The sequence below is a fragment of the Heterocephalus glaber genome, unplaced genomic scaffold (assembly GCF_053883595.1).
Source record: "Heterocephalus glaber isolate CG9 unplaced genomic scaffold, H.glaber_assembly_v1.0 deba00001531, whole genome shotgun sequence".
Lineage (NCBI taxonomy): Eukaryota > Metazoa > Chordata > Mammalia > Rodentia > Bathyergidae > Heterocephalus > Heterocephalus glaber.
In genome coordinates this window covers 19292142-19414037 of record NW_028258329.1, presented here as the reverse complement: position 1 = coordinate 19414037, position 121896 = coordinate 19292142, and the positions used below count along the sequence as shown (strand labels likewise).

The following is a 121896-nucleotide window of genomic DNA, read 5'->3' as shown; positions in this document are numbered from 1 at the left end:
CAGTCTCCCTCAAAATACTCCCCTTGCTTCAAACACACTTATCCTGTTGTTCTTGCCACTTCCTGAAGCAGCTCCGAAGTCCTCTTTCATGACTGTCTTTAGTTGTGCTGTTGAAACTGCCTCAATGTCCTGAACTGACTTAAAACATTTCCCTTTCATGGTCATTTTGACTTCAGGGAAGAGCCAGAAGTCAAACAGTACCAGATCTGGTGAATAAGGTGGATGAGGACACACTGTCATGTTTTTATGAGCTGAATTTCTGTTGCAAGGCAGCAGCATTCACTGTAAAGACAGGAAAGAGGACTTCCAGAGCTGCTTCAGAAAGTGGCAGGAACCACGGGATGAATGTGAGAGGGAAGACTGAAGGGGGTTCACAGCAATGTATCTTTTGCTGTAATAAATTTAAGAAATTTAAATTGGGCCGGGGATTTAGCTCAGTGGTTTCGACGCCTGCTACGCAAGGGCAAGGACCCGAGTTCGATACCTGGTACCAAAAAAAAAAAAAGAAATTTAAATACACACCATATTTTCCAATCATCCCTTGTATCTGTGTTCTGAAGAGACAAATAACATCATGAATTATTTTTCTTTTGCTCCTTATCTTTGTTCTAGCTGTGTGTGTGTGTGTGTGTGTGTGTGTGTCTGTCTGTCTGTCTGTCTGTCTGTCTGTCTGTATTTACTCCGAGAATTTCTGAGCAAAGAGGAAGTGGTTCAATCTGCTCCTCTCCGAGCAGCTGCTGGCTTTTAGAATAAAGAAGATCCTCTCCCTTGCATCTGATTCAGATGAAACATGAGACATGCTTTCATCCACAATGTCTAAATTTAAACACTTGTCTTCTCCCTTGCAAAATGTACTCCTCTTCCTCCATAATATTGTAGAAAAAAACCTGACTTTACAGGGTGTTTTGGTTAGATCTGCAAGAGGAGCATAACTGACAGTTAAAGGACTTCAAGGAGATGACAGGCTGGTGTGGATGGATGCCTGATTGCAGCTTGGAACCCTCCGTGTGACAAGGACACTGTGCAGCTTATGGGCAGCCAGGTCAGAAGGGCCACATGTTGCAGTGTCATCAGGCAGGGCCATGGGCCGGTGCATCCGAGCACTCAGCCCCCATTTCTTCATCTGGAACCCCCCCTTTCCACATCTCCACTCTGCCTTCACACCAGCAGCAAAACTATTCCTGTGGACCCAAATGCGAGGCCCATGATAGTCACCGCCCATTTCACCCACTTGGCTTAAGTTTTTATTTTGATTTAATTTCAAACATATAGAAATCTTGCAATAATAGCAAAAGGAACAACCAAATAGACTTTGTGCTGGATCCACTTTTATTTCCTCATTTCCTTCTTCCCTAACCACCTCCTTCTCTTCCTTGCTATGTCTTGCTGGGGTTCATTATTATTATGATGATTATTTGGGTTTTTCTAGACAAAATCTCACTAGTCCAGGCTGGCCTCAAACTCATGATCCTCCTGCTTCAGTCTCCTGAATGTTGGGATTTCAGGTGTGCACAATCCAGTGTGATTGTGAATTTCATTGATCTTTTCAAAAACCCCAATTTTTATTTTCTTTGTTTTTGTTGGTTTTTCTATATCACTGATTTCTGCTCTTGTTTTTATTATTTCTTTTTTTCTGGTCACTCTGAATTTAAATTGTTCTTTTTCTAGCTATTTAAGGTGGAAAATTTGACCATTGACTTGAAACTTTTCTTCTTTTGCAATATGAGCATTGAAAACTATTAATTTCCATCTAAAATTAGCTTTACCTGCACCCCATAATTTTCATATATCTTTTAGTGCAAGATATTTTTATTTATTTATTTTATTCATTCATCCATTCATTCATCTTGGTGTTTTGAGACAGGCTGACCTTGAACTCACTAGTCCAAGCTGTCCTCAAACTCATTGGTGACCCTCTTGCCTCAGCCTCTGTAGTGCTCAGATTACAGGGGTGTGCTATTACATCTGGGTAGTGCAATATATTTAAAATTTCCTTTGTGATTTCTTCTTTGGCCTATGAGTTAGTCGTATGCTGTCTAACTTTCAAATGCATGAGGCTTTCCTAGATTTCTTTGCATTATTATTCTAAATATAATTTCATGGTGGTCAGAGAACATAATCTCTTAGATATCAACTTTATAATACATATTGACTTATTTGTAGTCCAGCATACAGCCTACCATGGGAAATGTTCCATGTATCATTGAAAAATGAATTCTGCAATTATTGGTCGTAGTGCTTCATAAATGTCAGCAGAGCCAGGTTGGTTATCAAGTCTTCTATGTATCCTTACTAATTTTTCTTTTTTTTCCCCTCATTTAAAGGTTTTATTTATGAATTATCTGCACATCACACACACTGATTTCTAAATGCCTGCATAGGAAGATACAGTAGTTGTGGGCTGATTTTTGAGGATTTAATTCTTAAGTGGGGAAAGATAAAGAAGAAAGGGGAAATAATTTCACCAATACAGTTATGTTTCCTTTCAAAGCATTATTTTTTATTTTTGTATTCCAAAGGAAAGATTTTTAAAATGAATTTTATTTTATTTTATCCCATTCCCCCCTCAAGTCCCCTCCCCCATGTACAGAAGCTTTGTTTCCATTTTTTTCCTTCTATTTTCACTTTTTTTTCTTCTCCCCTCCTTCCTCCCTCCTTCCTCCCTTTCCTTTTGCCATTTGAACACTTTCTTCCCATTTCCCAGCATCCATTATACATTTCAGTCCTTATTTCCACTTTCAATTTCTCACACCAGAGAAACAATGAAGTATTTAAACATGTGTGTCTGATTTATTTCACTTAGGAGTATGGTCTCAAGGTCCATCTGTTTAACTATAAATGTCTGAAGCTCATCCTTTATGGCAGGTTAGTACTCCATTGTATAAAAAAACCACATCTTCTTTGTCTACTTGTCCTTACTGATTTTTCTTTTCTTTGTCTATCCATGGGTTTGTCTAGTTATCTGTGTAATTCTGTTAGTTTTTGGCTCATATATTTTGTGGAGTCTTTCTTTCCTTTCTTCCTTTCTTTCTTTCTTTCTTTCGCAGTGCTGGGGATTGAACCCAGGGCCTTGTGCATGCTAGGCATGTGCTCTATTGTGGAGATCAGATGGGAAGAAAGAGGCCTAATTCGTCTCCTCGGTGAGCACTGAGAAGAAAGAGGGGATACAAGTGTTTAACATGCTTCGGGGAGAAGTAAAAACTCCTGAGGTTAAGTTGTTTTTTTGTTTTTATTTATTTATTTTTAATTAGTTAATTTTTTTTGGTACTGGGGATCGTACTCAGGTCCTTGCACTTGCAGAGCAGGCGGCGGAGCCACTGAGCTAAATCCCCAGCCCTAAGGCTAAGTAGTTTACCCCGAGAAGTACCATGGAGGGTGGGAGACAGATGAAGCCTGTGGAAGCCTAATTGCTCGTGCCTGTGTCTGAGTGAATAAAGCCAAGTTGCACCAGTCATTTGAGGCTGTATGTCTAAGGGAGACATGAGCCCGCTGGTCCCCGAGATTTTAACTTGTTTCTGTGTCTCTTTATTTTTCATCCTTGTCACCCCTTGGTGACCTCACCCCTTGGTGAGATTTGAGCTCAGCTTGCAGGCTGGTTCCTACGCTCTACCACTGAGCTACACCCCAACTCCTTTGCCTCCTGCATTGTGAAGCCCCATTACTGTTATGGGCTGGATCGTGCCCTCCCACAAAAGTCTTATGTTGCGGTCCTAACCCCAAGTACCTCATGTCATGATCCTATGTGGAGATAGGTTCTTTGCAGAGGTAATTAGGACAAAATGAGGTCATAGGGTGGGGTTTAATCCAGTATGACTGTCCTTATAAGAGGAAATCTGGACATAGACACCAAGAGGGAAGATGATGTGAAGTCACAGGGAGAAAGAAGATGAGCTTGGAAAGAACCAGCCGTGCTAACTCTATGGTCTCAAACTTCTAAACTATAGAACTAAAAATAAAAACCCCCAAACCTCCAGAACTATGAGAAAATTAATTTCTGTTGATGAAGCCATCCAGGCTGTAGCACTTTGTCACAGACACCCTAGGAAACTAATACAGTTAATAAGTGTACATATTTAGAACTGTTCAGTCTTCTTGATGAATTGACCACCCCCTTTTTTTGGTACCAGGGATCAAACTCAGGACCTTGCACTTGTGTTACAGGTGGCAGAACCACTGAGCTAAATCCCCGGCCCAACCCTTTTATCAATATGAATTTTTTTCTTTCTATCTGGTAATACCCCTTACCTTGAGCTTGCTTTATTTTATAGTAATATAACCACACCAGCTTTTTGTATGTGTTCCTATTCTTATTTATATTTGTTCTTACTATTTGTATAGCTGCATTATATATATATATACATATTTCCATATACATATATATACACATATACATACATATATACATATTTCCCTATCCTTTTACATTCATCTAATCTGTCTTTATATGTTTACAGTAAGTCTCTTAAGATAAAATAGATTTGGGTCATTTTTATCTAGTTTGATAATCTCTACCTTTTAATTGAAATGTTTAATCCATTTATATTTTATGTGATGATTGATATGATTGAGTTAATCTACCATCCTATTTGTTTTCTGTTTGTTCCACCTGTTTTTTGTTCTCTATTTCTCCTTTCCTGCCTTCAATTAATCAACTATTTTTAGTAGTACATTTTATTTCCTCTATTAGTTTGTTTAGCTCCAACTCTTTATATAATATCATCACTTTAGCTCTAGGTAATTATAGTATGCATCCTTAATTTATCACATTCTGTTTAGATCAATTTATACCAATTTCCATAAAATTTATAACCTAAAAAAGTGATTCCATTTATCTCATCTTTGTGCCATTATTGTCAGGTATTTTACATTTATACTTTTTTTTTGTACTGGGGGTTGAACCCAGGGCCTTCTCATTGAGCTATATCTCCAGTCCTTTTATTTGATTTTGTAATTTTGATGCTGGATCTCACTATATCACCAAGTCACCCAGGGTTCAAATTTGTGATCTTCTTGCCTCAGCCTCCCTGAGTGCTGGGATTACAGGCATGTGCCCCACATCTAGCTTTTTACACTCATAAACCCTATAATAAATAGTTGTTATGTTTTCTTTCAATAGCCAGTGGTCTTTTAAAGGAATTATAGAAAAATAACAAAAAATACAGTCTTTTGTATTTACTCATCTATAAAGCTTTTCATTCCTCCTGTAGTTCTAAGTTTTCATCTGGTGTCCTTGTTCTTCAGCTGATGAACAACCATTAGCACTTTTAGTACAGATCTGATAAGGATGAATCCTTTTGACTTTTGTTTATCTGCAGATGTCTGTATTTCATATCACAGCTTCTGGGAACTGTGGCCCGATGTGAGCAGAGCCAATAAGAAAGGATGTGCTGGTGTATCCACCAAAGCAAAGCATTGTTTTCTTTCTCTGGTGAGATGAGGAGCAAAAAAGTTGTAATTATAACCAAGTGGGTGGCCAATACTTCAGGAGGCAGTGGGTTTTCACAACTTGTTTGGATTGGCAAAATATCTTTGTTTGGGGGTTGCAAACCCTCTTGGACTGAATAAGAAGTTAAAACAGAGACCCAGTACCGTTCCACAGCAGGCAGGAAGAACAAAGCCACTACCAACAGCCCCTGGGGACCACTCCCTGAGAGGCACAAATAACTGCACTGGTTCTTTCAGCATCTTCTGGTTATAGTTTTGGGTTTTTTTCCTTCTGTCAAGGGCAAAGCTGCAAGCACCCCTCACACACTACCTCCACACTCCCCTCCCACCTGCATCAGAGCAGAAGTGCTTTTGCAGGAAAGGATTTGAGACCAGAGATCCTCCCAGTGGAGTTTCAGTGAAGGTTTCTTCCTGGAGAGCATTGATGTGTATCCCAGCTTTACCCTGCAACCGTAGGATGGCTTATCTGGGATGGCTGGTTTCTAGGGCTGGGTTCCTGAAAGCAAATATTGAGACAGGAGTTGTGTGCAAATCATTTTCGCAGGAAGTGCTCCCAGGGGAAACAATTAAAGGAATGGGGGAAAGAAGTAGAGGAAGGGAAGGAAGCCAGGCCAGGGTGTGATGTTGGCCAAGTCCCAACCACAGCCTGATGTGGAGGAGTTTGTCCCACCTCAAACACAGGAGTGGGGGCTGGGATGTAGCTCAGTGGCACAGGCCCTGCCTGGTAAGCAGGAGGTCCTGAGTTCAACCCCTGGTACAAAAAGAAAAACAAAAAACAAAAAACCAGGAGCCGGGGATTTAGCTCAGTGGTGCCGCCACCTGCCTCGCAAGCACAAGGTCCCAAGTTCGATCCCTGGTACCAAAAACAAACAAAAACCCCACAGGAGTGGGATTTTCACACTCTGTGTAGTCAGTGGCCATGACATGGGGAGGGAGGCACACAAGCTCCCCAGCAACCCTGCTTCCTCTGTGCACAGGTGTGCAAAGTGGCCCAGGGACCTTCTGAGCAGTCACAGCCACAAGGGCCCAGTGCATGAGGCCCTGGATTCAATCCCCAGTGCTGAAAGAGAAAAGAAAAAGAACCAAATGACCCAGAAGCTGAGGATAACAGAACAGAAATGGAGAAATGGCTCGAGGGTGTATCGGGGAGCCTGACAGCGTGTGCTGTAGCAGGGCTCAGGCCAGGAGGCTCTGGAGGAACCCCTAAGAGTCCTTTGGGATAATTTAGTGGGCTGTTATCTAATATGTGATTTCACTTAGTGAGTTCCCCGGGGACATAGAGGAAAGCGTCACAGGCCAATCCATTAATGCTCCAAGACGAGAAAACCTTGTCTCTTTGATAGTGATGCATCTTAGGCCGGGGATTTAGCTCAGTGGTTCTGTCACCTGCCTTGCAAGTGCAAGGTCCCGAGTTCGATCTCTGGTACCAAAAAAAAAAAAGATAGTGATGCATCTTATACTTGGAAGAAGTCTGGACAAGACCTAGGGCATCTAAATTAGGCTTCTGCAGTTTAGTTCTCACAATCCTATCTTGTCATTTTCCCACTCACCTGTGCTGAATTTATTGTGAGAGTCTTAGAGTATGTCTGAGAGGATCCACAGACTTTCTTTCCTGTTTCACCTATAAAGTCTATGTCTAGTTGTATTAAAGGATAAGGATATTACAAGTCTGATATGAAAGCATTTATTAACTTCTTGGTGATGCCAGTATATCATATTTTTATATGGTGGCATTTTTATACAACTGTGAACATATTTTTCTATTTATGTAATCAATGGTTTTTCATCTGGATGAAATTAACCAGAATAATACTGTTGTGGATGTCCTTCCATTATATGCTTAAAAATGACAGATACGACATTACTGTGGTCCACAGTGAATGCACAGGACCATGTCAGTAGCATATAATGACTAATCAAACCCTTTCTCTTATCATACCACATACTCAAGGGAGCAGGTCGGTGAATCAGGTGAGCAAGGTGAGGGAGAAGACTCTTGCGCGCCATCAAGTGACCATCCCAGGAATACCTACTCCAATGGGGTGTAAAACCACCAGCAGCTGCACAATTCCTTCCTGCATTTGAGAGGTCCTGTGGTGTTGAAGCCCAGAGATTATCAAAGTTGTCAGAGAAGTCTTGTTGGTAGGTGAAGAAAAAATAAGCCCATGGCCCAAGAAGGGATAAATGTTTTCAGTAGCTAAGGCTTTTAAAAAAGTCTATATTTTAAGAGCAAGTTTAGGTTTAGAGCAAAATTAAAAAGAAAATTACCAAATTATCTCATTAAGCAGTGTGATGAAAAATACACTGAATACTTAAAAATTTAAAAATTATGACAGTTTCCGGGGATTTAGCTCAGTGGTGCCGCGGCCTGCCTCCCAAGTGCAAGGTCCTGAGTTTGATCCCCGGTACCAAAAAATAAAATAAAATAAAATAAAATAAAATAAAATAAAATAAAATAAAAAATAAAAATTATGACAGTAAAAGACACATTTGCCTTTATTCCCCCTCAAAATACTACCCTTTGCTTCAAACACACTTATCCCATTGTTCTTGCTGCTTTCTGAAGCAGTTCTGGAAGTCCTCTTTTGTGAGTGTCTTTTCATGGCTGCCTTATGTCCTAAATGGATTAAAAACATTTATGGTGGTTTCTATCAAATAGAAACATTACAGTGTGTCCTTGTCCACCTTATTCATCAGATCTAGCATTATGAGACTTCTGGCTCGTCCTCAAAGTCAAAATGACCATGAAACATTTTGAATCAATTCAGGACATGGAGGCAGCCACAACAATGCAACTAAAGTCAGGAAAGAGTACTTCCAGAACTGCTTCAGAAAGTGCCAAGAATGATGAAACAACTGTGTTTGGGGTGAAGAAGAGTATTTTGAGGGGGATTCACAGAAATGCGTCTTTTACTGTAATAAATTTTTTAACAGGTTAACTATTCACTGTTTTTTCCATTACCCCGTGTGCACGCTCCCCCCCCCTCCCAGCACACCTCCCGTCATCACCATCCTCCCCTACAGCTGGCAAACCACAGCGACATCTTCATCTCCTGAAGTCCACAGTTTACACTCAGATTCACTCTCCGGGGCTGGGATGTAGCTCCGTGGTAGAGCACTCACCTGCCACATAGGAGGCCCTGGGCTCAATTCCCAACAACAGGGGGAAAAAAAAGAAAAAGAAAAGGAAGAAGGAATTAAGAAGAAAAAATTCACTTTTGGTGTTATACATTCTGTGGAGAAATGTATACGACATATGATCACTGCAAGTATTTTTACTGCCCTAAAAATGCTCTATTCTCTGCCTATTCATCCCTCCCTCCCCCAGGAAACTGACCTCCGTAGTTTTGCCTTTTTCAGAATGTGATATAGTTGGAATCTTGCAATATGTAGCTTTTCCAGATTGGCTTCTTTCACTTAGAAATATACCTTTATGTTTCCCCCATGCCTTTCATGACTTGAGAGCTTATTTCTTTAACACTCAGTCATATTCCACCTGCTGGATGTACCACAGCTTATTTATCCACTCACCCATGACATCTTGGTAGCTTCTAAGCTTTGGGAATTATGAACAAAGCTGCTATATATCCAAGTGTACGTATTTTTGTTCATCTGTTTATTTGTTGCAGGTTTTTGTGTGGACACAAGTTTTCAACTCCTTTGGGTAAATACCAACCAATACCATTGCTGGATTGTATGGTAAGAATGTGGTTAGTTTCGTAGTAAATTGCCAAACTATCTTCCAAAGTAACAGTGCCATTTTGCATTCCCAGCAACAGTGAATGAGAGGCCCTGTTGCTCCACATCCTTGCTGGCATTGGGCGTTGTCAGTAGTCTGAATCTTTTTTTGTTTTGGTTTGGTTTTTTGCTATGGGTCTCACTATGTTTTCCAGGCTGATCTGGAGCTCACAGTGATCCTCCTGACTCAGCCTCCCAGGCTGTGTGTGCACCACCACACCCACCAAGTAGTCTGGATCTTGACCTTCTAGCAGGTGTGGGGTGGCATCTCATTATTGTTCAATTAGCATTTCCCTTATGGCATAGAATGTGGAGCATCTTCCCATGTGCTCCTTTGTCATGTTAAGATCTTTGGCCCATTTTTAAATCAGATTGTTTTCTTACTGTTAGTTTTAAGAGCTCTTTGTATATTCTGAATGACAGTCCATTTTCAGATGTGTCTCTTTTTTTGTTTTTTTTGGTACCAGGGATAAAACTTGGGTCCTTGCACTTGTGCAGCAGGCGGTGGAACCATTGAGCTAAATCCCTGGCCCTCAGATGTGTCTTTTGCAAATATTTTATCCCATACTATGGCTTGCCTTTCCATTCTCTCAAGCATGTCTTTCATGGAGCAGATTTTTTAACGATGGGGTCTCATGATGTTGCTCAGGCTGTTCTTGAACTCCTGAGGTCAAGAGATCCTCCCACCTCAGCCTCCCGAGTAGCTGAAACTACAAGCACAAGCCACTGTACCTAGCTCACAGAGCAGAAATGCTTACTTTTATCAAAGTCCACCTTATTAATTTTTTCTTTGATAGATCATGCCTGTGGTCTCATATCTAAAAAGTCATCAATGAGCCTGGGATTTACCTCAGTGGTTCTGTCTCCTGCCTCAAAAGCGCAAGGTCCTGAGTTCAATCCCTGGTACCAAAAAAACAAAACAAAACAAAATAAATAAATAAAAAGTCATCAACCCCATGCCAGAATATTTTCAGCTGGGACATCATACGGCTTCCTAAGAAGACACCTGTCAGACACACATAACTCATTAATCCAAAGATATTTGGGGTTCTATTTCTCCTCACTGCTTTCCCATAAATATTAAAAACCCACAAGTTATAGCTGGAATCAATCATTCCCTCCAAACCTCTGCTAAATATTGACAGATGGGGGCCAGGGATTTAGCTCAGTGGTTCTGCCATCTGCCTCGAAAGCACAAGGTCCCGAATTTGATCCCCGGTACCCCCCCCAAATATTGACAGATGTATTGGAAGAGTGCATGTTTTGATGAAAGCAGTCCATTCACCATCTGTGCGGCCTATCAAACATCAAAGGGGAGCATTCCATTGTCTCACACCCCAAAACCAGTGCCCAGATCCAGCTGCACAAGGTGACTGTAGGGGCCCCCCAGAGGCCACTGTGGTTCCTGCCAGGTAGAGGAGCTGCAGAGAGTTAGGCTAATGAACAACACCACTGAGAGGGGAGCCAGGAAGAAAACGGAAGTGACCTCCTCCAGGATGGACGTCCTAGTCACAGAACACATCAGATGGCACCAAGACAGGGATAGTTGCAACAGGCAGTGGGGAGCTGCTCCATTCACCTGGGTCTGTACAGCCAAGGTAATTGTTTTTAATGGTAGAGAGAGCAAGGCGGTTACTGTGACCAGGGTTAGCTAAGGCAGCAGCTGCCAGGCCTGTTTAAGAGAAGAAAATGCCTTTTAGGTTTTAAGGGCAAGGTAGCTTTTTAATGTTATTAACTAGAGGTAGTTGTAATAGAGATTTTGATTTTGAATCGCACTTTAATATTTACTGTTGGTGAAGGGCAAGCCTGTCCAAGAAGGTATTTGTGAACTCCTATGAGGCCGGGTCCCCCAAGGATGGCCGCTTCCCTAGCAGAAACTGAGTATCTGTCTTTGGCTGATGTATCGTGTCCAAGTAATGGCTGGGGACAGGCATAATTATAATTTATTTAGCACCTTCGTGGCCCTTAAGGACACAGTAGAAAGGGAGATTAAGAAATCTCTTTTGAGGCCTTTTAATGTGTGGGAGGCCAACAGAAGGCTGCTGACATGTTGGATGAGAACACAGCTTCCAGGAAACATTATTTAAATCATTTTTAAGAATTAAGAAGTACAAGCATTCTGGGCTGGAAGTGCAGATTAAACACACACATAGGTTCATTCCCTCCAAACCTCTGCTAAACTAGTAAATTGATTTGTAAAAAATGACAATAAATCAACAAGGATGAGGAGAAACACGAAGGACAACAGCAACAATTTTGGGTGAAACTGGAAAACAGAAGAAGAGTGGTAATGGTGTTAGCAAAAACAAGGGACAGTTCTGGGGCCAGCTGTGGGCAGACTTCTCCAGAGAAAGAAATGAAAGTGAAGCTGGGTGTGATGGCACACACCTGTAATCCCAGCACTCTAGGAAGCTAAAGCAGGAGGATCAAAAGTTTGAGCCCAACCTGGGCAATTTAAGGAGACTATTTATTTATTTATATATTTTTGGTTGTTTGAGAGAGGGTCTCACTATGTAGTTCAGGCTGGCTTTGAACTTACAGTGATCCTCCTGCCTCAGCCTTCTGAGTGTGGAGATTACAAGCATGTGCCATTATGCCTGGGTGTTTTTGTGGTTTTGTTTTTTTTTTTGTGGCACCACTGAGCTAAATCCCCCGCCTTTGTTTGTTTTTTGAGACAGGGTCTTGCTTTGTAGTTCAGGCTAACCTCAAACTCACAGCGATCCTCCTGCCTCTGCCTCCCAAGGGCTGGGAGTACAGGTGTGCGTCGCCACACCCAGCTACCTCATTTTTTGTTTTTTGTTTTTGTTTTTGTTTTTGTTTTTTTTGTACCTGAGATCAAACTCCAGCCCTTGCACTTTTGAGGCAGGTGGAGGAACTGCTGAGCTACATCCCCGGCCCCTTGGCTGCCTGGTTTTAATGAGACTATGTCTCAAAATAAAAAAGGGCTGGGGATATAGCTTAGTGTGAAGACCCTGGATTTGAGCTCCAGTAGCTCCCCCCCAAAATAACCCCCAAACAAACAAAAACAAAAAACAAAGAAAGAAAAGAGAGAGAGACTTTATTGTAAAAATTGGCTCATACACAATAACTAGGTTGGTAAATCCTAAACCTGTAGGGAGCCCATGGAACAAGAAACCTAGTGGTCTAGATGGAAGGCCATCAGACAGAAAGAGCCAATGGTGCATTATGGACAGGCAAGTTAGGTAGAAGACAGCAGGCAGCTAGAGAAACACTTCACCCAAGGGAGAGTCAGGATGACCAGGCCTTGGAGCAGGAGCCTGGGGTCAAGAGTTAACAAGAATCAGGAGGACCATTAAGTCCAGGGAGGTAACAGCAAGGTGACAGATGCCCACTATGACAACTCCTGCTCCTCCCTCTCTAGAAAACATTTTTTTCCCTCTCACTTTGTCCTTTTAATGAACCACTTGGATAGGATAGAGGACAACAGGCCTCTGCAGATATACACTTGCTATGTGCCTTGACTCCTCATGGGCCCATTTCTAGTTAAAGTAAGCTGGTTTTAGTCCCATAGGTTGACTTTAGTTTGACTCAGAGTGATCTGTATGCTGGCCACTTTTTGGTATAAAAATTAGAGAAAGAGTACAGCTGCAACCCACGTTTGGGTCCCCTCCCAACTATTGGGAGCTATTTCTTCTTTTTTTTTGGTACTGGGGATCGAACTGGGGTCCTTTTGCTTTCGGGGCAGGCAGTGGAACCACTGAGCTAAATCCCTGGCCCCCATATTTCTCTCTTCTTAATAAACATGCTTCCTGTCTACCTTCTTTGATCTCAATTTCATTCAATTTTGTGCAACAAAAATCCAGATTACACCTTTACAGTTGCAGACAATGTCCGAGGCTGACTGCTGTAAAAGTCCTCTTCCTAGCAGAAGGGGTGGGGGCGTGGGGGGTGGTCAGCTTTTGGCCTTAGTGGGTGTGGCCCACTCACTTTATTGGGGGGGTGTTCTGTGTCCTCCGCCCAAACCCTACAATGGAGCCCCGCCCACCCTCTGTTGCAATCGCATCTGGAGGCGGGGCTGTGGGAGGGCCTCCGGTCTGAGGGAGCCCTCTCAGGTCAGAGGGAGCCCTCTCAGGTCAGAGCCCTCTCATGCCGGGATCAGTGCCGTTGTAAGAAGAGACTGGAAAAGGGTCTTTCCCTCCCCCATCACCTGAGACTCAGAGAGGAGGCAGCCATCTACAGGCCAGGAAGAGGGCCTGGACGCCAGCACTTTGACCTTAGATTTCCTGACCCCCACGGCTATGAGAAATACATTTCTGTTGCTTAAGGCACCCAGTGAATGGTGTTTTGTTGTAGCAGCCTGAGCAGGCCAAAACCGAAGCCAAACCACTTTACTCAAGTCCATTGATTTAAATGCTGGTCTCATCCAAAACACCTTCACAGAAACACCCAGAGTGATGCTTTATCAAGTCTCCAGGTATCCCCAGGAAGGTATCCTCCAGGTGTCCCAGGAAAGTGGACAAATAACATCACAGTGGCTTAAAAAGGCACAGAAGTGGTCAGGATCGGGTATCTCTGGAGTTGGGGTGAACAGCAGGTCCAAAGTGAGGAGGATTAAGTGGCTGCAGTGAGATCCGAGATCCTCTCTGGTGCCCCCTGCCCTACTTCCAAGATGTCATTTCAGTCCCTCCAGACAGAAATAGGGCTAAGGACTGAGGACCCCAGGCATGGCTGAGGTTTGGGTACTGTGCCAAAAGTAAGCAATTACGTTTCTATTTGTCTTAGTCCATTTTGTGTTGCTACAATAGAATACCACAGTAGCCAGGTATACATGGCAGAGCCCATGGCAGCAGGATAAGGAGGAAGCTCCTGTGCCCTGACCTTACAGAGCATCCAGAGGTGAGCATGTGAGCCAGTGGGTTATCCTGCTACTGTTCTGCTTCCTGGTTCTCCCCTTACAAGACCTGGTCTTGCTGTCATCCCACACTGTCTCCATTCTCTTCGGTACAATGGAGGCCTCCCAACATCGAGTGTGTAGAAAGGCAATTTGTCATCAAATCAGGATGCAGCGCCCCTGCCCTTTTGGATGTAGACAGCAGCCCCTCTGAGGTCGGTGGGACAAACTGGGGAGAGAGGACCACCAGGAGTCCAGAAGGGAGACAAGAAAGAAAAGGAAAGAGAAAGAAAGGAAAGGGAAGAGGAAAGAAAACGAAAAGAAAAACTTTTACCCCTCAACCTCCAAAAACTTTTACCCACTCAGAAATATAACCTATTCTAAAAGATTTTGTTTAAGAGGGGAAAACATGGGCCCGGGATTTAGCTCAGTGGTTCCAGCGCTTGCCTTGCAAGTGCAAGGTCCTGAGTTCGATCCCTGGTACCAAAAAAAAAAAAATAATAATAATAATAATAATAATAATAAGAGGGGAAAACGTGCATGTGCAGGTTAGGCTGCAGACAGAGGGCCCTGCGAGGAGGTGGTGGGTCAGGCTTTTCCCCTCCTTTTTCCTTAGCCAGAGACAGAGAACAAAAACTACAGTCCATGGTGTCAGGCCACTTAAAGAGGAAGAAAAGAGGGTGGGTGGGAGGGGTGGAGAGGAGAAGAAACCAACCCTAGAAAACCAAACAGGAGGAGAACCAACAGGAGGAGAAAATAAAATAGAATATAAAATATCTTAGCAGAAATATAGGATTTTATATATATATATATATATATACATTTTGTTGTTGTTAAATAAAAATGACAGGAGGCCATTGTTTTAGACTAGGGTCCTGCACTGGGCCCCTGGAGATCAAACTAAAAATAAAAATGGTGTCACTCAGGATGAGGTCCATGTCTGACCTTCTAGAAATTGAGAGAGGAGAGAGGAGATGGGAGAGAGAGAACCAGGTTTCCTAAACAGGCAAGTTTTAATTAGCTGATAATGAAATTCCCTCTGCTTTCTTATATCCTTTAATCATTACAAAAATTAACCTGATGTAATCTGATGTTAACTAATGAGTTATTTTTTCTATACTGCCTTACAAGGAACTTTGAAAGAACTAATTAGGAGCTGGGTATGGTGGTTTATGCATATAATCCCAGCACTTGGGAGACTGAAGCAAGAAGCTTGCCTGGAGTTTGAGGCCAGCCTGGGCTACATAGTGAGTTCAAGGCCAGCATGAACTACATTGTGAGACCCTGTCTCAAAAACAAAAACTGGGGCTGAGGATTTAGCTCAGTGGTTCTGCCGCCTGCCTCGAAAGCTCAAGGTCCCGAGTTCAACCCTTGGTACCAAAACAAAAACAAAAATAAAACAAAGCAACAACCAACCCACTTCTTTTCTTTCTGCTGTGTTCAGCCCTTTCCTGTCTATGAGACCAACCTTTCTACAACACTCATTCTAGTTTATGGAATGAAAGGATTCTAAAATCAAAAATAAAGCCAATTAAGATAATTAAACTAAATTGTTTCCATTCCTATAATCCTAGCACTCTGGGAGGCTGAGACAGGAAGATTACAAATTCAAGCCCAGCCTGGGCAATTTAGTGACTTAGTGAGAGCCTATCTCATAAATAAATAAATAAATAAATAAGGGCTGGGGCTGTAGCTTAGTGTAAATGCCCTGGTTCAAAAAAGAAAAGTGTATAATTGAGCTATATAATATGATGATTTGGGGATACCTACAGGTTGTTAAAAGGTTACTATAGTGAAACATGAACATATCCATCATTTCCAATACCCTATTTTTTGTGCAAGAGCAGCTAAAACCTACTCATTTGGCATGAATACAATACACAGAGCGTTTTTATTACCTATAGCTCTCATCTTGTACATTAGACCTTTAAGATTTAGTCATCCATCATATCTGCTATTTTTGTATCCTTTGACCTACAGCTCTCCACTCCAAAGGTTTTCTCTCTTTTTGTATATTTGAGGTGTTTTTAATTTTTTTAGATTTCACATAAGAGATCATACAATATTTTTCTGTCACTGGCTTGTTTTATTTAACATAAAAAAGATAATATTCAGCATAATGTCCTCCAGACTTACTCGTGTTGTGACAAATTGGCCAGATCATCTTCTTTGTTAGGGCTACTATTCTACAATTTTGTACCAGTTCCTTCCTTTATTCCTCATCCAACTCTTAGCTTGTTTTCTTAACTTGGCTAATGTGAATAATGCTGCAGTGAACACGGAAGTGTAGGTATTTTTAGGAAGTGATTTCATTTCTTTTGGGAAAATGCCAGAAGAGGTACTGCTGGGTCATAGGGTAGTTCTATTTTTATTTGGAAACCACTAAACTATTTCCCATAATGGCTCTATCAATTTTGCCCTCGGTTTTTCTTAAAAGAAAGGAGGAAAGGAGGGAAGACAAAATGAGAAGAGATGCAGGAAAAAAAGATCTGACATCACAAGGCCTATACTGTGGGTGGCGGGACAGTCAGGTGGAACTGAAACGTCCCACTCAGGCACTTCCCGTATCTTTTTTTTTTTTTTTTTTTTTTGGTACCGGGGATCGAACTTGGGACCTTGTGCTTGTGGGGCAGACAGCACCACTGAGCTAAATCCCCGGCCCAACTTCCCTTATCTCTTGAAGCATCTGAGATTATAACCCCACTTCCCAGTCAATGACAATTTATGTTTGCTTGTGCACAGGAGTACCAAAGGGGGGTAAAGACCAGTTCATCAAAGTCTCAGCGCCAGATGTTCAGAACCAAGAAATGGGGACCCAAAGACTTGGTCTGACCTGTGGGAACTGGCAAGCTCCTGTCAATGATGCAAAGTCCGAGTTTCAGGCGCCTACTTCATTTAAATCTTTCAGGGCCGGGGATTTAGCTCAGTGGTTCCGCGGCCTGCCTCACAAACGCAAGGTCCAGAGTTCGATCCCCGGTACCAAAAAATCAATCAATCTTTCACCAACACTGAAAAACGCACAAAAACAAAGGACCCAACTAGCACCGGAAGTCGGAGATATAACCACAGTCACCTGACCCTCCCTTAGGGATTCTGATTGGGTTTGGGGAATACGGGGACTTCCCGGCACCATACGTCGGTCCCGCCCCTACAGCCCTTGAGGGGGAGGACAAATGCTAGGGGAAATGGTATTGGTCAGTTGCCTCTGGATACAGCCAATCAGCATCTCCGGCTCGGCGGCGCCAAGTGATTTGGCGCCGTGCACTGGGACCGTGGGCTGCGCGCGAAGTTTGGATCCTGGTTCTGCCCGGCCTAGGGTGGCGAGAGAGGTGAGTGTGTCGCGCGTGAAACCGCGACCTGCCAGCGGTGGCCCATGTCCTCTCTTGGCGGCCTGGCCCTGAGCTGGAGATCCCCAGGGTCCCCCGGTTGTTCTCGCCGGCTCGTCTGGGCCCGCTGAGTCTTCTCGTGAGGCGAGCGCCCGCGGGAAGAGTCGGGCCGACCGCGGGTTCTGCTTGTCCCGGTACCCCAGGGCCTCATGAAGTGGCCGCAGGTGGTCGTGGCCCAGACTCCAGCGCCGCCCCGCTATCCTCCTGAGGGGGAACCAGGGCCCCCACGCGCCTGGCACCCAGTGTCTCGCAGGTGTGAAGTCCGCTGTTTGACTGTCACGTGGGACAGATTTCTGCTAGTTTTACTAGGACATAAATATATGTAATAAATGGCCTCAAAGAGTGCGAGATACATAGTAAGGATTCTGTTGCCCAGAGAAGTGAGTAAAATCATCCTTTTTTTTTTACACACGGAGGATCTGAAGCACGAAGAGGGCTCAGAGCTGAAAGAGCAATTGGTGATTTAATGTTGGAGACAGGATTTGAACCTCTGCCTGATTCCAAAGCATCTCACACAACATCAGGCTTCCTTCATACTCCTCGGTCTTCGGGTCACAGGACGTTGAGCACTAATGGTGTGAGGTGGGAAGGAGCCTGACACTCCCGATGCCACTAGTGTAAGTCAGTACCTCTCCTGTGCCGCAGTCTAGATGAAGGGGCAGGAATGGGAGAGACGCGATGAGAGATCGGAAGTCTGGGAAATAGTAAGTAGGTTCAGTTGAATCAGCATTTTGTTAGCTGGATTGCTACACTGTCATAAGTAATGTACAGTTTAACTAGGAGGGAATGAGCTTTCCAGGTCTTGAATCAGTTTTGATTGCGGTCACCATGGTGGGCATCTTCTACATATAATTTGCAATCCTAACGGTAACCCAGAGAGGTAGCTATTGCCTTACTTTACTGATGAGGAAGTCAAGCGTTAAAAATTAGGTCTGGGGGCGTAGCTAAGTGATAGAGTATTGCCTGGCATGCGCGGAAGCCCTGGGTTGGTGGAACTTTAGCACTACAAAGACAAAACCCCCGTAGTGATAGTTAGATATGTAGTAAAAGAGCACAATGCAGGGGAATTAGGTGCATCTACTGTAGGTTAGTCAGTGTTACCTGTGGGAGGGAGAGGAAGGAAGAGATTAAGGGGAGTGAGCGAGATTTTAAAATATATCCGAAGTGGTTTTTGCCTTTGAAAGAAAAATAGGACAGAACCTAACTTTTTGGGGGGGGGGGGTACTAGGGATTGAACTCAGGACCTCGCGTTTGCAAGGCAGGCGCAGTGCCACTGAGTTAAATCCCTGGGCCCTTAACTTTTTAAATTTGGTTGATGAGTACACAGGCATCAGTCTATCTTCCATATTTTTCTGTATGTATCCTTTAGCATTTTTTTTTTCCCAGAGGAAGAAAAGATAAAGAGGTCCCAGGTAATTGTATAATTATTTTGGGAACTTAGTAGTGAAAGTCTGAGGTCTCTATAACCTGTAGGATAAAATCTAAATCCCTTAGTGCCACAGGGACTCTCGGCCCATTAGATGTCAGATGTGCTAAGTTCATGTCTTTCAATAACCAAAGAATGGATACGAGGACAAAGATGGTTAAGAGTAGGAAAAGTTTGAGAGAAAGCTACTGAGAGACAGGAGGAATCCTAAAAATGGGTTGCTGCTGAGGCTTTGTCCAGGGGTAATTTATACACAGAATCACAACCTGGGAAGCCATGTGTCAAACTACAATTAACCTATAGGACTACAATTACAGTAGCTTAGCTAGTATCAATCCAGTAGGGAGAAGGGAGTCACGTAGCAAGGGTATATGGTGGGCATCTTAACTTCAGCTTACCTTCAGCTTCTAATGAAGAAAGAACAAAGCATTTTGGGGAAGGGACAGGAATATGGGTCAGGGTGTTTGGTCTTCCACCTAAGCATCGAACACCTTATCTAGGCCCACTGGACCAGATGGTGCTGATTACAGTGCAATTTCAAGCCGTTGTCATTCCTTAGGGAGGCTGCAGGCCTTCCAGTTCATCTCCATTCACAATTTTCATGTCTCATCTTCTCTACTGACTCCCTCTCTGACTGCCTGTTAATTTCTTTTTTTTTCTTTTGGTACAGGGGATTGACTCAGGTACTTGCACTTGCGCAGCAGGCGGCGAAACCACTGAGCTAAATCACCAGCTTCTGTTAATTTCTATCTAACTTAGCCGTTTATAATATGAACTCATGAGGCCTTTGAGTAACCGTTGTTCTACCTCAGTCTGTCCAAATCATGCAGACTAATCTTCACATCCTCAATCCTGTCTGGAAGGTTCCAGTTCTCTAATGTCCAATTCAGTGTTTTTTGTAAAGCTTCTCTAACAATTTTCCTGTTTTTTTCTTCATCTGAGAGCCATAAGGCTTTTAAGAAAACATTTTATGTCAGACTTATCCTATTCCATTGTAATTATGTGTTGACATATCTATTTCCCACTAGTCTAGAAGCAGTAATTATTTCTTATCTCTGTACTCTAGTGTCTATCATTCTGCCTGGCACAGAGTGGTTACTGGGGTAAATATTAGCTGAATGAAAAATACAAATGGAAGTCAGAGAGTAGCAGTTCTTGGACTTACAACTTAAGGACTTGTTCTCTATAATAGCAAGGAACTATTGAGTTTACTTTAAGAATTCCAGTATTTTATTGAAACATTCTCAATGTTAACAAAAACATTGCAGTCATAATCCTTTCGGCCACTTCAGTTACTTTTAAAATTTTTTTATTGTTAGAAACAAGATACATTAAAAAGTATAAATTATGTAAATTATAAAGTATGATTATACATTAAAAATTATATTGTCCAGTATTACAGCTCTTTCAGAATTTGTGTAGTAGGTTTTACAGAAACCTCCCTACCCAAATTATGTTGTATAGATAGTAAATATAAAGACTAATTATAGCCAGTTATGGTGATGCATCCCTGTAATCCCAGCATGGGATTGGGAAGCTGAGGCAGAAGGATCCTTGCAAGTTCCAGGCCAGCCTGGGCTATGTAGTGAATTCAGGCCAGCCTGAATTACAGAGTGAGATACTGTCTTGGAAAGAAAAAAACTAGGGCCAGGGATTTAGCTCAGTGGTTCCACCGCCTGCTTCGCAAGCCCAAGGTCCCGAGTTCGATACCCGGTACCAAAAAAAAAAAACTAATTATAAAATTAAAATTACACATCACTGTTACTGAGGTTAAGAAGTAGAACATAGCCAGATGTGGTGGCATACACCTGTAGTCCCAGCACTTGGGGAGGCTAAGGCAGACATATCACAAATATGAGGATAGCCAGACTCTTGTCTCAAAATACAAGAGAACTAGAAATGTGGCTCAATGTGAAAACTCTTGAGTTTAATTCTTGATACTGCCAAAAAAAAGAACAAGTACTCTAGAAATATCTCTTCTTCATTATAACCTCTTCCTCACAGTGGGGACAACTCCTTTTGGGGATAATAATTTCCTTGTCTGCATAGTTTACTTCCTTCTGTGCATTGGTGAATGATATAGTTCAGTTTTGCTTGGTTTCAGAGTCTGTAAATGTGATGATACCATATGTATTCTAGTACATCTGTCTCGTTTGACTTAACATTCTGTTTATGAGGTTCTTCTATAGATACTGGTTTTTAAATTTTAAATATTTTTTATAATTTTAAAATGTATTTTACTAATACACTTATTTTTATTGCTATAAAATGTTCTATTACGTGATTATGCCAGTTAGCAATTCTGAATTTTTTGTTTTACTGTGGTAAGAACATTTAGCATCAGAGCTACCCTTTAAACAGATTTTGAACAATATATATAAGCACAATGTTGTACTGCAGATATCAAACACTTCCTCATCCTGCATCGCTGAAACTGTACACCCTTTGACTACCATTCCTCAATTCCTCACCCCTGTGTGCCTGCAGCCACCATTCGGCTTTTCCTGAGTCTACTTTAGATAGCTCATAGAAGTGGAATCTGCAATATTTGTCCTCCTGTGACTGGCATATTTCTCTTAGCAAAATGTCTTCAAGGAAGTAGTTTAAACAATTTGTTAACATTTTCTGTCTTATTTTATTTCTGTAGCAGTTAATATCTTGTTTCTAGAAAGCAAAGCAAGAACTTTCCCCACAGTGTCTGATAAATGTCCTCCAGGTTCCATTGCCAAGAATGTGTTGTCCAAACTGCCTGTGTAGTTTTTCAAGATAAAACTCCACCCTTTTCTTGCTTTTAAGTATGTATGGAATGTTATGATAGGATATAGTAGTGGTAGTCAGACATTGAAAATGGTGGGGAGACAAAAATATGTATGTGACTCAAATGCAGTATTTTTCTCCCCAGTACCAGGGATGGAACTCAACCTTGCACTTGCCAGGGAGGCGTGGTGCCGCTGAGCTACACGGTGCACGCAATAATAATTTTTTAAAATGTCTTCATATTCCCAACACTTGGAAGGCTGAGGCAGGAGGATTACTGTGAGTTTGAGGCCAGGCTGGACTACATAGCAAGATCCTGTCTCAGAAAAACCAAAGACTAGAAAATAAAGTAAAATAAAATAAAATAAATATCTTCAAAGCTGGGTGTGGTGGGGCATATCTGTGATCTGATCCCAGCAGTCTTGAAGGCTAGGCAGGAGGATCACAAGTTTGAAACCAGCCTGGGAAACTTAGTGACTTAGTGAGACCTGTCTCAAAAAAAAAAAAAAATTAAAAAAGCTGTGAATGTAGCTCAGTGTGAAGGCTCAGGATTTGATTCCCTGTACTTGGGAAAAAAAGTCTTCAGTGTTCACTTGTGTTGTCTCATATCGCAGGATTTCCATCTTTTTAAAGGATACTATTCCACTGTATACCAATCTAAAGGAAAGCCCATTGTCTATACCCATGTTATACTTCATTTCTGTCATAACAATTCAGCTTTCTGAATACTAGTGGGCTTTTTCCTCATAAACGATTCCCTTCACTTCTTTTTTTTTTTTTTTAAGCAAAACATTTATTGGTACACTTTAGATACACATAATGATAACATTCATCATAGGGAATTTGTACCTACACATGATATATCTTGCTTTTTTCCCATTCCCCTCCCTTCCCTTTGACACCTCTTCCCCTACTTATTTACAAAAGCTTTGTTTCCATTTTAAAATTTTTTTTTCTTTTTTCTTTTTTTTTGGTACCGGGGATCGAACTCGGGTCCTTGCACTTGCGCAGCAGGCGGTGAAACCACTGAGCTAAATCCCCAGCCCTGTAAGATTATTTTTTAATTAAGAAATTTATAAACAGACTAGAGTCTGTTACATTGATCCTTGGGTCTTCTTTTTGTGGCAGTATCATGCTGTTTTTATCACACTAGCTTTGTAGTATAATTTCTTTTTCTTTTTCTTTTTTTTTTTTGATACCAGGGATCAAACTCAGGACCTCGTGCTTGGCAGGTGCTGTGCCACTGAGCTACATCCCCGGGCTGTGTAGTACACTTTCAAGTCAGGGATTGTGACGCTCCCTGCCTTGCCTTTGTTGCCCAGAATTCTTTTGCTACTTGAGGTCTCTTTTGGTTCCAAATGAATTTTAGGATTGTTTTCTCTAATTCTGTGAGATATGCTATTGATATTTTTATTGGGATTGCATTAAATCTGTATAACAGTTTCCATTTTTTATTATGTTGGTTCTTCCTGCCTAAGAACAAAGAACATCTTTCCATTTTCTGATATCCTCTTCTTATCTCCTTTTTGAGAGTACTGCAGTTTTCCATTAAAAGTCTTTTACTTCATTAGATTGATTCCTAGATATTTCATTTTTTTGGATGCTATTGTAAAAAGTGTGGTTTCCTTAATTTCTCTCTCAGTGAGTTCGTTATTGTGTACAGGAATGCTATTGATTTTTGCCTGTTAACTTTGTATCCAACTATGCTACTGAATTTGGTTATTAAATCTAGAAGTGGATGGAGTTTTGGGGGTCTTCTATGTAGAGAATCACGTCATCCACAAATAATGATAATTTAACTTCTCCCTTTCCTTGTTCCTTTTATTTCTTTCTCTTGTCTGATTGCTCTGGCTAATGTTTCCAGAACTATATTGAATAAGAGTGGTGACAGTGGCCATCCTTATCTTTTTTTTTTCTTCTTTTTGGTGCCGGGGATTGAACTCAGGACCTTGGCTTCCGAGGCCGGGGGATTGAACTCAGGACTTTGGCTTCCGTGCAACTGAGCTAAATCCCCAGCCCTGAACATCGTTATCTTGTTCTTGTTCCTAATTTTAGAGTTAAAGCTTTCAGGTTTCTGTTTTGTTCTGTTTTGTTTTTGGTACCAGGGATCAAACTTGGAACTTTGCTTGCTAGGCAGTGGAACTACTGAGCTAAATCCCTGGCCCAAAGCTTTCAGTTTTTATCCATTTAGTACAGTGTTGGCTCTTGGTTTGTCATAGATGGCTTTTATCAGATTGAGATAAAGACCATCTATTGCAATATTTTGTAGGGTTTTTTTTTTTTTATCATGAACGGGTGTTGGCCTTTGTCAAATGCTTTTTCTGCATCTCTTGAGATGATCATATGGTCTTTGTCATTGGCTCTGTTACTATGACATTTGTTGGACCATCCCCACTTTCCTGGGATGAGTCCTATTTGGTCATGGTGTATAATCTTGATTTGCTGCATTCTTTTTGCCAGTATCTTACTGAGGATTTTTGCATCTATGTTCATGTGGGTGATTGACCTGTAATTCTCTTTTTTTGGTTGGATTCTTCTCTGGTTTTGGTTAGGATAATGCTTGTTTTCAGGAATGAATTTGACAGTATTGCTTCCCTTTTAATTTCATTAATGAGTTTGAGAAGTAGCAGCATTAGGTCTTCTCTAACTTTCTTACAGAATTCAGCAGTGAATCTATCAGGGCCTGGGCCTTTGTTTATTAGTAGGTTTTTAATTACATCTTCAATTTCATTGACTGATATTGGTTTATTTAAAATTTTCATGTCCGGCCGGGGATTTAGCTTAGTGGTTTTGCCGCCTGCTGTGCAAGCGCAAGGACCCGAGTTTGATCCCTGGTACCAAAAAAATAAATAATAAATAAAAATATATGAAATTTTCATATCCTCTTGATTCAGCTTTGGTAATTCATATATATGTAGGAATCTGTCCATTTCTTCTGTATTTTCCATCTTATTAGAATACAGGTTCTCACAGCCCGGTGTGGTGGTGCACGCCTGTAATCCCACCACTCTGAAGAGGCTGAAGCAGGATTGCCTTGAGTTGGAGGCCAGCCTGGGTTATATAGTGAGTTCAAGGCTGATGTGAATGAACTAAATAGTGAGACCTTGTCTCAAAAAAACAAAAAAAAACCCCAAAAACAGGTTCTCGAAGTAGGTATTAATGATCTTCTGGATATCTGCAGGATCTGTTGTGATTTCACCTTTTTCGTTCCTAATTGCATGGATTTGAGTCTTTTTCTTTTTTTTTTTTTTTTGATAAGGTTGGCTATGGGTTTGTCAATTTTATTTAATCTTTCAAAGAACCAACTCTTAGATTCATTGATTCTTTGTATTTTCTTAGTCTCCATTGGATCAATTTCTGCTCTGATCTTTAAAATTTCCTCCCTTGTACGAGCTTTGGGCTCGGCTTGTTCTTCTTTTTTAGAAGCTTGAGATCCAACATTAGGTTATTTGAGCTCATTCTGTTTTTCTTATATGGGAATTCAGTGCTATAAATCTCCCTCATAGGACTATGCATCCCGTAAGTTGCTATATTCCAGCATCTGGACACCAAATCACATTGAGGCTATTTTGATTCCCTTCATTTCTGCAGTAGACAATGACTGCGTGTACTGTAGTTTAACTCAGTTCTGACACTGTGCAGACCCCAGTATGTGAAGGACTCAGTCCCACAGACTGTGGCTCCCAACGCCCCTTGCTTTTGCTTCAGAGTCCTATCCCAAGCAGAGAATTTCCATAGTCCCCACAACTTCTGTCCAACTTGGCTGGAAATTGGAGATTCTTATAAACCCCTTCCCTATTGGCTTCAGTAATTTGCTAGAAGATTTCACAGAATTCAAGGAAAACAGTTTGCTTACTAGATTAAGCTTTATTAGAAAAAGATCCAACTCAGGAACAGCAGATGGAAGATGTGACATACGGTAAGGAGCGTGGGAAGGGGTCTGGGACGTCCATCTCTCTGCTGGTGTGCATTCACCAATCTGGAAGCTCTCAAATCCCAGCCTTTGGGGTTTTGTAGGCTTTGCTGCTTCGGCACAATTGAGCACATCATGGCAAGTGGTGATTTAGTGTCTCCAGCCCCTCTCCTCTCTCTAGAGAAAGTGTTGAGTTTAAGTGTGTGTACATTTTACTTTACTGTATAATGCCAGATTGTTTGTAGAAGTAGCTGTGCTTCCACCAATGTACCAGATTTTCTGTTACCCTGCCTTCTTAGTAACTGACATTATATTTTTAGTTTTTGCTGATCTGATAGGTGTGTGAGTAGTAGTATTTCCTATGGCTTTAATTTCCTTGAATATTGTAAGGATGAGAACCTTGTATTTACAGACTATTCTCCTTTTAAAGTTCAGGTTTTCTGCCTTTTGTGTCTTAAATTGCATGTGTTTATCTTATTCTTTGAAAGAGCTTATTTTATGTTCTAAATACTGTACTATTATTTTCAGGTTTATATATGTACATGCAAATGCATATATACAAATAACAAATACCTTTTCTTTGGCCTTTTTTTTGGAGGGGGTACCAGGGATTGAACTCAGGATCTTGTGCTTTCGAGGCAGACGTCAGCATCACGGAGCTAAATCCCCAGCCCTCTTTGCCCTTTTTTATGTATTCAACATAATTTTGGTCACCTTATAGGAACATCTTTTATTGTGAAATATTGCATATTTCAATAGATGTAACTTGTATAGGAACGTTAGCATAGTAGGCCTGAGATGGTTATCTTTGGAGCGGACTGCTAGCAAGTTTGGCTTTGGCTGGCGTCTGAAACTTGACTTTTAAACCTTTTCTGTGCTGATAAGGCTATTTTGCCCACGGTGCCTCTAGCACCTGTTTTCCTTTGGGCGCCTGACATTTTGGTGAGCAGAGGTGCCTCTGTGACTGGCCCCAGTGGAAACCCTAGATCCTGAATTTGTAACAGGTTTCCTGGGCGAAGCACTGTACACAGGGAGCTACATTTTCATGGAGAGCATGCTGTCTGGAGGTTGGAGCACACCGGAAGCCTGCTCCTGGTTCCTGCAGGCACCACCTGATGTCCTTTCCCTCCTTCATCTGGAGAGTTGCTGTCTTAAATCTTACCTGTAACAACTGTGTGCTGAGTCCCATGAGTCCTAACACATTGTTGGATATGAGAATGGTCTCTATGCTTTTTGTATTAAAAAATCTCTTGGATGGGCCGGGGATTTAGCTCAGTGGTTTCACCACCTGCTGCGCAGGCACAAGGACCCAAGTTCGATCCCCGGTACCAAAAAAAAAAAAAAAAAATCTCTTGGAGGTTACGAAGTTATTTTTCACTATTTCTAGAAGCTTTATTATTCTGTCTTTTACATTTAGATGTGCAGTTCACTTCAAAGTGATTTATATGTATGAAATAGAGTTTATTGGGTTTTTTGTTTTTGTTTTTTGAGACAAGGTCTCACCATATAGTTCAGGCTAGCCTTGAACTCACTCTGTAGCCCAGGCTGGCCTCAAACTTGTGGCAATCCTCCTGCCTCAGCCTCCCAAGTATGGGGATTACAGGTGTGCAGCACCATGCCTGGCTTGAAGTAGAGTTTAAATTTTCTTTCTTCCCTGTGTAGACATCCAGTGTTCCAGTACCAGTTATGAAAAGATTATCCTAGTGCCCACCAGTAACATCTTTGGTTTGAATTGTCTGTACCTGGGCTTGTTTCTGGGTTTTTTAGGGTCTTTCATGCATCTGTTTGCCTGTCTATGCACCAGTAATACCTCATTGTTCTTAAAGTCATTTCTTCATAGGTCTTTCTATATCTTGCAGAGCAAATCTTTTCACCTTGTAGTTTTTTGGTATCTTGAATATTTTTGGAATTTTACATCTTCATATACAGTGGTACCTTGGTTCACAAACTTGATTCTTTCCTTGATTCTGGTCGCAAACTGAGTTGGATGAACTGAATCAAATTCAGCTATTAAGTTCAATGTTGACCTTGTGAAGAAATTTGATTCAGTTCTCATCCAGTTCTGTTTGCAACCAGAATCATGGAGAGAATTGAGTTTGTGAACCAAGTACCCCTGTAAATTTTAGACTCAGCTATTAAGTTTCTCTAGAAAAAAATAGAATTTTGATTGGAATTGCATCAAGCCATAGATTGATTTGGGAAGAATTAGCATCTTGACAGTACTGTTTCAATCATGGTTTTTTTTTTTTTGGTACCGGGGATCGAACTCAGGTCCTTGTGCTTGCGCAGCAGGTGGCGAAACCACTGAGCTAAATCCTCGGTCCATCAATCATGATTTTGATTCTTTGTTTCTTGGTTTTTTAAAATAATGATTTAAATTTTCTGAAAAGATATGATGGTCATAGCTTTTTGTTCAACAAGAAATGGGCAGATGAGTACTTTTTCACTGAGACAAATGAAATACATACTTAATTTCTAGGGAAATTGTGTCAGTTCTCAAAGATTATCATTGGAAAAGACATGCAAAAACCTGCTGCCAAATTTGATGCATATCAAGGAATAGTTCATAAAGATAAAACAGCAGAACTGAAAAGTATGTCATCTCAAAAAAATGTTTTAAAGTTATAACTCAAGTGGATTTTTTTTTTGGTACCAGGGATTGAATTCGGGACCTTGCACTTGCAAGGCAGGTGGCCGCACCACTGAGCTACATCCCCGGCCTTCAAGTGGACTTTTTAAAAAGCTAGCGATAGGGTAGCAAATCTCAAAAAAAAAAATCAGAATCATTCATTAATGGTGAGTTTAGGAAGCAATGCACAAAAAGCTTGGCAGATTTAATTTGTCCTATAAAAAAATAAGTTTTTCTAAAATCAGTTTGTCTCACCAGACTGTAACCAGGCAAAAATGAAGAAACAGGAAAATCTATCAAAAGAGATATGGAGAGTTTCTCTTTTTATATAGTCTGGGGGATGTTGTTGAACACTCTTCCTTCACTCACAATTTTTCCTTTTGTGGGGGTTCTGTTTTCTTTTGGTATGACACAGAAGCCGTGCTAGAATAAAAAGATTAATAAATGAGCAACCATTTATTTTTCTAGTATTAGCAGTGTTGTATAAGTAATTATAACACTATCAGGATCAAAAAACTAGTTGATAAGTTTTTGTGTTTCTTATGCTACAGCTGCTAAAAACTGTTCTAACACATTATTTTATGAAAAAATACAGCAAGCTCAAGTTTAATAATGAAATAAGGGAATTTACATGTCTGCTTAATCATGGTAAATGCCTGACTTCACAGGCACACACCTGTAGATAGGTGAAATATTTTTATCCCTAGTGGCTACCAAGCCACACAAGCGCGTGTGATGCCAGATACCCTTGGGTTTCCATTGACTGTGTGTGGAAGGTGGAGGGCGCAGCGTCAGCCCTGCTCTGTGCCCTACCCTGCAGTGTTCTACTGTTGCTTGTGCTGTCTGTGCTCAAACACCGCACGTTTCAGCCATGATAATTGCATATTAATGTTAAAATAGGACTACATGCACTTCTAGAGTTTTTTTGTTTTGTTTTGTCTTGAGGGGGACAGTAATAGCGATTGTACCAAGAGCTTCTCTTATGCTAGGCAAGTGCTCTATCCCTGAGCTACATCCCAAGCCCTTTTTTAAAATTTTTGAGACAAGGTCTTGTAAAGTTGCCCAGGCTGGCTTCAAACTTGAAATCTTCCCTCAGCCTCCCAAATAGCTAAAACAACAGGCTGTGTCACTGCACCTGGCATACATTTTCTTTTTTTTTTTTGGTACTGGGGATCGAACTCGGGTCCTTATGCCTGCGCAGCAGGTGGTGAAACCACTGAGCTAAATCCCAGGCCCGCATTTTCAATAAATGAAATTAGAATGTGGATTTTTATTTCACTTTTTACATAGCATAATTATTTTTAGATCAATTTTTATGAACCCAGTATAACAGTAGATACAAATAAAGGTAGCACAGAAAATTAAAGATTAATATTATTTATAAGCACGTAAAAGTTCTGAATAAAATACTACCAAACAGAATCCTGTGTAACATTACAGAAATATTAGCTCATAACCAAGTAAGATTTATACTACAAATGCATGGATGGTTTGATATTGAGATCATCAGTATCATCTACCATATTAATAAGTCTTAGGACACTGATATAATTATCTTATATATGTTCTTAAAAAGCCTGTGACAAGATCCAGTATCAATTCATGCAAAAACACTAGAAATTATAGTCAGTACTTTTCTAAACATGATTGGTGTCTCTCTGTCACACGTGCGCACATACCTTTGTCGTAAAGCCAGCATTTTATTTCATAGGAAAATAGAGTCATTTTTACTAAGTTCAAGAAAAAGACAAAGATACTTACCATCTCCACCCATTTAACGTTTTACTGGAGGCTTAGCCAGTGCGCTTAGCTAAAAGAAATCAGAGGCACAGGATTTAAAAAATAAATAGCACTGCTGCTGGTTTAGCTCAGTGGTTCTGTCGCCTGCCTCGCAAGTGCAAGGTCCCAAGTTTGATCCCCAGTACCAGAAAGAAAATAAATAGTACTATAATAGTACTATCTCTCTCTCTCTCCCTTTCTCTCTCTCTCTCTCTCTCTCTCTCTCTCTCTCTCTCTCTCTCTCAGATGATATGTTAATATCTCTGGAACATTGTAAATAATAAAGTAACTCAAATTAATTTAGTAAGCTAACAATATGCAGTTAACTTGCAAAGGTCAATAGTCTTGAAATATGCAAATGACCAGTTAGAATATACTTTAATTTAGGGGGAAATCCTATTATAGTAACAATAAAAAGATAAAATATTTAGAAATTAAAGAACTTGCAAAACATAAATTAAATACAACACATCTAAAGGACAAAAAAGTAGCCTTTAAAAAATGAAATCTATTATTCCAGAACAGGACAATTCACTATCTTAAAAGTGTCAGTTCTGCCGAACTTAATGGGTAAATATGAAGCAATCTCAATAAAAATATCAACAAAGTTTTCTTTCTGGTGCTAGACAAGTTGATTATAAAGTTCATGTAGAAGTAATGTGCAGCAATGGCTAGGAAAACACAGAAGAGCTATAGAGATTAGACCTCAGATCATAAAATAATACAAAGCCTTTGTCTTGAAACAGTTGTGATACAGACTGATACAAAGTCTAGCAATAGGCTTCCACTTACAGAAATGTCACTGATGTTTCAAATTACTGGGGCAAAGATGGATTGGGGAGGCAGTGTTGGGGACTGAACCCAGGGCTAGGCCCTTACCCTCTATCACTGAGCTCCAGTGCAGTTTAATATGTAGTATTGTTTAGTAGATGGTATGGGGACAACTCAGTAGCCATTTGAAAAGACAGTTATATCCATACCTCATATCATGCACAAGAATAAACTCCAGAGGTTTCAGAGATTTAAATACTTGTTTATTAATTGCCATTTAGGAAGACACAGATTTTATTTTTTTCCGGTACTGGGGATCAAACTCAGGACCTTGTGCTTGCGAGGCAGGTGCAGTGCCACTGTGCTAAATCCCCAGCCCTAACACAAATTTTTTATAAGCTTGGTGTGAGGAAAGATATTAAAATTAAAAATGACTACATTAAAATATAAATGATTCAATACACACCAAAAAAAACATAAACAAAATTGAAAGAAACTGGGAGAAAAGATTTGCATCATACATCTTAAAGAGCTACTATCCCAAATCTTGAGAGCAAAAATACCAAAATTTGATAGAAAAGACCAAAATATACAGATAAAAATTTTTTGACATTTTAAAGGTGCACTGAAATGCCGTTTGTCACCTGTCACATTTGCCACACTTAGAAAACTTGACAAGAAGCTCTGTTAGGCTTTGGGGAAGGAAAATTGATAAAAAAAAAAACCTTTTTGAGAGAGAATTTGGCAATATCTATCAAATTACATATGCATTTGCCCTTTGGCCCAGTAATTCCACCTGCAGAATATTCCTCAAAGAACTATTTTGAACAGTAGGGAAGTATGAATATGCAGTTATTTATTGCAGTATTATCCATAATTGTAAAATAAATGTGCCACCAGAAAATCTGTTGAACAAACACCCACACAGTGGAGTACTATACAACTGCAAAAAAGAATGAGGAAAAGTCTTTATAAATGGGTATGAAGTGAGCTAATGTGTATTTTTTTTCTAAATTCTTTTATTGGTACATTTTAGGTATACAGTACGTTTACATTTATCACTGGGTGCTTGTACCTGTACGTGATGTATCTTGGTTTTTGGGGTTTTTTTGGTACTGGGGATCAAACTCAGGACCTTGTGCTTTTGAGCAGGCGGTGGAACCACTGAGCTAAATCCCCGGCCCTGTCTTGGTTCTTATTTTTTCCCCATTACCTGTGCACCCTTCACCCCCTCCACCCTTCCCTATTTACATAGACTTCATTTCCTTTTTTTTTTTTTTTTTTTGCTTTTCTCATAATTTTTCCTTTCCCTTCTTCCCTTTCCCCTTCCCCTCACACTACTCCTCCCCCTTTGGACCTTTTCTTCCTATTTCAAATTGTCAGTTGTTCATTTTAATCATTTTAATCCTTATTTACACTTTCAGTTTCTCACACTAGAGAAACTATTCATTATTTACACACGTGTGTCCTATTTATTTCACTTAAGAATATGGCCTCGATATGCATCCATTTAGCTATAAATGACTCTAGTTTCTTGTTCTAATGTGTATTATATGTAGAAAGAGTATTTTAAGTAACATAATCACACTGAAGGGGAGACTAATTGTCGTAGTCACTTTCTTGTCCCTGGGACAAATACCCGACACCCACGACTTAAAGGAAGAGAGGTTTGACGGGGATTTAGCTCAGTGGTTCTGCTGCCTGCCTCACAAGGAGAAGGACCTGAGTTCGATCCTCGGTACCAAAAAAAAAAAAGGAAGAGAGGTTTATTTTGGCTTGTGGTTTTTATTTATTTATTTATTTTTGGTACCAGGGATTGAACTCGGATCCTTGCACTTGTGAGTCAGGCGGCAGAACCACTGAGCTAAATCCCCGGCCCTGGGTTGTGGTTTTTAGAAGAACCAGGAAGGGCATGGTGGAAGGGTCGGTGGAGGAGAGTTGCTCACTTTGCACAGCCAAGAAGCAGAGGGCAGAGGGAGGAGCTGGGGAGGGAGACACAGCCTTGCAGGTCACACCCTTAGTAACTGGGCCTTCCTGCCCGTCCACCTTCTCACTAGCACCTCCACAGTCCAGTTACCTCCCCAGAGTCCTGCCTCTGAACACCTGAGGTTGTCTCCAGAGGTTTGGGGGGATATTTTAGACCTAAACCATAGCAAAAGTTTATAACACCATGACCAGTTGCATATCAACTACTGTGGTTGAGTGTGTCCCTTAGAAGTTCTTGTAGAAACCTTGATTACTAGTGTGGCAGTGTTGGGAGCTGGGGCCTAGTGGGATACTTGGGTCATGCATGCAGAGCACTGTTACTGGAGTTAGCTACCATGGGGATGCTGCCCCATTTTCTCTCTCCTTTGTCCATGCACCCCCTCACCAGAAACCAAGCAGATGTTTGCGCCATGCTCTTGGACTTCCAGTTGCCAGAACTATGAGCTAAAATAAACGTTTTCTTTATAAATTATTCAATCTTGAGTATTGTTACATTAGAAAATACATACCAAACATCCATTTCATCTACATTATCAATATCTTAAAATCTTAAGTGTCAATAATGCAGATGAATTGGATAAATTCTAGAAATTTATAAACACCAAGACCCAAATCATGAAAAAGTAGAAAATCTGAATAGATCTATTACGAATGAGGGGATAGAATCAGTAATTAGGAGTCTCAACAAAGAAAAACATAGGACCAACTTGTGATTTCTACCAAATATCTGAAGAATTAACCCTAGTCCTCGTAGAACTCTTCCAACAACTCATCTACCTGGTAAGGGGTTAATACACAGAATATATAAAGAACTAAAGGAGCCAGGTACAGTGGCAAGCACCTGTACTCCTAGCACTTGGGAGGCTGAGATGGGAGGATCAGCACCGCCCAAGAGTTTAACACCAGCCTGGGCAACATAGCCCCTATTTCAGAGCAAACAATAACAAAACTAAAAACAACCCCCCCCAAAAAAAACAACAAAAAACCCAGTAGCAGATTAGCAAATAAAAACTAACCCATTAGGATGGCTTTTATAAAATATCAAGCCTACCTGCCTCCATTCCCTTCCCCTTCCTTCCTTTTTTTTTTTTTTTTTTTTTTTGAGAGGGCTTCTCCCTATGTAGCTCATGCTGTCCTTGAACTCACTGTGTGGCCCAGGCTGGCCTCAAACTCATGGCAATCCTCCTGCCTCAGCCTCCCAAGTGCTGGGATTACAGGCGTACACTACCATGCCTGGCTAAGCCTTTCTTTTTGAGATGGGCATGGTGGCACAAACCTCTAACTGAAGTGGGGTGGGAGGGCACAAAAATATCAGTGTTGCTGAAGATATGGAGAGATTGGAAGCCTTATTCACTATTGGTAGCAATGTGAAATGGTACATCTACTATGGAAAACAGTATGGCAGTTCAAAAAAAAATGGAATTACCATATGGTATAGCACTTTCAATTGAGTATGTGCCTAATAGAGTTAAAAGCAGGGTCTCAAATATTTGTATACTCATGTTCATAACAGCATTATTCAAAGTAGCCCAGGAGTGAAAGCAACCCAGATGTCCTTGGGTAGATGAATAGATCAGCAACATGTGTATCTGTATGTAGTAGAATATTATTCACCTTTTAAAAGACAGGCATTCTGACTCATGCTACACCATAGAGGAACCTTGAAGACATTATGCTAAGTAAAATAAGCCAGTTACAAAAAGACAAAATACGTACAATCCCATTTATACGTCTAGAGAAGTCAAACGCAGAAATAGAAAGTGGAAAGTGGTTGCTAGAGCCCGTCAGGAGGGGGAAACAAGAAGCAGTTTAACAGATATGGTTTCGGTGCTGCAAAACTTTTGGGCCAGGAATTTAGCTCAGTGGTGCCATGCCTCGAAAGCACAAGGTCCTGAGTTTGATCCCTGGTACCAAAAAAAAAAACTTCTGGAGACTGGTTGTACAATAGTTCGAATATACTTAATACTACTGAAAACTTTTAAAAATGGGAAGGAAGGTAAGTCATGTGTAAAGTCTTTAACCACAATAGAAAATAAAAAGGACACAGGAGCAAGCTGGAAGGAACTCTACTGGCCAAATTTGAAATAATCCAAGGATCAGAATACAGTGCCCCCTTGGCATCTGTGAGGCATTGGTTCCAAGATACTCCATGGATAGAAAACTCCAAGGATACTCAAACTTTTGATATAGAATGGCTTGCTCTGTTGGTGGCAGACTATTAGTTTTTTTATAGTCTGGCAGATCTGTGAGCTATATTTCATGTACTGTAAAATTCACCTGTTGAGCATATACAATTCAGTGACTTTGAGTATATTGATGGATTTGTGTCACCATTGCCCTAATAGAGCATTTTTCATTTTCCCAAAGGGAAACCCCACACCTCTTACATTATCCGTAACTCATCTCATCCTTCTGGACCCATTTAGTTGCTTGTTCTGCATTTCATGTAAACAGAATCATATAATATATGGCTCTTTGTGCCTGGCTTCTTTCACTTAGCATGTTTTCGAGGTTCATCATTGGAGTACTTATCAGTACTGTGTTCCTTTATATGGCCAGATAGTCCATTCCATGGATGTACACATTTTATTCAGCTACATAGGTTGAGACCCTGTTTCCAATTTTCCCTAATTTTTTGGTTGTGATTATGCTCTGTGAACATTTGTGTATTTGTTTTGAATACCTGTTTTCTATTCTTTGGGGCACATGCCTAAGAGTGAAATCACTGTGTTCTACAACAACCCTATATTTAACCTTTTGAAGTATTATACAGTTGTTTTACAAAGTGGCTGCACCCCTTTATATTATCACTAGTGGAGTATGAGGAGGGTTCCAATTCCTGTACATCCTCACCATCATTTATCATATGTTGCTTTTACTATATATTACCTGCTTTATTGAGATACAATTCACATACCATGACTTACTTTTTTGGGGGGCAGCATTGGGGATGAATTTGGCCTTCACACTATGCTATATCCCCAGTGTGGTGCCCCTCCTCTTTTTTTTTTTTTTTTTTTTTTGGTACCGGGGATCGAACTCAGGCCCTTATGCTTGTGCAGCAGGCAGTGGCACCACTGAGCTAAATCCCCAGCCCTTTTTTAAAATTTTGAGACAAGATCTCACTAAGTTGGCCAGTCTGAGCATGAACTTTCTATCTTCCTCCCTCGGCCTCCTAAGGTATAGTTCAGAGGGTTGGAGCTTTGCCTAGCATTGATAAGGCCCTGGGTTCAATAGAACAAATCACTAAAATAAAGTATGCATTTCACCTCCAAAGTAGCCACATGTGATGGCACACACTTAATTTCAGCACGCAGGATGACCATGAGTTTGAGGCTAAAGTGGGTTGTACTACATAGCAAGTTCAAGGTTGGCCTGGACTACATAGTGAGACTGTCTCTAAAAGCCGATAGATCAGGTAGGTAAGGTAGCTGAGGTACACAATTCAGTATTCTTGATTTTTGAAGTATATTTTTTGGGGAAAAGAATTCTAGATGATTTTCTACCAGCATAGTGAAGATGCCATTCCACTGTGTTCTGGTTTCCATTTTTGCTGAGAAGAAACCAGAGTTTCGTATGTTTGGTGCTGGGCATCCAGTCCAGACCCCTGCACATGCTAAGCATATGCTCCACCACTGCGCAGTTACCCACAACGAGAAATCAGGATTTTTGTCCAAATGTTACACAGTGATATTTATCTCTCCTGCATTTTATTTGTTCACTTTCAGGAATCTGAGGACTAGTTATTTAATGAGTTCTGGAAAAGTCCCTGCTATTAGATTTTCAAATGTTAATTCTGCTCTGTTTTTTCTTTTTTTCTTGAACTCTGGCTAGATTTTTATTTTTTGGTACCGGGGATTGCACTCGGAACCTTGTGCTTGCGAGGTAGGTGGTGGAACCACTGAGCTAAATCCCTGGCCCTTCTGGCTAGATTTATGTTAGGCTTTTTACTCTGCCTTCCCCATCGCTTTTCATATTTTCTCTCTGGTGTATATATCTGTTAAGTCAGAAAATAGGAAGGGCTTGAAATTGTACTTACTGTACTTGCAAGATAGCATTTTAGTTTGCTAGTTTTTTTGTGTTTGTTGTTTTGAGACAGGATCTTGCTATGCAGTCCAGGCTGGTCTTGAACTTCACTATGTGGCCCAGGCTGACCTCAAACTCATGGCATCCTCCTGCCTCAGCCTCTCAGATGCCAGGATTACAGGCTGCGCCACCACGCCCAGCCCTAGCCTGCTAGTTTTTTATCTATATATATATACACAGGCAGGCAGGCATGTATCGACAAAACTATGGGTCAGATACAAGTTGTATGTTACAGCAAAACCAGCCAGCAGCGTCCTGCATTGTTCCTGCTTGCCCCGTTTTCACAGAGTGATGTGAGTACGTGCAGTTCAGGGCAGAGCCAGAGAGAACCCAACATTTGGAGGCTGAGCTGTGAGAGGCAGGCTCTCCCCTCCAGAGACCAGAGACACTTTGCCCCTGATTCTGAAGGGGAAGGGGCCATGGGCTTGCTTTCTGTGCAGTGGGAGAAAATGTCACTGGGGAAGGGCAGAAGAGGTTTTACCTGTACTACCTAGGATGTCTCTGGGTAGATGTGACCCCAGATTGCTGTTGTCTTTTTTTTTTGGTATTGGGGATAGAACTCGGGTCCTTGCGCTTGCACAGCAGGCGGCGAAACCACTGAGCTAACTCCTTGGCCCTCGATTGCTGTTGTCTTTAGCTTCCAAGGCCATGTGCTCCAACATGTTCTTTGCTTATAAGGCTTGGACCAGGTAGGAGTGTGAAAAATCCACGGGGATGGATCCTGGACACTTGGTTTTGACTTTCCCTTCAATTTACAAATTATCTCTTTAGCTTTGGGTAATGTGCCAAAACTGTCTCGTTAATTTTGATTATTTTTCATTCTTAGAAGTTCTGTTGGCAAGGTGATTTCCTATAGCTGTTTCCTGCAGATACTTCTAAGCTTGCCTGTTATTTCTGTCAGCATACTGTGAACAGTTGCCTTTTATTCTCCTACCTGATAGCATTTCTTTCTCTACTGGTCCATTCCTTTTGCTGTTTCCGTGTGTGCATGGTTATGTCGCTATGAGTTGTCCTGAACAATTATTTGTGTTAATTGTTTCAGGCCTAGGATAAGAATGTATTTTTCCAGAGGTTTTATACTTGCCAGGTACCTTAGAGTCAGGCTTACCTTAATTAAATTCATAGCTTGCAGGGTTTTGGTTTTTTTGAATTAGTTAATGAAAATTGTTTGAAAACTTGAAGATTCAGCATCTTCTGCTCCATTACTCAACAGTAGGTAACTTTACTTTTCCGTAAGGATTCTTGGGAGTGAAAGTTAGGTTTGACTTTGGTTTACCCTTCCTGAAGGACATAGCTCTTTGGAATGCTGGTTTGTAAGGGAAGACTTCTCAACATGAGTGGGTCCTAAACTTTGGTGCCTTGGGCTCTCTTTTTCCTCCAGTGTTGCTCTATCTAAACTGATGTTTAAGTTCTCAGGACTAGACAGATGCCTAGAGCAGAAGTGGCTTCCTAGCTCTCCTTATCTCTCTAGGTTCCCAGTTTCACTCAGATTTTGGCCTATGTATCAGTCAAAGTGTTTACTAGAGAAACAGATATAACACAAGATATACAAACGTACAAGAATCTACATGGGGCTAGAGATTTAGCTCAGTGGGGCCACACCTGCCTCGCAAGCTCAAGGTCCTCAGTTTGATGGGGGCGGGGGGAGGTGGACAGGACAACCTAATTATCTTAAAAAAGAATCTACAAGATTGGCTTACAGTGGCCACCCACAGAGTTGGATGTGGAAGAATGCAGAGGCTCTCTGCACACTGAAGACCGAGGGATTTTAGTCGAAGGTTTGGCGCTCACTGCAGTGTCCCGTGTGAGTCTGTATCAGGAGGCCGATGGGTCTTCAGTGGAAGGCTGAAGAGTCTACCCTGGAAGCCAGGAGATGACATCCAAGTTGAAGGCGGAAGACAAAGAGCTCCTCCAAAGAAACAGAAGCAGATCTGTCCTTCATTTCCCCTTTATACTGTCCAGGTGACAAGCCTCACTAGGGTGGGGTCTTCCACACTCTAGCGTGTGGAATTGCTGAGCCAATTAGGTGAGCTTCTCTCTTTTTTTGGTACCAAGGATTGAACTCGGGTCCTTGCGCTTGAGAGGCAGGTGGCAGAACCATTGAGCTAAGTCCCCGGCCCTCTCTTTCTTAGATTGACACAATCAACCAACCATCACAGCCTGATTTTTTTTTTGGCCTCCTTCCCAATGACTTGATGTATTTAAGAATTTCTTGTTCCATCTAGCAATAGTATAGGGCAATGGTCAATAAACCTGTTCTGTAGATAATAAAGTTTTGTGAACCAGGTAGTCTCTATGGTCACAACTCAGCTATGGTGCATAAGAAACAACAGGCAGCATGTGAACCAGAATAAAGCTTTATGAATTTGTAAAAATAGGCAGCAAGGCAGATTTGGCCTATGGGTCAGAGTTTGTCCATTCCTGTATATTGGATACATAATGTTATAATTAATATTTGTAAAATATTGATCCCTTTCCCTATTTTATTATATTTCTATTATATATATATATATGTTTTAGGAACTAGGTTTTCCTTTTTAAAGATGAGTACTGTAACATTTAAATTGTTACATTTAATATGATTATAATATTTCTAACATTAGTTCCCACCTCAGTGTTATTTGATATTTTTGTCTCATGGTTTTGTCAAATGAATTTTAGAAGCATCGTTTTTGAGTTTTGTGAAAATTTCTTGTAGCATTTTAATTGGAATTTTGCTAACCCACAAATTAATTTACAAAGAATTGCTGTCTTTGTGATATTTAGACCTTTCATTTAAGAACATGAAATGTTCTATCCAATCTTTCTTTATTTCTCCCAGTAATATTTTGTCTTTTTCTGCATATCAGTTATATATTATGTCCTTTGTTTGGTTAATTGCTGGTTGTTTAATATTTTTCATTGCTGTTGCTAATTGAATGCCTTTTAAAATTTTTGTTTTCTAGTTATTACTAGTACATGTGAATGCACTCAGCTTTTGAGAATTTATATTTATCTTTTGTTTCACTTTTCTGAAGTTTTAATTACTTATTGTTATGATTGATTATCTTTGGGTTGCATTGGTGAATAGTAAAGTTATTTGTATACAATGATAATTTTGTCTCTAGTATTTTCATTTTTGCATTGAAAGAATGTCTGATGTGAGAGATAGCCTCATCCCTATTTTTAATGGATTCACCCCTCCTGTGAAAAAGGAGATATTTAGGGCCAAGGATTTAGCTCAGTGGTTCTGCCACCTGCCTCACGAACACAAGGACCTGAGTTTGATCCCCGGTACTGAAAAAAAAAAGGAGGTATTTTATTGGTCTTTGATTTTTAAAATATTTCTGTTTTAATGTGTTTGTTAGAAATCGTTTGAATTTTATCAGATGCCTTTTCAAAAATTCATTGATAGGGCCAGGGATTTACCTCAGTGGTTCCGCGGCCTGCCTTGCAAGTGCAAGGTCCTGAGTTCAATCCCTGGTACCAAAAAAAAAAAAGAATTGATAATAGATATTGTATGATTTCATATACAGGACTCAAGAAAAAGCTTAGCAAAATTAATCTAACTGGGAAAGGGTACAAGGAAACCTGTGTTTGGGGGACTTCTCTGAACCTCTGTCGAGTATTATTTACTCAGTTACACACCAAAAAGTAGCAGATGTTACTGCATGTACATTATATCTCAGTGGATACATACTTTATAAATCTATTGATCTAATAATCACTACTTTTTAATTAAGCAGTTGAGCTAGTACTGTATATCATATTACTGGTTTCGTGTAATATTTTTCCAACTTAACATTTCTGAGAATAGTTCTGGTTGATGACACTATAAACCTCTAAAGACATCTTTTCTGTATTCCTTAACATTGTTTTTTATTCTTTTTCAATAAAGAATAAAATAAAGATGTTATGGGTCAAACAACTGATAAAGAGCCATATTTGTGTGGTATTTACAATCTAGTAGAGGAAACAGCCAATCAAATAATTAAAAAGTGAATGCCTAAGTGCACCTAAAAGCCATTTGTTATTGTGAGAGTGCATCAGAAGGAACTTTATCAAACACTGAATGTTGTTGACCATCTGCCAGACACGGTTCTTAGCACTCCAAAAATAGTACTTTGTTCAGTCTGCATAACAACTGTTAGGAGGTGGTAGCATCTTATAGATGAGGAATCTGTGGTTCCGAAAGGTTAAGTGACATGTTCAAGGGCACTGAGCTAGTAAGTTGCAGATGCAGGGCGCAAACCCGTATCCGCTGGCTGGAGACCATGCCCTTAAACAGTTTCGCTGCTGTTGCAGTAGCGAGATTTCCAGAGGACCCGCGAACGCTGAGCAGGAATGAACTATCCAGAGCATCTGAAATAAAACACCTACTGTATTTCAAAACGGAGGGTGTAGTCAACTGCTTCTGCTAGGTCAGAAAAGATACGGATTAAAAGGCTGTTGGATTAATTAATGTGGAGATGAGTGGCCCTCTTTCGGGTGCTGGCATTGCGATCCGGGGAGAAGCCAGACTTGTGTGAGAAGGGGCATTGGGAGTGGGGCGGTGGAGAGTGAGAGCTCCTCAAGAAGTTCAGCTCGCCAAGGAGAGGCCTGTAAGCGGAGGACACAGGGTCGTATGAGTGCTGTGTCTGTGTTTTTATTTGCCAACAAAGGAGGAATTTCTCTCATACTTAAAAGCTAAAAGGAAGCTGGTAATTGAGAACGAGATAATTATATAGAATAAGCATAAGCACGAGGAAGCCTTTTGGGAAGGTGGAAGACTTGTTGGGCTCCTGCAGTTTCAGGTGGAGGAAAACCTGAGCTGGTCAGAGTAGGCGGGAACGGTGGGAAGGTGGGAAGGCAGCCGCCGCGTTTGGGCGCCGCGGAGGCTGGAGGCCCTGTGATAGTGGTTCTGCTCTCAGCAGTAAAAGGGCCTCTCTTCTCAGAGCGGGGAGGGGGAGGAGGAGGTGTGAGTAAGTGGCTGTGTAGGGTGAGAGAGTAGGCTGACCACAGAAAGGTGACTTTGCCAGGGAGTTTTGCAAGCTCATTGGAAGTTAGTGAGCATGAATTTGTTTCTTATTTTATTTTTATGATATTTTAGGACCAAGACGATATTTGTTTTGTAGAATTTGGGTTTTTTTTAAGTTTTTAAAAAATTCTTCCTGTTTTGACAGTTTATTTTGGTTTCCTGTTTCTTGTATAAATATTGATGATTCATATTTTCATGAAAAAGTATTAAATTTAGATTTTTTTAATCGGCGATCATGCTATGGTACTTAGTGCTTCTGTGCTTGTCTTATATTGCATCTTTTTTTTCTTTTTAGTTTTCTGCTATGTAGTCCCTGCTGTCTTTGAAGTAACTATATATAGCTCACAGCTGCCCTCAAACTTGCAGTCTCCCGGCCTCAGCCTCCTGAATGGTGGCATTACAGGCATGCACCATACAAATGGCACTGTATTTCTTTTCTTTACATATTACTTCATCTTTTCATATTTTGTTTTATTGTTGGCACTTTCATTATCCTTTCCCAAAAAATGACCTCTTAATGTTGTCGGTTCTCCTAATTTTCTTTACTGACTTTTTTGCCATTTTCCCAAAAGTTATTCTGTGCTCTTTCTAAAATCTTAACTTATATACAGTTAATTTACTGTTTTCCGCTCTGGATAGGTCCAAATAAAAGTGATTTTTTTTTCTTTTTCTTTTTTCTTTCTTTCTTTTTTTTTTTTTTATTACCGGCGATCGAATTCGAGACCTTGCACTTGCAAGGCAGGCGGCCGCACCACTGAGCTAAATCCCCAACCCGAGATTTTTTTTTTTAACCAAAGGTTATGGACTCTTGGTAGGATTCAGAAACCTTTGAAAGTGATTATAAAATTGTGTTCATTTTTATGGATAGAGGGTCTGTATTGTTCACCAGATTGTCACTGGAATCCTTGACAAAATGCTGAGAACCGCTGCCAATTTAGAATTGTAGTATTTTAATTACAGCTATTTAAAAATGGTATAGCTTCAATTTTTAAGACTATATTTTAAATTTTCTAAGTTTTGTTTATGCTTTAGTTATTTGTTTATTTTTACCAACTTGTTCAAGATAAAACCCTGTTAAGTCTACTTTTTGGTATGTATTATATTTTTCTCTATGACAGTTTTTGATTGCTCATCAACATTTTATTTAAGTAAGTATTCTCTATACATCCCATTTTATTCTTGCCAAATACAGTACTTATTAATTCTAGGATCTTAGAACGCTGAGTCTAGAAGGAATCATAGAAATTACCTAATTCATCCTCCCTATTTTACAAATAAGGAAACAAGAGAAAGTACATGAATTTCTCAAAGCCACACAGGGAATTTGTGGCAGAATTGACCCTGAAACCTGGGCTTCTGACTCAGGCACGTTCCCCACTCCATTCTTGTCCTGGTCTTCAGACTTCCTGGTATTTGCTGTTTGCTGTGATATCAAACCTACTTATAATTCTGTTTCTTTCTATTATTTCTCTTTATTTTTTAATTGTTTTAGCTTTATACTTGGGGGGGGTACCGGGGATCAAACTCAAGTCCTTGCGCCTGCGCAGTAGGCGGTGAAACCACTGAGCTAAATCCCCGGCCCTTTAAAATCTGGGTTTTTTCTGGGTTTTTTTTTTTGGTACCGGGGAGCAAACTCGGATCCTTGCGCTTACGCAGCAGGCGGCAAAACCATTGAGCTAAATCCCCGGCCATTTTTTACTGTGTTGGTTGGGTCAGATAAATATAGTCTGAGCTTTTTCGCATGCCTTAATGACTTTTATTCTTGAACTTTTTTGTGATATATAACCTGAGATCCTTTTTATTTTTTTTATCTATTCTGTTTAATTTTTTTTTTCTTTTTTTTTTTGTTACTGGGGGGTCCGACTTGGGTCCTTGTGCTTGCAAGGCAGGCGGCGGAACCACTGTGTTTTGTTTAATTTTTTCTATTATATACCTAAATATAATTATACCTAATGAAAGATAAATAACCCACAATAAAAGACTGAGAATTACTTTAAATACATTTTTACTATGGATTAAAATAAGAGAGACAGTAAAAACCTGTATAATAAAGACTAACAGTGGAAGATCCTTAGAGAAATAAGCTTGGAGATCACTTGGTATCCAGTTATTAATACATTTCCCATTCTTGTGGGAAATAATGAAATTATAAATTTTGTCAACTCTAAGTCATACAGTTATGTGACTCTTCCCAGAAGATAAACTACATATATATGAAATAATAAATAAAACATGTAATCTTTTTTTTTTTTTGAGACAGGATCTCTCTATGTATTCCAGGCTGGCCTTGAACTCACTACATAGCCCAGGCTGGCTTTGAACTTGTGGTGATCCTCCTGCCTCAGCCTAGAAGATGTAACATTTTTGAAAATTCCTGTCAAGCCTAGTGGGGTGACACACACCTGTAATCCTGGCTGCTTGGGGGGCTGAGGGAGGAGGATAACAAATTTGAGGCCACCTTAAACAAAGTAGTGACATTCTGCCTCAAAACTAAAAATGGGGAGGAGGGTGCTGAGGGTAGAGCTCAGTAGTAGACCACAGGACCCTGAGTTCAATCCCCAGTACTATTTAAAAAAATAAATTCCTGTCTGTTTGATGTTTGCATTGATCAGAGGACAGAGCGGCTTGCCCCTAATGCCCCCGTTGAGGTGAAGTTCAGGTTCAGAATTATGATTGCTCTATGTCAGGCTCACCACTGTTACCCTGAGGAACACCTTTCAACAGGCACCTCGTGAGGCTTTTAAAACTGGGCTGGATTTTTCAGGAACCACCCCCGAAAACCTCTACTTTTAGCAGAACACTAGAAACAAACATCTAAATGTTACCTGGCAGCAAATGTCTTAAAATAGTCCTTTTTGCAGTCTGCGTCTTGATGTCCTAAAATAGCCACCTTATGACAACAAAAAGAATGAAAGGAAAGGGAAAGTTTGACCCCGAGAAGTAGTCCTAATTTTGATAGACGCAAAAATAGCAAATTTAATCTCATTTATTTGAAAGAAAAGGAATTCTAGCCTCTTTTGTAAACTGTGTTTTCTCCATTCCTTGTTTCTTTATTAAAGGTTTTTTGCATCTGACTTTCATTATAATTTTTTTTGAGGGATCTTTTGAGACAGAGTCCTATATAATCCAGGTTGGCCTTGAGCTCACTGTGTAGTCCAGGGTAACCTTGAACTCACAGCACTCCTCTTGCCTCAGCTACACCTGACTTGTAATAATTATGCACTTCCTAGAGATAATCCTTTTCTATTAATATTCTTAGGATGAAAAAAATATATTCTTAGGATGTATTTAATAGACCTGTTTGATTCAGATCATAAATTCCTCCACTAAAAATTTTTTAAGGTGATTCTCGCTCTAGGAAGTTTTTTTGTTTGGATGGTTTTGGTTTTCTTTGGAGACAGGTTGACCTAGACAGTTGCCTAGGCTGGTCTTGCACTCGCGATACTCCTGCCTCAGCCTCCTGAGTAGCTGGGATTATAGGCATGTGCCACCACTCCCAGCTCTGGAACAATTCTCAATAGCCAGTTTTAAAGATAAGGCTATGACTAATCCCATAAAAATATTTATTTTCTTTTCATATAAGGTCCTCTCAATTTCTGGCCTAAATTATTATTAGTGTAAGACACTGATTAGATCAGATAAGTCTCCTTCAATCATTTATTATTTGCCACTGGTTTCTCTTACTACTTCAAGAAGTCTCCTTTGCTGAATATATACTCTACTACTAAGCTATATCTCCAGTCCATTTTATTTAAAGGGTCTCACTAAGTTGCCCAGACTGGCCTCAAACTTGCAGTCCTTCTGCCTTAGCCTCCTAAGTAGCTGAGATTACAGGCATATGCCACTGCACCTGGCTAAAGACTAGTATTTTTGGTCTTCAGAATGGTCACCATGAGAGAAATTTATAGTCCCAAGTACTCAGAAGGTTGAGGTGGGAGGATCACTTGAGCCCAGGAGTTCAAGGCCAGTTTAGGCAACATAGTGAGACCTTGTCTCAAGAAAAGTGAGGGAGGGGCATACCAAAGAAGTATTAGATCTGATGAATGAATTTCATTAGGTCATTGGATTTTAAATCAGTAGGTTTTCTATATACCAGTAATAAAATTGCTGAGAAGGAAATTGAGAAAGCAGTCCCAATCACAAGAACTACCACAACAAATCCCACAAAACCCTTATGTGTTAGATTTCCTGTTTCCAGGACAAAATACATGACACCCCCAATTAAAGGGGAGAGGTTTATTCTGGCTCATGATTTCAGAGATTATACTCCATTCTTGGCTGACTCCAAGGCAGGAACAATGGCAGAAGGGCAGCAGAGGAAAGCCACCCAACTCACAGTATCCAGGAAACAGAGAAGGGGAACAGTGCCAACAAGGAAGGGGCCAAGGGCCTTACACAGTCTCCAAGTCACATCCCATGACCCATCCAGGCACACCCAGAAGTGTGCTGTACAAATCTCCTAGATGTCTGTCCAGCCAATCAAGTTGAATGTTAAGATTAACCATCACATCAGGAATAAATTAAAAGAAAGTGAATGATTTCTACTGTGAAAATAATAAAGCCCTGATGAAGAAATGTTAGGACTGATTCAAGGTCAGCCTGGGCTACATAGTAAGACCCTGTCTTAATAAACAAACAAACAATACTACATAATTATAGGGCCGGGAATTTAGCTCAGTAAGTGGTGCCGCCTCCTGCCTCGCAAGCGCAAGGTCCTGAGTTCAATCCCTGGTACCAAAAAAAATTTCAACGTTATAGTAACCAAAACAGCATGTACTTGTATAAAAATAGATACATAGACCAATGGAATAGAATAAAGAACTCAGAAATAAATTACATTTACAACCAACTGGTTTTTGACAAAGGCAGCAAGTATATACATTGGAGAAAGGAATGTCTTCTTAAATGATGCTGGAAATAAATAGAGCCAGGAAAACTGGGTGCTCATTTACAGAAGAAAGAAATCAGACCCATATCACACACCATATACAAAAAATCATCTCAAAGACCTGAAACTTTGAAACTGAAGGGAAAGAACAGGAAACACTTCAGTACATTGGTGTGGGGAAAGGTTTTCATATTTGACCTCAAAAGCATTGGCACAGAAAGCAAGAATTGACCTGTGAGATTATATCAAACTAAGAAGTTTCTGTACAGCAAAGGAAACAAGTCTAGAGTGAAGAGAGCCTGCAGAAGGCGAGCAAATACTTGCAAATTATTCATCTAACAATGGATTAATTTCTAGAATATAAAAGGAACTGAACAGAAAAAAAACCTCCAAATAATCTCATTAAAAAATGGAAGAATGACCTGAATAGATGTTTTTCAAAAGAGGATATAGGGATGGCCAACAAACTGGGCATGATGACCCTCACTTGTAATCCTAACAGAAGGCTGAGGCAGGAGGATCATGGTGAGTTCAAGACCAGCCTGGACTATGTAGTGAGACCAAAATGAAAACAAAACAAAGTAAAAAAGGCCCAACATCACTAGTTATCAGGGGAGAACAAATCAAAACTGCAATGATATATTATCTCACCCTATTAGAATGGCTATTGTCAAAAAGACAAAATAACAAATACTAAGAAGGATGCAAAAATGGGAAAGTCTTACACACTGAGGGTGGGAATGTAAATTAGTGCAGCTATCAGGAAAAATAATATAGAAGTTCTTCAAAATACTAGAAATAGAACTGCCACATGATCCAGCAATCCCATGACTTGGTATATATCCAAAGGAAATGAAATCAATATGAAGAGACCTCTACACTTCCATATTTATTGCAGCTCTTTGTACAATAGCTGGAACATGGAATCAACCTAGGCCTCCACCAGTGGATGAGTAGCTAAATATGTATATATACACAGTAACATATTATTCAACCTCAAAAAAGAATGAAATCTTATCATTTGTACCAATATGGGTGAAACTGGAAGACGTAAGACAGGCACAGAAAGGCAAATATTGCATGTTTTCACATATGTGTGGAAGCTAAAATTGATCTCTGTTATGATTTAGATCTAAATGATTTAGGTCTCATGTGTTCATGGGTGGGGTGTTTGGGAGGTGATTGGATTGTGGGGAGGTTCTATCAATGGATTCATCCGTTGATGAGTTCATAGTTGAATGTGCTGTTAGGAGGTAGGGTCTAGTTGGAAGAGGTGAGTCACTGGGGACATGTCCTGAAAGGATGTATTCTTTTTTTTTTTTTTAAAGGATGTATTCTTATCTTTGGCTTCTCCTCTCAGTCTGCTTCCTGGCTGCCATAGTGTAAGCAGTTGTCCTCTGCCAGGCCCTTCCATCATGCTGCTCCTGCTTTTGAGCCAGTCAACCCTGTACTGAACCCACTGAAACCATGAGCCAAACCTCTCCTCCTTTAAGTTGCAGTTGTCAGATATTTTGTCCCACCATCAGGAAAACTGCCTAATACAATCTCAGAAAAGTAGAGAATAGACTAGTGTTTACCAGAGCCAGGGACAAAGAAAAAATTGAGACATGATAGTTAATGGGTAAAGGGATACAGTTGGACAGTAGGATAACTATGATCAACAACAATTAGTAGAATATTTCAAAATAACTAATAGAGAAGAATGCTCCCAGCACAAAAAAATGATACATATTTGAGGTGTTATATATGTGAGTTACCTTGATATTATCATTACACATTATATATGTGTATTGAAAAGCCATACTGTACCCCATAAATGTGTATAATTATTATGTGTCAATTAAAACATATACTAATTTTTTTTGTCTTGGGGTTATAGCTCAGTAGTAGAGGGGTTGCCTAGCACTTGTGAGGTCTTGGGCTGATCCCCAGTACTCTGAGAGAAAAAAGTGTGTAGATAGGTAGGTAGGGTAGGTAGCTAGCTAGCTAGCTATATGGATATAGAGATAGAGATTCACACATAGAGAGGGAGAGAGGTTTTTAAATCAAGAGGTACCTTAGAATATGCAGGGATTACGGTCTTGAAATACTGTCCATTAAAAAGAATCCCAGTGCTGCCAAGCATGGTGGCACATACCTGTAATTCTAGTACTTGGGAGGATTGCCACAAGTTCAAGGCCAGCCTGGGCTACATAGTGAATTCAAGACCAGGCTGGACTACCCAGCAAGACCCTGTCTCAAAAAAAAAGAGTGCTGCTTTGGGGAAATGGCTGGTTCCAACCAAGATAAGCCTGGAACATCTTTTAATGCCATATGGAATCTGACCTAGATGACTAAGAGAATGCCATGAGGACTGAAGAGCCTCCCTGAAAAGGTTTCCACTGGCCAAACATAAAACCATTTGGGAATTGGGGCTGGAGATTTAGCTCAGTGGCACCACACCTGCCTTGCAAGCACAAGGTCCTGAGTTCGATCCCCAGTACCAAAAAAAAAAAATGGAATCATAAGGATTCTCAAATGCTATAGCTACTGAGCTGAAATATACCCAGTGTGTTTTGAGCTGTGACTTCAGAATCGTACAGGGGTGGGGGTCACTGTTGGAGGTGGTCAGAACACAAACTCATTGTTTTGAAACTTAAGTTTTCCAGTTAATGAATGAAGAAGGTATGACTATATTGGAATATTACCATTTTTGCAGGTAGACTCCTGAGTGGTGGCGCGAGGACCTCAGGGTATGTGTGTAGATGCAAAATTTTAGACAAGTTTGATAATTACTGGATCTAGATGATAGGTGTATGTATGGTGGTTCATTATCCCCTTCTGTCTACTCTGTGTATTCATATGTATGTGTGTATGTTAACTTTATTGAGATATAATTTACACACCAAGATGGCTTATTCCATGTTTATTGAATATTTATCAAGAAGCAGCAGCAGAAATAATGCCTTCTTTCAGAGAAGGTGGGAGAAAATCCATACCTCAGTCATCAATCCATACCTCTCCCCATATTGAGTTTATCAAACTCAATATGGGGAGATTTCTCAATTGATTAGAAAATGAGATTTCTCATTTTCTTCTAAATTTGTTTTTACTATCATTTAAAGTAAAACAGTTGATATAAATTATTTTTATGAGTTGATACATAATTGTACATATCTAAGGATAGTGATATTTTATACATGTATACAATGATTAATGATCAAATCATATCCATCACCACAAACATTATCATTTCTTTGTAAACACAGGTTATTTTAATAATTAATGAGTGGAACCCAATTTATATAAAACTTCTTCCACAAATATCTCTACCATTGTTAATTCTCCTAATATGCATAGTATAAAATAAAAGTAGGTCTCTGGTAAAGATAGAGTGGGAAAGGGAGTTATAACTATCAGCTAAAATAAAAATGTTTTGCTCCATAGATCATAGCTATCTTCCTTTAGCTCCAGTAATTTTAAGGTGGCATAAGCTACACATTTTCCTAGGCAATAGCTCAACAATTTATTATACAAGAGGCATAAATATGCTTAGCAAAAGTGTTCTTTTAGGTTGAAACTAGATGATTATGAAGAATGGTATCTTGCTGGTAACCCTTTGTGCTCATTGGTGGTGCTGTTCTTTTTTTCCCCAATTTTGCCAATGACAGAGAATTCAGTTATTTTTCCTTTGGGTTTTCAGTTTGCTTTGATCATTCTCTCCTACCTCATTCCTTGTCCAGCTTCCATTTATCTTTTAAGCCTCAGCCAGGTCCCATTTTTCTGTGATCCCTTTCCTATTAATCCCTCCTCTAATACGTACTGTGCTTATTTTAGGAAGAAGAGGGGGAAACAGGTCATTTCGTTATTCAAGTGAGCTTTCAGTTTGTTAAAGATTATATATTTTACATGTCACCAGATATAAATGCCAAAATAATCTATTGACCAAATTTTTAAAAACCTCTCACAACTGTGGGCACAACTAGAACAATCCCTATTTGAATTGGGCATAGGGGTACATGCCTATAATCCTGGCACATGGGAGGCAGGAGGAACATGAGTTCAAGGCCAGCCTGGGCTACATAGTGAGATGCTAATTTAAAAATACAAACAAACAAAAAACAAGACTGATGCCTGTTTGAATCTAGTTATACAAATATTGTGATTACTGCAAAGTACTATTGATGTTTTCCCCTCACCTTTCAGGAACATGGCCGCTATTCCTCTAAATAATCTACAAGAGCAACTAGAGCGCCACTCAGCCAGAAAACTTAATAATAAATCAGATCTTTCAAAACCAAAACCTTGGTAAGTATATTGGATGGTTTGCTGTCATATAAGCACCAACTTACTGTATGAGGTCTCTCGTGTTTTTCAACTCCTTCAGTGTACAGATGAGGACATGAAGCAGAGAGGTTCAGTGATTTCCAACATTACAAATTAGTGGTAGAGCATGATTATTTTTTTTTTGAGCATGATTTTTTAAAAACCACTTTATTATAGTAAAAGATATATTGCCAGGAATCTCCCTCCCTTCAAATACACTTATCCCAATGTTCTTTTCACTTCCAAAGCAAGTCTGAAGTCCTCTTTCCTGGGTGTCTTTAGTTGCACTGTCATGGCTGCCTCAGTGTCCTGAATTCATTCAAACCCTTTACCTTTCATGGACGTTTTGACTTTGAGGATGAGCCAAAAAGTCTCAGTGCCAGATCTGATGAATAAGGGGGATGAGGATACAGTTACTTTTTTATTTCATAGAAATCACCATAAACATTTTTAATTAATTTAGGATGTCAAGAAAGCCACAAAAAGACACTCACAAAAGAGGATTTGCAGAACTGCTTCAGAAAGTGGCAAGAATAATACTCATTCCAAGCAAGGGGGAATATTTTGATGATTAATGACAAAGTGTCTTTTACTGTAATACATTTTTTAGCTTTTAATTTAAACATTCACCATATTTTTATTATACCTCATAGTACTTATTTAATAGAAATTTGTTGAATAAATGGATAACATCCTTTCCAAAACAATATATAAGGAAAGTGCAGCTTTCCAGTTCTCCCTGTCTCCTACAAGTTATGCTACAAACTCCTAATGATATCTAATACTACAGTAATTTGTATTATATGCTGTACCCTTACCAGGTGGCACACACTGCTTGGCTTTAAACAGTCACCATTGACCTTCATGTCATTAAATCTAGCAGATAGCCAGAGCCTCTGCCTCCTTTGCTTGTCCTTCAGATCTCAGCACAGCTAGCAGTTTTTAACTTTTCCCCTTGGAATTTTTATCAGAGGAACAAAAAGTAGGCACATTAGAGTTGCCACATTCTCACATGTGCTTTACTTCCTTCTGGAGGTGCTGATAATAATTAATGACTCCCAACCTGAGAAATAAAGTGGGGGGATGACCTGGGTATGCTCCAAACTAAGTAATTAGCTTCTGAATGGGAAAGATCAGAGTACACAAAATATAATTTAAGTTACCTGGTAAATTATTAAATCACACAGGGAGACACATTCTTTGCTCATTTGTAATATAATTAATGTAATGTGCACAGGATTTAGTAAAAAAAAATTTAGTTTTGTAGAGTAGATGGGTTTGTTGAATTCATCTAGCAGTGATGGCGAACCTGTTAGAGCTTTCAATGATACAGCCCACTGTGGCACATGTGGTTTGCCACCACTGATCTAAGGTTGTGGTTATGGCTCAGTTATGCCTATTTAGCACACAAAAGGCCCTGGGTTCAACTTATAGCACCAACAACACATGAATTCATCTAATTTCAGTATTCTTTTATTTTCCAGTGGTTTTACTTTTAAAAAGAAAACAACTTCGGATAACGATGCCTCTGTAACTAGTGTGTCAATAGCAAAAACCCCTGTGTTAAGTGATAAAGATGTGAATGTGTCAGAAGTCTTTTCCTTCACTGAGCCTCCACCCCACACCCCAAGTCAGCAGCCAAGGATCAATGGCTTCTTTAAGAATGCTGCAGTAGGACAGCAAGGCCAAAGAACTGGTTCAAAACTCTTACTGACAGGTTTGTTGCAGATTCCACAGGAAGCTTTACCTACTACCCAAAACATATCAGCTGTAAAGAAACCTCACAATGCTATTCTCAAGAAATTGGAATTTAGTTCTTCCTCAGATTCTTTCCACACTATGAATGATTGGGATGACATGGATGACTTTGATACTTCAGAAACTTCAAAAGTATTTGCTACACCACCTAAAAATCACCTCGTAAGAGTTAGCACTGCTCAGAAATCAAAAAAGGCCAAGAGAAATTTTTTTAAAGCACAGCCTCATAAAACAAACACTGTAAAGGCAGATTTGACTCCGTCTGAAAGCCAGCCAGTAGACTTGACTAAGGAAGAGAAAGATGACTCAGAATGGTTAAAGAGTGGTGTGATTTGCATCGATGATGACTCCATTCCCCAAGTGCATACAGATGAAGATACTCAGGAAAGACATTCTTTGAAAATTCATTTGGGAGATGAAAGAGGTAAAAACTACGTTCATTTCAGTTGAATATATTTTTTAATTTAAAGCTAGGCATTGGAGATAGTAGTAAATACGATGTAACTTTCATCCTTAAAATGTCTGTTTAGTGGTAGAATTGGAAAGTGAATCTAAGCTTTTCTGCATATATAATTCCTTAATGACTTGCTACCATAAGTAGTACACCAAATATTGATGAATAATATGATAAAATAATCCCTTTTAAGTACAGTCAGGCATTGCTTAATGATGATGATATATTTGAAGTAATGTGTCATTAGGCATCTCATAATTGTGCGAACATCATAGAGCATGCACACACACCCAGGCCAGGCCTGCTGCACCCAGTGGCTATGTGGTGTGGCCTGTGCTATACTGAACACTGTGGGCACCCGGATCACAATGGGAATGTTCGTGGAGCAACACACATCTAAATCTAGGACAGAGACAGTAAAATGAGGCATAAAGGCCTAGGGCCCTTGCCGTGGCCGCAGAACTGGCCGTTGCTCCGGGGGAGTTGGTGGCAGGAGGAACGTGAGGAGTGGGAGGGACCGCTTTAAACATGGCGCTGAGGCCACTCTGGAGTCAAAGATTTTTTTTTTCTTTATACGGGGGATCGAACTCTGGACCTTGTGCTTGCCAGGCAGGTGCAGCACCACTGAGCTACATCCCCAGCCCTTCAAAAGATATTTTCTTCTAATAAATTTATCTTAGCTCACTTTTTTTTACTTTACCAACTTGAATGTTCAACTCTTTTGTAATCACATTTAGTTTAAAACACAAACACATTGTTAAATGCTAAGACACAGGGCCAAGGATGTAGCTCAGCGGCACAATTCCTGCCTGGCAAACTCAAGGTCCTGAGTTCAATCCCTAGTACCAAAAAAAAGCTAAGACACAAACATGCACTTTAGCTTAGGCCTACACAGGGTCGGGGCATCAGTGTCACTGTCTTTTATCTCCATGTCTTGTCCCACTGGAAGGTCTTAGAGCTATCCTATGCATTCTCCTAGAGGTTTTATTTTGTTTTGTTTTGTTTGAGAAAGCATCTTGCTATGTCGTTCAGGCTAGCCTACTTTACTAGTTAGTCCAGGCTGGCCTCAAACTTCACTGAGCCTCCTGGCTCAGCCTCTGGAGTGCTGGGATCACAGGTGTGCTCCACTACTCCTGGTTTTGGAATACCTCTCAAAGGTAGAATACAGTACTTGCCTGAGGCTATTTCATAGCAACTGTTTTTAATAAATAGGAGCACACTCTAATAAGTATAGTCTACTGAATACATAAAGCAGTAACACAGATATTTACTTTCATTATACCAACTAGTAAGTATTTTGCATAACTGCATCACCATAAACACATAAGTAATGCATTGCCCTATAACACATTAGGAGTTTTTCAGCCCTATTTTAATCTTAAGGGACCACTGTCCTATATGTGGCCTGTTGACCAAAACATGTGATGTGTAACTATATTATAAATTATGTTCATAGTATTTTCTGGATGGGTCTTAGATACTATCTATATCCAAAATTTGATAACTGACCATAGCCATATGTGTAAGTAATCAGTAGTTGTAAACATGAGACAAAAACATTTTTATGAACAGATGGGGTCTCACCCAGGCTTGCCCAGACTCCTGCTTCAAGCCATCCTTCTTCCTTAGCTCCCAAGTAGCTGGGACTACAGACATGCATCCCCACACCCCAAAACTCAGTTTTTTTGTTTTGTTTTGTTTTTTTGAGACCGTCTGGCTATGTAATTCAGGCGGGCCTGAAACTCATGGCGATGACCCTCCTGAGTGCTGGGATTATAGGTGTGCACCACCACACCATGCAAGACTCATTTTTAAACACCTGAATTTCATCAAGTTTGCTGTAGGTTGAATGAGTCCTGGAAAGTGATCAATAGTAAGCAGAACTGTAGTTTAATGAATTTTGTTGCTGTTTCGGAAGAGAACAATTGGTAAACACTAAACTAGAGAGCAGAAGCATGACATTGTGTTGAGTCCAAGAGAGACTTAAATAACTGGGAAGCCTCTGGTGAAGTAGAGATGTTACTGTCAGGTAAAAGGGCCAAAGACCAAGACCAGACCAGGCCACAACAAGCCTTTATTAGGGGAATAGATCTGCCGGGCTGTCTCTGAACAAAGGAGAGACAAAAGCAATATGGCTGGGGCAGGGAGAGTCTTTTATAGAGACTGGGGTGGGGTTTGTAGGGGCTGAGGCGGGGTTGACTGAGGTAGTGACTAGGGAATGGAGGAGCCGGTGATGTCACTAGGTGGTAGGAGGTGAGCGAGTATTAGGTTACTCTCTAGGTGGGAACAGGGCCATGCTGGGAAGAAGGGTTTGTTCTTTGGTGGGAGCAACCATCTTGGCATGACGTCACACAGGGGAAGGGGCAAGGCACCATAGGAAGAGGGCAGCTACTATACATAATAGCTGCTGAGGTGGTGGGAGACCTATCAGTTACCTGTATGAGCAACAGTGACTGTGTATTAGACGTGTTTGCTGCTGCATGTTACTCTTAATGTCCATACTAAGTATGAGTTTCATAATTTAACTAGAGACAGGCATGAAAACCCCTAAGCAAATTTTCAGTCTGAATCCTGTGTCCATTGGACTTAGTCCAGTTGACTCAATTATCTCTTAGGAGGAAGTCAGCCAACATTAATGTGCAAGAGGAGAGGACTGCTTGTGGCATGCTCCAACTGTTCATGGTTTGCCCAGAAGACTCACTCCTAAGTGCTTGTGCCCTGTTCTTTCTGACTCATTAACTATTAAAATAACCTATGTTCATCTACTGTTTTACTTTAGATAATAATGAAAAGCACAATGAGGAAGATGTTGAACTACTTTCATCTGAGAAGGCTACATGTGTTGAGCTTAATGATGATGATTATATTGATTTTGTCCCACCTTCTCCAGAAGAAGAAAGTATTTCTGCCTCTTCTTCCTCTTTGAAATGCTTTAGGTAAAATAACTAATAGTTAGTAAACATTGTTTGTTTCTGGGATACTTTAAGTGATATAATTTAGTTATATAGTATCATTTCTATATAAATGTGCTTTGTGCTTCTACACAATTTATTTTGCGTCTAAATGAAAGCCTCAAAAGATCTCTGCTTATATATTCTTGAAAAATTAGCAGTATTCTAAAGATGTAAAACTCATTATGATTAATTGCATGGGACCACGAACAAATTTTATGTAGTTGATTTTGACAAGGGGAATACAAAATATTGCATTTCCAGACTCCTAGACTTTAAAAGCTAATTCACACAGCTAATTCTTTCAAAAAGCTTTTAGTCCTACAAGTGAGAATTGGCCATTTTATTTGTCATTCACTGAATTTTAGCAAATTAATGACATTATTTTTAATCGGTAGTGCTAAGGGAAAAATAGACCTTCTGCCAGGCTCATCAGTAATTTAAATTACTAATTATTATTACCACCTCCCTCTAACTCACAGTCCAGTTTTGTGGTGGAGTATATACTATACTATTTAATCAGTATTTTGATGAGAGGCAGATCCCTGTGGTATATCTTCTTAGGGAAGGAAGGATGTTTCATATATACTCTAGTTTCATTTCTCCTGGTTGCTTTAACGTGTGTTGAAGAGGTGGGAAAGGTTTAAGTGTGGTTACTGTTTGATGACAAAACTAAAAAACCATAGGAGCTCTTCTCATTTCCTTTCTGATAAATTCAGCTGGAACTGGAGAAAGTTACAAAACTGTGCAAAAGTTCATCTAAATCAGCATTCTTGTTTAATAAGAGAAATAGCAGAGGCCCAGGGAGGAGTGTGCAGTTACCCACGATGAAACACATGATGACAGATGGATGAAGACCCAGTGCAGTTCTCCCTCCTGGGCCATGCTGAGGCCTCGTTAAATGCTTTGCTTTTTTGTTTTTCTTTATTTTAAAATGTGTTTGTACAAAAGACTGAGGCTACTTTATGTAGGATTTTAAATAAGAGAAAAGATATGTGTAGTCCCACAATTCAGCAAACCATTTTCTTTGTTCATGTTTGATTTTGATCCTTTTCTACCTGTGTGTTTGATTTTTGCATTGTTGTAATCAACATGTAGCAATAATTTTATATTCTGCTTTTCTCTTTTTTATTCTGCTTTTCTCTTAACATTATTTAAAATTTTTCCCACATTACTCATTTTTATTCATTTTAATGACCACACAGTTTATTGTCTTGCCATAAATAACTTTACCTAGATTTTCAGCAATTAGAAAATGGTTACATAAAAGGTTGATTCTTTCTGTATTTTATGTTGCACCCTACTGTATGTATTTATATATTGTATGTGTGTGTGTGTGTATATATATATATATATATATATATTTTTTTTTTTTTTTTTTTTTTAATTTTGGTACTGGGGATTGAACTCGGGACCCTGGGCTTGTGAGGCAGGTGGTGGAACCACTGAGCTAAATCCCTGGCCCTATATATATTCTAAAACTGAAATAGAATTTTTTCAAATGATATATTATGTATGATATACATTTTATATTATTATTTTTCAGTGCTCATTGTAACCTCTGAATTTCTGAAATTGAATGTCAGACAATATATAACAGAAAAGGGAAATGTGTTTATCTCCTCTATTCCAATATCTCTGTAGCTAGCTGCTACGGCTTGTGTCTAGATGTCCTCCCAAAGCCTCATACAGTCATAGGTGGGGCTTTTTCACAGGTGGCTGAATCTAGAGTATGTGATTGTCATGGTGCAATGCTAGGATTCAGGGTGGGTGATTACTAAATCAGTCCACTGATTGGTTTGGCACTGCCCTAATCCTAGTAGCCTGGATATAATATAAGGGACAGAAAGAGGCTTGTCTTGCCCCTTGCTTGCTTTGCTACCTTCTGCCCACCATGAACTGTTTCTCCTCTGCAATGCCCCCCTCCCATGCCACCCTTCCTTGGAGCCAGCTGATTATGGACCGAAACCTCTACAAACTATGAGCTAAATAAACCTTTCCTCCTTTAACTTTGGTTGTCAGGTATTTTGTCTCAGCAACAAGAAGAAAAGTAACTAAGACACTGGCTCTCAAAATCCTGTATCTTCCAGTCCCAAATATTCTTTTCAGCTTTTCTTTTTAAAGAAGTGAGGTCTTGCTGGGTGTGGTGGCACGCTTCTGTAATCTCAGCACTTGGAAGTCTTAGGCAGGAAGATTGCCAGGGGTTCAAGGCCAGTTTGCACTACAAAGCAAGACCAGCACTGCCACTGCCCCCCCCCCCCCAATTGTGATCTTGCTCTGTTGCCCAGGCTGGTTGTGAACTGCTGGACTCAGGTGATCTTCCTGCCCCAAACTCCTGAGTAATTGGGCCTACAGGTGCACATCACTGTGCCCAGCTCCATTTTTCAGGTTTATCTCTAGTCATGCCCTTGTAGTAACCCAGAGTTCTCAACAAGCCCCCCTAGAAAGCATTGCTAAAAATACAACTGTTTTCTTTGATGGTAATGTTATTATTTAAAAAGTAATATAAAGGGCCAGGGATTTAGCTCAGTGGTTCCAGCGCCTGCCTTGAAAGCGCAAGGTCCCGAGTTCGATCCCCGGTGCCAAAAAAAAAAAAAAAAAAAGCAACATAAAAATAGTTATTCATGACTGTTTTGATTTAGTTAGAAAATTGCACTTCAAAATCCCGTGTTAGGAAAGTATAGATTATTCCTGGATATCAAGCAAATAGAAATGTATTTTTTATTTTTCCTTCCTAATCAGTCTCCCTTACCTATCACTGAAGGTTTGCTCAATTTGATCTCCTCAGCAAAGCCTTCTTAAACTCCAAAACATGTTCTTCTTTGGGTTTCCACAGTATCCCTTCTTTAACACCCAGTACTAATTTCCTTTGTTGTTTATAATTTTTTTCTGTCTAATCAGACTGACCTGTCCCTGTTTATAGTTAATATATTTTGTATAATCTGTACAAGTCAATTATCACAGACACGCAAATGTATCCATGTACATGTTCACATACCAGAAGTCCAGACAACGTGCTTTAGAATTTCAGAAGGAAGATGTTGGTAACCACTTGGTGGAAATAACAGAAGTAACATTTAGCCTAGGCCTATGAGAACAGGTCTGATCAGGTACAGAGCTTGATGGAAGGTTTTCAGAACTGAGAGAGGAAAAAAACCTCTAAAATAGACAACATAGGATTATGAGGAATGTTAGTGGTGCAGTATAATTGGAGCCTAGACTTGCTGAAAGAACATAATTGGCTTTAGAAGTTAAAAAGATCTCTTGGTACCAGAAAATGGAAACCTTTGAGGGACACCTAAAGAGGCTTTAGCAGAGTAGACATGAAAACATACTTCTCTTAATCTGTTACATATTGTCTGACTAGCTGTAGAAGGAATTATACATTTATTTGGTCTACAGCATGATTGGTTTAACCTTTTTTTTTTTTTAAGTGCATTAAAGGATCTTGATGCCTCTGACCAAGAGGAGGATGTTCTTAGCACATCAAAAGACCTTCTGTCAAAACCAGAGAAAATGACTACGCAGGAGCCCAATCCAGAAATCAGTACAGACTGTGATGGTACAAAATGGTTTTAGGCTTATCAGATGTTTAAACATATCAGATATCTCAAATACTTTCTTTTTTTTTTTTTTGGTACCAAGGATTGAACTTGGGTCCTTGAGCTTGCAAGGCAGGCGGCGGGACCACTGAGCTAAATCCCCGGCCCTCAGATACTTTCTTTTGTAAACAAAGTAAGAGTGCATATTCATCCTGTGACCGCATAGAATAAAATGGCCAAAAAGGGTATTGTGCATTTTGTTTTAATATCAATCATTTCCTGTACATTTGTTAGCCAGCATTTGCTTGAACAACTAAAACACTCATGGATCTCACAAAGTTCATTCTCTATCTTAAGAATGTTACCCGTTAGAAAATCCTTTCTCATATTGAGCCAGAATTTGCCTCTCTGTAACTTGAATTCCTGTGAGATAAAGATAAAGATTCTAGAAATTTGTTTTATTTTGTTTCCTTGAGGCTAAATATTATTAAGTGTTTTAAATTTGTAGATATTGGTTTATAAGCCTCTCATCCTTCTTTTTCTCCCTTGCATATATACTGGGGCCAAGTGTCCATTTAAAGTCTCATACTTTTTTTGCCTATTTGTTTTCATTGTGTCTGATTATTTTCTTTTTAAAAAAATTGTTTTCATTTTAATGATCTGAGTTAGTAACAAACAAATATACAAAATTGCCTTTCACATTTCCATGCACTGTATTATGGACCTATTGAAAACTCTGGACTACAAATGCAGGTTTCTTTGTATCCTTAATTTCAATTACTGTCTCTTATAAATATAGGTGATTTTTTTTTTTTTGGTACTGGGGATCGAACTCGGGTCCTTGTGCTTACGCAGCAGGCGGCGAAACCACTGAGCTAAATCCCCAGCAAATATAGGTGATTTGCAAAAACATGCATTGAACACAGATGCCAAAAGTTGTGCATGCAAGTTAACACACAACCAAAAGTGTATACTGTTCATTTGTGCAGTTGTGTGTCAAGTGTAACTGACACAGATGCAGTTATTCTGTGTATTTCACTCTATTTGAGAAGCATTTTTGTGAAACAGATGGAAATACACTTTAAAAATTGTATTGTTCTGATTATTTCTTAAAATATTTTTCTATTGGGGCTGGGGATTTAGCTCAGTTTCACTGCCTTCTGTGCAAGCACAAGGACCCGCGTTCGATCTCCGGTACCAAAAAAAAAATTTTTTTTCTATTAAATATCTAGTATAAATAATCCAGCGACCCCTTCCTTACCTTTGATCTTTACTTCCCAGGAGCACTTTTCAGTTTAGAAATTCATGTGCTTCAGTTCTGGAAATTTTTTTATTCTTTCTATCCTCTTTTTCTCTTTTTTTTTTTTTTTTTTTTTGACAGGGTCTCACTCTGTAGTTCAGGGTAGCCTTGAACTCATATGTAGCCCAGGTTGGCCTCCAACTCACAGCAATCCTCTTGCCTCAGACTCATAAGTGCTGGGATTATAGGCATGTGCCACCACGCCTGGCCCTCTGAATATTTTTCTAAATTATGCTATTTTTGTTTGACGGATACTATACGTTGTTTAATGCGTATGTACATAATGCACTTGTATGTATAGTGTTCTCTGTGTTTTTGTTTCCTGTGAATTTTTATTTATTTTGATCTCTGAATTTATTGTTAGAGATGTTCCTAAAATATTCGATGACCTAGCCACTCTCCTCAGACCCCTACTTTGTTAACTATAGTATAATTTAATCCTCACACCAGCCCTTTAATGTAGTTTCTGTTCTCTCCATCTTACAAACAAAGAAACTAAAGTATAGGAGAGCTGAATCATTCTCTACAGTCGGTGTTAGCAGTAGACTCGAACCTGGCCGTCTGTGCTGCCCTGTCTTGTATCGTCAAGTTTGGCTTCTAGGACAGGGGCAGAGTCCTAGAGTGTGTCATCAGGGGCCTCCCTCTTAGCTGACATCGTTTTGTGTATTATCCCTTCTTGTTCCGTTAGTGACAGATCTACCTTCTGACCAGGTTTTTTCTCCTCCATGGAGTTATGGAACTCGGAGCAGTAAGAGAATGGGTGGGGCATGGGCCCTGGAGGAACACAGCCTGTGACAGAAACCTGTCTTCCCCTCCTGTGTGACTGTGGCAGATCAGTTAAGCTTCACTAGACCTTTGTTTTCTTTATGAAATAATAATACCTACCTTGCTGGATAGTTGTTAGGACTCAAGGTACACTGTAGACCTTTGCTAAGTGGTGGCTGTTGTTATCTGCTAGTCTCATAATCCTTTCAAAGAATGAACTCTATCAGGGTGGTTACTTTGTTTTCATGAACACTTCTAACTCCATAATTATTTCCTCCTCTTAGGGCTCACAAAGCAGCCATTTGATAACATGTTCTAGAATTTTGGCTTGTTTTGACATGAAAATCACTAGCCTGTAGCTTTTGGCAATCACTTTTTTTTTAAAGATTAGAACAATGTCTGTCTTCATGTTCTATCAGCTCTCTTGTTCACTAGATGCCTCACATAACAGTAGCAGGGCCTCTGCCATCTTGTTTGTGGGTTTCCTTTGTAGTCTGAAGTGTAATCTGTCTGTGAGGGAGACTTGAGCCCCTTTTTAATAGCTGGGTATTCATATCTCTCTGAGCCTGCCTTGGCTTCTAGTTCCTGCAGACCATTGTGTGTTCTCCTCTTTCCAATCTGATGCCAATTCTCCTTGTGTAGAAAACAGTAATGTAGGAATTCAGCAATTCCACTTTTACCATCTCAGCATCCCTGTTTGCCACAGTCACCATAGAAGCACATATCTCATGTAGGTGGTTGTCTCCCCCTACTCTGTCCTCTGACCTCCTTCCTGCCCTTCAAACCCTTCAGCTGACTGTCCTTGGTTTGTCACCCCTGTAGCTTCATTCTCTTCTCTAAACATTTTCTCCCCCTTCTTTTCTTGTCCTCTAAGAAGACTGTTTCCCAGCCAGGTATGGTGGCACACACCTGTAATCCCAGCTTTGTGGGAGGCTGAGGCAGAATCCCAAGTTCAAACTTAGCTTAGGCAACTTAGTGAAACCCTATCTCAAAATTTTTTTAAAAAAAATGTTTTAAAGGACTAGGAATATAAGATAGTTCAGTCACTGTCCAGTACCACCACCAAAAAAAAGATATATTTATATTTTTCTCCATATACTTTAAGTCCTAGAGGTTGAACAGGCATCTAGGCATCTTCTTAGGCCACTGCTGCCCTAAACCACTTACTTTCTTTCTCCTTCATCTAAACATTAACTCTTTTGAAATTCTATTCCTTTGTTATTTGACTTACATGTTCACAACAGGGCGTAATTCTTATGTCTTGCTGCCTGATTGCTGGAACCACCAGTGGTATATGCATGACTACAGCATCTGGAGGCTTTTTATTAAGTGATTGGATCTTTTGTACCACCCATGGTACTGGGAGTATAACTTCGTGATAGAGGGCTCACCTAGGATGCTTTAGGCCCTGGGTTTGATCCCTCGCACTGCAAAAAATAAAAAAATGTGGGGCAGTCTGCCTGGATTAATGGTCCAAACATCATCCTCAGGGGTCGCCTTCTTTCTTCCTCGCTTCTGTCCCATCTTTCCACCTCAATCCCACCCTTGTTCTTTTTACCTGCTTTCTGCTTTCTTTTGTATTGTCTTCCCCTGGTGGTGCCCACCAGCAGTCTTTTCAAGCTTGTTGAAAAGAGGAGCACTTCCCTAGTTAGTCAGAAAACTCCCAAAACTACTGTAATTCTCATCAGACTGCATCATATCAGATGCCCACTGAGGGAACAGGAGAGGCGGTCCCCAGAAACAAAACCTAGGCACTGTACTGTGCCATGAGCATCAGTGAGAAGTGCCAGACAGCCAGAAGAGCAGGGAGCTCCTGTCCCTCTTTTGTACTCTTGTGTCGCCATAGTGACATTTACCCATAAAGCTAGTAAAAGAATCATATCACTGTGTATTGTCCAGTGACCTTTGCTTACCTTGAAAAAATTACTATCCTGAAATTAAATGAAAACATAGTTAAGCAGTTTTATGCTATAGAATAGAGAATCTGATTTCAAGTTAATTCACAGGCAGATAATAGGACAGTATGTTGTTTATGATCTTGTATTTATATTGCTTCACATTTTACATCATGACTTTCAAAGTCCTAAGTCTTTTTTTGCTTCCAGTGAAAAATATTAACAGCATAATTGCTTTATAGCCAGACAGATCAGTTTACAGCAGCAGCTTCTTCACGTGATGGAGCACATCTGTAAGTTAGTTGATACTATTCCTGTTGATGAACTGAAAGCTTTGGATTGTGGAGAAGAGCTGCTTCAGCAGCAGAACAGAAGGTATCTTGAGTTCTCTCCTCTGAAATATGTCTGATTGCATTTCTACCACTATGAGTCAGAAAATGGATGGGCAAATATGTAGGCTTCCTGACCTGGAAATTGCATAAGGGTGACTGTCACATCACCAAGTTTTGAATTTATTTTTCAAACTATTCTTTTAGGATTTATATTCACATTTTTGAGACCAGGAAAAAAAAAATGTTTCACTGTAATTTCTCTTTGTGTTGAAAACTGAAGTTAAACTTTTGTGGCCAACATAGTAAACTACTTACGTTTATCGTACTGTTCTCTTTTTTCTCTTCAGAAGGAAACTTCTAGCTGAAGCAGGTTTCACCAGAAATGATGCCAGTCTTCTTGGTTCAGTGTGGAGATACAGGCCTGGTTCACTTAGTAGCCTTGTGGAGACCGATTCCTACCCAACAAGGAGTTCTGTTAAGGACCTAAGTGTTCTACCCCTTCCTTCACATTCTCTTTCCACCAGGGAATGTTTACTGACCACCACCCCAGGAAAGACAGGCTTCTTAGCCACCATGAGTACTCTTCCTGAAAGACCTTTATTCAGTTCCCATTTACAGAAGTCCTTTGTAAGTAACAACTGGGCTGAAACACCAAGGATAGAAAAAAGAAACGAAAGCTCTTATTTCCCAGGAAATGTTCTCACAAGCACTGCTGTGAAAGATCAGAATAAACACGCTGCTTCAGTAAATGACTTAGAAAGAGAAAACCAGGCTTCCCATGATGTTGATAATTTCAATATAGATGACTTTGATGATGATGATGATGACTGGGAAAATATAATGCATGATTTAGCAGCTAGTAAACCTTCCACAGCTGCCTATCAGCCTATCAAGAAAGGTGGGCCACTGAAATCAGTATCAGAGAAGATTTCTGCAGCCAAGACACACTGTCTTCCAGGGGCTTCTGTTGCTCAACATCACACTGGTAAGTTTAAAATAAAATAAATGCTTAAATATTATAGGAAAACAAAACTGTCCAAAATAAGAATTGTGTAAGAAAAACCATGGCAAGTCATCATTGCCTGAAAACCACATTGTTTCTATGCAAATTTCCACTGATAATATGAATTACAAATCACAGTTTCAAAAGCAAGTTGCTCTTTTGTCTCTGTAGCAGCTGTAGTTTTATAAAATGTGTAATTATAAACTATTACAGTAAAGCTCTAAAGTCATTACCAATGTGCTTTCCCTTTAACATGTTTTAGTCTCTAAAACAATAAAGCTCATGAGGGCTTTCAATGATTTTTGGGATACGCGAAAAGAAAAGGTGAATTTATGTGCTAAAAATGTGTGTGTGTTTTAGAATTCTGGGTTGATAAAAAATGATTAATTTATAAAGTGGTGAAACATTTTATGTCTTGAAATACTGAGATATAGGACAGCCTAAGAAGGTTATGACTTCAGAAATTTCTTAATCAGATTATATTTGGGGCCTAAAATCCTTTACTTTTTTTTTTTTTTTTTTTGGTACAGGGGATCGAACTCGGGTCCTTAAAGGTGTAAGCAGCCTCCCTGTTGGGGAATCAAACCCTGGTCTCCCGCGTGACAGGCGGGGATACTCACCACTATACTAATGAGGATGCGCTGTCCTTTACATTTATTCATCAGATGTTTGCTAAGTGCTCATGATGCACCATCATCTGTGCTAGTTCCAATGATTTGGTTTTTTTGTTTTGTTTTTGGGGGTGTTTTTTTTTTTTTCAGGACTGGGGATGGAACTCAGGACCTTGCGCTTGCGAGGCAGGCGAGGTGCCACTGAGCTACATCCCCGGCCCTGAATTGTTTTTGTTTTTGTTTTCTTGAGATAGGGTCTCACTGTGTAGTTCAGGCTGGCCTCACATTCACTGTGGAGCCCAAGTTGGTGTTGCCCTCAATGTGGTCCTCCTGCCTCAGTCTCCCAAGTGCCAGGATAATAGGCATGTACTACCACACCTGGCTGCGGTTCTGATCTTATAAGGATGAAGAACAAGTCCTTCCTGCTCTCTTGGAGTTCAGTTTAATGAGAGGCGCTTCTAGAGGAGTAAACTTAGCTACTGTAAAGAGTCCAGAGTGAAGCCAAATATAATTTTAAGACTTTACGTCATCCTATAAAGTTATCATAGTGTTTTTAGCTGAAACAAGTGTACATGTGCACAGTTTTATAAAGTACAGCCCTCTCTATTTTTTGCCATTGATGACCTAATACCTTGGAGGTTGTTCTTACAGTTACACTGTTGACCTTTAAAATGGCCCTAATAGAGCTGGGGATTTAGCTCATTGGTTCTGCTGCCTGCCCCGCATGCACAAGGACCGGAGTTCGATCCCTGGTACCAAAAACAAAGAAAAAATAAAATAAAATAAAATAGCCCTAATAGATTTATTTTGGTGTCATGTTAGAATGTGTCATACATGATCCTTGCAATTAACTTGGAGGTGGCTGAGTGTTGGGTGAGAGGAGCTGCCAGAGCTGGATGAGTGTATCTCTTCTCTGCTGACACAGGGAGCCCCCTGCAAGGGCACAGAGGCAAATGTGAGAGCCGCCGTGAAAGAGGACTGGGAACAACTCGGACAACTGAGGTTTCAGGCCCAGTGGCGCTGCTCACAGAAATAAGGGAGTCAGGAGGCAGAGGTGGGTTTGGAGAAGAGCTGAGCGGGGGTATTTTAGATCTGTTTGGTATAGTGTTAAGTCATTCAGGTGGTCATATCCTGTTGACAAGTGGAGATGCCTGCAGGACAGGAGCTTAGGACAGTGTCAGGAGAGATCTAAGCCTTCTCTGCATGCAGGTTATGTTTAAGATCATAAAATTTAGAAAGCTGAGTGTGGTGGCAACACCTGTAATCCTAGCACCCAGTAGCCTGAGTTAGGATCGTGATGGGATCTCGGCCAGCCTGGGATACATAGTGAGTTTGAGGCCAACCTGAACTATGTAGTGAGACTCTGTCTCAAACAAAACGGGGGGGAGGATTTCACTCAATGGTTCTACCGCCTGCCTCATAAATTCAAGGACCCAAGTTCGATCCCCAATACCAAAAAAAGAAAAATCATGGGACTTAGGAAAATTACAGAAAAGAATGTCTGAAGAGGTCAGTCCTAAGTATCTAAAAATCTCGAAAATTTAAGAGGCAAAAAGAAAAGCCAGGTGTTGTATATGCCTGTATTCCCAGCACTGTAGGAGACTGAGGCAGGGGGATCACAAGCTTGAGCCCAGTTTGGGGCAATTTAATGACTTCACAAGACCCTACCTCAAAAGGGGGACAGTCCTGGGGATGTACCTCAGTGCAGAGGCCCTGGGTTCAATCCCCAGTACTGCAGGGGGTCGGGGGAAGGTTGCAGCCAGAAAAGGGAACTTAAAGCCAGTGGAAGAGTTAGGAGTGTAGCTCAGTAATAGAGAACTTGCCTAGCATGTACAAGGCTCTTGTGTTCCATCTGCCACACTGTAAAATAAAATAAAACAAAGCAATAGAAACCCATGAAAGTCGGGGGAGAATTGAAAGGAGGGAAAAAGTACTAATAGGATCTGCAGAAAAGTCAATGAAGGACTTGGTTTTGGCATTTAGGGATTTGCTGGTGGCCTTGGGACTGTTGGGAAGAAATCCCATGAATAATAGAGTGCTGTAGGTACACCAGTGGTTGTGCAAGGGCAAGGTTAAATGCTAAAACTGTGTAGTAATATTAATGCACTGATTTTTCTTAACGTTGATTGTTTTCATAGACAAATTGACACAGAATTTAGCATCCAGAAATATAAAGCAAGAGTGCTTCCAAAGTCTTAGTTTTCCTCATACAAAAGAAATGATGAAGATTTTTCACAAAAAATTTGGCCTGCATAATTTTAGAACTAATCAGCTTGAGGCGATCAATGCTGCACTGCTTGGTGAAGACTGTTTTATCCTGATGCCCACTGGTATGTATTTTTAGATATGAATTGGCGAGAATCCATTGGCAGATGTTAAATGAAAGTTCTTTAATAGAAATAAAAGAACACCTACACAGCATTTCTATCATTTAGAGACCTCTTAAACCTCCCATGCCATTGTAAGAAGTGTATTGTCTCATATCCTCTGTTCTAGTTATTGATATGATAAAGTTTACAGCCCTTTTTGAGATTTTTAACTCAAAGGTCACTGTATTGACTTAATCTGGAATTTTTCTGTGGGAATTTTTCTTTCTTCTGATATAAATAAGCCTGGAAAGTGAACAACAAGAAATTGTAGAAGCCATGATCATTTCTAGCAGTTTTTAAAATGCAGTCTAGTGGTAAGAGGTGGTAGAAATTCATCAGCTCTAAAGCAATAGCTTGGGCTTGAAGGACAGCTCTGCTTCTTCTGAGCAGTGTGACCTCAGGCCAGGCACTTTCCCCAGGCCCATCTCCTCCTGGTGTGCAGTGGGGACAATAACAAAGCACTAGGCTTGCAGTGTGTGAGCATAACGTGTTCATTGTTTCTTCTTGGGCCCTGCTTTGAAGACTCCAAGACTTTTCACTCTGCTAGTAAAGCTTGTAACACTGATGATTTGTAGTCATCCATGTAAGAATATTAAATAAGCAATTAGGATAGGAAACAAAATTTGGAATTTCAGTACCCACAGGTAGTCCTCCCTGTCTTTTGCTTTAGAAGTTAGGTATTGCCATCATTATTATATAATGTTGACCAAGCATCTGAATTATTTACACCTCATTTTAAAATTAAGACAGTGTTGGGCTGGGTATTTAGCTCAGTGGTTCCACTACCTGCCTTGCAAGTGCAAGGTCCCAAGTTTGATCCCTGGTACCAAAAAAAAAATGAAGACTGTTGGCTTAACCAACACTTCAAATTTTATTAACTCATTGATCATTCTGTGTCTTCTGTTTCAATTCTAATTTGTTCATTGAAAACTCTACACTTGAAAGAACCCTGGCATTTTAAAGATCTTTTCCACTCCAATTTCAACCTCTTGAGTGATATATATGTAACATTTCAAAATAAGGTTTATTTTAGACCAAAAAAACCCTTTTTAAAACCATTAATCTAATACATGTTGCAGATGTTAAAATTGAAGTCTAGTAAAGGTTAAATGTCATGTCTCCATTCATATAGCTAATTATGTGGTAGAACACTTCTCTTTATTCTTCACATCTTGTTCTTTCCTTGACATTTCCACATATATAGCAAAATGAAGTTTACCTCCTATTCATGTGAAAAAAGAAGGGGTGTAATGTATAGTTAAAAGAAAAAAATTGAAGCCCTAAAAACTGCTTAGCACCAGCTTCTGTCATTTTGAGACCAGTGAAATTGAAAATTGAGTAATACATAATCATTTCAGTTATTTTGAAATGTGTGCATGGAGCTAGAGGTATAGCTCAGAGATAGAGAGAGCCCTTGCCCAGCATGTGCAAGGCTTTGGGCTCCCTACCCACCACTGAAGGAGGAAGAAGAGGAAGGGAAGGGGAGAGGTGAAGAAGAAATGCATCCTCATTGTCTTGGCATTTTGTTAGTTACATGGCAAGAATATTTTGGTCTTTCAAAATTTTTTCTTTGTCTTATTAGCACAGGTAAATGTGATCCTACCTTTTTATTTCCAAAGGAGGTTGGGACTCTGCTAATGAGAGTGCTGAGAATTAAAGCTCCCAGCCCCCAGCTGATCAGTGTTGGAAGGCTCATATTGACAGTATAAAAGAGCTGGGATCTTATTTTTGTGTGTGTATGTGTGTTTGTTTGTTTGTTTGTTTTTTGAGACAGGGTCTTGCCATGTAGTCCAGCCTGACCTCAGACTCCCAGCGATCCTCCTGCCTCAGCCTCCCAAGTACTGGGATTACAGGTGTGCACCACCACACCAGCAACAGAGCTGGGATCTTGAAAGTGCCTCTGGGTCATAAGAGGGATGCTGGGTCATGGTTTAGTAGTTTCTAGTTTTATATATATATGTATACATATGTGTATATATATGTATGTATATGTGTGTGTGTGTGTGTGTGTGTGTGTGTGTTTTGGGGGGGGGGGTTTTGGTACCAGGGATCGAACTCAAGACCTTGTGCTTGCAAAGCAGGCGGCGGAGCCACTGAGCTGAATCCCCAGCCCAGTACTGTATATTTTATTACATTCTAACTCTTTAAAAATATGCATTATATAGAAAGTAATTATTTTAGTCCTAGTATCATGGTTTTTAGAGACCTTTTATACTACCAGAAATAAAAGGGTTATTATGCTTGGATGTCCCAAGTACACTTTTTAAGTAGTTGCATTGCATTTAAGTTTTTTGCCCTGATTCTTACTTTTGCTATTGCATGTGCTTATAGAAAATGTTCTTTAAAAAATCACGTTTACATATTGAAATTGCCTACATAGTTTGTCTCATTCAATGTAGCACATTGTTGACACTGTCGGTAACACATTTGGTAGCCTGTGAATTAGTTTGAATATTATATGTAATTTTCTTTGCATCTTTTACTTTCATATTCTCAGGATAGAAACTAACAGGGTTTTTTTCATCATTTGTCTTTCAGGAGGTGGTAAAAGTTTGTGTTACCAGCTACCTGCCTGTGTTTCTCCTGGGGTCACTATTGTCATTTCTCCCTTGAGGTCACTAATAGTAGATCAAGTCCAAAAGCTGACTTCATTGGATGTAAGTTAGTTGTAAGATAAAAACACTAATAAAAGTGAGCCTTAGAAACAATTACATTTCAGTAATCTTGGTATTAAGTAAGTTTTTGAGTTATAAGAATCAGGCGGGGGATTTAGCTCAGTGGTGCCGCTGCCTGCCTCACAAGCTCAAGGTCCTGAGTTTGATCCCCGGTACCAAAAAAACAAACAAAACCAAATTATAAGAATAACAACAGTTAAGTTTATAATTAAACACAAGTGTTGGAAAATTCTAATACAGATAACCATCTATAATTCAATCTCATTCTATAAGAATATATTTTAGTAAGAACATTTAATCTATATTTTGCTAGTTAATTTTTTATTAATACATAGAGATTTCCTTTTTTGCTACTACCAGACCAGCATAGGTCTTCCCTTATGTCTTAAAATGTATGCGTGTACATGCCTGCCCACACATGTCTTTTTTCCACACGACGGTACATGACTGCACTCTCCCAAACCCTTCCCACTGTCATCAGCAGAACTGACTGCAGGGTTGTGAGTCACCACACTCAGCAAGACCACTGGTCTGGTGCTCTCTTCCAAAGCATGTCAGCACAGCCACGTGCCACTGTTCCGGCCTCCTTGCTGTCACTGTGCCTTAAAATCTAGAAGACACGTTTACCTAAAAAAATGTAGCTATAATTAGGACTGGAATTTCTTGTAAGCTAAACTCATGTTATTTACAAGTGTAAGAAGTAAAGGAATAAATAATGGGAAGGGTATTTTTAGTTATGCCTGATAAAGGTTTTTTTTAAAAATATGCGTATTGATTGCTATTATTATGAGATATATATTTCCTTTGATAGGCTTGATATGTGATTTATGAAATATTTATAAATCCTAAAGAAAAGTATAATTTTTAAAAATAGGTATATTGATTGCTATTATGAGACATGTATTTCCTTTGATAGGCTTGATATGTGATTTATAAAATATAAAACCTAAAGAAAAATATAATTAATATGTAATATTTAAATGGATTACTTTTACACTTAGATTCCAGCTACATATTTGACAGGTGATAAGACTGACTCTGAAGCCGCAAGTATTTACCTCCAGTTATCAAAAAAAGACCCAATTATAAAACTTCTGTATGTTACTCCAGAGAAGGTTTGTATTCGTATCATTATTTTAATTTTTTTTTTTTCAGTACCGGGGATCAAACTCAGGGCTTTGTGCTTGCAAGGCAGGCATGGCATCACTGAGCTACATCCCTGGCCCTTCCAGTAGAATGTGTGCCTTTAAAATTTTGACATAATAGTTGATATATAGCATGTTACAAAGAATTCATGTGTAACTTTCACCCAGAAACCCCCAAATGGTAACCTTTTATTATAATTGCTTTGTTATTCTTTCTGTATATTTTTCTCAAATATTTGATGGAGAGTCAGTTCCAGACATGATATCTTTTTAAACCTAATTACTTCACTGTGCATTTCCCAAAAATAAGGAATTCTCATGAAAAACACTAGTATAATTACCAAAATCAGGAAATTATATTGATAAAATATATTACTTAATTTATAAACCATCTTCCAGTTTCACCAATTGTCCAATAATGCCCTTTGTAGCAAAAGAAAAACCTAGATTAATCTCCTTTCAGGTAAACAGTTGCTCCTTTTTGTCTTTCATGATTCTGACATTTTTGAAGTATGAGGCCAGTTCTAAGACCTGCTCCTCAGTGAGTTTATCTCATGTTTTCTCCTGGTGGTGTCAGTTAACTGACTCCTCAGCTAAGGTGGGACCTGAAGATTTCCCCACTGTAGTGGCTCCTTTTCCCCACTGTAGCAATTAGTAGATGCCCTGTTTGGGAATACTGTGAGACTGTATAAATACCCTGTTAGTCATCAAAGTTTTACTCACATGTTTTAGCATCTGTTGATGATGCTTCCCCAAATCAGTAATTACCATTATGAATGCCAGATTATGATTTTTTTTTTCTAATTTAGTTGCCATTCTTCCATAAGAAAAATCTTTTCATTTTATCCCTCATATTTATTCATATCAGTATGAACTCATGGATTCAGTGGATTACAGTTGTCATATATAAATATTTTATTATGTAATAAATATAAGTTGTTTTCCTCTCAGTGCTGGGGATTGAACCCAGGGCCTCATGCATGCTAGGCAGGTCCTCTCTTGCTGAGCTATATCTTCCACCATCATTGTATATTTTGATGTTCTAACTGTCCTGGATTTGACCAGTGGGATAGCTCATGAAGCTGACATCTGTGTCCTTTGCCAGTGTCCCTGTCAAGATGTGGGTATTAGGTGTATTTGTTACTACTTGGATATTATTGGTTCTAGACCTTGTCATGGACAAACCTATAAAATACATCCATACTTAACTTCTACAAATATATGTTGTGTTAGTTACTTTTCTCTCATTGCTGAGACAAAATAGCTGACATCCAAAGTTAGAGGGGAAGGGGTTTATTTGGCTTATAGTTTGCAGAGGTTTCAGTTCATAGTCGGCTGGCTCCAAGGCTGGGATGACAAACAGGCCTCACAGAGGAGAAATAACATGGCGCGTACCAAAGTAGCAAAGGCAACAACATCATCTCCCTGCCCCTTTTATCTTATGCAGGCTACTTAGGGTGAGTAACACTCACAACCTTAATCCTAGTGCCCTTGAGCCTAGCATTGCATCATGAATCAATTCCAGCTTCACACACTCTAGATCCAACCTTTGACCACATGAGGCTTTGGGCATCTAGACCCAAACCATAACATATGTATACATAATTTTTCCCCAAACAACATACATATATATAATACACATGTTTAATCCTGTTAACCAATATAAACACGTGGTGGCCCTCGGATGTATCAAGGCAGAATAAAATTTTACAGCCACTGACCTAATGAGTAGCTGCTTGCTGCATGTGGACAGACATTTCTAAAGTGTATGGTTTGTTATTCTGCCCTCCCCTCATAGACTGAAAGAAGAATCAGTTTTATATAAATATTTTAACACAGCCTAATTGTAATGAAGCTTAGAGACAACAAAATCATTATGATGATATGTTTAGATATCTCATGTTTCTGATCTAGGTCTGTGCAAGTAACCGGCTAATTTCTACTCTGGAGAATCTGTATGAGCGAAAGCTTTTGGCACGTTTTGTTATTGATGAAGCACATTGTGTGAGCCAGGTAAATATTGCTTTTACATCTTGAAATATTGGGGTGTTTTTTTGGGGTTTTGTTTGTTTGTTTGTTTGGTTGGTTGATGTACTGGAGCCCAAACCCAGAGCCTTGAGCATGCTAGGCAACCACTTTACCACTGAGCTATTCCAGCCCTCTTGGAATATTAGTGTTTATACCTTCAATAGTTTAATATTTTCAGAACTGAGGAAAATTCACATTGAGTGAACTGTTCTGTCATTTCATTGAAGAATAAAGTGGTTTTAATATATTGACCAGTGTTGACAATTTATGTAAGGAAGATCCAAATAATCTGAAAAAGAGTCTTTTTTTCACACTAGTGGGGACATGATTTTCGCCAAGATTACAAAAGAATGAATATGCTTCGCCAGAAGTTCCCTTCTGTTCCAATGATGGCTCTCACCGCCACTGCCAACCCCAGGGTGCAGACGGACATCCTCACTCAGCTGAAGATTCTTAGGCCGCAGGTGTAAGTTACTGGAAGTCATGTATTTAAAAGGCCCCAAGCCAATCAGAGTTGCTGCACATTGGAGTCAGCTGTGCAACTTTAAAAATCCCAATGCCCAGCTCATACCCAAGGCAAGTTAAAAAAAAAAAGAATATCTGGGGCTGGGAGCCAGGATTTTTTTTTAAATCCTCAAGTGATTCCAGTGTGCAACAAATTCTGAGAAACAGGACCCTAGAGCTTTTCTTCACAACAAAATTTGAAACTATCCCAGCACCTACTTTGAAAGTAAGGATATATTGCATACTCTACCTATTGACCCTGGTATAGTTCCAATAATAAATGAGCTTTTATCTCATTTTGGATTCCCTATAGCAAAGTATACTTCATGACATGATCTGATGACTCTACTTTGTCATTTTCTCCTAAAGTCCCAATTATATCCAGAATTTTGCAAGCAGTCCAGAAACCATGCAGCACAGCTTTTTTACTTCATCTTCATTTCAGCAGCAGCATACTTCTTATTGCCACCAAGTCCATAATTATTCCAGAACAAAAACCACTGTAAAAAAATCCTGTATATATCTAGGTTGTACTGGATTATCTTGTACTTAACTGAATTTTTAGAGAGAGATGCATTCTTTAGTAGGTTCATTGAACCAATATTTATTTAATATCTGTTTGTGTACCAAAATTAAAATTTATTTTCCACTGGGTGTGGTGTCATACACCTATAATCTCAGCTACTTGAGAGACTGAGGCAGGAGGATGACAAGTTAGAGACCAGGCTGGGCAACTTAGTGAGACACTGTCTCAAAATAAAATAAAAAAGGACTGGGGGGTGAAGCTTAGGGGTAGGCATGAGGCCTTGGCTTCAGTCCCCAACACTACACTATATCACACTACACTACAACCCCCCCACACACAATTCCTTCTGAATTGTTAGCATTGCTTTGAGTTTAAGGTAAAAGCATTGTTATGGAATGACTGAACAAAGTATTTAAGTGAATTTTTAAAACCCAACTTTTGTTCATTTGAAAATAAAGACAAGGGCCGGGGATTTAGCTCAGTGGTTTCGCTGCCTGTTGTGCAAGCACAAAGACCTGAGTTCGATCCCTGGTACCAAAAAAAAGGGAAAATAAAGACAAAACAGGCATAGTGGTACCTCCTGTAGTCCCAGCTTCTCGGGAGTCTGAGGTGGGATGATTGAGTGAACTCAGGAGTTCAAGGCCAGCCTGGCAACACAACAACACTCCATCTCTTTAAAAAAAAAAAAAAAAAGAAAAAGTAAAGTAAAGAAAGATAAGCTGCTCTATCAATGTTGTAAGAAGTAAAAATAGCACCAGTGTCAGAGTCATGAGAAGAACTGAAAGTTCCATATGAAGGGGGTCATGAGATTAAGATAGCTGCAGAGGCCTTTGCAGATTAAATTTCAGCTTCTAAATTATCTGATGTAAATGAAGGAACTCAAGCACTTTGGATTTCTTCCAGCCTCTAGGTTGTTTGGTTCCAACCTAAAATATTTTGTTGCTAATAGCACTTTTATATAGAACTAATAATCATACTCAAGTGCAAGAACTTTTGAGAGTACCCAGAATTTTGTGTGTGTAATCATAAAATTTGGAATAGAATATTTTAACTTTAATCTCACTTGCAGAGGAGTGTTTGCATAAAACTTGGGGAAAAATGTTTTGCTTCCATAATTGATATGCATTATAACACTATACCTAAGTGTCCTATTATACTTTAGGTTCTAATGAATATATGCTAGAAATCCCTTTCTAGAAGTACTACACTGATCTCTGAATTTTTTTCCATGTATGACAGACACTGCTTTTAGCTTTTTCCCATGCGTTTATCCCAGGGCAATCTACTGTGGTGTTTTAAGGCATGCATTTGTTTGTTTGTTTGTTTGCTATGCTGGCTTTCTGGCCCAGGGCCTTATGTATACCAGGTAAGCACTCTGCCACTGAGCTACATCCCCACTCCTGTTCTTTTCAGTCAGTTATAGTAATTGGGAAAAGCCCATAATTAAAAGAAATTATATAAATTCTCGTTACATTTGTGTAGGTGTAGGATTTGTAATTTATGTTTGAGTAAACAGGGCACATATTTATTTGGAGACAGACCCCTTGAATCTCTTCCATGGTACCATAGGGAGAAGATCTGCCTGGGAAAGCAAAATCGTACACATCAGGATGCTAGCACATGGTGCCTTGTACATAATTGGTTCTCAGTAAGAATGAATAAATAAAACATGGGGGAGGTGGCAAATGCGAGTAAAATGTGTAAATTTGGGTGTCTGTTGGCTCCTTACTATATTTGATACTTTTGCATTTGGGTGGATATAAATCATATAGTGGAAGATTTTAAGGGAGACTTTCTGGTACACTGTTTCCTGATCTTTTTTTGCCAGTAGCCCTTTGTATTAAATTTGCCCAATTGCTGCTGTGCTGTGGCTCTGGTGAAGTTGGGTATCCCTAGAATTGGAGCTGTGAGCCCATGCTTCTCTCTCCCTGCCAGTCTGGGGTAGTATTCTTCCTCTTTAGGAGATGTAGACTTGGCCTATAACACAGGTTTTATGCTACTCCCTGAGGGCATTTGGAGATGATCTGGCAGAGACCAAAAAGACAAAGACAGGTAACTATGATAGAGCACCAGTAATAGATAACACTTCATATTGAGCCCCCAGGTACTGTTCTTGGTATTTTATGCATGTTATTCACCCACACAAGTCTTGTGAGGTAGGTAACCCTTTCTTTATACCATTCTACAGATAAAGAAACTGAGGCACAAACAAGCCAGGTGTGGTGGTGCACATGTATAACCCTACCACTCTTAGAGGCTGACACAGGATGAGCATAAATTCAACCTCAGCCCAGCCCAGGCAATTTAGTGTTTTAATGAGACCCTGCCTCAAAGTAAAAAACAAAAAAGGTTTGGGATTGTGGCTCAGTGTAAAGACCTTGGGTTCAATACTCAGTACTTGGGTGGAGAGGGAAAGAGGGGGAGGAAAAAAATACTAGGTAACTTGCACAAATTTGTATACCTAGCAAGTATTGGTGAGCACTTAAATCCCAGCAGTTTGGTTTCAGAACTTTCTAAATACTATTCCAGATTGCAGAAAGAAGTAGTGATTAAAGATACAAATTTAAACTGCAGGAACTCAAATAAGCAAGATTAACCCTGTGGAACAATACCTTTTAAGGAGGGGTCAGGTAGCATTTTATAAAGGAAGCAGGTACTGTATTGTAGGGGGAGTAGCTTTCTGAACAGTTTAAACAGCTGTGTTGAGATATAATTTGCATACGATAAAATTCGCCTGTTTAAAGTATACAATTCACTGGGGCTTTTTATTTTATTCATAAGGTTGTGTAACCATCACCACTATCTAATTTTAGAACATTTTGTCTTACTTAAAAGAGGTTGCATACCCATTAGCAGGGAATCCTTTCCCCCTCCACACTAGGCAACCAACCACTCACCCAATTTCTGCCTCCACAGATTTTTCCCTGTTGTGGACATTTCATGTACAGGCCAGAAGTGTTCTTGTTTCAGATTTTTCAATATTTGTAAATACATGGTAAGATACCTTCTTGGGGGTGGGATCCAAATTCATTTATGGGTCATATGCACAAAGCCTGAAGATAATTTTTTGTAATGTTTAGTGTGCCAATATTTTCACGTAGCTTGTCACATGAGGTCGTGTGGGGAATTTTCCACTTTTGGTGTCATGTTGAGACTCAAAAAGTTTTGAATTTTGGAACAATTTGGATTTCCAGCTTAAGGCTGCTCGCCCTTTAAATAGAATCATACAATTATGTGACCTTTTGTGACTAACTTCTTTCAGTGAGCATAATGTTTTCAAGATTCATCCATATTGTAACATGTATTAGTACTTCATTTGTTTTCTTTTTCTCTTTCTCTTCTTTCCTCTCCTCTCTCCTTTTCTTTTCAGTAGTGGGCATTGAACCCAGGCCTTGCTCATGATGTGCAAGTGCTCTACTGCTGAACTACACCTGCAGCCTTTTTTATTTTTTATTTTAAGGTTGGGTCTCACAATGGAATTTTCCAGGCTGGCCTTAGACTTGTGATCCTCCTGCCTCAGCCTTTTAGCATAGTCCTTTTTAATTTTCAAGTAGTACTCCATTTTGTGGATACTAGGATACATTTTATTCACCTATGGATTATTGATGAATGTTTGAGTTATTCCCTTTGTTTTGGAAATATGAATGATGTTTGCATATGTGTTTGGGTGCAATTGCTGTGACATAGTATTTATATGATTAACCTTTTGAAAAATGACTAAACTAAGCTAAGCATAATGGCACAACCTGTCTCAAAAAATAAAAAAGGCTGGGGATGTACCTTAGTGGTAGAGTCCCCCCCCCACCCAGTTCAATTCCAGTACTGAGAAAGAAAAAGAAAAACTGCCAAAATGTTCCCAAAGTGTCTGCACCATTTTCTGTGACCTCCGGCAGTGTGCAGGGCCTGCAGTTTCTCCATATCCTCAGCACTTGCTACTGTCTCCTTTGCTACAGCATTGTGAAGTGGTAGGTGGATGATGTGTAAGAATTAGGGAAGGAGTATGATCTGGGACTGAAAGTGTTTCTGCCATGAACTTCTAGGTCAGGCCCAAGGAATGGCCTTCTCCATTGGATAAGTGGAGACAGGGAAGGGATGACCCTGCACAGGCAGCTCAAGGCTGGATCACGGGTCTCTCATGTGATGGCTATGGAGTGCCTGGACTCTACTCTCCTGCAGGCACTTTGAGCTGGGGGTTAGCTTGATCTGCACTCTAGGATCAAATGATAACTCAAGGTATGAAAGAGAAGATGGGTGGAAGCATGAGGTTAGAGGAGGGCAGCCCTTGGGGAACCATTGGACTCCCCTAGGAGAGAGGTGATAGTGGGGGAGGTGGTGTTAGGAACTGAGGAAGAAGGGACCAAGTTAGGAGAGCGGCCAGATGGCATCTATGAGACCGTCAGCAGTTCTGACCAGGAAGATGGGTGTAGTTGAAGTTTACCGGTTTCTGGGCCAGGAGGCTACTACATTGCTGGAGGGAGAAGGTTGAGGGGAGGGTGGACAAGAAATTGGATTTCAGATGTGTGGCATTTGGGATCTCTATGGGATGACTGGTGGTCACTAAAGCAGCAGTCTTCACAAGTTCTTGGTTACATGTACCTCCTGAGAGAATCAGGGAAACCTCTACTGCTTGTGTTTTTAACTTGACACCTAAAGTTTTTCAACAAGAGTTTAAATAGAAGGTGGTATATGCTAAATGTCAACATTTTTAAACAAAATTGTTACCTAGCAGCCAGATATGGCTGTAAGCCTAGCATTCTGGGAAGATGAGTCAGGAGGATCAAAAGTTTGAGTGTAGCCTAGAAATCTTAGTAACTTAACAAAGACCCTGTCTCAAAAGGCGGGGCGGGGGGGGGGTGTGTGTGGCTGGAGATGTAACTTAGTACGAAGGCCCTGGGTTCAGTCCCTACTGTTGCCAAAAAACACCAGGGGGTAACTCTTTAGCAGTCAGATATTTTACATTTTTCTCTTTGAACTTAACATTTCTCTTTTATTTTCCCATAGAATTTTGTCCTATAGTACTATACATATATCTATATGTATGTGTGTGTGTGTGTGTGTGTGTGTGTATATATATATATATATATATATATTTTTTTTTTTTTTTTTTTTTTTTAGATATTTGTGTCTGTGTCTGTGTATAACTGGGGATTGAACCCAGGGCCTTTGCACTGAGCTATATTCCCAGCCCTCTTTTTGTTTTTTATTGAGACAGGGTCTTACTAAGTTACTAAGCTGCCCTCCTGCCTCAGCCTCCCAGAGCATGCCTGAGGTGATGTATTTTTATACATGAAATCTTTTTGCTTACTCTATAATACTTAACTGCAAAAAAAAAAAAAAAAAAAAAATATATATATATATATATATATATATATATATATATAAAAATTTGTTTTTTAAGCCAGGCATAGTAGCATGTGCCTGTAGTCCCAGCACTAGAGAGGCTGAGACAGGACAGTTCCCATGAATTCAAGGCCAGCCTGAATTACAGAGCAAGACTTTGTCTCAAAAAACTTTAAAAACAAATTTTTTTTGGCTTTAAATTTGTGTTTGAGTTGAATTATTAAAATAATTAGTCATACATAATTGATTGCAACAACTTAAATATATTTTTATATAATACTTCTTAAGCATAAATGTTGAATGAGAATGTTTTTTCTCCAGCTACTTGGGAGGTTGAGGCAGAAGAATCACAGATTGAAAGCCCGCAGCAATAGAGAAAGACCCTGTTTTAAAATACAGTTTTTGGGCCAGGGATTTAACTCAGTGGTTCTCCTGCCTGCCTCACAGGCACAAGGTCCCAAGTTCAATCCCCGGTACCGAAAAAATATGTATATAGTTTTTAAGCTGGGCATGGTGGCACACACCTGTAATCTCAGCACTTAGGAGGCAGAGGCAGGAGGATCGCTGAGAGTTTGAACCCAGCCTGGGCTACACAGAGTTCAAGGCCAGCCTGAACTATCTAGAAAGAAAGACCCTGTCTCCAAAAAAAAAAAAAAAAAACAGTTTTTAAAAAGGGGTGGAGCTGTCACTCATGGTAGAGCACTTGTCTAGCATGAGCAAGGCCTGGGTTCAGACCCATGACCAAAAAAATAAGGTGTCTCTTAATGAAATACAACTTTTTGTTTTTTAGTTCTTTTTTTTTTTTGTATTGAATTCTTTTATTGGTACATTGTAGGTATACAACACAATTACATTTCTCATTGGGAATTGTACCTTTACATGATGCATCTTGGTTCTTATTTTTTCCCCATTCCTAGCCCTCCCTTCACCCCCTCCACCCTTCCCTATTTACAAAGACTTTATTTCCATTTTTTCCATTTCTCATCATTTTTTCCTTTCCCTTCTTTCCTTTCCCCTGCCCCTCCCACTACCCCTACCCCTTTGGACCTTTTCTTCCTATTTTACATTATCGATTATTCATTCTAATCATTGGTACATTTTAGGTATACAATATAATAACATTCATCATTGGAAATTTGCACCTTTGCATACTCTCCCTTGGTTCTTATTTTTCATCCTTGCCCAGCCCTCCCTTCAACCCCTCCATTCCTCCCTATTTACAAAGATTTTGTTCCTATTTTTCCATTTTCTCCTATTAATCCCATTCCCTTCTATCCTTTCCCCTAGCCCTCCCACTTCCTTCCCCTTTGCCCCTTTTCTTCCTATTTCACATTACCTATTATACATTTAGTCCTTATTTACACTTTCAGTTTCTCACACCAGAGAAACTATTCGGTATTTACACATGTGTGTCCTATTTATTTCACTTAAGAGTATTGCCTCAATGTGCATCCACTTAGCTATAAATGTCTCTAATTTCTCATTTTTTATGGCTGAGTAGTACTCCATTTTATTAAAAAAACACATTTTCTTTATCCAGTCTCCAGTTGATGGGCATTTGGGCTGTTTCCAAGTTTTAGCTATTACAAACTGTGCTGCTATGAACATGGGTGGACATATATCACTGTGGTATGATTCTTTTAATTCTTTGGGGAAGATCCCCAGCAGTGGAATAGCAGGGTCGAATGGGACTTCCAGTCCTAGTTCTTTGAGGTATCTCCATACTGATTTCCACAGTGCTTGCACCAGTCTACACTCCCACCAGCAGTGGAGCAGGGTTCCTCTTTCCCCCAGCCCCGCCAGCATTTGTTATTGGTTGATTTCATGATAGCAGCCATTCTTTCTGGAGTGAAGTGGAATCTCAGCGTTGTTTTCATGTGCATCTCTCCAATGACCAGTGATGCTGAACATTTTTTCATGTATTTATTTGCTCTTTCTACTTCTTTGTCTGAGAAATGTCTGTTCATTTCAGATGCCCATTTTTGGATTGGGTCTTTAAATTTGGGAGGTCTGATCTTTTTAAGCTCTTTATAGATTCGAGATAGTAGACCTTTGAGGAAGAGCAGGTGAAGATTTTTTCCCACATTGTGGGTTGTCTCTTCACACTGCTGGTGGTTTCTCTTGCTGTGCAGAAGCCTTTTAATAAGAAGAGATCCCATTTGTTGATTGTTTGTGCTAGTTCACGGGCAACTGAGGTTTTGTTCGTAAAATCTTTTCCTACACTGATGTCTTCAAGAGTTCTACCTAACCTCTGTTCCAACTGGTTCAGAGTTTCTATTTTAATATTTAGATCTTTAATCCATTTTGATTTTAGTTTAGTGCATGGTGAGAGATATAGGTCTAGTTTTAATCTTTGGCAAGCTGAAGCCCAATTTTTCCAGTACCATTTATTAAAGAGGCTATCTTTCCTCCAGTGAGGGTGTTTGGCTCCTTTATCGAAGATGAGATGGCTGAGTGTGTCTGGCGTTGTTTCTGCATCTTCTAATCTGTTCCACTGGTCCTCAAGTCTGTTTCTTTGCCAGTACCATGCTGTTTTTATCACAGTAGCTTTGTAGTATAGTTACAGGTTGGGGATTGTGATACCCCCTGTCATGTCTCTGTTATCTAGAATTGCTTTTGCTATTCTGGGTCTCTTCTTGCTCCAAATGAATTTTTGGATTGTTTTCTCAAGGTCTATGAAGTATGCTGCTGGGATCTCAATTGGAATTGCATTAAATCTATATAGCAGTTTTGGAAGTATGGCCATTTTCACTATATTAATCCTTCCTACCTAGGTGCAGGGGATGTCTGTCCATTTTCTGATATCATCTTCAATCTCTCTTTTCAGAGTGCCATAGTTTTAGAGAAGAGGTTTTGATTTCTTTCGTTAGGATGATTACTAGGTATTTCAGTTTTTTGGATGCTATTGTGAAAGGAATTATTTGCCCTATTTCTCTCTCAGTGAGTCTGTCATTGGTGTAGAGGAAAGCTATTGATTTTTGTGTGTTGACCTTGTAACCAGCTACTTGACTGAATTTGGTTATTAAGTCTAGAAGACTTTTGGTGGAGTTCTTGGGGTCTTCTATATAGAGTATCATGTCATCTGCAAATAATGACAATTTGACTTCTTCATTACCTATCTTTATTCCTTTTATTTCTTTCTCTTGTCTAATTGCTGTGGCTAATGTTTCCAGAACTATATTGAAGAAGAGTGGTGATAGTGGACATCCTTGTCTTGTTCCTGATTTTAGTGTGAAGGATTTCAGTTTTTGACCATTTAGTATGATATTGGCTGTTGGTTTTTCATAGATGGCTTCTATCAGTTTGAGGTAGAGACCATCTATTCCAATTTTTTGTAGGGTTTTTATCATAAATGCATGTTGGATTTTGTCAAATGCTTTTTCTGTGTCTATGGAGATAATCATATGGTTTTTGTCCTTGGCTCTATTGATATAGTGTGTTACATTGATTGATTTTCATATATTGAACCATCCCTGCATCCCTGGGATGAATCCCACTTGATCAGGGTGTATGATCTTCTTGATGTTCTTCTGCATTCTGTTTGCCAGTATCTTATTAAGGATTTTTGCATCTATGTTCATTAGTGAGATTGGCCTATAGTTCTCTTTTTCAGTTGGGTCTTTCTCTGCTTTGAGGATCAAGGTGACGCTTGCTTCCAGGAAGGAATTTGGGAGTATTGCTTCCCTTTCCATTTCATTGAAGAGTTTAAACAGTAGTGGCAGCAGTTCCTCTCTAAATGTCTTGTAGAATTCAGCAGTGAAGCCATCAGGGCCCAGGTTTTTCTTAGTTGATAAGTTTTTAATTACATTTTCAATTTCACTGGTTGATATTGGGTTGTTCAGAATTCTTAGGTCTTCTTCATTAAACTTTGGTAATTCATATGTATCTAGGAAATCTGTCCATTTCTTCTGTGTTGTCCATTTCTTCTGTGTTGTCCATCTTACTGGCGTATAGGTTCTGGAAGTAGGTATTGATGATCCTCTGGATTTCTGCTGGGTCTGTTGTAATTTCACCCTTTTCATTCCTAATTGCATGGATTTGGGCCTTTTCTTTCCTTTTTCTGTCAAGGTTGGCTAAAGGTTTGTCAATTTTGTTTATTCTTTCGAAGAACCAACTCTTGGTTTCATTGATTTTTTGTATTGTTCTCTTAGTCTCCATTGCATTGATTTCTCCTCTGATCTTTATAATTTCCTCCCTTGTATGAGCTTTGGGGTTGTCCTGCTCTTCTTTTTCTAGAAGCTTGAGGTTCAGCATCAGGTTGTTTAATTGGGCTCGTTCTGTTTTCCTAATATGCATATTCACTGCTATGAATTTCCCTCATAAGACTGCTTTCATTGTGTCCCATAGATTCCAATATGTTCTATTGTCATTGTCATTTAATTGAAGGAACTGTCTGATTTCTTCTTTAATTTCCTCTGTGACCCATTGGTTATTCAGAAGTGTGTTGTTCAATTTCCATGTGTTTATGAAATTTTTTGAGTTTCTTTTGCTGTGGATCTCCAATTTCATCGCACTATGGTCTGATAATATACAAGGGATAACTTCAATTCCTTTGCACTTACTTAAACATGTTCTATGTGTGAGTATGTGATCTATTTTTGAGAATGACCTATGTGCAGCTGAGAAGAATGTGTATACTGATTTTGTGGGGTGGAAGACTCTGTAAACATCTGTTAAGTTCATTTGTTCAAGAGTTTGATTGAGCTCTAGTATTTCATTACTTATTTTTTGTTTAGTTGATCTATCTATTTGTGACAGTTGGGTGTTGAGGTCCCTCACTACAATTGTATTAGCGTATATATGACTTTTCATGTCCGTTAGTATTTGTTTTATATAGTTGGGTGCACTAGTGTTTGGTGCATAGATATTTATGATTGTCATCTCTTCCTCTTGGATTCTTCCCTTTACAAGGATGTAGTGTCCTTCTTCATCTCTCTTAATCAGTGTTGGTTTGAAATCTACGTGATCTGCCAAGAGGATAGCTACTCCTGCTTTTTTTTGGGTTCCTGTCACATGCAGTATTGTTTTCCACCCTTTAACTTTCAGTCTATGAGTTTCCTTTTGAATTAAGTGTGTTTCTTGTATGCAGCATATTGTTGGATTTTGCTTCTGGACCCATTCTGCCAGTCTATTTTTTCTGATTGGTGAATTGAGACCATTAACATTGATGGTTATAACTGAAACGTATTGACTTGTCATTGCCATGACTTTTTCTTTTTGTTGGGTTCTCCCCCTTTACATTTAATTTCTTGTCATGCCAGATGGGTTCATTCTGCTTTGCTTCCTGGGGTTGTGATCCTCAATGTCTGTTCCTAGGCTATTGTGTAAAATTCTTTGGAGTGCTGGTTTGGCATTCACGAAGTTCCTAAGGTGCTCTTTGTCATGAAAGTATCTTATTTCTCCATCCATTTTGAAAGATAGTTTTGCAAGGTACATCAATCTGGGTTGGAGGCTGTTTTCTTTTAGGGCTTGGAATATGTCACTCCAAGCTCTTCTTGCCTTGATGGTTTGTGTTGAGAAGTCTGCTGTGATTCTGATGGGCTTTCCTTTGTATGTGATTTGTTTCTTTTCTCTGACTGCTTGGAGAACTTTGTTCTTCTGTTGTGTTTCTGGAATCTTAACAATTATATGCCTATGTGTAGATTTTTTTTGATCAAGGCTATTTGGAGTCCTATATGCCTCACTTATCTGTATGTCAAGCTCTTCTCCCCTGCTTGGGAAGTTTTCTGCCATTATTTCTGTGAAGAGATTTTTTTATGTCATCTCCACTCTCTCCTGTTTCTTCATTGTGCCCAATCAGTCTTATGTTATTCTTTTTTGCATCATCTAGCAGCTGCTGGATTGATTTCTCATGTTCCCTTTGATTTCTCATGTTCCCTTATAATTTTGAAGCAATTTTTCTTTTCCTGGTCACTAATTGCAATCTTATCTTCTATATCTGAAATTCTGTCCTCACATTGGCTCATTCTGCTGTGTAGACTTTCAATGGAATTTTTCATGTCCTGGAAATCTATCTGCATCTGTTTTATGGATTCCATTTGTTTATTATGTTGGGATTCCATCATGTTCCTCAGCTCCTCTCTAGATTTATTAATCATGTCTTGCACTAGGGGCACAATTTCTCCTGTTATCTGAGAAATTATTTCTGATTTCATTTTTTCCAGATCCCCTTTTGTTGCCAGTTCAGTGGGTCCAGGTGGTTGAGTATCAGAGTGTTCCATCTCATTTCCCTTTGGGGTTGCTGTAGGTGATCTGGAAGTCTGGTTTTGAGACTTATTTACGTGTTTTCTCATTTCGACTGGGGCGGGGGGCTGTTAGCGCCTGCACGGATTACCTCCTCTGAGCTGGGAGAGGTCGGACAGGGGCCGGGAGCAGCAGTAGGAATGGTGACCCAAAAGCCCTTTCCTGTGGGCTGGGAGCAGCCGGAGGGATGGTGGCCCGGCAGCCCCTTCCTCTGGGCCAGGAGCAGCGGGACAGAAGGTGGCCCAAAAGCCCTTTCCTCTGGGCTGGGAGCAGCGGGAGGGATGGTGACGGGGAAGCCCCTTCCTCTGGACCAGGAGGAGTGGGACGAAGGCTCAGAAGCCCCTCCCGCTGGGCTGGGAACAGTGGGACTCAGTACCTTGGTCTGGTGGTCTGGTGTCCTCTGCGTCTTTGTAGTGTAGAACCAGGTGGCTGCCTGTCTGCAGCGGGGTGATTCGGTGTCTTCCGCGCGACTCCTGGACCTTGGTAGGGCGTGCACAGACCTCCCTGTCTGCAGCGGGCTGATTCGGCATGTTCTGTGCGACTCAGGACCTCGGTAGGGCACGGGCAGACCCGCCTGTCTGCAGCGGGGTGATTAGGCGTCTTCCGCGCAACGCAGGACCTCGGTAGGGCGTGCACAGACCTGCCTGTCTGCAGCGGGCTGATTCCTGTTTTTTAGTTCTTACATTTACAGATTCATTAAAACAGTCAATGTTGCTTATTTTTATAGATGTAAGTACAAGAAATGTTGCTTGCTTGCATAGACATGTGAATGGAATGCATTTTATTATAGCAGTAACACTCAATTATTTGAATTTTTTCTGAAGTATATGCCAAAATTACATCATAATATGGTATCAAAAATTATTTTTAATGATCTGTCAGCTGACATGTCCTCTAAATTTTGTGAGAGGCAAAACATTAGAAACTATTTAACTGGCAAAATAAGTAAGATCATAGTTATTCACTTTACTCTTTCTGGAAAATATACCTTTAAAAAACAGCTTTACTAGGACTTACCTAATGATTATTTTTGTTACTCTTTCAACAAAAACTTGTACCATGTACCAAATACATTTGAAAAAGTTGGGGAAATCAAAATCCTAATAGTTTCAAGCTGGGGATTTAGCTCAGTGGCACTGTGCCTGCCTCCCAAGCGCAAAGTCCTAAATTCAATCCCCCGGCACCAAAAAAAATCCCAATAATTTCAGTATACTTTGCCAATTGATTGTTTTGACAAAATGCTTTTATTATGTGATGTGCTTTTAAATATAGTTTTGTCAAAGCTTTGTAGATATAGATTTGGTTTTTCAAATAATGGAAGCCAGGCATAAGGGCACATGCCTATAATCCCAGCACTTGGAAGGCTGAGCCAGGAGGATTGCCATGAGTTCGAGGCCAGCTTGAAGTATATACCAAGACCCTGTCTCAAAGAAAAATGGGGTGGAGGGTGACTGATATAATTAGCAAAGCCAGTTCTTTATTGTCAAACCAATCAGCCAAGTTAGATTTAGTTCCTTACATAAAAAATTCTGTCTTCATTTTTCAGTTCACATAAATTATAGTAAAACATCCCTATGACAACTTTCTCAGTTCTGAAAACAGCAAACTGAGCATAAGTTGACTCCATTTTTCATGCTACATTTTCACATGGCACCGATGTGCCACCCTGGGCCTGTAACACATCTATGTAGTACAACCTTAGTCAAGGTAGAGTAGAATCAAGAGTTGTTTTAAAAAATTCTTTATCAAGATAAAATTCACCCACCATAAAATTCACCCATTCATAGGGTACAGTTTAGCAGAATTTTTAAAAATACTTTTATAGAATTGTGCCTCTGTTCCCACAATCTAAGTTTAGACTACTTTTTGTCAAATCTCATTCTCATTAGCAGCCGCTCCACATTCCCCCCTCACCTACACCTGACTTCTTTGACTAAGGATGTTTACAAACGTCATCCATGCTGTAGGATCGATCCATAATGTGCCTCGTGAGTGCTAGGCACATGCCCTACCACTGAGCCTCTCCCCCACCCTCTGCTTGATTTTTATGGTTTAATAGTATTTTGCGGGGGTGGGGGGGCTTAGCTCAGTGGCACTGCAGCAGCCTGGAAGTGCAAGGTCCTGAGTTTAATTCCCAGTACTGCAAAATAATAATAATAATAATTTTTTTGTATAGATATCCCACATTTTATTTATCTAGTCATCAGCTGATAAGAACTATCTAATTCAATATTTGGTAATTCCCAACATCCTATTTTCCAACAGGTAAAGTAAGATTTGTTGTGTATAATAAACTCTGAGGGTCTATTTACTTTTCCACAGTAACAAGCTGTGTGAATATTGCTCTTAATTATTATTGACTCCTTTTGTGGTAGATATTTGTTGTGTCTTTGATTGGATTTATAATCTATGACTTTACTTTCTAATCTATTGAGAAGTAGAGAAATATACTTTCTGTGTATAGATTCACCTGTTCTGGATATCTTATGTAAATAGAATCAGTGGATATTGGTCTTTTATGACTACTTTATTTAATATAATGTCTTGAAGATTTGTTACTGAATAATATTCCATTGTATAGGCATGTCACATTCTCATTATTCATTGGCTGATATGGATATTAAGATCTTTTCAATTCTTTTGACTATAGGAATGGAATTGTGCAGTAACTCTGTTCACTTTATTTTTTATTTTATTTTTCTCTTTTTCTTTTTTGCTGGGGATTGAGACCAGGGCCTTCTGCTTGTTAGGCAGGTGCTCTGACCCTGAACTCCGTGCCCAGCCCATTTCACCTTTTAAAGAATCGCCATGTTGTGTAGCTGCACCATTTACATTATTCCCACCAGCAGTGTAAGCCTTCCCAATGATTGTTTTGGTTTTTCTTTTTGACCCAAAGCTTTTTTTAAAAATTACAAAAAATAGGTAAAGCACTTTTCTGAAATTAAAAAGTGGTTTAAAATGGGAGGAGGGTAAGCCCATGCTCATGCACAGCCATTGGAGCATTCTCACATTCAACATTGCCAGTCTGCTCAAATAAATGTCAAGATTTTCTTCATCATTTCTATCCTAAGCAGCTGTTTTTATGCTATAATTTTATCAGGCTGCAGTTCCCTTTGCCATAGCAATGATTTTAATTAATTCCTTAAATGAGCAGAGTCATCCTTGGAGGGGCTGGGGCTGGAGTATCCCCAGCACCAGAAGAAGACTCCGTGGCTGTATCAGCTTTTATCTATCACCTTTTTTGCTACAATTTGCTCCACGTTACTCTACCATTTGAAGCATTGTGTTTTATACTTACAAATGATATCATAAGATCTGGTTTTGAAGCTCTGATTCAATAGTGGTCCCACAAGTCTCAAAGTAAAACATTCTGTGATCATAGTCAAGGATGAAACAAGATTTTAAGTGGAAAATCATCTTCATTTTCACTGCTTTAGTCTCAATATAACTGAAATCAGAATTCCCAATAAGGGCCAGAATACTTTGTTCCCAGTATTATTCTTCAGCCTTGACAGAAATAGGTAAAACAGGTAAAGACATGAAACCCTACCTGGAATTTCTGATGTTTTGAATAAAGAAAGTTTCACATACATCCATACTATATTTCAAATTGTTTTGTTTGATCTGGAGGTTTTTATATTGTAGAACAAAGCATGATAGTGAAATTCAGAATGGGTGAAAATTGGGGTTTGTTTGTCTGCATTTAGAATTCAAGAGGACAATTGTAAAAAAGGAAGAATAGGAAAAAAGCACCCAGCAGGGTGTCTAGGCCACAGGAGCATTCTCACATCAGCTTAAGGAAAAAGTACATGTGAAAACTGAGACTGGATTCGTGAAAATGATCTGTACATGCACCCTTAGAAAGTCTTTGTGAATTCCTAGAGCAGTGGTAGCAAATCTATGACACATGTGCCACAGTGGGCTGTTTGTATCATTGAAAGTTCTAAAAGATTCACCATTACTGCCCTAGGGGAATGCATACCTCAGTTTTAGAACACTGGTCTAAAAAGATGTTGAAATGTGGTTCACAGTTCTGAGAACACGTCTAAGCTGAAGACAGCAGTTGGGCTCATGGATGTGATATGTGGTGAAGTTTAAGTTAGTGCGAGTGCTGAAGGAGGCAGTGGAGAAGAGGGGAGAGCCAGGCACTTGGGCTTGATTCACACTTAATGAGTAAACCCAGGAAGAAGAGATGGAGAGAGATGTGAGGGGAAAACCCCCACAAGAGTGTCAAGTCTGAGAGCAAATAGAGGGTCCTCAGTCAGGCCTCTCAGCCACATAAACTGGGACAGAATAAGATTTGAAAAACAACTACTTTGGATGCCACACAGTGGGAAGATTCCTGCTGCCGGTTGCACAGGCAACCCTAGCCTGGATTTAGATCCAGAGACATAATTCTGGAGGCTGAGATGAGATCAAGGTGCCAACAGATCCCATCACTGTTGAGCTCCCTCTTCCTGTTTTGTAGATGGCGGTCTTCCTCCTGTAGCCACACAAGTGGGACCAGCCAGCAAGGTCGCTTTTATAAAGACACTAATCTCATTCATGACTTCACCTTCAGGACCTAATCACCTCCCAAAGGGCCCACCTCCTAATGCAGTGCCAGTGCGGGTTAGGATTTCGAGGACATGTTCAGTTTATAATAATGGCTATTGCTGTACATTCTCATAATAACTACATCTTATGTTTGGGTCTCCTTCTAGGTTTAGCATGAGCTTTAACAGACATAATCTGAAATACTATGTATTACCAAAAAAGCCTAAAAAGGTGGCATTTGATTGCTTAGAATGGATCAGAAAGCATCACCCATGTGAGTATAACCATGTGATGAATATGTGTAAAAGTAATAGATAAAATGTCTGTCTAGCACCACAATAGAATTTATGCATATTAGGAAATTTTTTTTGTATTATGATAGCACCAAATTGCTATTTATAGAATAGAATATTGTAACTCTGTCAACTCTGGAAATTATAAAATCTCATTTGGTTAGATAACAATAAGCCCTAACAAAAAATATATTAAATACTCCCTCCTACACATCCATATTATAATTCTTGGTTTCAGTGTCTTTCCTCTGGTTTTTATCAGTTCATGAATAATTCAGCCCTTTGTTTTAGTAGCTTTTCCCAAGTGTGTTTGCCTTTGAGTTTTATTAACTAAAGTGAGAGTCTGATGTTCATAGCAGTTTTCCATGTATCCTCTTTTCTACATCTTGAGCATATTCCCATGTCTTTTATAAACTTAGAAAACCCTTTTAATAGTTATAGTATATTTTATTTCACAGTTTTCTGTTTTGACTGTTTCCATACTGTGCCATTAAAATCTTTCTAATTTTTAAAATTAGAAAGAAAACTTGGCAAAAGTCCTTATACCACTTTATTGCCCAGATTAGTTTCTTAGGAAGAAACTGAGTCAAAAGATATTTCCAAAGTTCTTGATAAGTATTGCCATATGTTCTCAAAAAAGTGTGACTAAGGGTGACTTCTCATTTTGGAGCCAATGTGACATACAGCCCAGGATCTGTTCAGGTCCAGTTCATGAATCATTCTCATTTCCAGTGCATGAATTCCTTGCTGGAATTATTCTGTGTGATCATCTTATTAAAAGAGCACTATAGAGATCTATTTGTGGTTCATATATTTCTAAGAATATAATGTAAAGCTGGGTATTAATAAAATGTAAAGCTGGCGCATATCTGTATTCTTAGCACCCAGGAAGCTGAGGCAGGATTGCTGTGAGTTCAAGGCCAGCCTGAACTATGAGACCCTGAGCTCAAACTCCTCCTTCTAAAAGAACGTAATGTAAACTATATTGTTATTTATGTTAAAAGTTCTTGTTTTTCAATACTGTTTTGATCTCTTGGCAGATGACTCCGGGATCATTTATTGCCTCTCCAGGCGGGAGTGTGACACGATGGCTGACACGCTGCAGAAAGACGGGCTCGCTGCTCTGGCTTATCACGCCGGCCTCAGTGATGCTGCCAGAGATGAAGTGCAGCACAAATGGATCAACCAGGACGGCTGCCAGGTAACGTGTCTTAACTTAAAAGTAGCAAGCATCAAAATAAGACTGAAATTGTGTCCATGATGTAGTAAATAACATGGGAATGTTAGGGGAGGAGAAAGGCAAAAATTGAGGGAGGAAAAATTGAAATGTTTACTGGCAATAGGAAGTAGCTTTTCCTTGCCAGGGGTTTAGCTCAGTGGTTCCGCCACCTGCCTCGCAAACAAAAAGTCCCAAGTTTGATCCCCGGTACCAAAAAAACTAAATAAATAAATAAGGAAGTAGAGGTTTAAGCTAAGAATAGTAAGTGTGCCCAAGGCAGACAGCAGGATAGTTAAAACCATTATAGCAGTCACATGTAGTGTAAAGAGATCGATGGCATACATGAACAAAAAGCAGGAGGCCGTCTGCAGAGGCTGAGGAAGGATGACTGGGACTGAAGAATCTCACACCCAGCTCGCTGTTAGTGATGGTGAATCAACAAAGGCCTTTTTAAATATGCACTGATGTATAGTCACTGAACCAGGTTCCGTCTTTCTAAATTAATTCATGTATTTAATCAAAATTAAAATGGTTTTTCCTTTGACAAACTTTTTCAAAAGTTTGCCTGAAAGAATGTTCAAGTAAAAATAACCAAGAATTTGGCAAAAAAAATAATAATAACACATGGTTTGCAGTATATTGTATATAGATCAAAGGAACAGAAGTTCAGAAAGAGACTGGAAAACTTGTAAAAACAATAAATGATATGGAAGGCATTAAAAATTAATGAAGAAGAAAATTACTCAGCTAGTGGCACAGGTTACTTGGTGAGGGTAATCATTTTAGATTTTCTTATTAAAATAAACTACAGATAAATAAATGTAGTTATTTTACAATGTATAAACTGAATAGAGAAGAACCTAAGCTTAAAAATAGCTCAGGAGAAAGTAATTGCTACAGATTATTTAATGCTAAGTACTTCTATGTCAATAAATACAATTAAGAGGCCAGCAACAAACTAGGAATGTATTTTCAACACTTAAAACATAAGCACTCGTAAAATTTTTGTTGTTGCCCTAGGGATTGAACTCAGGGTCTTTGTGCTGAGCTGCATTCCCAGCCCTTGTTTTATTTAGAGACAGGGTTCACTAAGTTGCCTAGGTTGGGTTTGAACTTTGGATCCTTCTGCCTCAGCTTTACAGTGCTGGGATTATGGATGTGCACCACCACATCCTGCTAACCTTATAAAATTTTGATAAGAAAAACATGTTTCAAATAGTAAATGAGCCTAGGCTATAAACACATCACTCAAAAGTAAGAAATACTTGTACAGAGGCCTAAGTACAAATGTGTTTTAAAAGTTCTTTGCGGGCCGGGGATTTAGCTCAGTGGTTTCACTGCCTGCTGCGCAAGCGCAAGGACCCGAGTTCGATCTCCGGTACCAAAAAAAAAAAAAAAGTTCTTTGCAAGCCATCTTGATGGCACATGTCTGTAATCCCAGCACTCAAGAGGCTGAGGCAGGAGGATTGCTACAAGCTCAAAGTAAAGCTGGACTACTTAATGAGTTCAAGGCTGGCCCGAACTATGTAGTAAGACCCTGTCTCAGGAAAAAAAAAAAAGTTCAACTCTGCTCATTACTGAAATTCAAATTTTAAAACCGAGCATATTTTCCTAGAATTAGCAAACTTGTGCTTAGTTTTTGGTAGCAGTACTATGAGACACCTCTGTGCTGTGCTCACAAGATCCTCTTTGGGAAACCATACACAGGTTGTGTCCACCAGGGTCCCATTTTGAAATATGGGTATGGAAATCACATCAGTGGGTTTTGTTTTTGTTTTGTTTTTTGTTTTCTACATACTGGGGAATTGAACTCAGGCCCTTTACACTGAGCTACATCCCCAGCCCTTTTTTTCTTTTAAGACAAGGGCTCAGGGCCGAGGATTTAGCTCAGTGGTTTTGGCTGCTGCACAAGCACAAGGGCCCAAGTTCGATCCCTGGTACCAAAACAAAAAACAAAAAACACAAGGCCTCATAGGTAACTAATGGAGGTCTAACATTCAAATAATAGAAGTTCCAGGAAGAAGGCCAGGCATGGTGATATACGCCTGTAATCCCAGCATTCAGGAGGCTGAGATGGGAGGATCACTGTGAGTTCAAGGCCAGCCTGAACTACATAGCAAAACCCTGTCTCCAAAAAAAAGAAAGACAGGGCCTCACTAAGTTGCCCAGGCTAGGCTGGAACTTGAAATCTTCCTGCCTCAGCCCCCCAGGTAGCTGGGATTACAGCTACCTGTGTGCCATGACACCTGACTCCAGCAGGAAATTTTTTAAGATGTATAGATGAGAAAGACAGCAAATAAGAGAATTCAGAAGTACAAAAATCTCTGGCTAAGGGTATACTTCAGTGGTAGAGCACTTACTTAGCATGTGGAAGGAAGGCCCTGGGTTTGATCCCCAGTACAGCAAAAAATAAAACCAAGAGAAGACAGAAGTACAAAATCTCAACCATTACAAAAAGAAAACTGATGGGCCAGGGATTTAGCTCAGTGGTTCCGGCGCCTGCCTTGCAAACTCAAGGTCCCGAGTTTGATCCTTGGTACAAAGAAAAAAGAAAGAAAAAAGAAAAGAAAATGCCCACTATGCAGAAGTAAGAGTGATTATTCCTAATCATGTAGTTAAGGATAATTTTTTTCAAGTTCTTTACATCTATGTTAGTATAAGTATTCTATAATGAAAATATATACTTTTTTTGATACCGGAGATTGAACTCGGGTCCTTGTACTTGCACAACAGGCAGCGAAACCACTGAGCTAAATCCCCGGCCCAAAAATATATTTTTATAATGAAAATATATATATGACCAGGCCCAGTGGTACATGCCTGTAATTGTGACACTCTAGGAGGCTGAGGCAGGAGGATAGCCAAGTTCAAGTCCAGCCTGTGCAACTTAATGACTTGGCAAGACTCTGTCTCAAAATTTTAAAAAGGGCTGGAGATGCAGCTCAGTGCAAAGATTCAAACCCCAGTACTAGAGGGGGAGAAAAAGTTTCAAAAATTAGTAAGGTCTAAATTTTTCTCCCCTTAGCCTAGCTAATCCTTACAGTCAAGATATAATGTAAGCTTATACCACCTGGACAGCTTTGATCTTGTTAAAGTCATGAGATTAAAACTTGATTATCTCGATTCATAAAAAATGTTGCTGGGAAAAGGTCTAGGGATTTAGCTCAGTGGTTCTGCCGCCTGCCTCGCAAGAGCAAGGACCTGAGTTCGATCCCCAGTACCAAAAGTGATGCTGGGCCAGGGATTTAGCTCAGTGGTTCCGCTACCTGCCTTGCAAAGTCCCGAGTTTGATCCCCGGTACCAAAAAATAAAAATAGCTCAACAAAGTCACTTTTCCCAGTTAAAGAAGTCAAAGCTTTTATTTATTTATTTTTGTACTGGGGATCGAACTAGGGACCTTGCACTTGCGAGGCAGGCGCCGGAACCACTGAGCTAAATCCCTGCCCCAGTCAAAGCTTTTAGAAAGGGCTGGCATCATTGCATCCTCATGCTGCACCTGCAGGCCCTGCCTCACAGCTGCTTGCCCACCAGTGGGGAGGTCACCACTCTCAGAGGCCCCTGACACAACTCCCATTCAGCCTCCCACCACTGGAAGCAACAGTAGGCTTTCTTTCCTAGGAGCTCTCCTTTGATCAAAGTGCCGTAAGTTTGGGTGGACGACTCATCGAGAGTATGGGCCAGTGCCTTCTTGGTGTTGATAAATGTACCCATTTGCTGTTTGCATGCCCTGTAGCTTGCAGTTCCTCGCTGGTACTCACACTACTGAAATGTCATGTATCCTCAGTCTAGCCACATGATATTTCCGTTGCTTTTGAAATACTATTCTTGCAATAGCAATTGATTTTTTTAAGTGCTAAAAAAAGACTTGCAGCTTTATTTGTATAATGTAATTTTGCCTGTAGATTCAGCATTTTGGTCTGGGTTAAATAGGTCTTAAATTGGCAACTGAAATGGATTTTCTTAAAAACTATTTGTCTGGCCCCTGAAATGTGACTGTCACCTTGCTTCACTAAGTAATTTGCTTAGGTCAAGATCCATAGTCCCTGACCTTGTTTTTCTTTTCTCTTTTTCTTTTTTTTGGGGGGGTACTGGGGATCGAACTTGGGTCCTTGCACTTGCGAGGCAGTCAGTGGAACCACTGAGCTAAATCCCCGACCTCTATTTTTCTTTTTAATATAAGCTGCTCTCAGACTTTTATCCATATATGTTTCAACTAAAATTTCACAAGTTGACTTTGAAATCAGCTGCTGGCTAAAAGAAGGTGGGGTATGAAGAGCCAGTGGTCAGCGCTGGAGCAGGTGAGGATGCCATTGTTGCCTTCTGCTCTCCTGAGCCATCAGAGGAGCGAGCAGCAGTCGACTCCCCAGAGCTCCTGAGCAGTACATTGCTATGGACAGCGACCAGGATGGCATCATGGCCATGTGAGCAACACCATAACACCTCCATAACAGAAGCAGGGGACAGACACCTGGGGCACATGACGGGCCAACTACAGTGGCTTCGCACTCCCTCCTGCAGGAACACCATGCTTGTCACTGGCTGCTCTCTACCTCCTGGGGTCACAATAGAGTTGCAAGTCATCAATATGAAAATCTCATCTTAGTATGCAAGTCAAGATATTCAAGTACATTTTAAAGTAAAATAAGGAATAGGGCTGCTAGAAGCATCGATTATTAAAATGTTCCTTTAAATGCATTGACTCTAATAGCTTTTGCTTTCACATCAGGTTATCTGCGCGACAATTGCATTTGGAATGGGGATTGACAAACCTGATGTGCGATTTGTGATTCACGCCTCTCTCCCTAAATCCGTGGAAGGTTACTACCAAGAATCCGGCAGAGCTGGAAGAGATGGAGAAATATCTCACTGCCTGCTTTTCTATACTTACCATGATGTGACTAGACTGAAGAGACTGATAATGAGTAAGGCGAGCTCTGCTGGGGACATTCTGTCATTTTCAGTCCTGAGAGATTAATCTACTCTTGCTATTGTGGTACTTTGAGTCCGGTTTTCTTTAAATAGTAATAAAAAAGTAAATGTTTAAACCAGGCGCACGATGTATACCTATAATCCCAAGTGCTCAGGATCACAAGTTCAGGGCCAGCCTGAGCAATTTAGCGAGACCCTGTCTCAAAAAATAAAAAGGGCTGGGGATCTGGGCCGGGGATTTAGCTGAGTGGTTTCACCACCTGCTGCTCAAGCGGAAGGACCCAAGTTCAATCCCCGGTACCCCCCCAAAAAAAGGACTGGGGATGCAGCCCAATGCTAAACCACTTCGGGGCGGGGGGGGGAGTATAAATTGGAATTATATTTTAGTTCATTTTTATTATAAAAGCAGTACATGTGTGTATGTAAACTCCAAGTGATGCAGACATATACAAGGCAAAAAATTTCCAAATCATCCCATATAGTTTTGTTCCAAGAAATAACTCCAGTAATTGGATTCCTTTGTGTCTTTCAGACTCAATTTTCTCAAGCATCCTTGCACATAACACATATTCCAAAGAAAGATTAAAAGAGGGAAAATAATGAACTCTTATGTACCACCATGAAGAAATAAAACAAAATTGGGTGCAGTGGTGTGTGCTTTTAGTTACCACTGCTGGGAAGGCTGAATCAGGAAGATGGTTTGAGCCCAAGAAGTGAGGAGTTAAACATGCAGCGGCCTGGGCAACATAGTGAGACTCTGTCTCGAAAAAAAGAGAAGATACAACCAACAGAGCTGAAGCCCCATGTATATCCCAGTTCTCTCTCGTCCCTCTTCTTCCCCATTAGAGGCGAGCAACATCTTGCATTTGGTGTTTACCTTTCCCAAGTGCATGTATTTTAAAATGTAAATGGGAAAATGGGATTATATTTTTGGAATTACTGTTTTCTAACCCATTTATCCCAAAGGTTGCAACTTTTTGAATTTTTACATGAAGTTCATGTTTTACCTAGAAAAATTGAAGGAACAAGAATTTGAAGAGAAAAAAATTTTGATGTGCCATTCCAAAAATAGAATGCTAGGCATAAAAGGATTAAACCAGTCCCCTCTTAGTAGATATTTAGATTACATTTGTCGAAAATGTAAACAACCTTGTGCAGATGTTTTTGAGCATTTGTGCAATGTTGTTCTTTCTGTTGCTGTTGCTGCTGCTATTAGCAGAGCTGGGGATTGAACCCAGTGGCTTTGTACTGGGCTACATCCCAGCTCTTTTTTTATCTTTTATTCTGAGACAGGGTCTCACTCAGTTGCTGTTGCCCGCTCTGGGCTTGAATTTGCAGTCCTCTTGCCTCAGCCTTTGAGAAAGCTGGAATTATAGGCATGTGCCTCCATGCCCAACTGGTGTTTGTTATGTATATAGGTTATGTTTCTAGACTTAGACTTACTGGGTCAAAGTGAATCATATTTTAGAATTTTATTATATCTTTTGCCCATTTTTCTACTCCATGGTGATAGTTAAATATATTTCCTAAATACGTTTCTCTATTTTGAGACCACTCTCTCATGAACTCTGGCAGAGATGCTGAGCGTGGCAAGTGGCACTTACCAAGCACAGTGCCAAACCCTGAATGTATCATCTTATTGCCCTGTTTATCCATAACAACCAGCTTGTGAGACAGAATTAGTCCTGTGAGAAACGCAAGCTTCAGACTGATTTTGTAACTGACTTGTCCCCAAATCCGTAAGGGAGTAGCAACAGGAATAGTGGGAGTAGTGGCCCTGGTACTGGACTGGTAATTATCATAGGTAATATTTCATTAGCACTTAACCATATGCTGTTTTAAATGCTTTATACATATCAACTTATGTTATCTTCACACAACCCTAAAGGATAAAACTTTATTACAATGCTGTGTGCGGTGGCACCTGCCTGTATTCCCCAATATTTGGGAGACTGATGCAGGTTGATCTCAAGTTTGAGACTAGCCCAGGCAACTTAGCAAGACCCTGCCAGGGATTTAGCTCAGTGGCTTTGGCGCCTGCTGCGCAAGCTCAAGGACCCGAGTTCGATCCCTGGTAACAAGAAAAAAACTTAGCAAGATCCTGTCTCAAAATTTTTAAAAGGGCTGGGGATTTAGCTTAGTGGTTCCGGCGCCTGTCTCACAAGCGCAAGATCCTGAGTTCGATCCCCAGTACCAAAAAAAAAAATTTTTTTTAAAGGCCTGGGGATGTAGCTCAGTGGTGGGTCATCTTGTATTTAATTGTTTCCAGAGGAGAAAAATGAGATCCAGAGCTAGTAAGTGGCAAAGCCAAATGGAACCCAGGTTAATTTGACTCTAGAGCCCATGATTCTTAAACTGTGCAAAAACAATTCTCAGCAAATTTTTTTAAAAAATAGAGTGTTGGGCCGGGGATTTAGCTCAGTGGTTCTGGCGCCTGCCTTGCAAGCGCAAGGTCCCGAGTTCGATCCCTGGTACCAAAAAAAAAAAAATAGAGTGTTTATGATTTGCTTTCCCATTTGTGTTTTTAAGCAAATCTTACGTATTCCCCCAGTTGTGATGGTTTTTCACTGATGATTTTTGGACTTTACAATGATGTAAAAGCTATCTACAGTCAGTGGAAACTGTACCAGGAATTTTTAATTTTGATGTTTTCCTGAGCTAGTGGTGTGCAGTCCAGTCCTCTCACAGTGCTGGGCAGCAGCCACACTCAACGGGTGTACAGCCAATGTTCTATACAGTGTTGTTGCTAGGCTAGCGTGCATAGGATGTTAGTTAGGCATATTAAATGCATTTTTCAACATACAGTACATTTATCAAGATGCGGCTCCATCATAAGTCAAGGGGCGTTTGTATAAGTCCAATAATCTAATAAGTGCTTAACTCCTCAGAACCTAGCAACCATTTCAAAAAACTAATATTCATGAACTGGAAAATTTTTGAGACAGTTTTGTTGTGTAGTATAGGCTGGTCTTGACTTCACTGTGTAGCCCAGGTTAGCCTCAAACTCATGGTGATACTCCTGCCTCAGCCTCCTGAGTGCTGAGATAACAGGTGTGAGCCACCACACCCAGCTACTTTATTCTTAAATAGCCATGATTGTTTATTGATAGAAAGTGTGCATCTGCAGTTTTTAAACCTTGGAATCAAATCAGACATGGCCACTTTAATTTTATTTCACATACATTTTCTTGAGGTACTTGTTTTTAATCATAGCAACTGCCAAACTTTCAGCTTTACAAAGAGAGAGTATTATTGAAGAAACAGTATACACAGTCTAATGTTAAAACCATGAACTACCTCAGACAGTTTGTGTGGTATTCAGCAATGTCAGGTATTGCTGATTCCCTAAATTTAAACTATTTCTGTGAGGTCACTGCAGCAATTCACGTTTCTTGGCATGCAGGTTGGTTGGTTGGTTGGTCAGTTGGTCAGTCGGTTGGTTAGTTTTCTGTTCAGTGCTGGGGACTAAACCTGGAGCTTTGTGTATCCTAGGCAAGTGCTCTGCCACTGATTGTACTCCCAGCTCCTGGCACACAGTTTTGAAAGCACTGGCTTAACTGTCTTGACCTTAGATGTGCAGAAACATGGACAGTGTACTGCCATAGTTCCAGGCCCTAGCTATTGAATATTCAGTTCAGTATATATTTACCTGATAAATATAAGAAAGATCACTAGGGCTAATGAAAATTTGGGAAAAAATTTAAATTTAGGTGCTAAGATGTAGCATAGTGGGAGAGCTTGTGCTTAGCTTACCCAAGGCCTTGGGTTCTCTCTCCAGCGTCCAAAAAAAAAAATTCCAATTTGCAAAATTCTAATATTTATTCCTGTAAAACAAAACTCTTTTCTCAATGCAAAAATGGACATCTGAAATTTAAAACAAAACAAACAAAAACTTGTCGGGTGAAGAATTAGAAAGATCAAATAAATTTATGAAAAAATGTTCAACATCACTGGCCATTCATGAAATGCAAATTAAAACAACACTGAGATTCCATCTCACTCTAGAAAGAATGGCCAATATCAAGGAATCAACCAGTAACAAATGCTGGAGGAACTGTGGGGGAAAAGGAATCCTGCTCCACTGCTGATGGGAGTATAGACTGGTGCAACCACTGTGGAAATCAGTGCGGGGATTTCTCAAGAAACTAAAACTACAGGTTCCATTTGACCCAGATATACCTCTTCTTAGTATCTTCCTGAAAGAATTAAAAGCATCATACCACACCCATATATGCACACCCATGTTTATTATAGTGGCACAGTTTGTAATGGCTAAATCTTGGAAGCAGCTCAAGTGCCCATCAACAGACAAGCGGATAAAGATGATGTGGGTTTTTTTATACAATGGAATACTACTCTGCAATAAAGAAGGTTGAGCTTCAGACATTTATAGCTAAATGGATGGACCTTGGGACTGTAGTGATTTTTTTGGTACCAGAGATCGAACTCAGGACCTTGCTCTTGGAAGGCAGGCACCAGAACCGCTAAGCTAAATCCCTGGCCCAAGACCGTATTCTTGAGTGAGATAAATCAGGCACACATGTTTAAGTACCGCATTGTTTCTCTGGAGTGAGAAACCAAAGTGGAAATAAGGACTGAAATGTATGATGGATGTTGGTAAATAGAAAGTGTTCAAATGGGAAGGGGAGTGAGGGAGGAGGGAGGGAGAAAGGAAGGAAGGGACAAGAAAAAAGTGAAAATAGAAGGAAAAAATGGAAAGATTTTATACATAGGGAGGGGAGAGGGCTTGGGGGGGTGGGATAAAATAAAATTTATTTTAAAAAGTCTTGAGGGGTGAACATAAATACCCAGTGAATTACAATATAATATGATGTTATATTGATCTATGGTGTTAACAGTAATTTTCATATTTGATAAAGTTCTGTGAAAGCTGGACATGTTGGTGCACACCAGACAGAAGGATTGACAATTCAAAGTCACCCTGGGCAAGAATAAGACTCTGTCTCAAAATCAAAAAGACTTAGGGATATGGCTTAGGGATAGAGTGCCCCTTGGGTTCAATCTCCAGTGCCACAAAAAATAATAATTATAATAATAATAGAGTTCTGTGAATCTATTCTAAATATTTATCTGTGATAATCTCTCATTTTCTACTGTAGTAAGAATATTTTACTATGTTCTTCATCTCTTGCAGTGGAAAAAGATGGGAACCATCATACAAAAGAGACTCACTTCAATAATTTGTATAGCATGGTACATTACTGTGAAAATATAACAGAATGCAGGAGAATACAGCTTTTGGCTTACTTTGGTGAAAATGGATTTAACCCCGAGTTTTGTAGCCAACACGCTGATGTTTCTTGTGATAATTGCTGTAAAACAAAGGTAATACAAGAAATTTTAAAATCCTTTTATAGTTAAGGGAATCACCAACCTATTTCTTCCTTCTCTTAATTAAAAAAAATAGATACAAGGTAGATTTCCCCCATGTGGTCCTCAAGAGACTAAACAAGGGAAAGGGGTCTTCTTCCCTATCATAATTTGGAATAGAAACATTTATAAAGTATTGTGTGGAATATCTTTTCTTTAGTATTAGAAGGCTATAAAAAATATATTGGGCATCCACATGTCCAAAATACTGAGATTACATATGTGCACTAATGGTTGTAAGTTATTTTAGAAATATCACTAATGTATAAACATCCAAAAAGATCTAACATAGGCAGGTAGAATTTTTTTTTTTTTTTTTTTTTTTTTTTTGGTACCGGGGATCAAACTTGGGTCCTTGCACTTGCGCAGCACGTGGCAAAACCACTGAGCTAAATCCCCGGCTGACAGGTAGAATATTTTAAATACAACAACAACCTGTGTTTAAAGGTCTCATTCTCAAAAGAAGAATAATGTATACTTTTTGAATTCAAATCATTTTAACTACTCCTATAAATACCCTACTACTAACACTACATTATCTACTGCTATACTATACTACTATACTATACTGTACTGTGCTGTACTGTACTGTACTATACTACACAATACTACTACATCTTCTATACTATCCTACTACAAACTATAAATAATCATGGCAGTAGCTTCGGGTGAATTTACTATTGTAAGACTCTTAAATTCACACAAGAACTTGGTGTGGCTTTTCAGAATCATGAGCACTTTTGAGTACTGCCAGGATAAAGAAATGGGGTAAATGAAGGCACAAAAGTCATCTAGTAATGGGGACTTTAAAAAGTGGGCAGGGGCCGGGGATTTAGCTCAGTGGTGCTGCTGCCTGCATCACAAGCTCAAGGTCCTGAGTTTGATCCCCGGTACAAAAAAAAAAAGTGGGCAAAGTTTGGGATACAGCAGAGGAAAGAAAATGAGAAAGGAAACTAGTGGGAGATGATTAAAAAAAAAAAGTGATGATAGTACCAAACACCCAAAAGAAGTTAGAACTCACAAATTTGCATGGACAGTGTTTTTCATTCCAGAGGTCATCATCCTGTTCCAGGAAGGAGGAAGAGGCGTGTATGTGAGAGAGAGAGGGAGTGTGTGTCTGCATTTTTTTTCCTACCTACAGGGTGCTATCAAGTATTTGGAAGGCTATATATGTCTGTGAAACGGTAATAAAGGAGATATGGTAAACTGCTTATTATTCTACAACTCAGACAAGATTAAGCATTTAAAGCTTTATTAGTTTTTCATCTTGGTTTTGGTCTGGAAATGAATTACAGTAAATGTACCACAGTTAATGTTAAACTCTAGCAACCTAGCCATCATTATCTTAATTATAACAGAAGGTAATGTTTTTACTTGTAGGATTACAAGACAAGAGATGTGACTGGTGATGTGAAAAATATTATAAGATTTGTTCAAGAATATAGTTCATCTCAAAGAATGAAAAATGTAAAGCATGTAGGTCCCTCTGGAAGATTTACTATGAACATGCTGGTTGACATTTTCTTGGGTAAGTCATCTGTGTTATTATTTGAGTTATATTAATTGAAATTAAATATCTGAAGAATTACAAGTACATAAAAAAATCTATCTGTTTTCTTATAGAATTTAAGAATTTCCAAATGAAACTTTTTTTTTAGTACTGGGAATTAAATCTAGTACCTTTGCACTGAGCTACATTCCCAGCTCTTTTTTATTTTCAGACAAAAAAAATTTTTTTAATGAATTACGTTTTTTTGTGGGCTTTGTGTTTGTTTTGTGTGTGTGTGTGTGTGTGTGTATGTGTTTTCATGGTACTGAGGATTGAACCCAGAGCCTTCATATTGAACTGAGTCCCTAGCCCTTTTTTAATTTTTTATTTCAAGACAGGGTCTCATTAAGTTGCCCAGGCAAAGTTAGAACTTGTGATCTTCCTGCTTCAGCCTCCCAGAGTGCTGGGATTACAGGAGTGTGTTACCATGCCTACCATACAAATTATTTTATATAATTTATATAAGTCACCAAAATGAGAGGAGTTCTTATATAGGAGAAATAATCATAAAGCCTCTGCACATTTATCTGAGTGAGCCGGTGTAACCTGCCCCAGCCCAGGAGGCAGCCTGAGCTTAAGTGTCTTCTCTTTGCTTGAGGTCCTATTAAAATGGTAGGAGCGAGCCCAGCATTGTGCCCACCTGTAATCCCAGCACTCCAGGCCAGCCTGGACTACACGCCACGACCCTGTCTCAAAAGCGGGGGGGTGGGGTGGGGGTGGGACTTGTGGAAATACAGTTGACTTTTAGGAAAGATAAATGGGTCCTTAGGAGACTAGATGGGCAACACTGGGTAGTCTTTGTGACAAGTCTGTTTACGTGTGATGTAGAGACCTCTCCCATAAGCTCAGCCTTCCCTGATTTTTCCCAGGGATGGAATTGATGGCTTGAATTCTTTGAGGGAGGCTCTGCTTTTTGGCAGATGAAAGATTGCAAGAGCTCACATCCCTTCTTCTCAAAATAATTTGATGCCATGGTAGCATATTCTGGACCCCATCAGGGATAGTCCTCAAAGCTTTGGAAAGAAAAAACAAGAACTAAAACCAGCCTGGCATCAGACTGATTTCAGCACCCCTGGAGACAGGGAGGCCAGGAAAGGAAATGCACAGTAAGCAGAGGCGCTGTCCACCCCAGCCACATTGTGCAGACTCTTAACAGAAAGTCAAGAACGGTACCTACCAGTAGATAGAAAGAGTAAGAAACAAATTTTATGTTGATAATAACAGATGTGACTTCTCAACCGAAAAAGAAGAAAGAGACTTAGAAACTCCAGGGGACAGATTAACCATGATTACAGGACAGGACAAGAGATAAATGCTATCTTGATGATATAAAAATAAAAGTACAGTAAATAAAAATACAAGCAGTATAGGAGGGCCTTGAATGTTCATCACCACTCACATAGTGGGGGAGTGCTCAGGCGTTCTCTTTAAAGGCATAAAAATAATCCGTAGATGAACCAATAGTATATAACAAGCACAGTTGAGGAAGTGGGTGAGGGGGATTCATGTCAGGTGGCCCTGGCTGGTGGGAGACTGAGGTTTCAGGTTCTGTGTAGAGATCATTACCAGAAGAGCTGAAAATAAAAACTTTAAAAGTAACTGCTGAAGGGCTGGGGATTTGGCTCAGTGGTTCCACCGCCTGCCTCAAAAGTGCAAGGTCCCCAGTTCAATCCCCGATTCCAAAAAAAAAAGTTTGGGCCGCGGATTCAGCTCAGTGGCACTGTGCCTGCCTCACAAGCGCAAGGTCCTGAGTTCAATCCCTGGCACAAAAAAAAAAAAAAAAAATGACTGCTAGGCTGAGGGTGCAGCTCATGGTAGGAGCTTGCCTAGCATGTTCAAGACTCTGGTCTCCATCCCCAGCACTGCAAGTAAAAATTAAAAATAAATAAAAATAAAAAATGATTTCCTTGGAGAAAAGAGCGAGGCTGGGCAGAGAAAGTGTAGGATAGAGGAATGTTGCTTTTAATGATGAACCCTTCATACACTATTTCCCCCCATGTACATGTATTGTTTTCCTTAAAGTATATAAGGCAATTAATAGTTTCATTCATTTAAAAGAATAATAGCCTAGACTGGAGTAAGAAGATAGTTTGCTCAGTTTCTCAGACTGACCTATTGCTTTGTATTAGAATATATAGAAAGCCAAAAATTACGTATACTCCAAAAAAGACTACTGTGCTTCCCCAGTCAGGTACTTATCATATTGCATTTGTAATTCACATCATTCTATATGACAAGATATAAACATTTTCTTAATTTGAAGTACTTACATTTAGGACATATTTTTCTACTATAAAAATGCTGTGATAAATAGCCTTTTAAACAAACCTTTGGCTGGGCCAGGGATTTAGCTCAGTGGTTCCGCCTCCTGCCTTGCAAGCGCAAGGACCCGAGTTTGATCCCCAGTACCAAAAAAAAAAACAAAAACAAACCTTTGGCTATAGCTCTGATTATTCCTTTCATCTAGATTCCTAGATCTAGTTTTCTCACACATCATCAATTTCTCCTGAACTCTCAAGTGTTTAAAGAAACTGTTTCTTTTTTTTTTTTTTTTTTTTTTTTTAAGAAACTGTTTCTGTTCATCTAGCTTTCTTAGTTGTCCTCCACAGTAGGGTGGTTCCACATCCCGAACCTACCGTGACCAGAGCAGTAGCCTTGATTGTGTAGTGCTCAGGAATACAGATCACTTGTGGAAAGAAAATGCTTCGATAACTCACCGTAGCTATGCAAAGGCCATCTGAAATTTGCAATAATGTGATGATTTGGAACTCTTTAAAGTTAAGGCTTTCCAAAGTAACTGTTAATTCTGATTATTATCAATGTCACAGCTTTTTTTTTTTTTTGGTACCAGGGATCGAACTCGGGACCTTGCACTTATGAGACAGGTGCTGGAACCACTGAGCTAAATCCCTGGCCCAAATGTCACAGCTTTTTAGAGTAGATTATAATAGTGAAGTTGTGTTCAGGATGGAGACATTAGTAATTACAGTGTCTTAAATGTGAGGCAAACTAGTGGGTACTGCCAGCTGGCCAGAGAGAGGGGCAGTGTTCACTTTCCTGTCCTTGGCTCCCACCTTGACCATCTGGACAAGCGTTGCTCTTTGATTTGGGTGTTTGTATGGGCTTCCTTAGGGAGGGTGACAAAATGTACACACTTAAATACTTGGGTCATAAACCAGAAGCAGTTTTAATAACTAGGACCAGAAATTGTACTTATCAAAGGTGATTGTCAGTCGCTGGGACTGTAGCTCAGTGGTAAAGCACTTGTCTAGCTTGTACAACGCCCTGGGTTTTATCACTAGCACTGCAAAAAAATTTTTTTAATTGATTGTCCGAAATTTTTTGTGAATTCATCAGTAATGTACAATTACCCTAATGTAGCACAGTAGTATGAAGCTATTGCCACTTATATAGACTTTCTTTGATTTCTTTGCTCTAATGTTGCCTTTACAGCTTATAAAATTATATTAGAGCAAAGAAATCAAAGAAAATTTTATAAAAATAGCAGTAGCTTCATATTTTGAAAGATAAACTTAATTTGGTCACGTGTGTATTACAAAAAGATCAGGAGCAGGTGCAGATATAGTTCAGTGGTAGAGAACTTGCCTAGCATGTGTGAGCCCCTGGATTCCATCTCCAGCACCAAAAGAAAGAAAAAGAACAAACAACTGAGCTTGGGATGTGTAGCTCGGTGGTAAAGTGGGAGCTAAGCATGTCCAAGGCCCTGATTTGGAAGAAAAAGTACATGCAACCACGGAAATTTTAGAATTCTACTCACATCTTCTTCTCATTATACGAAATGAGTCTATTTGAGAGTCTGTTTGTGCCGTGGGTTTTCCTGTGGAATAGATGATCTATTTTTTGTCCAAACATGCCCATGAGTGACTTTTTAGCCTCTTGTACATGAGAGTGACAGTGTCCCTAATTGTACTCACTTAACCTTTTGTTCCTTCCTAGGGAGTAAGAGTGCAAAAGTTCAGTCAGGTATATTTGGAAAGGGATCTGCTTATTCACGACACAATGCTGAAAGACTTTTTAAAAAGCTAATACTTGACAAGATTTTGGATGAAGATCTATATATCAATGCCAATGACCAAGCAATTGCCTATGTGATGCTGGGAACTAAAGCTCAAGCAGTACTAAATGGGCATTTAAAGGTATGGTATTTTAAATGTTTATTTTTATTATCTCACAATCAATGGACGAAAATATATTACTGCAAAGTACAAAGCTTACAGATTGTGAATTTATATATATGTACTGTCCTATAAGAACATACTCTGACCTTTTAATTAGAAAGAGATCTTAAAATTGAAAGCAAGTAGTTTAACATATGAAAAAATCAATTTATGGGTTATCAGGTCACTAAATCTTCAGATATTCATTAAATGAGCATTTATCAAGAGGCTATGCAGTGCAAGACTATGGAGATAGAAAGATGAAGAATGTATAGCCTCTTAACAAGAGGCTTGCTAGGTACTTGGTAGAACAGAAAAAATAATAACAAATGCAGTTGAGCATCTCGTAGAGCTATTGATGGGTGTAAGTATGCATCTCCCCATGCCTATGACTTCTCTCTCACACAAGGTAGACTTTATGGAAACAGAAAATTCCAGCAGCATGAAGAAACAAAAAGCTTTAGAGGCAAAAGTATCTCAGCGGGAACAGATGGTTAAGAAATGCCTTGGAGAACTTACACAGGTCTGCAAATCTCTGGGGAAAGTTTTTGGTGTCCATTACTTCAATATCTTTAATACCGCCACACTCAAGAAGCTCGCAGGTAGGGACACGTGCGCCTTCTGTTACACAGCAGTCAGTGTGCTAGAAGTTTGTCTTGCTGAGGGGCTTTCTAAGTGATATCTAACCTCTGTATTGAAAGGTCATAGAAGCCATTTATACTCTTTTTTTTTTTTTTTTTTTTTTGTACCAGGGATCAAACTCAGGTCCTTGCACTTGCAAGGCAGGCACAGTGCCGCTGAGCTAAATCCCCAGCCCTATACTCATTTCTGAGATAAAATATAATTCTTTAAGATATATGCAGTTTGGGGCTGGGGATTTAGCTCAATGGTTTCGCCGCCTGCTGCGCAAGCACAAGGACCTGAGTTCGATTCCCGGTACCAAAACAAACAAAAAAAAGATATATGCAGTTTTGGATATATGGTATAATTTTAATTTTATACTTTTCCTCTAAAACTGCATACTAGGATATGGAAAATTGTAATCTGTAAAACCAGATGTCAATTATTTGTGCTGATTATTTGCCTGCCTTACCGTGATCACTTACATTTTTGTACAAATGCCTTTACAATGAAGGGCGAAGTTCCTTAGGAAAGCGGGTTGTGTTTTCTTCTTTGAATCTGGATCTAGCATATTGCTGTCTTTCATTAGGAAATAATTTGCTGATGGCTATTTCCATGGATTGAGATAGTTCAATGCAGAATTTCAGTAGTAAAGACTCTGGAAAATAAATTGTTCACATAATCATCTGATGTGTATCACCTTCTGTGTTCTTCCTTCATAACGTCTCATAATCATGAACCAGGCATGGTGGTGCATACCTGTCATCCCAGTACTCACAAGGCTGAGGCAGCAGGATCACCAGTTTGAGGCCGGCCTGGTCTATATGGCAAGTTCAAGGCCAGCCTGGACTACATAGTGAGACATTGTCTCAAAAAACAAAACAAGGATCCGAGGATTTAGCTCAGTGGTGCCGCTGCCTGCTCACAAGCGCAAGGTCCTGAGTTCCGTCCCCAGTACCAAAAAAAAAAATCTCATACTTTTTGAGATTCTATTCTATTTTCTATTCCCATTCCTACCACCAAATCACTTTTTGAGTCAGTTGTCTGTGTCTTTGTTTTTCCTTGTATCGTCACTAAAATGCCCATTCTACTTGGTGGTCTTTTTTGTGTGTCTTTTTGTTTTGTTTATTTGATTGGTTTATTTTGGTTGTATTTGTTTGTTATTTTGCATTCTTGTGGTGCTAAGGCTTGAGCCCAGGGCCTGGTGCACCCTGAGCATACACCCTGCCATCCTTCTCTTTGAATGGTGGTGCTTTCCTGATGGCACCAGAAGGTGTCAACAGAAGGTTGCCCATCTCTCAGTGACAAAAATGTAGTCCTGCTTTATCTACTCAGGGCATCTTTTTTTAGGTCATGTAAAACATTTGGCTGTTGCATGCAAGAAACTATGAAATTGTGGTCATTTCCTCAAAGACAGAGGGTACTTGAGTAGTGCCAAATGTATTCCCCATTGCCGTGCCTCAGCTTTTCTGCATAACACTAATCATGGTACAGTTCAGAAGACATTTCATGTGGCAGTCAAACTCACCATATGAGGTACCAGCAATGCAGTGGCCCTGTTGACCTGTGGCAGTATTACTAGCCTTGACTAAGTACCCATACTTGTGGGCAGTAACAGCACAGTACCACTGCCATTTGGCCTTCAGCAGTTATAAGACACATCTTGGATTCAAGAATCCTAATGGGAAAAAGAATGAGACTTAGAATCAATGAAAAACAGTATTTTTCCTGGGCTATTAATGCAGTTTCCTACCTGATCTCCTTACATTCCAGTATGGACATGATGTATATTTTAATCTTGCTAAAATCATTAAAACTACAGCAGCTCTCTAGATAAAATATAAATTCTATTAGGGCCCTACATTTCTGCTCATCTCTTCCATTTCATCTTCTACTCACCCCTCTCATAGCCCTTCTGTTCTGTCCCACAGTCTATCACTTTTCTCTAAACATAGGAGCAATATGAAAATCACAGATTGGAAAGGATCTGAAATCCAATCCACTCTTTGCTCAAGTCAGATACTAGGAATTATTACTCGCTTATTCTCCATTGTCAGTGTGTCAATAAATCCTACACACCCAGCTCCAAAACTTAGCCACACCTCTCCTTCCTCCCTCATTTGTTCCATCCTTGCTTGGTCCTGCAGTGGCCTGCCCCGGGCTCCCAGTTTCCACTCTTCCCTCACACTCCATTTTTCCACACCGAAGCCTGAGGAACCTTTAAAATGACAAGCTTGTCCAACTGCAAGACGGATGTGCCTGCCATCTCTGCAGAGGACTCAAAGCTGCCTGCTCCTTATTCCACAACCCGAGGAAAGACTGGGGGAGGGACAGTTGGGCTGGGGGCAGCAGTCATGTGCTTTTGCCTCCTCGGGTGGGCTGTGCGAGTCTGGAGTGTGGAAGAGGTCAGAGCTGGAAATAGAAATGTGGGTGTTCTCAGCAAATAGAGGGGACATTAGTCTTCCAGCTACCAAGTCTTGGCGTGGGGGAAGTGGGCAAGGGCAGAGTCTGAGCACCCACACAAGCCCCACCCTGACATACACACCCACACACACTGCTGCTGGCTGCCCTGGCTTCTGCATCGTTGCTGCTAGAACTGGATGATGGGCTTCTGCCCTCTGGGCCAGTCTGCTACCTCTGCTGTACTGACTTTGCCTTTTAAAGTATCAGCCCCTGTGCCCAGTGCCTGAGTTAGCTGGCACTTAACAAACATAAACTGAATGAGTGAATGAGCACGAATTCAGTGGGTTTTCTATGGGTGGTAATTTAAATTCCTAATTTTATGCCCATGCACAGAATCTTTATCGTCTGATCCTGAGGTTTTGCTTCAAATTGATGGTGTTACTGAAGACAAGCTGGAAAAATACGGTGCAGAAGTGATTCCAATACTACAGAAATACTCTGAGTGGACACTGCCAGGTTCAGTATCCATCCTGTTTGAATGTCAAACACTGCATCTCTCCAGATTAGAATTATGAGGTTTCTGGGTTGTGTTAATGCTGCGTTCACCTTGTCACACTGAAGTTGAAATCCTCAGAGGAGCCCCAGTAGTGAATAGGCACCTCTGAGAGGACACTGGCATTTGGGTTTCCAGAAAAGACCGTTATTAAATCCATTGATAAGGCCCAAGTGGGGACTTGTGAGCCCAGGCACGGCTACTTCCGCTGAGGCCACTGCCCAAGGAGTTGGGAGCCCTGGGAACTATCTCAGATCTGCCACCATCTCACCTTTTGATCACAGCAGCCTTTCTGTGCTTCTGGGTCCTTATCAGAGGAAGGAACATGTTATCTAACAATCATGTCTAAAGATAAAATTGAAGAGTAAAATTTAAATGTTTTGGAAGAGTGAGCATTGATTGAATCATGTATACCATTGCGGTTAGTCATTTCAAGAACACATTGCCAGCAGACTTACCTCAAGGTCATTCTAGGCCTGTGCTATAGCTTCAAATGAGCTTCATCAATGGGCTGAGAGAAGTATTTGGTTGTAGGCCTTGGTCTCCCTCCACTAACATATTGCCGTGTGGTAAGACCCTGCAGACCAGCCAGGTCCAGCATTTTCCTGTTTCTGTAGTGGGCTGAGGAAGGGCAGCCTTCTCCAGGCCAGTGCCAATGGTAAGCAGGATGAGAAATAAGTGAGTACATCTTTCAAGCTCTCTTCCCACAGGTTTCTGTCCATTAGCAACGTGCTGAAAAGTAGGATTTTCATAGATTCCATTACATGGCAATTACTCCATTAAAAGCCATGTTCTGGATACCTTCGAGATTCTCTTGGTAGGAACTTAACATTTGTTCCATATGGTAAGTGGTCTGGAAGGGGCTTTTGCAACATAAGACGAGGCTGCTCTGGGAAAACAGTGGGCAGCATGGTGGTGGTCATTGCCCTCGAGGGCATTGTGCACACTGTTGTACCACCCCATCTTCACAATACCAGCTTTATACCTGCTTTACAGGTGAGGAGGAGGTGGCTTGCTGTTTTCCCAGAGTCACACAGCTAGGAGGCCAGGGCTCTTAGCCCTGGAGCTGCAGTCCCTCCCCATGTGACCAGGGTTAGAAAGTGCCATGGTAGAATCTGGACCCCTCCACACCATCCACCAGGCAGTAGGGGTGCCCCAGAGATTGTACCAGACTAGCAGGAAATGGAGCTGAGGTCACTGGGTGACCTGGAAGGAAATGTCTTGCTTTTGGGTTGCTTTGCGATGAAAATCCTTATGGAAATTACCATCTTCTTTGCAAATGTGTGCTTTCTTACAGGCCCATTCCCTGCATAATATGTGAAATGTTCACAACACTTATGCAAAGATGTGGCTTTTGTCTTTGAAGAGTAAAATATGGTTTGGAATTTTCTGGTGCCCATTTTATTAAGAATCCATTAGTTCAAAGATCAGGCAGATATTATTTCCCTTATATTGCACTCTTTGAGCATGTTTTCAATGATAAATTATTTCCTAATATTTGTGTAGCACCCTGTATTTTTCAAACTGCTTACTATGATTTACTGTCCAGTAAGTGACAAGAATGCAAGTCAGGCTTAGAGTTTGACCAAGTCTTGGGTCTCTAGTTTAAAGACTATCACACATTTTATAAATAATAAATTGTGGTTCCCTTTCATTAAAAAAACAAAAAATTGGCATTGAACACATTGGAGTTTTGTGAAATGGTAAATGTTTGGTTCCTGCTGAACTGTTGAATCTGAGTGGCAGGGAAGCACCAGGCAGACAGTGGGTACTGACCAAACTGGGCCCCCGAGCCGTGTGTCTTCAGAGATACAGGACAGACTCATGGAAAGCCCATTGTCACTGGTAAAAGTCTGCATCTCCCTTTTACAGCTGAGGAGGTTTCTTTAGGGATTGGCACCAGAGGCCCTGGGAGGAACGCCCCTGAAGAGCCGGAGGAGGAGATACCTGTGTCTTCCCATTACTTTGCAAATAGAGCCAGAAATGAAAGAAAGAGGAAGATGCCAGCCACCCAGAGGTCTAAGAGGAGAAAAACTAGTTTTGGTGGCTTCAAAGCCAAGGGGTATGTTCCTTGACGTCTTTGCCACATAGGGTCTCAGGGAAAAAACAACAAAAGTATGCATAATTGCTCTGGTTTGCTTTGAAGCATTTACTAAAATTAGCCATTATTCAATATTGCCTCAGCATTTAATAGACTGATAATTAAGGACTGACAACAGAAACATTGCTTCAGTATTGTTTTGTTTGACTTGGTTTGGTTTTTGGTTTTTGGTTTGGTTTTTTGGTTTTGGTTTTTTAGGGTACTGGGGATCGAACTTGGATCCTTGCACTTTCGCAGCAGGCGGCAAAACCACTGAGCTAAATCCCTGGCCTGTTTTTGGTTTTTTGAGACAGGGTCTCACTATGTAATACAGGCTGGCCCTGAACTCACTGTGTAGCCCAGGCTGTCCTCAAACTCATGGTGATCCTCCTGCCTCAGCCTCCCAGTGCAGAACTACAGGAGTACACCACCATGCCCAGTCCTGCTTCAGATTTTTTAAATACTTATTCCTAAGCTGATTATGACTGTAGTTTTCTAGTTTGTAAAAATTTCTCCAATTTTAACTTTACCGTAGAAATTTTTTTTGTTTTTAGATAACTCCTCTTCCCCAGAAAACTTTCCATGAAAAATACTATAAATCATTTACTAGCTGAATAAGTAACAAAGGGTTTTGTGTCTTCCTGGGTTTTGGGATTCTGCCAGTACTTGCTACACTACTTTTATGACTGCAGAATTCTGTGATGCTCCACCTGGAGGCACTTTGCCCTCCGTGCCATTCACTAATACACGAGAGACTCAACTTGCAGGGGTAGCAAAGAAGAGGCCACAAAAGGGACACCAAAAGGCCAGGTGGACCTGGCTCTTTCTGAGACCTCAGGAGGTCAGGCATGGCAGGAACATGTGGCTATAGACATACTTAGCCTCTTTGGGGGCCGCAGAAATGGTTCCTCTTCCCTTTCCCACATTGCTTGGCCTCTGGGCTAGGCCATGTCTATTCTGGGGTGCTCTCTGGGGGAAGAGCAGAGGTGGCATGGTCACATCCTGGTGGCAGGCCTTTCCTTCATAATTGGATTGTGGCTGACAGCCCTTCTCACCCAACTTCTGCTAGGGCACACACCCACAGGCGCCCCTACACCCCTTCAGCCTTGCAGGTAAGCCCTAGCAGGATGGAGACCATCCCTGAAGTCTGAAGAATGTAGCCCCAAAATAACTGCAGATTGTGACAGAATTGCTTGCAGAAATAAGGAAACAAGTCTGCAGTCAACTTTTGCAAGCTGTTGTGTTTGCTTTTGCAGTTTTTCTACCTTTTTTCCTTCTGGGTAATAAAAAACAAAAATTGAGTGAGGGAAGAGAAAGGAAGGCAAATGTTACTGAATTTTCATTTCTTATTAAATCTATAAACAAACATCTTGTATGTGCTAATCCTTCTGCCAGAGTACAGAAATTAAGGGCATTCTAAATGTTAGTTTAATTTGTGGTTTTTAGTGCACAAGTGACCGGCAGATGCTCTTCAGTGAGGACATTTTCTTCTTTCCTTCGTTTATTTCTCCGCCTTGGGAAATACTTACTTCCTCAGTGGCTCACAGGAGCAGGAGACCTTGCAAGGCATCTGCACCAGCTCCCTCAGGCCTGTGCCTGGCCTGGCTTGGCAAGGGCCTGGCCTGGCGGCTGTGGCCTGGTCTCTATTTCAGAGGTGGGTCTGCAGGCTGCCTACCCACGCACGCCCGTCTGGAGCGCTTTCATTTATGCATGTCGTCTTCAAAGTGTGCATGGTCTCTTGTCTCATTTTTACTCATTAGAACAACACGAACCATGTGACAGTGCTTGCCAACCTTGGCTCCCTTATTTGATTTTCATAGTGTGTTTGTGAGAGCAGAATGTCTCTGCTGCATCACCTAGAGCCCAGTTTCGTAAAAAGTAGTAAAACTCAACCTTGTCCATGAGCCAGGCCCAGTCCCCACTCTCCTTTCAGTTGCCTGTGTGTTTGAGATGGGATTCCTGTCTAGTCCCCACTAGCTAACACCACTGCCATTTGTCGAGTTTTTACTGTGCAGCAGCCTCTGTGTATGCGCTTCATTCTGCCTGTTCCCACTGGCCCCCGGTAGATGGCTTTCTGGTCCCCAGCCCGCTCACCTGGTCATCCCTGTGCAGGGACAGAATGAGTGTGGCCCCCAGCCAGAGACCTTCACTCTACCCTGCCCCGGGTCTGCAGCTCAGGCAGCACACAATGAGCTGCTTGTGCCGACTGCGGTTGGAGTGAAATGGATGGCCCAGTGGTGAAATGGAGCCTGCTGTTGGCAGATTCATTCTGTAAATCAACATAAGCAGCAGGTTTTTCCTTGGGGCTTAATTTCTCAGCAGGAAATCATCATGGCAAACTTCAGGCTGCTTCTCTGCCACTTGGGCAGATCTCTGCCAGATCTGCAGTAAAATTGCCCTCCAACAAGAGTTTTAAAATACTGGAAAAACCACTCTTCACTCAGCACCCCCAGAATGTTATTATCCAGGGACTGTGGCACTGTTTCGCTGGACCCCAAATCAGAGCTAGGAGGCCACTCAGCAGCCCTGGTGCTGTGGGGTTACTGGGGTTCAGCCAGCAGAAAGGCTCCCTGTAGGTAATGCCGGCCCAGCAGTTATGTTTTGTTTTATTTGTAGTGGAGAAAGCTGTTATCCTCAGGTCAGCAAGCCAAGTGATGTGCAGGAAGGACTTTGTCCTGGGCTGTGAAGGGGCTTTCTTCCTGGTTTTAAAAGACAGTAAGTGACCAGGCATAGTGGCACATGCCTGTAATCCCAGCTACTCAGGAGGCTAAGGTAGGATCATGAGCTTAAGGCCAACCTGGCCAACTTACTAAGAACCTGTCTCAACATAAAAAGGTCTGGGAATATAGCTCAGTGGTAGAACACCCCTGAGTTCACCTCCAGTACCACACACGCATACACACAAAGGCAGTGAGTGGGAGGGCAGAGCTGTTTGGATGTAGGTGAGGGAGCTGCCAGCTACGTGACCCTATCAGAGATGTTCCAGACCAGGGCATGAGGCAGCACCTGGGCCTCCCCAGGGAGCCACATCTGCAGCCTCCCCTGGGCCGGGCCTGGGATGGGCAGAGGCTCTGCTCCTTGTGGCCACCCAGCCAAGATCAGAGCCCTGCTCTCCCCATTGCTACTTGCCCACGGAGCTGCCTTGCTTGACATTGCAAGTACAGCACTTCCGGGGTGTCTCTTGGCCGGGGATTTGGGTGTTTCCTCTTCCTTCATTTGGCTGGAATAGATTGGGATATGTAGAATTCAGCTGATTGTAGGCTGTGGAGCATGTGGGTGTGGGGACAGTCTGTGGACTGGTCACAAGTCACAGAATTAATCCTTGACATTTCAGAAAGACAAGCTCGGGATAAATTTGTGTGATGGGCAGTGTCCCTTTATTCTTTGGGTAAAAAAGGAAATTTACCTTAGTGGGTGGGGATGGAGGGAGATACAGGCAGAAAATGCACATCTGTGAAACCAAAGGAATTATGGATTGTAGCTCCAGTGGGTTAAGAGAAAGAAGACCCTTGGCTTTTATTTTTATTTACCATTTTAATTTTCTTCTCTTTGTCACATTTAGGGCATCTACCACATGCAGAAGGATGTCTTCTAAAAGTAAATTCTCCAACACAATTGGATCCAGCTCAGCCTTGCATAGCTCTCAAGCAACATCAGGAGCTAGTAGAAAATTGGGGATTATGGCACCACCAAAGCCTATAAATAGACCATTTCTTAGGCCTTCGTATGCATTTTCATAACAACCCAATCCCAGTGTACGTAGATCTTTGTTGTCTGTCAGCGTCTGACCATCTGTGACTACAGAGCTGCTAGTCTTATTACACCATTTGAAATTTTTACACATACCTATTAATATTTAAATAAATGCTTGGGGTTCTAGTTCTTATTGTTAAAATAAACAATTTGTTTTGAATAGCATGTTTTGCTGCCACCACAAGCATTGTGGCTGTTTCTCAGAAAGTCTGAAGCAGCAGTTGAATCATGTCTCAGAGAGAAACTGTAAGCATAACATGAAAGCCAGAAGGCAAAGACAAATATGCATGGGACGTTGTGAATCTAAGCTTCTTGTATAAGACACCACCAACAGAAGTAAGACAAATGCCAGAGAAAAGAAAAGAGGTACTAGCCAGCTGTGGTGCCACGCACCTGTTATCAGCACTCAGGAGGCTCAAGCAGGAGGATCGCTGCCAGTTCCAGGCCAGCCTGGGCTACATAGTGAGACGCTGTCTCAAAAAAAAATTTTTTTAAGAGAGATGATGTACTACAAAGGATTAATCTCTACAGTATACAGAGATTATAAATCATTAAGGAAAAGCCAGCATAGAAGACAACTGAACAAAGAATGTGAATAGAAGAAATACAAATAACTGGCCGGGAATGTAGCTCAGTGTACCTGCCTGGCAAGCACAGGGTCCTGAGTTTGATTCCTGGTACCAGAAAAAATAAAAATAAAAACCACAAATAGATGAAAAATACTCAATCTTCTAATTAAAAATATAAATTAAAACCATAAGGTGCATTCTTTTGCCTGTCAGATTGTCAACACTGCCTTGGCACAGTGTAATCCCAGATCCTCAGGAGGCTGAGGTAGGAGATTCACTTGAGCCTAGAAGTTCAAAGCCAAGCAGAGCAACGCAGGCCCCATCACTTAAAAAACCACTGCAGGGTGTAGTGGCACATGTCTATAATCCCAGCATTCAAGAGGCTGAGGCAGGAGGATTGTCACAAGTTTGGGGCCAACCTGGGCTACATAGTGAGTTCAAGGCTACCCCAAACTACATAGTGAGACCCTGTCTCAAAAACAAACTCACCACTGGAGAAAATGGTCAAATAGATTCTTTTAGCAAGACTATATCAAATATTAACATATCTCTTGGTTTGCCCTCTGTTAGGTGTCTCACCCCTGATCTCAGGAGGGAGGCCTTGCCTGGGCTACAGGTGTTGGGGTGGTTGGTCAGAGCCTGAGTCACCCGTGGGGCTTCTGGACTGAGGTGGACCCACACCCACAGAGGAGCCATCTGCTTCCCATCTCCTCAGCTGCCACGAGAGGCTTTCAGCTGTCACACAGGGGATTGGGCAGGTGAGTTTGCTGAGGGTAGAGAACCTTCCTTCAAGGTGCCTTCTGGAACAGACCAGCACTGCCACCTGAGGCTGGAAGGGCCTTGGGGGAGGGAATGGAGGACCAGGGAGCTGGGCAGTTGAGGCCTAGGATCAGGTCTCAGCACAAGGTCACCCTGGAGCATTACCCATCCAACAAGACACAGGCAGGGGCTGTCTTCCCTCTGCCACTGCAGCGTGGGTCTCAGGTGAGGGCTCTCATTTCCTGCGTGCCTCTGCATGCCACCGGACACACAGCCTCGCCTCTTGGGAATACATGCCCTGCCATGCTGCTGGTTCAATGGGGGACTCTTGAAGGGTGGTTGCACAGAACTGTGTGCAGGGCCAGCAGCCCACAGACAACCACAACCTCTAGGACGTGTGGCTTGCCAGGTTGCACACCCAGCTGGACCAGGTTCCGATCAGTTCCTCTGCCCTGCCCCTGGAGCAGACACACAGAGTGCACCCTCTTCTTGCTGCTGCTCGGCCTCCAGCCTTCCCAACAACCAGAACAGGGGCAGACAGGCAAGCAGGCAGGAGTGGTGACAGCGGAGCTACCCCAACAGGGACCCCAGGACACAGAGATCATCGTGTCCTGAGCTGGCCCACCTTCTGGGCACAGGGAGGCCTGCTTCTACTTTCCCCATCGCCCCTCCGGCCTTGCATTCTAGAGCTGACGGGTCCTTGCTCGCCTCCAGGGACAGGTAGCTCAGGACCTCAGAACAAGCCCCTAGTGCCTCAGCTGTGCCAAGGGAAGCCCAGGACTGCTCAGCTCATCTAGTCCTGCCCGGTACCCTGCATCCACCTAGGAGGCAGGCGCACTCTGTAGTAACCTTTTTTATGCCTAAAGCAAAATTCTGAGAAGTTATGAAACTCACCCAAACCTACACAGTGAAGAAGTGGCAATAAGTAGGGTAACCCATGGCTCACTTCGCTCTGAAGAGTCCCAGTTTACATCTGTTGTCCTGGTGTCTTAATTAACACAGCTCCCTTTCATTTGCAAAAGGGTTCCACCAAATTAGGTGGAATCCAGGTCTGTGCTCACAAGCATATGTGCTCTTTCCCAAGAAAATCCAGGCTCTCTCCCAGCCTCATTTTCCATAGCCTCAGGAGCCACCTGCTCTGACCTGCTCTGCTCAAAACCACAGGCTCCAGGGACTGGCTGCAGACGAGACAGATCCCATGGCTGAGTGTGGCTCCTCTGCAACAGAGGAAGCAAGGCTGTGGTCTCCTGGAGCCTCTCCCTGATTTATCTCACCCCACTGTCCTGTCCTTCCTCAGGAACTACCCCAGGCTCTGAGCAGTGGCCTTGGGGTCATGATGAGGGAGCAGCCTGAGCCTTACGCAGACCTGGGTGCCAGCAGGGTGGAACCCTTGGGGCTGGCAGCCTCCCCCTCCTTGCAGCTGCCTCAGCCCCCAAGTGGCCTGGCAGCTGGGGCGGGGGGCCATGCTCAGGGTACCCAACAAGGACAGCATTGGACAGTGCAGGGGGTGGGCACCAGAAGCTAGAACTTCAGTCTGTAAGGCCTGGGCAGGGCTGAGGCTAGGTCCCCACAACAGCCAGGTGTGAAGGACAGATTTGTGAAGGTACCAGGATAGCACTCTGATGGCCCTGAGGCTGAGAGCTACTCAGGGTAGGAGTCTACCCCTGAGGGCCTCTGTCCCCAAGGGTCCCACACATAGCCTGCCTTGCACATGGCTGCAGGCACAGGCCTGGCCCCGTCCCTCCTGGCCAGGAGCTGAGGCCCCAGGAAGGTCAGGCCTGGGCCTGTGACCAGGGAAGAAGCCCTTGGTAGGGTGAGGTGCACGGGGAAATCCTGACTGGTGGCTCCTTACCACCTGCCGGGTGCCTGCAGGCCTCCACTGAGAGACTGATGTCCCAGCCAGGAAGGAAAGACATTGGAGACCAGAGAGACCCTAGGACCTGTGGCCAGAGCCCTGCTCAGACCCCTTGGGCTTCACCCTGGCAGGGCCCAGAGCCACCCATAAGGGGAGAGGTGGTGCCACAGTAAAATCACACTGGAACGCAGGGTCTGCCATGTCTGTGCTGAGCAGCTGGCAGGTGACGGCATCCAAGACACAGGCCCATCATAGGCACCCCACTCAACTGCATGTGAGGACAGGCACCTGCATATCTAGTGATCTCGCCAGGTCCCTGGTGCCCAGCCCAGGGCCAGTCCAGAGTGTGCAGGCCCCTGTCCCCACCTCAGCAGCCTCGAAGCCTCTGAGCCTCCATTTCCTCTCTACACCCCAAGCACTGTACCTGACTACCCCTCCCAAGAACATCGTGTGCATCCTGTTGGTCAGTGCCCACAGGAATCTACCAGCCAGAGCGCAGGCAGTGAAGGGCGCCAGGGAAAGGCGGGGGCAGAGCAGGACTGGGTGCAGGGCTGCCCGGCCAGATGATGCTGAAGAGGATGCATGGGAGGCTGGGCCAGCAAGCCAGGGGTCTCAGTGTCTGGATGTCCGCACTGGGGAACACTGGCCCTTCCTTAGTCCTGTTTCTCCCCCGCACCGTATAATTATAAAGTTTCAAGGAGTTTTTTTACATTATTTTTTATTTAATTGGTACATTTTAGATACACATAATGATAACATTCAACATGGAATTTGTACCTGTACATGATATATCTTGCTGCTTTTTTTCCC

General features: G+C 40.6%; 1 protein-coding gene and 1 non-coding gene across 9 annotated transcripts; both read left to right on the top strand.

Moving 5' to 3' along the window:
- Positions 1-17232: 17232 nt before the first annotated feature.
- Positions 17233-118063, top strand: Blm (BLM RecQ like helicase). 8 transcript variants are annotated; one of them, XM_021264845.2, is made up of 23 exons: positions 17917-18038; positions 50838-50939; positions 52442-53139; positions 55949-56105; positions 59555-59682; positions 63865-63997; positions 64302-64939; positions 66494-66622; positions 67707-67898; positions 70476-70594; positions 71614-71727; positions 73672-73770; positions 74103-74251; positions 91102-91208; positions 92268-92428; positions 97173-97368; positions 102531-102721; positions 104147-104294; positions 108273-108472; positions 108903-109095; positions 111911-112033; positions 113943-114132; positions 117713-118063. In XM_021264845.2, the coding sequence occupies exons 1-23, from the start codon at positions 18028-18030 to the stop codon at positions 117888-117890; spliced, it is 4356 nt and encodes a 1451-aa protein (XP_021120504.1). In that variant the 5' UTR covers positions 17917-18027; the 3' UTR covers positions 117891-118063. The 8 variants fall into 8 exon arrangements, 4 of the variants coding, with proteins under 4 accessions (XP_021120505.1, XP_021120504.1, XP_087044555.1 ...); XR_015441769.1 differs by lacking the exons at positions 17917-18038; positions 66494-66622 and adding an exon at positions 17233-17364 and having other exon boundaries at positions 108273-108477; positions 108907-109095; XR_015441768.1 differs by lacking the exons at positions 17917-18038; positions 113943-114132 and adding an exon at positions 17233-17364 and having other exon boundaries at positions 108273-108477; positions 108907-109095.
- On the top strand, positions 20239-20289 carry LOC147824889 (U7 small nuclear RNA). The gene has a single exon (XR_015441865.1). It is a non-coding gene; the product is annotated as a U7 small nuclear RNA (small nuclear RNA).
- Positions 118064-121896: the final 3833 nt, after the last annotated feature.

What these genes read in the sequence shown, in the direction of transcription:
- Blm (XM_021264845.2), top strand. An exon ending in AAAAGCTGACTTCATTGGAT is followed by an intron (nt 70,595 to 71,613) that starts GTAAGTTAGTTG and finishes TTTTACACTTAG; the next exon opens with ATTCCAGCTACATATTTGAC. An exon ending in TGTATGTTACTCCAGAGAAG is followed by an intron (nt 71,728 to 73,671) that starts GTTTGTATTCGT and finishes TTTCTGATCTAG; the next exon opens with GTCTGTGCAAGTAACCGGCT.